The 121,896-nt window shown below is 45.2% G+C and overlaps 1 protein-coding gene and 1 long non-coding RNA gene across 4 annotated transcripts; one reads left to right on the top strand and one right to left on the bottom strand.

Annotated features, from left to right (window-relative positions):
• Positions 1 to 318: 318 nt before the first annotated feature.
• Positions 319 to 10,831, bottom strand: LOC120095666 (uncharacterized). 2 transcript variants are annotated; one of them, XR_015633501.1, is made up of 4 exons: positions 9,922 to 10,831; positions 6,620 to 6,809; positions 5,765 to 5,926; positions 319 to 404 (listed from the first exon to the last, which is right to left on the bottom strand). It is a non-coding gene; the product is annotated as an uncharacterized LOC120095666 (long non-coding RNA). The 2 variants fall into 2 exon arrangements; XR_015633502.1 differs by lacking the exons at positions 319 to 404; positions 5,765 to 5,926 and having other exon boundaries at positions 5,950 to 6,809.
• On the top strand, positions 10,383 to 67,670 carry Snx4 (sorting nexin 4). 2 transcript variants are annotated; one of them, NM_001127550.1, is given in 14 exon segments: positions 10,400 to 10,548; positions 29,517 to 29,638; positions 32,288 to 32,423; positions 34,972 to 35,121; positions 36,205 to 36,252; positions 41,738 to 41,793; positions 49,777 to 49,849; positions 53,332 to 53,393; positions 55,170 to 55,235; positions 57,424 to 57,513; positions 60,123 to 60,222; positions 61,809 to 61,954; positions 63,823 to 63,937; positions 66,586 to 67,668. In NM_001127550.1, coding segments are annotated over 14 exon segments (1,353 nt in total). In that variant the 5' UTR covers positions 10,400 to 10,407; the 3' UTR covers positions 66,634 to 67,668.
• Positions 67,671 to 121,896: the final 54,226 nt, after the last annotated feature.

The following is a 121,896-nucleotide window of genomic DNA, read 5'->3' as shown; positions in this document are numbered from 1 at the left end:
TTCTGTGTAAATATATCAATTTCTTATGAATAAATATATTGGAGTATAATTGTCAGTATATATATTTTAGCTTTTTAAGAAACTTCAGGGCTGGAGAGATGGCTCAGTGGTTAAGAGCACTATTTGCTCTTCCAGAGGACCTGAGTTCAATTCCCAGCAACCACATGGTGGCTCACAACCATCTGTAATGGGATCGGATGCCCTTTTCTGACCTGCAGGCACACATGCAGGCAGAAGAGTATGTGATGTCTACGTAATAAATAAATAAATATAAAAAAGAAAAGAAACTGCAGAGAAGTGGGTGGTGGTAGAGCTCACCTTAATCCCAGCACCCAGGAGCTGGAGGTAGCCAGGGTCTCTAGAGCAAGGTCCGGGATGGCCAGGGCTACCCAGAGTAGCCCAGTCTTCAAGGAAGAAGAAAAAAAGAAACCACAAAGAATTTTTCAGAAGTGGTCATACCATTGCACATTGCACTTCACACTCGCACAGGGCACTTTTTAAAAAGCTTTATTTTAGAGTGCGTGCGTGCGTGCGTGTCCACGGATTACTTGTAGCTGCAGTTGTGACTCTCCTTTCAGACTGAGAATCAACCCCAGGTCCCCTGCAATAGCAAAATAGACCCTTCACTCCTGAGCCATCCCTGCAACAACGTGCTGGCTTCCATTTACTCCTTAAGTTCATAAGCAGCAGATCCTTGTGCTGTTAATGTGCACGGCCTTCATTGTACTGGCCAATTTTCTATCAACTTGATACAAGCTAGGATCATGTGGAAGGAGGGAGCCTCAATTGAGAAAATGCAGCTTGGTCTGTAGGGAAGTCTGCAGGAGCATTTCCTGACTACTGGTTGGTGTGAGAGACCCCAGCGCACTGTGGGCAGGCTACACTTTGGCAGGTACTTTCAGGGTTGTATAAAAAAGCAGGCTGAATAAGCCAGGGAGAGCAAATCAGTAAGCAGCATTCCTCCACGGCTGCTTTTGAGTTCCTGCCCTTACTTACTTGAATGTAAGGTTAAACAAATGGTATTTATCAGAGCGATGGAGAGCAAATTAAACGTTAAGGGCATTGTTTTTCTCATGTTTTGAGAACTTTTGCACTAGGGTTAATAATGTGCCCTCCCCTCTCCTCCCACTTTACAGTTCTGATGACAACCAAAGTCATAAGTATAAGTATATTAGGGTTACTTTCAGGCTGTGTGTGTGTGCGTGTGTGTGTGCGTGTGTGTGTGTGTGTGTGTGTGTGTGTGTGTGTGTGTGTGTGTGAACTGAGAGCTGTACCCAGCATTGTGAAAACCCCTGGGCTGGCTTCTTAGATGAAGCCCCTCCCCTAGTTCACCCCAGTCTACACACTCCAGTTCCTCAAGGACTCCTACTGTTGGGTAAAATTATGCAACTGGTTGGGGGGTGAGGCTAGATACTCAAGAGAGGCTCTCACCACCCTCCCCGAGCCTTCCTTTTCTGAGGGAGCCGTGGAAAGTCAACAATTCAAGCTGTGATGATCTTTTGCAGGAAGGGGAAGCTGAACTCTTGAAGGTGGCCCTGTATTGGCTTGGAGAACAGTCCTACACCATATTGGCTGTGTTTGTGTGCATTTGTGTTATAGCAATGTGCTTTCTGAAAATATTCCTTCCTTTGGAGACACCGAACTTTGGGCAGACCTTGCCACCAAGTCAGTAATACATTGAGATTATTTAATGTCTTGTAGTTAAGCTGCTGTCCTGTGTACTCAGCTGTCTACGTTTGACCTGCCTTTAAGAGAACACCGTCCTGCTGGTTGGTGTTGAGTAAGCCCAAGCTTAAGTTTATAATAAAGAGACACTAATGTGACTACATCAGAGACAGCTCCTTGGTGGCCTTTTGAGGTTCATGAACGCTTCCTGACACAACTCTACCATGCTTTCTGTATGATAATAATGTACTATGAAACTCTGGGACTGTAAGCAAGCCCTGATTAAATGCTGCCATTTTAAGAGTTGACATGGCCTTGGTGTCTGTTTACAATAATAGAATACTGACCAAGACAACACAGATATGTACATACATATGTAAGTAAATCTTTTAAAAAGTTCAATTTTAATTTTTTTTATATTTTACTGATATCTTACAGCCTATTAAACACTTCATGCAGATTTTCTATAGATTCCAATTTCCTACATAGATGACAGAGTAGTTTTACCTCCTTAGTCAATTGTTTTTTGTTTTTGTTTTGTTTTTTTTTTTTTTTTTTTTTTGGTTCTTTTTTTCGGAGTTGGGGACCGAACCCAGGGCCTTCCGCTTCCTAGGTAAGCGCTCTACCACTGAGCTAAATCCCCAGCCCCTTGTTTGTTTTTCAAGACAGGGATTGTCTGTGTAACAAATCCCTGGCTGTCCTGAAACTTGCTCTGTAGACCAGACTGGGCTCACACTCAGAGATCTGTCTGCCTCTGACTCCTGAGTGTTGGGATTACAGGTGTGTGCTCCCTGGGCCGCCTGGCTGTTGAGAGATTTTTACTGTTGTTGGTGATGGTGGTGGTGGTAGTGGTGTGTGTGTGTGTGTGTGCGTGCGTGTGTGCGTGCGTGTGTGTGTGTGTGTGTGTGTGTGTGTGTGTGTGTGTACGAGAGACAGATAGACAGACACAGACACGGAGATAGGATCTCAAGTGCCCATATTGGCCCTGAACTCCCCACCTCCTTCTGTCTCCCAAGTGCTACAGTCACTGGCATCTGCCACCATGCCTAGCCTTCCAGAGCTTCCTGCTGCCCTGAAGGTGGCTACTCTCAGTTCAGTCACAGATTATTTTCTGTGAACTTAGCATGATGAAATCATACAGAATGTACAGTTCTCTGTGTTAGGTGAGGTCCTGGTTAAGTAACACTGTGAGTCTAGTGCTCATCTCGGCTGGTTTTGAGCACAGCTGTTGACCTCCTCTCATGTTAATGGTGATCGTATCTGTGACTCTCCTTACCAAAGGCCGACATGCCAGCAGAAAGTTTCAAATCTCTGCCTGGAACTCCCTTCTGGGACTGACAGCAAGTTTCTGGCTATAAAGTCCAGCCCGTAGAGATTTTCTGGCTTTCTAAAACTTTATTTAAATTCATTGGTAAAAATAGCTATAATTCTCATGAGAATTGGAAATTTAAATGTCTCTGTTTAGCTAAATGTGCCATATTTATTCTGGTTAGAGCCCCTCCCTCTGAACTTGGTCTTTAAATAGCCTCTTATGTAGCTTCTTTTGAACGGCAAAGTCCCAATAACCAGACTGAAAAGCTATTGGCTGGTTAGCGGGCTGTATTTCTAAGGCCAAATACTTTTGTTTCTTGAAAAATCATATAGTAATTGGCTCAAAGGTTAGAAGGCAAGAGGCTTCAGATTAGAAACCACAGGATAACCATGTTTGCTCCTGATTGTATCCTTACATTTGACCTCTGTCCCAAGTGCATGCATTATTTTTTCTGAAAGTTTCATTAAAATTTAAAAGAGAATGGAATTGAAGTTACACAACTGAGCCAGGCATGGGGCACACGTATGTAACGCCAGCACTTGTGAGGTGGAGGCAGGAGGATCAGAAAGGAGTTCAAAGTCTTCCTCCGCTAGATGGTTCTCTGCCTCAAGATACCAACCAACCAACCAAGCACCATGAAGACCAAGTGAGAGAGACACAGAGAGACAGACGAACTTTCCTCCCTCATAACCACCATACCCACTCCAAGGACAACCACCACTAGGTAACTTTCCTCATTTGAAAATCAAAGGATTTTTCTTTTTTCAGTACTGGGAGTGGAGCTCAAGGCAGGCTCTCTACCACAGAACTGTAAGAGCCCAGGGAACTCTTAGCCCAGGAGCTACAGCATAGTGACAGAACATGCCACACCCACTCCAGTGGAGTCTGTGTGACAGGAAGCTCTTGTGCTTCGTTTCTATGCAGAACAGAGGCCTGTGCCTAGAATGGCTTGGCCTCCTGGAGGTCCCTGGCCGTCTCCCTACAAATAGATGATGACTAGGGTCTATGCTTGCGGTGGAGGTGCCTTCTGTGTTCTAGCCTTGGTGATCTTAGCAACTTTAAGCCTGTCAATAATATCTGATTTTTAGAACATAGCAGTGTGGGAAGATGGTCATGGACCTTTAGATGACTCAGGAACTGAAAGTTCAGAGACGGAAACGTCTCACACCATCATGGTCCTGATGAACTCAACGGCTGCGATGAACTCAACTGCTGCACCCATTAGTTCCCAGCAAATAGGAGAGAAATTAAGTGCAGTTACTAAAAACATCACTGTTCCAGAAAAGCCTTTCCCCCCTTTTGGATAAGTTTTGTTTAACATGATTCGAAATCATAACGATTCTTTTAGAAAGATTATAGACAGGTTCCAACAAGTTTAACAAACTTATCAAGAGTTAACTATGGTGGGGTTGGGGATTTAGCTCAGTGGTAGAGCACTTGCCTAGCAAGCGCAAGGCCCTGGGTTCGGTCCCCAGCTCCGGAAAAAAAAAAAAAAAAAGAAAGAAAAGAAAAAAAAAAGAGTTAACTATGGTTACAAAAGTTTCCTTACTAATCTGAGGGGCCATAAATATAGAGTTTAAACTTTTTTATGACAAAGATAAAAGATGAATGCATACCTGGTGCCCACAAGTCTGGCAGTATAACTGCAGTTTTTTTAAACTATTGTTTGCGGCTGAGAATTGTTTCCTCAACTGTACGTTCAGCTTTCCTCCTTGCAAGGGACATTTGCTGGGGTAATGAATAGAGCTGGATGACTGCCAATTATGAGGTACCTGTTCTAACTGCTTAAATCTATGCCAAGAAGTAAAGCTTTTCGCAGCAGCACACACCTCGAGTTTGTGTCTGTCTGTCGCGCTGAATCCGTTCTCTACCTGAAGTCCAAGCCTTGGTCCCTCTGCTGACACACTCCCCTGGGTGGTCTGCAGCAAGAACACTTGCCACAAATGTCCAAGGACCCTGGGTTCAACCCCTAGTGCTGTACAAAGAGGGAACAAGAGTTGTCCAGCAGAACTTGAACTCGCTTTCTCCTGGAGAGCGCCAGCACAGAAGTTGCAGGAGATGAAACGGCCTTGTGCACACAGATGTTGGGAATTGGTTCTAACGCCTTGTCTTAATTTGGCTCCCAAAAGTGCTTGCAGACTCTGAGGGTCCCTGCCCTCAGCTGGCTTTGGTTGATTTGATTGCCATAGAGCCAATGGTCAGGCAGGAGTTTTAGATTTCCTGGGCAAGGGACCGAGGAAGAGAGGGGAAAGAAGAGAGAATCACCATGTCTCGGAGGCAGAGGGATGAGATTTAGAGCTGCAGCAGAGAAATCATCCAGCAGTGTAAGTGGGATGGGAAATGAAGAAGGGGAGCTTCCCAGAAGGCAGCAGGGCAGCAAAGATAAACACAGATTCAGAAGGTGGTAGGCCAGGAGTACCAGAGGGGACTGTGTGCTGGCCACAGGGAGGTATAGAAGTGCCCAACCATTAGGCTAGTTAGGCGTATCAAAATTAGCTAGCATGTAGTGTCTTTCATGCATGAATCCAGAGGTCTTGGGCGGGTGTAGCATGTGCAACTGGTTCAGAGCCAAAGCAGGTTAACTAATTCACCACTGCACACAAATAAACACTGGAGAAGTCAGAAAAGTTAAACACATGGCTTATCTCTTCAGTGGAAAGAGGTGTTTGTTTATCTGTTCCTCCTGGAATGCCAGGGGTGAGTGTAGCTTATAGCCTGGTGAGTCTTTGCTACCTGTTAATCCAGGCCCTAGCCTGTAACATCCAGAACTTAGGTTTCTTTACTTACGCCAGACTGTTGTTGTTGTTGTTGTTGTTTGAGAAAGGGCTTCTCTGTTAGCCTCAGCTTTTCTGAAACTCTCTCTGTAGACCAGGCTGGCCTTGAACTCACAGAGATCTGGTTGCCTCTGTAAGACTCAAAGTGAGTCTTCCTTAACTACCCGGAGACCCCCTAAGTGAGACACGAGAACAGAGTTCAGTGTAAACACAAGAGGTTTATTTTTCCAGTGCATAAGGGTCAACCCTCAATCAGCCCCTCATGGGGAGTGACTAGAAGGCGACCCTGAATGGCTATAACAAGCAGTTTTTATACTTTTTAGGGGTACAGGTTACATCAGCAAGGTTACAGTTTAAACTTATTGGTTAACCATACTGACCTTTGAATCTATTCAAAGCATATGATATGCATTCAAACTCTATCTGGGACCAGGGGGTCAGGTGACTATCAGTCAGTACATTCTGCAGTTTTTCAAGAATGTTCCTGCTCCTTCCGAGAGAGAACTGTGGGTGGAGAATGGAACTTGGCCTAGCCTTGACCTGAGGCAGTGGGTATAAGGCTGACAAAAGCCCCTAGGTTGCTTCACAGGAACCCCATAACCTACTTACTTTTTACCAGGCCAAACCTCTTAATAGCTCTTACACTTCAGTAAGAACTAGGGTCCTTCACCTCGACCTCCTGAATGTTGTGATTAAGGCCTGCACCACCCTACCAAGATATCCTAGACCCTTCCTTTTAAAACCTTGAGCATAACTTCTGGGCAATAAAACTCATGTTTGTGAGAGATGTTGTCTTAGGGTTTTACTGCTGTGAACCATGACCAAGCCAACTCTTATAAAGGACAACATTTAACTGAGAATGGCTTACAGTTTCAGATGTTCAGTCTGTTAGCATCAGAGCAGGAAGCATCACAGAGCCTAGACAGACATAGTGCTGGAGAAGTTGCTGAAAGTTGGACATCTTGATCCAAAGGCAGGTAGGCAGAAGGAGACTCTTCCATGGGCAGCCAGGAGGAGGGCCTTGAAGAAATAAAGTTTCATGGATGTGAAAAGCAAAGCTGTAAAAACAAGGAAGAGAAATACACCTGGGGGTCAGGATGCCTATGGCAAGCTTGTGACCTTTCTGAGAGATACATCTGACGTCAGGACGCCCAGTGATATGACAAAGTTTTGGTGATCAAGATATTGAGGCAATTCTGACTAAACTAATTAAGACAAAACAGTAACAACTGTTCCCCCTACCCCTCCCTGGGGTAGATTCCAAGAACGACCACAAGATGTCATAATGACCCTGCCTGACCACCCAGTTCCTCTCTTAAATATGGCTGAAGTAAAATGATCTGTTAGGGTCCAAAAATCCAAAACAACCCAAACAGTCACCAGAGTCCAGCAGAGCAAGATCTTTATTGGAATTAGGCTGCAAAAATTGACCAGTTGGGGGCAACAGCACAGACTCAGGAGCTGACTGCATCTTGAGATGCTCGTCTTAGTAAGCACTTAAGCAGATGGCACAGCTTTACTATACTAGGGCGTCAGGGCTGGACTCTCCTTTATTGTACTGATCCATCAAGGTCATGGAGCAGACTCTGGAGCCGAACTGCTACCTCGTGCCAGAATGTTACAGACTTTTTTTTTTTAAAGATTTATTTTATATCTGTGAGTATACTGTTGTTGTCCACAGCCACACCAGAAGAGGACATTGGATCCTCATATAAATGGTTGCAAGCCATCATGTGGTTGCTGGGAATTGAACTCAGGACCTCTGGAAGAGCAGTCAGTGCTCTTAACCACTGAGCCATCTCTCCAGCTCCAGACAAATGTGCTAAGTTAAAGTCACATTTTTTTTTGTCAGAATCATTTGTTCTTTCCTGGTTAGGAACAATTGTGTTTTGGGGGAACACAATAAGAATAAGGAGGAAGTTGGCTACCCGTGTGGAAAGAGCCCCAGAGACTGGGAACTTGAACTTAATTTCACCTTAGGATCAAAATGGAGTCTGTAAACAAAATAGCAGCACTTAGGAGCACAAAATCTCATTTGTTTGATCCCAACATATCCGGACCAGACTCTAAGATGTCTTGGCCCAGCACTAGTTACTAAAATCAGACTAATGTGAAAGCCAGTTATGTTTTAAGTTTTAATTACTGTGCCTGAAAGAGTCATGAGCAAAAGTGTCTCACCTATAAGCCCCTTGCCTGAGGACACACTTCCCTCTACCATATTGTAAGACTTGGGGCTGTGTCTCAGCTCTGCTACTAACAAGCTCTTGGTATTGACTGTAGCCAAGTTTCTTTCTCCACATCTGCAAAATGAGAGTTTATATTAGATAATACCTCAATTTTTGCAGGTGCTGGAGTCTAAGACAGTGTTCCTCTGTGTTAGTCTTGGCTGTCCTGGACCTCACTCTGTAGACCAGCTGGCCCTGAACTCAGAAATCTGTTTGCCTCTGCCTCTGGAGTGCTGAGATTAAAGGCATGCACCACTATTGTCTTGTGATAATACCTTAATTTATCCACAGAAGGAAAAAAAAAACCCACAGAAAAACACCCTCCATTCCCATTCCCTTAGGCCTGAGGTCGGTGGTTCCTACAGTCAATCAGCTGACTCAGAGCTCTGCTGTCGGACCAGGGCTCAGAGCCTCTCTCTATTAGATGATGAGAGCATGGGAGACAGCAACAGACCCTCTAGCTTCACTTGCTTGTAGTAACTTGCATCCAGTGGGCTTTCATCAATGTAGGACAGCTGAGACTGCTCAGTCAGTTACCACAGGAGGCTGCCTCTGGTTCCCTAGAGCTGGGATTATGGGCATGTGCCACCACACATGACTTTCACTCTGGTGGTTCTTCAAGAACCCTTTTGGTCACACACATCTCTGTGAGCTGGAAGCTAGCCAAACTTCACAGTGAGACTCTGTTTCAAAACAAACAAACTCTACCGAATAAAAGCCCAGCCAAACCAAAACCCTTTTGACTGATCTTTCTCTCGATCTCTCTCTTTACCACCTGTCTTCCCTTCTCTCATTCTGGTGACTGAAGCTAGAGTCTTGCGCATGTGCAGTGTCAACATGGTCTTGTGGATGCAAGGCAAGCACTCTAGTGCTCACCCTAGTCATAAAGCTTCTATAGTACAGAGCAAAAGAAAGTCCTAACTCGAGACACTAGGAAAATATTTTGGTGGGAACATCAGGGAGGCAACACAGGAAAATTTCTATTAGTTTCAAGTGCTACGTAACCAGGCCTGATTTTTTTTTCCACATACATCCCACACAAAGGGGTATGATCAAAAGGGGAACCAATGACCTGCTCCGTTTCAGTTTCTATTTATTATTATTGTTTTATTTAACTGTTTGTTTACTTAGTGGTGGGGACTCTCTATGTAGCTCAGGCTGTCCTGGAACTCACTCTGTAGACCAGGCTGGCCTCTACTCAGAGATCCTCCTGCCTCTGCTTCCCAAGGTGTTGGAATTAAAAGCTTGTGCTGCCACCACCACTACCAGGTTATTTTTCATTTTTAAACAAGACAATATAGTAGACAGTAGCATGGTCTCCCTCAGGCCTTACAAAGCCAAGAGTCACTCCTCGTTCTCATCCACTGGTCAGGTCACAAGGAATGTCCTGTTGACTTTAGAATCTAGTTTTCTGAGATCTCAGTGAGAAAAGAGCACAAGATAATGAGAACAGATCTATCCTCATGTGATCAATAAAATAGTCTTCTGATTTAAAAATGTTTTCTGGGAGTTTGCCTGGTATAACTAATCCCTGGTGAACAATAAAATACCCTCAAACATAAATAGTCTAGGCTCTGTGAGGAAGGAACTCTGAGGAGGGGAGAGGATAAGCAGAGGGTCCCTGCCTTAAAGAAGTCCAAAGTCTAGCTGGGGAAAGCTGGAATTGAAAACAAATTATTGTAAAATAATGAGAGAAAGTGTTTTGAGCTTTGCCACCAACCCCGGGGAGAAAACTCAAGGAAGAAGAAATTGTGGGACTAAGATTAATTTTGGTCCGAGACCAGATTTTGTACAAAAATACCTATCCAAAGGTCCAATGTTTAGGCTACAGTCAATGAGCATTTTTCTTCAGGTTATCACGGGGAATCTTGCCAAGGGATACTTTCAGGAAATTAAACGAGACTTTTGTAGGAAATGCTTTAGCGTCTAAAGTTTAAACACTTACAATGGGGCTTTCCAGCCTGCTTCAATCAGTGTGTTGCTCAACTCTCCAAAAGTTAATAATTGAAGGTACTCTGATCTTTGCGTGGGGAAACGGAATTATGAATACAATGAAGGGCGATGGTGAGAAGACAACCCTCTCTTTCTTTTGAATGACACAATTCCTCGAGGGGATCCCCAATCTGAGTGACTTCTGCACTTATTTCTTGAATTCACTTGACCTTCGCTTCTTTGTCTTCACCGGTTCTCCCACATTTCCAGTTTTGTAGCTGATCCTCTGCAGATCCCCCTAGGTTTCTCCTACTCCCCAAGGTCGGTCTTGGCTGGTCCAGCCTTCTGGGGTCTCTGCTGCCTAAGAGAAGATTCTGTGGGCAGGGGCGGGACTACCGAGAGCGCTGGGCGGGGCTACTGCAAGTAGAGGGCGGGGCGGCCGGGGGGAGGGGCAAGGCGCGGCGCAGGCGCACTGGACTCGCGCTGCCAAACTGCAGCTATGGAGCGGGTACCTCCGGACCCTGAGAAGCTGTTGCAGCCTGCACCCCTGGAGCCGCTGGGCGGCCCTGGCGCTGTGCTGGAAGCTGCGGTCGGTGAGGAGACCGAGGGCACCCGGGAAGACGTCTCAGGGGCCGACACGGTGAGGAGAGGGGCGGCGAAGGCTTTGGGCCTGGGGCCGGGCCTAGCGGGCCGGGTCAGGCCGGGCCCGGCCGCCCTGGCTGGGTCTGGTGGGTGCGGTCCCCAAGGCCGGAGGATGACCCGGAGCTGAGTGGAAATGGACTCACAGGTGCCGCGTACGGGAGGGCCGCATGGGCATGGTCACGCATGTCCGTGGTGGCCTGGCCCGTGGTGGCCTGGCCCGCGGTGTCAGTGGGCGCGTCCCCCGGGTTCTGGCCCTGAAGAGGCTTGCTGCTGTTTCCGGTGGGCGGAGGGGGTCGCTGGGAGACGGCTACACCCAGGGTGAGAGGCGAGTGTGCGCTGTAACGGGGGTTTGGCCTACTGCTCTTTCGGGAAATGGACTACAGCGTCACGTAAAAGAGAAGAGAAGGGACAGAAGAAACATTTGTTGAACTCTTCATTTGGCTGTAATTTCGTTATTTGGGATAAGTGCCTTGTTTTCCCCTGGAGGCGGATCTGTCTCCTGCAATCCCTGCCCCTCGGTGATAACCGGTGTTTTCCACCTTTTGAGTTAAGGTGGGGAGTGTAGCGTTGTATATCTGTGAATGCATCCGTTCTAAAGGGTCTTCACAGATTTGCAGACCCTGATAAACAAGCGTTCAGGAAGCTCATTGTAGCGCCCTGTAGTAGAACTCCCTGCTCAGAGGCTCAACTCTCTCCAGCCATTTTGCTGCTGTTGCCGTTCCCACTGCTTCCTCCTCCCACCCCCACCCCCTGGAACAGGTATTTGTGCTAAGGTAACCCTAACATCTTTATGATTTTTGCATCTCTAGAGAGGACTAAGTTTTGAGAGCGCTAACCAGGAACCAGCCTCAGCAGTTGGAGGTTTTGACTACTTAGACCACTTCTGTATACTTATAAGTTAAAAACTTTAATTTCTAGGAACACTTTTAAGTTCACCGTAAAGTTGAAAGGTAAACAGGGAGATTTTACGGAATATTCACTCTCTTCTCATATTCAGACTTGTGCCTAATCAACGTTTCTTACCAGACTGGTTTATGGTAAACTTGATGAGCCCAGATTGGCATTCAAAGTCCATAGTTTAGAGTTCACTCTTGGTGACCAACATTCTATAGGTTTGGGAATATGACAGAATCTGAAACATACATGAACGTTTAAGTGTCCTAAAGATCCTGTTCTTCCCAACCTCTCTCCTATTGGTCTTTTCATCATTTCTATCGTTTCCCTTCTCAGGAATGTCATAAGGTTGTAATCATATAGTATGTACCCATCCCCACCAACCCCAGACATGTCTGGCAGTGTAGCCATTGCTGGCCCAGAATTCAGAGATCTGCCTCCTTGATATTTAAGCCATGAGCTACCATGCCCAGCTAATACCTAGTTTTGACATTGCTTTCTTTTTTGTTTTGTGTGTGTCTGTGTGGGGGTCTGACTTTCTGGAGCTTCAGTTGTTACAGGAATTGCCTGATATGGGTAGTGAACACTGAACTTGGGTCCTCTATAAGAGCAGAGCAGTATGTACTCTTAAGATTTATTTTATTCTGTATATATGAGTATTTTGTCCAAGGTGTGTGTGTGTGTGTGTGTGTGTGTGTGTGTGTGTGTGTGTGTTTGTGAATCATTTGTGAGCCTGTGAAGATCAGAAGAGGGCATTGGATCCTCTGGAAGTGGTGGTGGACAAGATTGTGAGCCAGCAGGTGGATGCTGTGAACAGCATCTGGGTCTTCTGCAAGGCCACATAATGGTTTGGTTTTTTTTTTTGGGGGGGGGGTTCTAGTCATGTTTTTGCTGTGTATCCCTGGGCTGTCTTGGAACTCGATCTCTAGGCCCAGCCAGCCTCAAACACAGAGATCCTGCCTCTGCTTCCTGAGTGCTGAGAATAAAGGCTTGTGCCACTACCACCTGGCCACAGAGTGTTCTTCATCACTGAGCTGTCTGCCCAGCCTAAATTGAGACTGTTCTATATGTTTCTGTTTTGACAAGATTTCATGTAGCCCAGGGCACCCTGGAACTCCTGATCTTGGATTACAGTCAAGAACCACCGTTTTGTGGTATTTTTGCTCTGCCTAGATAGGTTCTCACCTTTCCCCAGGTTAGCCTGGAAGTTTCGGGAATACTTCTCTTGATTCCAAGTGATGGGATTACAGATGTGACCCTTCCACACCTTCCTCTTACTTTATGACTGTATCTCTAAATAATGCATTCTTTAGTTTTACTCAACTTTGAAGTTTCATAAATGAAATATTTTCCATATGTCTTCTTTTGGGATTTATCTCAAAAGTGTTTTAGTTCATTGATTGTTATGGCTTTGGTCTTTTCTGTATAGTCCATGGTTTATCTATCTCTTATGTTCATGGAGAGTTGCATAATGAAATTTTTGCTGTTTCAGAGAGTTATAATGCATAAACTTCCTCTTAAATATCTGTTATTTCAAAATGTCTAAGATTCTAGTTAAATTTAGCAGTGGACTTTCAGGATTATAGGGTAGGTATGCTGAGCTGCAGCACTCAGTGCTAGATTCTTTCCACAGTGGTTATTCAGTATACACTCCCATCTGTAGTGCCAGATGTGTCCATGAGTACTGAATATTGTCAGGGTTTAAAATGTTCTCCAAACTTGTGGTTATGACCCCACTCCCACCCCTATTTTAGTTCTGGGATGGAATGTAGAGTTTCCCACATGCCTGGAAAATGCTTTCCTACAGAACTGCACATAACCTTTGTGTCTGCTCTAGGCATCATAAGGACTTTGACTTTGATTATGATGATAAAATTTTATTATTTTGTGAACACACATATTTAATTAATATGAACTTTCAGTATAGAATCTAAACGTTTATGTTAATTTATGCATACATGTTGATATATATATATATATATATATATATATATATATATATATATGTGCATGTGTTTGTGTGCATGTCCTTCTTTTGTTTTTCCTTCCATGATTCTCCAGTCCTTCGCCATTGTCTAATCTCATTTCCTTGTGTACTCTTACCCCATGAATGTGTATAAAAGAGCACATTCATTTAAACAGAACAAAACTGTAGTCAGTTTTGTTTAAAGTGATCTAGAGGCTGGGAGCATGGTGACACGTCGTTAATGTCAGCACTTTGGGAAGCAGAGGCCGGTGGACCTCTGATTTTGAGGTCAGCCTGGTTCCAGGACAGCCAGGGCTACATATAGAGACCCTATCTTTAAAAAAAAAAAAACAAAATCAATATTTTAGAAAAGGGAAGAAACAAAGAAACCCAATCTCTAAGAAAAGTAATAAGTAGTCAGAAGGGAAGGAGAACTAGCAGACAGAAGGGGGGCTGGAGAGAATGGAGCGCTCCTTTTCCAGGTTGAAAGCTTTCAGGAAATTAATGCTCACTGAGTGTCATTGCCAAGGAGCTCATGACTGGTGTTCAGAGGGACAGGGCCTGAGGCTTGGGAGTGCTGACAGGACCTAGAGAATTTGCTCAGCTGGACTTAGACATCCTAATTAGTACCTTCCCTCTCTGGTGAACAGCAGATCTATGTGGATCTGTTGGTGGGGATAATGTGAAAAGGAAGAGAGATTTTATCATAGGATCAAAGCTTGGACTTCGAGTGTCTCCTGGAATGTCTTGGTGAGAAGTTTGTTCTGAGCCTGTGGCACTGTTTGGGGGTAGTAGAACCTGAGAGGTGTGTAGATGAAGGAAGTCAAGTCATTGCAGCTGCAGCTGTGCCCTGAAGGCAGTGTTGATAGCTGTCTTAGTTACTTTTCTATTGCAGTGTCAAAACAACAACTCAAAGAAGGGTTTACTGTGACTCACAGCTCTAGACAACAAGAAGTCTTATGTCAGGGTAGGCACGGCATAGGGGCAGAAGCAGGAAGCTGGCTGGTCAAACTTTCATACCCAGGAGGGATGCAAAGAGAAAACAGGAGGCAGGATGAGGCACTAAACATTTTAAAAGCCCACCCAAGTGATGGACGTCCTCCAAAGGTTCTGTCTCCTAAGTGTTCCTATCCTCCTGAGACATGCCGTTCAGCTACCACACTACCCTCCCGCCCTTCTCTCCCACTCTCCCACTCTTAGGTATGATGTAAGTGAATTCACTCCCAACCATTTATACCACGTTGCTACTGGCACAAAACAGGAGCTAGCTCAGTAGTCTGAAGTCCCCAAAACCGTGAGTCAAAATAAGCTCTTTTCTTTTAGGTTGACACCCCTGATCAGGTATTTAGTTTTAGTAACAGAATGCTGACTAACATTGATTAAGCTGCACGTTTTTTAGGAGCTAGGGATGTAGCTTGATTGGTAAAGTGCTTGCCTAGTATGCATGAAGCCCCAAGTTTATTCTCTAGCATCCTGTAAACTACTCACTCATGCTGGCACGTGCATGCAATCTCAGTGTTCAGGATGTAGAGAAAGGAAAATCAGAAGTTCAGATCATTCTTGGCTATGGTAAATTTGAAGCCATCCTAGAGTGCTTAGGACTGCCTCTAAATAAGTAGAATATAAGGAATAATTCTTTTATTGTGTGTATATACACATGTGTGATTCTGCATGTGAGTAAAAGTGCTGTATATGGTATATGGGTATATGCATGGTATGTGACATTCCTTAGGTGCTGTCCACCTTGTGTTGTTTTGAGACAGGGTTTGACTGTCCTAGAACTCAGAGAGATCCACCTGTCTCTGCCTCTTAAGTGCTGGGCCTAAAAGCTAGGCCGTGACCAGCTACCACCTTGTTTTTTGAGACAGGATTCATCACTAGACTGGAACTTAGCAAGTAGGCTAGGAGAGGGATTCTCAGTTGAAGAATTGCCTCAAGTAGATTGGCCTGTGGGCATGTCATGAAGCACTTTCTGGATTGCTGACAGAGAAGGACCTAGCCCAAGCTTGGTTGGACCACCCCTGGACAGGTGGCTGTGGGTTGAGAAAGCCGGAGGGAGGAAGCCAGTAAGCAGTGTTCTTTCATGGCCTCTTCTTCAGTTCCTGCTCTGACCCCCTCAGTAATGGACTGTGATGTGGCTCTGTAATCCTAGTCCCAGTGTTCCTATGGTGAGATGGGACATGGAGGAGAATCAGCCCGAAGCTCACGTTTGCTGCAGCACAGTGGCAGAAATAAGAGGAGAGCCCCTGCCTCAGAAATGAGGTTAAGGAGAGAACAGACTCTTGAAATGTTGTCCTCTCACTGTCACAGCACACCTGGTTCGTTCTTGTTCAAGACCACTTGTGACCTGAGTTCCAGGGGATCTGATGTCCTCTTCTGGCACATGCTCAATCATGGATGCTCTGATACAGTAAATACACTCAGATACACACATGTAGGCTTGTGAGCACACTGTCACTGTGCGTGCTCCAGAAGAGGGCATCAGATCCCATTACAAATGGTTGTGAGTGGGGCTGGAGAGATGGCTCAGTGGTTAAGAGCACTGACTGCTCTTCCAGAGGTCCTGAGTTCAATTCCCAGCAACCACATGGTGGCTCACAGCCATCTATACTGGGATCTGATGCCCTCTTCTGGTGTGTCTGAAGACAGCTACAGTGTACTCATATGAGTAAAATAAATCTCTAAAAAAAAAAAAAAAAAAAAAAAACAAATGGTTGTGAGCCACCGCATGATTGCTGGGAATAGAACTCAGGACCTCTGGAAGAATAGACAGTGCTCTTAACCATTGAGCCATCTCTCCAGTCCCCAACCCCAAAACCTACTTTAATAAAGGTTCTTAAATGCTTCAACTTCCCTTCTACCCCACATACCAGAGGTGGGGGGAAAGAAAGGTTAATAGAAATGGGTTGTGGACCTGGTTAGAAGCACTTCTTTGGGAGAGATTCCAGTCTTTGTTATCAGGATATCAGCAGTCCAGTCCAAAACACCAAACACAAATCAGTAGCAATATCTCAGTCCAGAATGTCCAGGCTCCACAGAATCAGCACTAGTCTGCAGAAGGAGGAAGAAGCAGCCTTTTGGACTATCACAAGGTTTTTGACGAGTTGCTCTCCATAATGTCATGACAAGTGCAAGGAGAACCAGTGCGAGAACCTCGTCCCTCTGTCTGTGGGTTATGTTTCTATTCTTTCTAAACATCACTTGTGCTCTCAGGTGTCTGCCTCTGCGAACATCTTCTTACCTGTGGCTGCTTCAGCAAAACATCGCATGACATAACTGAACTCCCAAAGAAAGCAGTAATTTCCACTCCACACACACATAGATAAATATTTTAAGAATCATAGTAGGAATGCTTATGTTAATGTGATGGAGTCGTAGAGATGGCCCAGTGGTTAAGAGCACTGGCTGTTCTTCCAGAGGATCCCAACTTCACTTCCCAGTACCTGCATGGTTTCTTACAAATGGTCCTAATGGTATCCAAGACCCTCTTCTCTCATGTAGATGTACATGCAAGCAGAGCATGTGTATACATAAAATACATAAATCTTAAATAAATACTAATGCAATAGAAGTATTAGAAACAGTATGCTGGGTTTCATGAGTATTTATCATAATACTTTTTTCTTTTCCTTTTTTTTTTTTTTTTCCAGATGGGCTTTTTGTGTAGCCCTGGATGTCCTAGAACTCACTCTGTAGAACAGGATGGCCCCAAACTCAGAGATCTACCTACCTCTACTCCCAATTCTGGGATTAAAGAATGCCTGGCAGTCACTGTAATACTTTTATAAAAGTTTTTTTGTTTTTTGTTTTTTGTTTTTAAGCTTTGTCTTCATTTATATGTGTGTGCACCTGTGTGGAGTATATACATATGAATGCAGGTGTCTGAGGAGTCCAGAAGGGGGTGTCAAGTCCATGGAGCTGGAGTTACAGATAGTTGTGAACTGCCTGGTACTTAACATAGGTTTGGGGAATGGAACTCAGGTCCTCTGGAAGAGCAGCTGCAAGTGTTCTTAACTGCTGAGCCATCTCTCTAGCCTGACCTTAATAATTTTTAAATAATCTTACCATAAATTCTTCCCCAAACAGCAGGCTTTGCAATAGCCTGCATATAGTAATAAACATTTGACTGGGTAGTCATTAAGTTGTGCTTAGTAATTTGTTAGTGCCACTCCCTGTAGGCCAAACATTCAAATGCATGAGTCTGGGAGGGAAGGGGTCATACCTACACCTTAGTTCACTAAATGATCTCGATCATTGTGCGGTAGGCGCAGAGTTACTCTGTGTGGGTTGCTCTAACAAGTCTAGCTTTGGGTGCTTCTAAGCAGTAGAAATGTGTTACTCGTGGTCTTAGAGTCTGGGAAGGCCAATGTCAAAACAGTGCTGTCTGAGCTCCAGGTGGAGGACTGCTGTGGGCTCATTGTAGGCTGCCTTTCCGTGGTCCTCACGTGAGTGGTCCTCGCATGATAGGAAGCAGAAAGGAGCTCTGCAGGGTCTTTATGAGAGTGTGACTCTGCTTACTACGAGCAAGGCTCTGTACTCATCTGATATTCCTCAAAAATCTCACTTCTTTTTAAATAAACGTAGGCCAGGCAGTGGTGGCGCCTGCCTTTAATCCTGCAGTCAGGAGGCAGAGGCATGTGAATCTATGAGTTCAAGGCCAACCTGGTCTACAGAGCAAGTTCCAGGACAGCCAGGGCTACACAGAGAAACCCTGTCTTGAAAACAAAACAAAAACAACAAGAAAATTTCAGGGGTTGGAGAGTTGGTTCAGTGGTTAGGAGCACTTATCGCTCTTGCAGAGGACCTGGGTTCAATTCCCACTCATCCAATGCATTGGATGCTCTCATCTGACCTCAGACACCAGTATGTATGTGCCTCACATACATATATGTGGTGGTTTGAGTAGGTTTGGCTCCCATAGACTCGTGTTTTAAATGGTTGGCCCATGAAGAGTAGCACTATGAGGAGGTGTGGCCTTGTTGGAGGAAGTTTGTCATTACATCCAGTGCGACACACAGTCTCCCTCTGCCTTCTCCAGCACTGGATGCTGCCATGCTTCCCACCATGCGAATAATGAACCTGGAAACTACCCCAATTAAATGTTGTTCTTTGTAAGAGTTGCCTTGGACATGGTGTCTCTTCACCTCCATAAAACACAAACTAAGACATCAAGGCAAAATGCTCATACACATAAAATAATCTAAAAAAATTTCTAAAGTTATAAATACATGAATTTTTAAATTTATTTCATTTTCATTTCTTTGTGAGTTGTGCCATGTGTGTCTGCCTGTGGAGGCCAGAGAGTGCCCCTTAGCTGGAGTTGCAGGTATGTGAACATACTCAATATAGGTCTCAGGACCCAACTCTGCTGAAGGAGAGTGAATGTCCCTCCTTGGTGACCGTCCGTGCAGCCTCAGGCTCTACTTTAGCTTAGCATCATCACATTGGGATTAGAGCTGTGAGCTGGGGATACAACACTGTAGGGTCTGTTTCCACTCTACAATGAGGAAACTGAGGCAGAGGAGTCAAATCTCTGTTCAGAGTCACACCAGAAATCCCTGGGACAGTTTCCTGGGAAGTTGTTTCTTACCTAAGAGAAAGTTGATCGAAAGCACTCTTCCAGACGTATCTTTTCCTGGAATCGGTTTCTGCTGGGCCTGAGGATATATGCCATTCTCTTCTAACTTCTTTTTTTTGTATTCATCCATTCTTACCATTTTATGTCTTATATAAGTAATGCATTTTAAAATTTCTGTTGTTTACCATAATGTCTTAGTTTTCAATTGCTGTGACAAAGCACCATGACTAAGGCAACTTATTTTTTTTTTTGGTTCTTTTTTTCGGAGCTGGGGACCGAACCCAGGGCCTTGCGCTTCCTAGGCAAGCGCTCTACCACTGAGCTAAATCCCCAACCCCCTAAGGCAACTTATAAAGGAAAGCATTTAATTTGGGGCTCACAGCTTTACAGGGTTCGAGTTCCTGACCATCATGGCAGGGAACATCGTAGCAGACAGGCATGGAGCTGGTGCAGTAGCTTAGACTTTACCCACATCACATGCACTAGGCAACGAGTGAGACACTGGGAATGTCATCAGCTTCTGAATCCTCAGAGCCAGCCTCCAACCCCTCCTCCAACAAAGCCACATCAACAGGGACTGCACATATGAGCCTATGGGGTCCATTCCCATCCAAACCACCATGCAGAGGGAACTGGAAGTATTGTGTTCCTTCACTGACTTGATTTTAATTTTATTCTGTCATATTTAACACTTTGTAACTTGTTTTTGTTTAGGCTTTTGTCCACAACAGACTAAAATGGGAGATATTGTTAGTATTATCCATCGCAATGATCTGGAGGCTGTGTATTTTTTTATTTTCCTGAAACATAACTGAAACAAAATTTGTTATGTATGACCGTTTAAAGTTGTTTTGTGGGCTAGGGAGATGGCTCAGTGGTTAAGAGCACTGCTGTTCTTCCGGAGGTCCTGAGTTCAATTCCCAGCAACCACATGGTGGCTCACAACCATCTGTAACAATGCCCTCTTCTGGTGTGTCTGAAGACAGCGACAGTGTACTCACATAAATTAAATAAATACTTCTTTTAAAAAATTGTTTTGAATTAGAGTACGGTAGCTTATGCCTGCAGTTTAAGGTCAACCTGGACCTCGTCATAAGTTTCAAGCCAGCTTAGGACAAATTGAGACTTTGTCTCAGAAAACTTTTGAAACCTCAAATTTATGATTTGTACTTGTGTCATTGTGTCCAAGTACGTGGCAGAAACAACTTGAGGATTGGTCATGGCTCCATTGTGTACCTGACTGCTTGGCTCCATTCTGCCTGGGGCAGAATGTCAGTCAGTGGCTAGAACATGTGGAGGAGGCTGTCCACTTCATCAGGGCAGGGAGGAGCCAGAGGAGCCACTTCAAAGACACTGCCCTAGTGACCTAATTCCTCTGCACAGGCTGCTGCTCCTAAGGTTTTAGCAGATTCCCAGAGTTGTTCCTCCAGCAGGGGACTGAGTAGTCAATATGAACAACACATTGCATATTCAAAGTATAACATAAACAGACTGTGAAGAGCTTTTTCCCAGAAACTATTTGAGATCAGTTTGCCAACATGCTGTCGCTTCATCTCTTGCCCAAGAGTATTCCAGGACAAGCAAGGTCAGTATCCTATGTAGCCACAGTACCACCAGCAAAAGTAGGGGAGTGACATTGTTGAGTGTGCAGTCATTGTCAGCCTTGTGCATTTTGCCAGGTGTGTCAGGAATGCTCTTCAGAACAGAGGTCCAGTGCAGCTCTGCTTATCTGTTAGTGTTGTCCCTGGTTTCTTCTAGTCTGACAAAAGTCACTTGCTCTTTACTTTTGCAATCTTAAACTTGGTCAACAGTAACGGATATTTGAAGAATTTCCCTCAGTTTGTGTCTGTCTTCTCCTATGATTAAATTGATGATTGGATGTGCTTCAGCAAAAGTTGTCAGGTGCTCCTCAGTGTGTTCCCTGTTCATGCTCTTCTGGACGCATTTCTCTTTAACTTTGCCTATGATCTTCTCATAGAGCAAGCGAGTGGGGTGGACGAGCACCGTGTGAGACCCACATGTGAACACTGACATAGCCAAGGTTGCCTTATACTGTTGGCTCTTCTCAGCCTCCCTAGTTGGGGTTACAGGTGTGCAGGTGTGTAATCACACACACACACACACACACACACACACACAGAGACATACAGACATGTTTTTAAAAATTAGGTGTAATTTGTGTGCTGAAAAAAATCCATCCATTGTAAATGTACAGCTTTTTAAGTTTCAAACTCAGAACAAGTGGCTGAGGTGTGTATTTGTTATCAACGCACACCTGGCCTCCAGGTTCTCCCAGGATCCCTCAGTCCCTGCCTGGTACAGGTATGGCTAGAGTACCCTGCTCCCTACCCTGAACTTTTCCAGTCCAGGGGCTGTGCTGCTCTTCCCCAGAGACTCTTTCCTATATAATTCAGATTTTGATAACCATTGCTCTTCCCTCTGCTACTTTCTTTGCATTCTCTCTCTCTGCATTCTCTCTTTCTCTGCTCTCCCCCCCTCTCCCTCTCTTCCCCTCTCCCTCTCTCCCTCTCCCCATCTCCCTCTCCATTTCCCTGTCTACATGATGACTTCTCACCTTATCTCTTGAGACTAGTGAATTCTCCCAGGAGCCATCCCCAAATAAACTTGCTTTTCATACTTTTGATCAGGCTTGAACTGGCTTATTAGGTTGACAGAGTGATTTTTTTTTTAAGTTAATTAGCAGAGTTGTACAGCCATCTTCATAACCTGGTTTTAGAACACATCTGTCATCCCCCAAGTTCCCTCCTCCCCCTTAGTGTTTGATCATCCCCTCCCTTCCTACCCTCGTCATAAGTAGTGTCATTCACTGCTGTTGTTTGAGTCTGGCTGCTTAACATGTAAAAACTAAGTCAGCAGAGAAATAGAAAGAATAAAGACTTCAATTTGCCCTCTAACAGCAGGAGCAGACTTTCATTGGTGAGCTTTGTGGTTCTGCATTCCACTTCCTCCCTCAGTGGGTCCAGGTGCCACTGCATGCCAGGCTGGAAAGGATGAAGCAGACCCCAGAGAAAGGGGCAGGATCCTGGTCCAGCAGGGAGTGCCTGGGGTAGGGATGGCAGGAGGCCTTCTCTGAGGGTTTTAGTGTTACAGCTGTCTTAGACAATCAGCTTGTGCGCTTTATTTGGGTGAACAAGGGCCCTACCTTGGAGAGTGGGAAGGGGTTTCCAGGTGAATGATCATCAGTTGAGGCTTAAGGTACCGGGAAAGTCCTCACTTGCATGAAGAGGGGTTCCAGGTGTTTGTCTGGCAGGTTCTTATGGGGAGAAAGGAAACTGAACCAGTGATTTCACCACACACGACGTTCCTCAGGTAGAGGATAAGGTCAGGTGGAGAAGAGGAAGCCTCCCTAGAAAAGGGAGTCCTTCACTTTGCAGAGCTATCAGTCATGGTAGACTACGACCTTACAAGAGGGTTTCCCAGCAGAGCTTGGCGCCTCCAAACTAAGGGTGCAGGAGAACATGCCATGCAGGGGCTGAGAATAAGTTTTTGTAGTCCAGAGTGGGATGGGAGTGCAGGTAAAGTCAGACCCTGAAATTGTTTTTGGGGGAGGGGGAATTGCTTTTCCAAACCAAACCTTGGTGATAAGTCAGACTGATTTATCCAGGTGTATGGTGGTGTTGACTTTCTGGAGATCGATGAGCCGTAGATTTTTTGATGCTTTGGGCCTGTTTAATGGCCCTTTTGGGGGGTTGGGGGAGGCAGTGTCCTTTATTGCATACTTAGAATATTTTTGAGGTTATCCTTGTTATAGCATGCATTCTTTTTTTCTCACTGAATAATACTTGAATTTTGGCAGTTTCGCATTTTGTTTCTTCATTATTTGATGGACATTGTTTTGGATTTTAGCTGTTAAGAATTTTGTCTAGGGCTGGAGAGATGGTTCAGTGGTTAAGAGCACCCGACTACTCTTCCAGAGGTCCTGAGTTCAATTCCCAGCAACCACATGGTGGCTCACAGCCATCTGTAGTGAGATCCGATGCCCTCTTCTGGTGTATCTGAAGACAGCTACAGTGTACTTATATATAATAAATGAATAAATCTTTCAAAAAAAAAAAGAATTTTGTCTAGATAAGCATTCCCTTGAGCAAGTTTATAGGAATGTAATTGTCAATCATGTGGCAAGTTTGTATTTAACTGTTTGTTTGAGACAGGTCTCAGTCTAGCCAAGCAGACCTGGATATTATGATGGTCGTAAAGAACACATCCACAGTATTTATTATTCTGGGTTTTGTAATTAAGAGATAGGAGCTATCCACCTTTAATTTTCTGAGATGCTGATACTGCTTCCTTTTAAATATTTTCACTACCTGTTGTGTGATGGTTCCTTGTTGTCTTAGTTATTTTTCTATTGCTGTGATGATGCACCATGGCCAAGGCAATTGTGCCGGCTAGTTTTGTCACCTTATACTAACTAGTCATCAGAGAGGAGGCGCCTCAACTGAGAAAATGCCTCCATAGTGTCTGGCTATAGACAGCACATAGGGCTGGCTTCTTTCTTCCTTCCTTCCTTTCTCTCTCTCTCTCTCTCTCTCTCTCTCTCTCTCTCTTTCTTTCTTTCTCTTAAGATAGGGATTCTCTTTGTAGCCCTGGCTGTCTTAGAGTTTGATCTGTACACTAGGCTGTCCTCAAACTCAAAGAGATCCACCTACCTCTGCTTCCTGGGTGCTGTCATTGTAGGGCATTTTCTTAATCAGTGATTGTTGAGGGAGGGCCCAGCCCATTGTGGTTGAGGCCATGCCTGGGCTATAAGAAAGCAGGCTGAACAAACCATGAGGTCAAGCCAGTAAGCAGCACCCTCCATGGCCTCTGCATCAGCTCCTGTCTCCAGGTTCCTGCCTTGCTTGAGTTCCTGTCCTGGCTTCTTCCAGTGATAGACTATGGATGTGGAAGTGTAAGCCAAATAAACCCTTTTCTTCTAACTTGCATTTTATATGAAGTTTAGGAACAGTTTATCAGTTTCTTCAAAATATTCTGCTTTAGAAGGAATAACTTCCATTTTCTGCTGTCATCTGGGGTTTGTTGAGGAGCTGAAGCAAATCTGCTTTTCATTCTTTTGCAGAGGCTTTCTTTCTTTTTGTTTTTAAGATTTATTTATTTATTATGTATACAGTTCTGCCTTCATATATGCCTGCACACTGGAAGAGGGCACCAAAATCACATCATAGATGGTTGTGAGCCACCATGTGTTTGCTGGGAATTGTACTCAGGACCTCGGGAAGAGCAATCAGTGCTCTTAACCTCTGAGCCATCTCTCCAGATCCCCCCCCTTAAAAAATATTTATTTATCTATTCTGTATAAGTACACTGTCAGTCTCTTCAGACACACCAGAAGAGGGCATTGGATCCCATTACAGATGGTTGTGAACCACCATGTGGTTGCTGAGAATTGAACTCAGGACCTCTGGAAGAGCAATCAGTGCTCTTAACCGCTGATCCACCTCTCCAGCGCTTTATTTCTTTATGTTGTGTTTAAAAAAAGATACAGAAGCTAGGGCTATGTTTGGTGTAGGCAAGGGAAGGTGTGGGAGAAGGGATTCCTATGTGGGCCCATGCTGAGGCATCCCTTTCCCTCTGAGGTACCAGCCACAAGAATGGTATAGTATAGAATAGTTTATTCAGGGCATGGGGAGGGGAGATGAAAGAAAGGCAGTGAGGGGGCTAGAGGGAAGGGGGAGAAGTGGAGGCCGGTCATGAGCACGTGGAATGGGGAGGGGGATGGGGAGAGAAGGGGAGCAGGAGCAAGAGGAGAGAGCAAGAGAACAAGAGAGTGAGGAGGGGGCAAGCAGTCCTTTTATAGTGAGTCAGGCACACTTGGCTGTTGCCAGGTAACTCTGGGGCGGAGGCTAGAGGAAATGCCAACACTGTATGTTACCTGAATCTTGTTAGAGTGTTTTTTTTTTTTCTTATGCTGAATTTTTAAAATTTTCTAATTTATTATGCATTGACCATAATCCTTTCAGTTTGAAGCCTTCAAGTTTTTATTCAATCCATAGGAAAAATTATGTCTTTTCCAAGCACTTATACACCTAAAGGTTGGTTCTTAATTTTCCTTTTGAAAATTTTATTTTGTTTTATGAATGTGGGTGTTTTCCCTGCATGTATATCTGTACTATGTGTGTGCCTAGGAGAGAATGCTGGGTCTCCTGGAACTGGAGCTACAGATGGTTGTGAGCTATCCTATGGGAGCTGGGAACTCAATCTAGTCTTTTGGAAGAATAACCAATATTCCTAAACACTGAACCATCTCTCCATCCACTCTTCATTTCTCTTTTGAAAATAATCTTATATCATTTTTATTCTTTACTTTCTTTGAGTCTCACTGTATTATCTCTGGATGGTTTGACACTTGGTGTGAAGATCAGGCTAACGAGACCTCCGCTTGCCTCTGCCTTCTGAGTCCTGAGATCAAGTGTGCACCGCCATCCACCCAGTGGCTTTATTGTTCTTGAACTTAGTGATTTTTAAAATTTTTGTGTTTATTTTAACTGGATAGTATGACAGACTAAAATCATGATTAATGCATTATCTTTGGGGCTGAGAAGGTAATTTGCTTTATCAGTGTGTGCTTTCAAATTTCAGAGAGTTTTCTCTGGAGCAGATGGTGGCACATCATAAAGTTCGGCTGTAGGCCAACGTGCTGTATGGGTGTCTCAGCCAGTGTGGCTTTCCTCACCCTGGTGTTTACTGGCTTGTCTTAGGTTTGTTGAGCTTACTTACATCACTGTCTGCATTTTTTCCTGGGCGTGCTTCCTAAGTATATTATCTGTTTTTCATCATTGATTCCATTTTTAGTACTGCCATGCGTAACTTTAATTTTCTCTGTGTAATGTAACTCTTGCTTTTACCGTAGCATTTTCTGTGTGTTCAAATGTATATGGACTTCTGTAGGTGCCAGATTTTGACATTGGGTATCTTCCTGAACCACTTTCTACCTTCTTTTTGGGGGGCAATGTCTCTAACTGACTTGGAGCTAGCTGATCGAATTAGGCTTGCCAGCTCGTAAACCATGTAGATCTTTCCTGCCTCCTCCTCCCAGCCCTTGGCTTGGCTTTTCTTGTGAGTACTGGGGATCCAAACCTGGGTTCTTACACATCAATAGCAAGCAGTTTACTGAGTCATCACCACAACCTGTGTAGCTTTTTCCCCTATAATATTTATTTTGGCTGTTGGAACTGCATATCATGCACACTCACTGCTGAGTCCTCCCATGTTTGCCCCCACCCTGTGAACCCCCCAACAGAAAGAAGAAGAAAAAGTCCAATTTGTGTTGCCCATGTACTCACTCACTGGAGTGTTGGTGTGGGCTTGTCTACTTTATTGTGTTCTTATCTCTACTACCCTTCCTGTCCTTACTCCACTCTATCCCCTTCTAATCCCCCAACACTAGGTGGGGAGAAAGAAAGTTAGAGGGAAAGGGGGACATAGACCTCTGTAGGCTATTTCCTGCTGATTAGGGTCATTGGGTTCCTTGGGGGCAAGTCTGGTCTTTGTTGTCAGAATATCCAGCAATCCAGCAGACCAGCAATCCAGCAATCCAGCAATCCAGCAGACCAGCAATCCAGCAATCCAGCAGACCAGCAACAGCAAATGCAACAGCAGGAAGAGCCAGCAGCAGGGAGAGGGGGCAGCAGCAAGGGGAGCAACAGTTTTGTACCCTCACAGAGTCCCCAGAATTAAACTATCTACAGCTGGCAAAAATCACAACACAATCATAGATAATGGCTGTGGACTGTCATTGGAATTTCCAACCCTGATAAGCCCGTATAAGACACACAATCCAGTTAATATAATGGTAGGCTCCAGTATAATGAGAGTTTTGGTTTCTTTAAAAACCCAAGTATCTTATATGAGTATGTTTCTGTTTTAATCCCAGGTGTAGGAAATGGGGCTGCTCAGTTTGTCCACTGTCGTGGGCTGTCCTGATACTGTTTGTGCTCTGATGTTAATTCTGCTTCCTCCAGAGGAGCTGCCCTGGTCACTACTCAGGTGCCTCGATTGGGCAGAACTAACACTGCACTAACTTGTTCCCCAACTATGAGACCCTTTACTACTTGTGGTTTCTCCTGGTCATGAGGTTCTCATCTGTCATGTCTTCCTCTCTCCTCCCTTCTCAAAGACACTCTATCCCACCTTTCCCTTCCACTGCCCAATCACAGGCTCTAGCCTTTATTAAATGGGGAGAAGGTTCACACAAGGTCACCCGAGTAGTGATCAGGGCAGCTCCTCTGGAGGAAGCAGAATTAACATCAGAGCACAAACAGTATCAGGACAGCCCACGACAGTGGACAAACTGAGCAGCCCCATTTCCTACACCTGGGATTAAAACAGAAACATACTCATATAAGATACTTGGGTTTTAAAGAAACCAAAACTCTCACTATACTGGAGCATGGTCAAATTCCCCATGGCTAGCCCCTTAAAGAAAATTTCCCACCTATCTCCCTGCCAGAAGCCATCAACCTGTGTAGCATTTTTAAAATCTTGTGAGGGCTGAAGAGCTGGTTCAGTGGTTAAGAGTACTCTTGAAGAGGACTGGGGTTGGGTTCCCAGCACCCACACTGGGTAGCTTACAACAATGTGTAGATCCAGTTAAGGGATAGCTGATGCCCTCTTCTACCCCTGCAGGCATCATGGTATACATACATGTAGGCATTCTCATATACATATAAAATAAAAACATCTTTTACTGGACCGATATTACTGCTGTTCTCTCTCCTTACAGACTGCCCTGCGTGTGCAGCACACATAAACACACAAACCTGTCAGCCACCACTTCTTTTGTTTTTGTTTTTTTTTCATATATAGACTTGCACGTCTTCTAGTAGAAATAAAGGAAACTGCTCTTTTGTTTTCAGATCTCTTTTCATGTATTAATTTTAAGGTTAACAATTGCAAAAAATAATGAATTTCATTATGGCATTTTTTTTTTTTTGGTTCTTTTTTTCGGAGCTGGGGATGGAACCCAGGGCCTTGCGCTTCCTAGGCAAGCGCTCTACCACTGAGCTAAATCCCCAACCCCCATTATGGCATTTTTTAATGTGTTTATCCTTATATATTTTTCCTAACATACCCTCCCTTGCTGTCTTTCCACAAAGGAGTCAGCTTTTTTTTTTTTTTAAAAAGAGGAGTGTGTGTGTGTCGGGGGGGGGGGTGGATGATGAACGCTAATCTGGAAGTCTAAGCAGAATACACCTTTTCCCTTTCAACATGTTTTTTGTCAAGATTTTCATTGCAGCAATAGTAACCTAACTGAGCTAGGATGGAGCCAAGGGCCTAAGGCTTCCACCCCTGAGCTAAATTCCGAGTCTCTGCAGACACTTTTGTAGATAGAATCTGTGCATGTACTGTGTTGATGAGTTAGCAGATGCTTGGTACTTGATAATCTACTAGTCTTCCCACAATCCTCTGTTTATAGAACAACCTAAAGATTTTTGTTTTTACAATGATGAGACTTGAACTCAGAGCCTCATACATGGTAAGCAGGAATCTACCTCTTCGCTGCACCCCATCTTAAGACATTTTCTTATATGTTCCTGTATAGATTTATTCTTAGTTGCTTACACATTAAATGTATGATAGCTATTAAAATACCTCTCAAGAAGCTGGTGTGCTGCAGTGTGTTGATAAAGAGATATTGTCCCTTGCTGTTGCCATTTAGTAAGCTGTAAAAACTTAAATAATGTATTTGTGTGTGTTTGTGGTGCATGCGTGTGGAGGTTAGAGGATAACCTTGGTCTCATAGTTCTCCATTGCATAGGCCAGGCTAATTGCCCATGGGCTTCTGGGAATTCTTCTGTCACTGCCTCCCATTGTGCCATGGAAGGAACATTGGAGTTACAGATATGTGCTGCCTCACCCAGCTTTTACATGGCACCTGGGATCCAAACTCAGGTCCCCATGCTACCATGGCAAGCACTTTACCCACTGAGCTATCATCCCAGTCCACAAACCATCTTGAAATATTTGATGACAAGTTCTTCTTCAGTGGTGAAATGAGTCAATTCAGGCCAAATTAAATATATAAAGGCAGGTTTACGGGAATTCGCTCTCTGAGTAGGTACACTGGTCACAGGGAACAAGGCTAGGGATGTTGCCATGGGAAGGGCGACATGAGTGTTGGGAGAAAGAGCTTGAGAGGAGAGAGGAAAGACTAAAATGTCTGGGGGAAGGGAGGAAAGTTCAGGGGAGAGGGCAGAATATGCCAGACTTGCCTCATAACAGGTAGAGCCTGAGGCATGCAGGGGTAACCTAGAGATCAGATCTGCCTTGCTCTGTAAAAATGTAAGCCTCAGCTGTTTGCTCCAAGTCTAAACACCGACATTTACCAGTACTGGGTATTATTAGTATGGCTACTGGGTTTTCCAGAACCATTTTCACTGTCATGGATTAATTGCACAAAATAATGGCATTTTGTTATATTTTCGTTTGATCACATTCACCCCCCTCTTATCCTCATCTATCAGCACCATCTTAAAGGGCTTTTATTGTTCCATTTATTTTTGTCCAGATGACAGGAAATAATTTTTGGTTGAAGAAAATAGAAATCAGTGTTTCAGAAGCCGAGAAGAGAACTGGAAGAAATGCCATGAACATGCAAGAAACGTACACTGCTTACCTCATTGAAACGCGGTAGGTTACAAGGATGGTCTTGATTTAGATGGAGGGGCAAACAGTTCAATAGAGTGAGGCTGAATAACTAATTCTTTTTAGAGGCTTGGGGTGTGCATTCTTGTGATAGGACATTGTTTCAAGAGAAAGGTATGGAAATTTGTCTTTTAGAACATGTGGCAATGCTTCAGTGTCTTGGGAAACAGTATGACATTATTAAATTCTTCTAATGTGGGAGAAAGCCCAATGATAACATTTGCTTGTAAGTTAAGATAAAGTCAAATATTTCCTTTTAAAGTTGGAAATCAAGGGGCTGGGGATTTGGCTCAGTGGTAGAGCGCTTGCCTAGGAAGCGCAAGGCCCTGGGTTCAGTCCCCAGCTCCGAAAAAAAGAAAAAAAAAAAAGTTGGAACTCAAGACTGAAGTCATTTTTAGATAAAGGTGATTAGTGGTGGATTGTGATCTAATATTCCTGTACTTTTACCATGGAGCCATTTGTGTTTTTTATATTTCATACTGTATTTTCTTTTTAGTAATAATGTAATTTACAGACAGTGATACGCTTAATATATTTGTTTTATTTATTGTTGCTTTTTGTTTATTTATTGCTTTCGAGGAAGGGTCTCTGTAGCCCTGGCTGTCTTGAAACTTGCTGTATAGACCAGCCTGGCCTGGAACTCGCAGAGCTCCATCTTCTGTATCTGCATCTGCACTTCATGCCCAGCCATATGTATATACATTTACTACTTACATGTAGGCTGTGGTGCACACTTGTCGTTCTAGCACTAAGAGCAGGAAGATCAGGGGCTTACGGCCGTCCTCGGCTGTATATATAGTAAAACCCTGTCTCAAAACAATAGTAGTGAAAACAGGCAATATTGCTTAGAGCAGTTATGTAGGGCCAGATAGATGGCTTAATGGTAAGAGCATGTACTGCTCTTGCAGAGGACCTAGACTTCAGTTATCAGCACCTGCGCTGGGCATCTCACAATTGCCTGTGACCCCAGCTCCCAGGGATCCAATACCTTGGCTTCTGAGGACACCTGCACTCACACGGCACATACACACAGGGACACAACACACATAATTAAAAATAAAACAAGCCGAGCAAGGTTGCACATGCCATTAATCCCAACACGCAAGAGGCAGAGGCAGGTGGATCTCTGTGAGTTTGAGGCCAACCTAGTCTACACAGTGAGTTCCAGGACATCCAAGTCTACACAATAGTGTAAATCTCGTTATTCAGGAGGCTAAGGCAGGAAAATTAATATCTTTTCTTCCTCTCACTCATCTAAGGCATCATTTACTGCCTGCCCATATAGAAGGATCACTTAACTTTAGGAGTTTGAGGTAGCATGGTAGAGCCCATCTAAAAACCAAAGCAAACTAACAGATGGGCAGCTATTGTGCTGAGCTGACATGATTAGAAACACTTTTCAAACGACTGTTTCAAGACTGATTTTGCTTCTCTGTCACTTTGTTCAGTGGAGCAAATAAGTTATCGTCATGGGAATAATGGGAAAGGAGATCTTGATGGTGCTTCAAATGTTTCTTCAGCTGGGCATGGTGGCTCGCGCTCTCTCTCTCTCTCTCTCTCTCTCTCTCTCTCTCTCTCTCTCTCTCTCTCTCTCTCTTTCTCATGTGAGTATACTCTTTGCTCTCTGCAGACACACCAGAAGAGGGCATCAGATCCCACTACAGATGGTTGTGAGACACCATGATGTGGTTGCTGGGAATTGAACTCAGGACCTCTGGAAGAGCAGTCAGTGCTCTTAACCACTGAGCCATCTCTCCAGTCCCCGGTGGCACACTCTTTTTATCCTTGGACTTAGGCTGAGGCAGGTGGATCTCAGCCTGGTTGACACAGTGAGTTCCAGGCCAGCCAGGACTATATAGTGAGACCCCACCTTAAACAACAACCAAAATCCTGCATTCTTGAGGGTAGCCAAAGTCGTTAGTGCCTTAACATAACCAGTACACTCTTGTACCCTATTTTTCTCCCAACAAGAGCTTAGACTTCTTTTTTTTTTTTCTTTTTTTCTTTTTTTCGAAGCTGGGGACTGAACCCAGGGCCTTGCGCTCACTAGGCAAGTGCTCTACCGCTGAGCTAAATCCCCAACCCCGAGCTTAGACTTCTATGTAGATAGAACATGAGGTGCCTGCTGGCCCTGTAAAGGAAAAAAAAAGAGATACAGGTTGTGGGTTTTTCTTCCTTGCCCTTTCAGAGCAGTTTTGCTTGTGTGGACGTCTCCTTGTACTCAGTCAGATCCACCTGATTTATTCATATCCTGGACTGAGGTTTTATGGTGTCTTGGTCTTTGTCATGAAGTTGTTCCCTCTTTGTGGTAGCAACAGTGTTACAAATGTCTTTTATGTAATGAATGTTGTGAAATCAATATTATGCTTTGACTTTTAGAACGTCTCTAATGTAGCTCTTTCTCAAGAGTTTGGGCAGAAGAAAAGTACGCAGGTGAGGGCTTTGGACTGAGATGGATCTGGCCCAGCTGCATCCTCATCTGTAAAGGGGGACAGGGAATTCCCTGGTTCCCTGAGTTAGAAGGATTAAGCAAGGAAACAGGAAAAGTTCTTCATCGTGTGGCTGGTTTTGAACGAGGTGGTGGTGTGTGTTCTATTTCCTAAGTAGTAGAAATGCTGTTTGATTCCTTTTCAGCTCAGTAGAACATGCCGACGGTCAGAGCGTCCTCACAGACTCGCTGTGGCGGCGGTACAGTGAGTTCGAGCTGTTGAGAAACTACCTTTTAGTGTACTACCCACATGTCGTCGTGCCACCCCTCCCAGAAAAGCGGGTAAGACACAGACGGCAGTAGGAGCCAAGAAGTCAGCAGTGAGCCATTCATTTATTTGTGTTTTTCTTTTTTGTTTTTGACTTTTCCATACAAGGTTTCTCTGTGTAGCCCTGGCTACCTGGAACTCTCTCTGTAGACCAAGCTGTCCTCAAACTCAGAGATCCACCTGCCTTTGCCTCCTATATATATTTCTCCTAAATATATAGATGCAGTTTGCTCAATCTGTATAATGTTTTTTTATTTTTTTTAAATTTATTTTTTTTAAAGATTTTATTTTATTGTATATGAGTACACTGTAGCTGTCTTCAGACACACCAGAAGAGGGCATCAGATCTCATTACAGATGGTTGTGAGCCACCATGTGGTTGCTGGGATTTGAACTCAGGACCTCAGGAAGAGCAGTCGGTGCTCTTAACCACTGAGCCATCTCTCCAGCCCAATCTGTATAATGTTATTTGTATATATATGATTTCAAGGCTGACCCTTGGTACTGGATAACCAAGTAGGCTTTTCCAATGGAAAGACTCCTCCCATTTTTAGCATTTGTTAGTTGCCCGCAGTTTTTGTCGAGGGTCGAAGCCCCATAAGATCTCCTCTTCCATGCTGACCTGTGTCTAAGTGTTGTCCTTATGTGGGTCTTGTTGAGGCAGTCAGGTTTATAGGTATAACTCCCCTGTCACTCCTGGGAGATGCAGCCTCTCAGCAGCCTTCCATCTCTGCCTCAGATGGTCCCTGAGCCTTAAGCACACTTGTTCTCTGTTTTGATCACGTGTGGTTTTCTTTAGTGCTCTCCTCTTGTAAAGAGAAGTTTCTTTTATAAGGGTGTGTGGACAAGTTTTATTTTTATTTTTTTATTTTTTCTTTTTTTCGGACCGAACCCAGGGTTTTGCGCTTGCTAGGCAAGCACTCTACCACTGAGCTAAATCCCCAACCCCTATTTTTATCTTTTGAAAATTTATTTAATGTACACGAATAACACTGTAGCTGTCTTCAGACACACCAGAAGAGGGCATCAGATCCCATTACAGATGGTTGTGAGCCACCATGTGGTTGCTGGGAATTGAACTCAGGACCTGTGGAAGAGCAGCCAGTGCTCTTAACCTCTGAGCCCATGTGGACAAGTTTTATATCAACTTGACACAAGCTAGTGTAATCTGAGAGAAGGGAACGTCAGTTGGGAAAATGCTTCTAGAAGATAGAGCTGTAAGCAACCCATGGGACTTTTTTTTTTTTTTTTTTGATTTTGTTGGTTTTTATTTTTAAAGAATTTTACTTTATGTATATAAACACGCTGTAGCATGTTTTCAGACAGACCAGAAGAGGGCATCAGATCCCATTACAGATGGCTGTGAGCCACCATGTGGTTGCTGGGAATTGCGCTCAGGACCTTTGAAAGAGCAGTCAGTGCTCTTAGCCACTGAGCCAACTCTCCAGCCCTGATTTTTTGTTTTTTGTTTTTTTTTTTAATATTTATTATTGTCTTTCAGATCTGGAGAGTTGGCTTAGCAGTTAAGAACAGTTGTTTTGGTCCCAGCACCCACACTGTGGTTTCTCAATCACTCATAAGGCAGGTTCCAAGGATTCTGACATACTCTTTCACACATCCATACATGCAAATAAAACACTTATATACACACTTATATACACAAATAAATCTAATTAAGTAAAATAAAAAACAAACGAACAAACCCCAAAAATCTAAAAATGTATTTTTGCTCCTTTTAACGACTGAGCTTTTCTATTTTCTCAAGTAAATGAACGTTTGCTTACAAAATATAATTGCTAGCCAGTGGTGGTACACCACGACAGCTAGGGCTACACAGAGAAACTGTACCTCAAAAAAACAATAAAGGTATGCCTATTATTTCCCTATGTTCAGAAAATCTTAGCAGCAGCAATACCCCCACACCTTCACAGCCTTCCTGCAGCCCGGCCAGGAAGAAGTCATGACAGAGACCACCTATTATTTAATAACATGTCTCATGTATCAAATACTTCAGGCCAACAAATGACCACCAGGCTCCGTGGTCACCTATGGCAGCCAAAAGCACATAAAACTCTCTGAATGCATCAACTCACCATGCTCTTGCATAAGAGACCCAGGATCTCCAGCAACAAAGAAGTGGCTTTGCCCATGGGTCTCAGAGGCTTCGTAATTTCCCTCGGGACATTTTCTTAATTAGTGACTAATGTGGGATTTAGAAGGGAGCACCCAGCCCATTGTGGGTGGTGACATCCTTGGGCTGGTGGTCCTGGGTGCTATAAGAGAGCAGGCTGAGCAAGCCATGGAGAGCAAGCCTATAGTCAGCATCCCTCCTTGATTTCTGCATCAGCTCCTGCCTCAGGTTCATGCCCTGTTTGAGTTCCTGTCCTGACTGCCTTTGATGAACAGTGATGTGGAAAGTGTGAGCCAAATAAACCCTTTCCTCCCCAGTTGCTTTGGTCATGGTGTTTCCTCACGGCAATGGTAATCCTGGCTTAGACAGAGGGTGAGATCTAAGTGTGCCTGGGGCTGAGCCTGTTCCTAATGGTTGCTTTGTTTACCTAGGCAGAGTTCGTGTGGCATAAACTCTCTGCTGACAACATGGATCCAGACTTTGTGGAGAGACGACGGATAGGCTTAGAAAACTTCCTCTTGAGGGTCGCTTCACATCCGGTCCTCTGTAGAGACAAAATCTTCTATTTGTTTCTAACACAGGTATTGTTTCTTTTAATTAGTCTTTTAAAAATATTTAAAAACCTAGAGTTAGGCTTTTAAAAAAATTATAAAATGCTAATCCTTGAGTCCTTTCGAGTCAGCTTTTGATAGGCAGTTTATTGTGTTTGGTTTAGTGTGAAATTTGAGTCATTGGATTATGTCATTGACTATGATTTTCTTTTCTTTTTCTTTTTTTCTTTTTTTTGGTTCTTTTTTTCGGAGCTGGGGACCGAACCCAGGGCCTTGCGCTTCCTAGGCAAGCGCTCTACCACTGAGCTAAATCCCCAACCCCTATGATTTTCTTTTAACTTATATATTATTGTGTGCATGTGTTCTCTTGCGTGTGATATGGGGACGAGCACACCTGTCGGGGCACACGTGGAGGTCCCAGGACAGTTTTGTAGAGTCGGCCTCCTCTTTACCTTTACACGGGTTCTTGGGTTTGAGTTCGGGTTGACAGTCTCGCATGGCAAGTACTTTACCTGCATACTGAGCCGTATCGCCAGCCCCATAGCTGAGCTTGTGAAAGATTACTTATTTAGTTGTGAGTGTGCGTGTGCGTGCGCGTGCGCATGCGTGTGCGTGTGTGTGTGTGTGTGTGTGTGTGCGCGCGCACGCGCGCATGTGTGTGCCTGAATGTATATATGTGCACAACATGTGTGCAGGTCAGAAGCAGGGCTGGGAACTGGAATTAGGTACACAGTGTGTGCACTGGGAACTAAACCTGGGTCTTCTGCTCAAAAGAGCGTGTGCTCCTAATCACTGCGCCGTCTCTCCAGCCCCACCGTAGGTCAATTTCCATACGTGAGGATCCTAAGACTTTGTTACAGTTACCTAAATGAGAACTTACAGTTAACCAGTTTTGGAGTCTGCATTGTATGTTTAGTCTTGGACGTGTGTTTTTTCACATGTTTGGAGTCTGCATTGTATGTTTAGTTTTGAAGTAGAGAATGGTTTTGACTTCTCCCATATCACTTGAGTTAAGAACAGAATGGTAGACACTCAGATTATTTAATGTGGAATGTTATATATTACTTGTTTGGTTTTGCAGTAATGATCTCTAAAACTGACTTTGGTTTTTAGGAAGGTAACTGGAAGGAGACTGTGAATGAGACTGGATTTCAGCTGAAGGTAAGGACAGTCGTATGGGCTGACTCTTCACATCCCTTTACGGTTCCCAGCACGGCAGCATGTACTCACTGGAGCTGACTGAGCAAATGATGGGAATCCGCTTTGCGTCTAATGTCCTTGGCTGGGTTTCAAAGAAGTACCCAGGTCACTTTAGATTTGTGTAGTTTTAGTGCTGTTTTGACTACCATAGGCGGTTTCTTAATTCTATCAGAAGATAGTTTAAATCAGTAATTAAATGCAGTCTGTAGATTTTTCCTATAGGATACTAGTATGTCTACATTTTCATTTCCTTAAATTTTGTCTGACCACCTCACTTGTTCTCTGACTCACACATTTTGCTTACCATGTGAGACTAGATACTTAGGAAACGCATGCTTGGCTTTTCCAACATTGGTAGGCTAAAGGGTGAGACCTTTGTCATGCTTCCGGAGCATGAGACGTGGTCCCCAGTCTGAAGTAAGTAGGAGTCATTGTGGAATGGCCTCTGTTAGTGATGCAGGCTCACAGTCCTTAGCAGTGGGGTTTGGAAATGAAGCTGTGGCCTGCAGATTGAGAAGCTCCGTAGTGTAGAAGCGGAGCTCTCCAGACCTTCCTGCGGGCCAGCTAGCACAGGTTATCTCAGATTTAAAGGGATTTCTCTGGTGTTAATCATGTGAGTAGGGTAGACAAACATAACAAAAAATTTTAAAATACAAGTTGAATGTTCCTAAAATGAAAATCTGAAATATTCTCAAGTACTAAATGTTTCAGATTTAAAACATTTTAGTGGTATCATTCAATTTTAGGGTTGGAAGTATTTTGTATTTCTCATTTTATATTAGGGATGCTCAGCTGGCAAAGTCGGAAGACAATGTGAAGTCCCAAGCGTTTTAGATAAGAAATGCTGGATCCGTATCTAATATAAGATCATAAATGATAGCCAGGTACACTGGCACGCATCTTTGATCCCAACACGGGAGACAGAGGCAGGAGGAGTTTGAGGGCAGCCTGGTCTTCATAATGAAATCCAAGGCAGCCAGAGCTACATTGTGAGAAACTATTTTGAACAAAACTTAAAAAAAAAAAAAAAAAAGATGCACCCAACAAGAAAAATAAGTTCAGTAGCTTAAACACACCTCAGGCTAGGTTGGTGGGATACCTCAAAATCCCTCGGCTGGCGGAGGATCAGAAGTTGAAGGTCATCCTGAGCTATGTAATTTGGAGATAGCCTTGCCTACTTGAAACACATCCTCAAAGCAGCAAACCAACAAACAAAAACTAAGTAATTCCTGGAGCTTCATGCGTTGGCATCTGGGAACTTGGAATTCAGCACAAAGTAAGCAGGAAGTGTAAAGCAGTGTCTGGAGCTGTCGTGAACTGACTCTCGCTAGTTGAGTGTGTTACTGGCAGACCCCAGTTCCTTGGTTGTTAATTTAGTGCTTGGTGCTGCTTAAAGGAACTTTGTGATTTTAGTTCAGGGATGGTTTGGAAATAATTTGAAACTTTTAAAAAGACTCGTATTTGGGGGTTGGGGATTTAGCTCAGTGGTAGAGTGCTTGCCTAGCAAGCACAAGGCCCTGGGTTCGGTCCCCAGCTCCGGAAAAAAAAAGAAAAAAGAAAAAAAAAAGAAAAAAAAAGAAGAAAAAAAAAAAAGACTCGTATTTGGAAGAGTTTTCTAAGGGATATTTTAAGATATATTACAAGTGAATAAGTACAACACAAGACTAAAATCAAGTAACTTACGTGCGTATTTATCATGATACTTAGTCACTGATTTACCATTAGTCACTTATCTGTTAGTCCATGAAAGCACCTGATGGTTATGACAGAACGTGCTGTTTGCACAGCCCTTTAAATTGTGTGGTCACATAGCTTTTCAAGTATTTGTGTAATGTTTTGTTTTTGCACAGCCTTGTGGTTAAAAACTTGAGGCTTCTATAAAGTATTTGAAAGGTGATACTTAATATAAAACACTGAATTAAGGGCTGGAGAGATGGCTCAGCGGTTAAGAGCACCCGATTACTCTTCCAGAGGTCCTGAGTTCAATTCCCAGCAACCACATGGTGGCTTACAACCATCTGTAAAGAGATCCGATGCCCTCTTCTGGTGTATCTGAAGGCAGCTACAGTGTACTTATATATAATAAATAAATAAATCTTTAAAAAAAAAACAAAACACTGAATTAATAATTCAAAAAGCCACATGTTGAAAGAAGTAGGAGATATTCCATAGCCTCATTTATTTTGTTTTAATTCTATTTTATTATGGATACTTCTTGTTTCAAGTCTTCCATGAAGGAAATGGGGTCTTCTTGCAAAGCCTCACAACATAAATATACACACATGCATTCATGTATAACACTGTGTACATACATAGATAGGCATATACATACAAGGTCACATTTAATTTCTGTAAAGGTCATATATCATATAAGCTATGATTAGGAAACATTGCATTCTGCAGTGTTCAATGGACATAACATGGCTTACTATTACTTTTAGAAATACAGTGTTCCTCCCAAGCCCCACTTCGTGTTTTGAGTATTCGAGTAAATACTTATGGTATGTAATTCAGTGGAAGCAGAGCAAAGGGTTTGTTCCTAGAGTAATGAGTACATAAACGTGTTCAGTGCAGAGACATGCAGTTAACTTTGTTATGAGAATACTTGCTGCTGTGTGTGCCCCAGTCTTAGATGACTAGAGGCTGATTGAGAAGCATCTGGAACCCTTCCTTTTACTTGGAGCATCAGAGACAAGGCCTTGGCTTCTGCTAGTCTCTGAGATTCCACGTTCTGGGTGCCTGCAGAATTTGAGTATTCCTCTAAGTGCTATGCCAGCCAGGGTGACTGACATGTTTTTAAGGAGTGTGTAGTAATGTGGTAAATTACTTAAATAAAAATAATTTGAAAAGTGATAAGTAGTATAAAAGAAAATGACTATGATCACTGTTAATGAGATAGTAGGTTCATTTTTCTAGAATTACTTTAAGGTGAGTGTTAGCCAGTCAATGTGGCTAGCAACACAAAACACATTTCTTTCTCAAGAAAGGAATAAGGAAGTATCCTAAGGTTAACAAGTGTGGGCTGGAAACATGAAGGTAGGTTGCCTAGATTGATGTGTAGTGCTGTGGAGGGTGCATGAATTTTATAGTCACAGAACAGACAGTCATACATTAGTGTCTTTTGTAAAATACTGGTGGGGACAGCAAGTGGACAGGTTACAGCAAAGCCAGGAAAGTGCTGCTGTAGGCTTCAGATGCTTTTGGATGACATTCTTAGCCTTTGGGTTGGTGGAAGCTAGTGGTCTGTTAGTGTGCTGGAGAGTGGTTAAGAACACTGACTACTCTTCCAGAGGTCCTGAGTTCAAATCCCAGCAACCACATGATGGCTCACAACCGTCTGTAATGAGACCTGATGCCCTCTTGGTGTGTCTGAAGACAGCTATATAAAATAAATGAATAAATAAATCTTTAAAAAAGGAAAAAAGAATATATTCTAGCTGGTCAGTGGTGGTGCACACCTTTAACCCCAGCACTTGGGAAGATGAGACAGGCAGAGGTCTGTGAGTTTGAGACCAGCCTGGACTTCAGAGTGAGTGCCAGGACAACCAGAGAAAACCTTGTCTCAGGGGGAAAAAAGTGAAAAAATTGTAGGATCAAAAGTGAGATTTGAAGCTGGACATGGTGGAGCATACCTTTAATTCCAGGAGTCAGAGGCAGGCAGGTCTCTCAGTTCAAGGACAGCCTGGGCTATATAGAGAAACCCTGCCTCAAAATAAACAAACAGATGTGAGATTTGGGGTGACTGGAGACATGTCCCCGTGGTTAATAGTGAGTACTGTCTGTTCTCCCAGAGGACCCGAGCTCAGGTGTCAGTACCCAGTGGTAGCTTACAAGCATCCTTCTGTAACCAGTCCCAGGAGACCCAGTGCCTCCGCAAGCACCAGGCATGAACACGGTACACAGACATGCCAGGCTTACATGTAGGCAAAACCCCCTACATGAATAAATAAGCTTATTTATTATTTTAAAGCAAGATTGGAAAGGTTAAAGAGGTAGCTTAGCTATGAAGATCACTTGCTATTTTTGCAGAGGACCGGGTTCTTTTCCTGGCCCCCATGTGGTTGCTCACAAACCGTCTGTACCTCCAGTTCCAGGCATCTTTTGGCCTCTGGGCACCAGGTACACTTTTGATACACATACATACTTGCAGGCAAAACACTCATACACATAAAACAAAAGGAATAAATTTTTACATATTTTCAGTATCCTAGCTGGGCAGATCCTTGGGCTCTGATGTTGCAGAGGCCAAGGCTGGGGGGAACACATTTATCACATTGCTTCTGTTTCCTAGAGGACGGGGGAGTCCTGGTGGCTTCAGTTTACTCTGGTTTATTAATTGAGAGCATTTGTAATTGTGAGTTGGAAATTAGAATAATGTAAAGTCTTCATGAGGGTAGAGATTTTAAAAAAAAATAATTGAACTACCTTTTTTCAATGAGCACTGTGCTTAGGCAAAAATAAATTATTTTGCTTCCTTCCTTCCTTCCTTCCTTCCTTCCTTCCTTCCTTCCTTCCTTCCTGTTTTTGGAGACAGGGTTTCACTGTCTCTGTTCTGGAACTCACTATCTAGACAAGGCTGGCTTCAAACAAACAGAGGTCTCCCTGCCTCTGCCTTCCAAGTGCTAGAACTAAAGGTATGCGCACCACCCCTGGCTCAGGTGTTTGTAAAAGTTTAGGATTTAAATATGATAATCATATATTTCATGAAATGAGACCCTTGTTTAGTGTTTATCTCTCTGTCTTCTGAGAGAACAGTTATCTAGAAATAAGACGCTGTCTGCTAGGCCAGGCGCACGGTCTCACACCTGCAATGCTAGTGCTAGGAAGCTAGCGCTCAGAGGTCAGGAGTGCAGGCTCTGGGCTCCATGAGTGGAACCCTGTCTCAAAAGCCACAACAGAACAGAAAGAAAGGGATGGCGTCAACGCAATGCCATCCAGCCTGCTTGTCTAGCAGAGCATTACTTATTATAGGTAGCTTCTTTTTTTCTGAGAGGTTGATTAGGATAAGAAAAAGGAAGGCCGTTGGTTTAGAGTCCACCTGAGGATTAGGTTCGGAGAGCACAGGATCTTCATGAGGCAGCATGTGCACGGCTGACCCAGGCGGATCACTGCTTCTCTTGCAAGGCTGTAGGGAGAAGTCAGACTCGTCCTGTGACTCACACCATATGCAGAGCTGACGGCATCACTGGTACATTGGTGTTCACAGGTGTCCTTCAGAATCACTGAAGGCTGGCACTCATGGAAGAATAGTCATTCTAATTCATAACCATGCTTGTGTAGTTTTCTCAAAAAGAATTACTAAGTATTCTTCAGTATGTTTAATGTGCTTACAGCATGTGATATAAAAAAGGTACTTGAACACTTTAATTTTGAAGGAAAAGTAAAAATGTTTGAACTTCATACCCTGAAATATAATTGTATTAAGTCAACAAATTATTTTTTCCAGGCAGACTCCAGGTTAAAAGCGCTTAATGCAACATTCAGAGTGAAAAACCCAGACAAGTAAGACTTTGTTTTAATAACAGTTTGCAATGTTGTTTTGAATGGTGCTTATCAATCTATTTAATTTTTCATTTCTGAATGTATGCACTTAATTTGCTAAACTTTAAATAATAATTCACTTTTAGTAAAACCTTTTTAAAGTCTAAAACTGATTTTGAAATTTTATAATTTGGGTAAGATTGTGTCTGAAGTTTTAGAAAATAAGACCATTGCTTTTTCTCCTAGAAAGATTCATTACATGCTGAAGATATCAGAAAAATGAGAGAAGTAATTTCCTGTAGTTTTTCTTATGTGACTGCTTATCAAATGTGCAGAGTTTAAGAACATTATGTATTGTCTATATACTAACAATCTAGTTTGTGTGCTAAAAACCTGAGGCAGAATCCAGGAAGGTAAGGGCCCTGTGGTGCCATTGCATGAGTCTTTGACGTCATAACCGTCCATCTGGTGCTGCCCTGGGTGCGGGCATTGGCAGATGTGATGCTCGGGGCAGGATGCACACTAGGGGTTAGAGTTTGCTCACTCTGAGTCTGGTGGGTGGGCCGCTTCTCCACTGCACGCTTCTTTGCAGGCAGCATGCTTTTGTAGAGATGCTTTAACATGTCATGTCTGATTATAATGTACAAATGACAGTATTAACCATGAAACCCAGGGCCTCTTGTGCTAGGCAGACCCTCTGTTACTAAGTTAAATCTGCAGCCCTTCTTGATGTTTAACATAAATTTTTTTCCCCCCTCCAGAGCTGAGAACCGAACCCAGGGCCTTGCGCTTGCTAGGCAAGCGCTCTACCACTGAGCTAAATCCCCAACCCAACATAAATTTTGAATATAAAATATAAGTGAATATTCTAAGTTCTTGAAAATTAGAAAGTGGTAATGATCATCATTGGCCTTTTGTTTCTGTTTCTTCTATTATTATTTTTAATTATGTGTATGCGTGTGAAGTGCATATTTATCTCCATTTTGGTGTTTTGACTGAGGGTCTCATGTGGCCCAGATTCACGGCCCTCTCATCATGCCTTCTGAGTGCTGGACTTGCTAGTATGTGTCACTACACCTCGCATATTCTGTTCTGCTGTTGCTGTTCATTGCATTCTTTTTTAGTCGAGGCTTACAGCAACACTGAGATCAGGTGTAGACACCTCCTCCATCCGTTTCCTCCCAGACTCTCCTTCTCCACCTCTCCCAGCAGTGCACTACACAGACAGAGCTGGTTGCTGGTCTGAGCTCACTGGGGCAACTCTTGCCATGTGTGGTTTGGGATGAGTGTCTACTGCTGCAGGGCCACACAGAGTAGACGTAACTGATGTCCTGAAATCCTCTCTCCCTCCACTCGAGTGACTTTTTACTTTTACTATTACCATAATTTATCCTCTTTAGTACTGACATACCAAATAAAAAGGTAGCCTTTCAAATTGGCCTCTTTCATTGAGCTCCCATTAAGGTTTTTAAAAATGTTACAATGACATGCATGTTTAATAATAGGTGTTTTATAGATCAGAACTAAAGTTACAAGTTATAACTAAAAGAAACAAAGTTTGTGACAATGGTGGATGTATATTCATTAGAGGATCTATTATTTTTATTAATCCTTTAATATTAATGTTTTGTAAACTAGCTCTTTTAAGTCAAATGTTTATCAGTGTAATGAAAAAGACTGTCAATTGAATTTCTTCATATTTTTCTTGGCTATACAAGGTTATTTGAATTACTGGGTTTTATTTATCCATATTGTTTGTAGGTTTTTAGATGGGATTTTAAATGGGATGTGGCCACTAATATTATCATCAGAGTATAAAATAAAATTAATGTGTAGTCATAGCCGTTCAGACTTTCTGTAATACACCAGCTTCCCAATAATGGTATGGAGATTTTTTATGAATTATGAAAGCTTGGCCTTAGCTTAGGCTTATTCTCAACTAGCTGTTACAATCTAATTAACCTGCTTATTCTAATCTGAGTTCTGCCATGTGGCTCTGTAGTTCCCTCTTTTTCTCGGCTTCTGGCAGGCAGATCTTGTGCTACCTCAGATTCTTTCCCAGAGCTCCTAGCTCCCCTGGAATCCTGCCCTTCCTCCTCTGCCTGGCTATAGGCCATTCATCTCTTTACTAAACCAGTCAGAGGATGGTAGGGAAGAGTTTCTATAAAACACTGAGCCAGGCGCTGCTCCCCAGTCTCCAGCCTGCACTCAGACTCTGCCAGCACAGAGATCAGCATTTGAATAATGGAGACAGTCTTTACACCGCGCACAAAAGGATCACCCTAACCTGTAGTTGCAAGGAAATTTACTTGTTTTAAATCCTATTTTAACAGAATCTTAATATGTAAAATCTCTGTACTAAGTCTGATTGGCTCAGCTGATTAATAATAAGTTAAAATAATCACTTCATTACTAAAATGGTATCTATTACAAGAAGGCTTCACTCTTATTTTCCTAAATTCCAGAAAACCAGAATAATTATTTCAGAGAGATGACCAAAATGCTGTTTCTAGTACTTGCTTCATAGAAGCTCATTTTTTCCCAGACCTAACTGTTAAAAGCAGTGAGAAGGGGGATCTGCTGGCATCTTCTGTTTTACATGACTTCAGGGCTCTATAAATGCCCTTTACCTTGCACTGAGAGTATAAATGCAGCTCAGGTTCATTTGTGGCCACTCAAGGCCTCTTTATGTTGTGCTGCAAATAAACTAAATCCATTCAGACAGAATTGAGAGGATAAGCCAGCTAGATTATGAAAATTTCGGTTTTATTTTTAAATCTACTAGTTTGTTTTTGTATAAATAAACAGTTCTGATCTTGTGTCCATCATAACCTTGCCAAGAAGTTTAATTTACTGTGACTTTAGTTGCTAATTTTTCTTGCCTGAAAAAAAAAAAACAAAAATACTGGCTTCAATTAAATCATATCTAATGTCACAGCTCTTCTTTTAAAGGGGAACTACATGGTAACATTTAAAGGACTTGCTTAGGTCCTTTGAGTCTCCACATCTTCTACTTCGCTCTCTTTCCTGTGCTAAGACTGTAGCATAAATGGTGTAGAGTCAAGTTGCCTTTAAGAGGCTCAGGTCTTGGCAGTGCAGCTCAGTGGGGAAAGCACCTGCTATGCAGCCTGACAATTACTTTGATCCCTAGAGCCCATATTAAAAAGCCAGATGTGATGGTGAACGACTGGTGAGATGGGAGGCGGAGTCAGGAGAATCTCCCAGAAGGCCACAGGCCAGCTAGCCTTGGTGGACAGAAAGACCTAACTTCTCCACATGTATGCCATAGCACACACATGCTCACACCCACTTACTCACACAGAAATAGGAAAAATAAAAATCAAAACAGAGCAGAGGCTTGGAGCACTGTATTAAGAGTCCCTAAGGCTGGAAACGCAGAACCTGGAGCGAAAGGCGGCAGCTGACTAACATTTGTGGTTTCTATACTAACACAGACTCACCATACACTGAGCTCCTTTGCGGGTGGTGGGGTCTTCTCTTAGGTGATGGCTGATTGTACAACTGTAAAGGTGTAAGTGCAGTCTGGAGAGTTGGCTCAGTGTGGAAATGTACTGACAGCTCTCGCAGAGGTCTCGAGTTCAGTATCCAGGCACCCACATGGTAGCTCACAACATCTGTAACTCCAGTTCCAGAGGATCCCATACCCTCATATGACCTCTGTGAACACCATGCACACGCATGGTACACACACATACATGGAGGCAAAACACTCACACATAAAATGAATAAAAATTTTTTTGAAGTGGGAAAGGGTCTCACTATGTATCTGGTTCCTAGAACTTACTATATAGACCAGACTGTCCTCGAATCTACCTGCTTTCTGTCTGCTGAGTGCTTGGATTAAAGGTGTGCACTACTATGCCTGACTTTAAGAAGGAAGGAAGGAGTTTTAAGAAGAAAGTATAAGAGAAATCATATGACTTAATACTTTCAGAGTAGTAAGACAGTCAAGACTAAAACCATAAGGAAACAGGAGAGCAATATAAAATAGACAACAGCTGACTTAAACTATGTTTGTGCCTTTGGGCTTCCAGATTGAAGATACATATTCAGAAAAAAGCCTTGAGGGAGGCCATTTCCAAGATGAGTTTTTTAAAATTTTTTTTTTTAAGATTTATTTATTTATTATATATATAAGTACACTGTAGCTGTCTTCAGATACACCAGAAGAGGGCATCGGATCTCTTTACAGATGGTTGTGAGCCACCATGTGGTTGCTGGGAATTGAACTCATGACCTCTGGAAGAGCAGTCGGGTGCTCTTAACCACTGAGCCATCTCTCCAGCCCCCCAAGATGAGTTTTAAATAATGATTTATTTAATGATGCGATTTGCTTGGGGCAGCCGTGTGTCCGGTTGAGACGGTGCAGTGACTGGAGGTTGGAAAATGTAGCAGTAGGGGAGAGAAGGAGCAGTGCAGTGTAATGACTGAGGCAGTGTCTAGGAAGGAATAGGAGGTAAGCAGGGTTGCATGGTGTAGACAGCCTGGCTCACAGACTCCATTGGGATCTCTGTTTACATGATAGCTCTCCGCTACCTCTGATTCAGGGATTGGTCATGGTTGGTGTTGTGAGAGTATGGCACTCAGACCCGATCATGTCTGTGTCCTTAGTCTCTAGCCATACCATGTCACAGGTTCTGAGACAGTCCTTATTTTGATGTGCAGACAGTGCTGGATTTTGACTTTGGCAAAGACTTTAGCTCTCAATTCTGGAAAATCCTTGCCTCCATTTCTCACTGCTGCTGCTGCTGTCCAAGGCTTGCTGGAGTCTTCAACCTCGCCTTGAAGCCTTCCCATGCCCAGTATCTGGTCTCTGAAGACCGTCTCTCTGGGTGTCTGAGTCTTAATGCTGGCTCTGGTGATGTGATTGATCCCACAAAGATGCTGTTTCCTCCCTAACCCTCCTGTCACTTGAAAGGAAACACTACATTCTGTTCCTCAGGTGGTAAAAGAGTGGTGTGCCTTGGACAGTCTGTCATCTGGCATGTTAGGACCTTGGTTCCCTTAACTTGGGTGGACTGCACCATCAACTGCTTACTTCCTGTGAAATTTCTCATAACCCAATGGGACAGTAAGAACTTTGTAGTTAGGCCTGATCTAAAAGGAAAGGCCCTTAGGGAATCAGGCCTAGAAGAATTAACTGTAAAGGATTTCTGACTCCTAGTCCTTAGCATAAGATTTGATCAAGGCTTGTACATAGTAGTATACACCTTTCATCCCAGCACTTGGTCTAGGCCAGCCACGGTTATATAGTATATAGACCTTGTCTGAAAAAACAAAAACAAAACACAAATATATAAGATTTGATGAAGGACTGACGGAGTTTAACAATTTCCCCCAACCTTTACTAACACTGCAATGCAGTTATTAGCCCCTGCAGGAAAATCTGCTAGCTAAGCACTGGCTCTCTATAAAGAAAGCACTTCATAATTATTTAGGAAAATATCTTCTTTATAATTTAATTTAGACATCTAAAAGTAGTTTGACTGGGTACTCTACCCTAATAACTTGTCAGGCGTATGTGCAGATTGCGGTATATGGAGAATTATAAAATGAGAAGTCTCACTCTCTCACTGTCCATTCCCACTTTCTCCCCCAGAGTTTGATTGTCTCAAAAGTGTTAAGATTTTTATCCTATAAATGTAAGCAAAATTATAGAGTCAATTTTCTGCCTCAGCTGGGGTGTAAACATGTCTTTCCAGTGTGGGTTGATCAAGGACAGCCACGCTTTTGGCCCTTTAATGCCCAGATTATTTCTCAGATGAGAAGCACGGCCGTTAGAGGAGTGCCTGGAGCAGAGGCTGTTTGGACCTCAGGCTGGCCAGCAGCTTCTGACTAGATAAGCAGGGACTCTGGGTAGTGTCCTAAGCTGCATTATTGATGTCAAACCTCAGGGCCGGAGAGATGGTTCAACAGTCTGTTATTTACTGTTCCCCAGAGGTCCTGAGTTAGGCTCCCAGCAGCTGTGTCAGGTTAGAATGTGTGAGCCGACTTGTGGTCTGGTCAGGGCAGTTAGAGAATTCCAGGAGAGAGAAGATGCTGCTGATACTGCCCTAAGGGACTGGCAGAGAGGCTGGGGGAGTGCAGGTAGATCTCAGCAGTGCTTAAGAAGCAGAGCATAGGGGCTGGTGTAAGGAGAGGGTGTGGGTGGAGGAGATGAGGACAGAATGCTCTCAGGCTCCACTCTCTAAGGCTGTGGGGAGCAGAGCGTGTATGGGGTGAGGTGGGGAAAGAGAGGTCAAGCTTTGGCTCTGTCAGTAACTGTAAGAGTGCTTGCTGTTCAGGGAGGTTAGGAGAGAGTTCCAAGGTGGAGGTAGGAATGTGGTGACATACTATCATCATAATCATAAACACAGTCATACAAATGATGGAGTGAATGTTTATTGAAAGATTAATGAGAAGATGGCTGAGGATCTAAGACTTGCACTCTTACTATGAGCCTTTCCAGAGTGTGACCTGAGGGTAACCAGCACCTGAAACCTTGGGGTAAGGTGGTTTTAATCAGACCTGAGAGTGGACCTCTGCCTATGGTGCCTCACTCTCTTCTCCCAGTGAGAGACCCCAGTAGTGGCTTTGGCTTGGGCTTTTTAGTGTTGTTGTTTTAAAGATAGTACCTTGATCTGTAATCTACATTGACCTCAAATTCACAGTGAGCCATCTGTCTTAGCTTCCCAAGAGCTAAGGAATTATAAATGTAAGCTACCATGCCAAGGTCTCAATAGTCAGCGTGCATGCGTGCATGCGTATGTGTGTACATGGTATATGTGAATAGATAGATGCAGGTTCCAGAAGAGGACATTAGTCTTTGTCTATTGCTTTTCACCTTACTTTTCTGAGATGGTGTCTCTCCCTGAACCTAAAGCTCACCGTCCAGGTAGCCTAGCTGACCAGTGAGTTCCCAGGATCCACCCATCTCTACCCTACAATTTCTAAAGTTACAGACATGAAGGCCATGCCTGACTTTTATGTGAGTGCCTAGGATTTGAACTCAGGTCTTCTGGCTTTCCTGGACATCTCTCTACCCTACTCTGTCATCTCCCCAGCCCCTCTCAGTAGGCTTTTTAAAACAGACATTTCAGAAATTCTTAGATTAGGGTAAAGAAAGGGAGTAGTACTACAGAAGAAACTTCAAGGGTGACTTGAGAGTACAGTGGGTTAACTGTGGTAAAAAGAAGTTGGGAAGTGGGGTTGGGGGTTTAGCTCAGTGGTAGAGCGCTTGCCTAGCAAACGCAAGAAGAAGAAGAAGAAGAAGTTGGGAAGTAACACGAGGCATACCGTGTAGAGAATAGGATGGAAACTGAAAGCTTTAAATTGCCTGACGGAAGTGAAAGTGAGGTTTTCCCACATGCTGGCTTTGGTTACCTGTGTGGAGAGTGACATCAGAATCTTGGTGTCAGGCTAGAAAGATGGTTCCGTGGCTTAGAAGACTTGTTGATCTTCCAGAGGAATGCAAGTTTGAGTCCCAGATCCCACCTAATGGTTTACACTTGTAGCTCCCTCCAGTTCAAGGCATGCAGTGTCCTCCTCTAACCTCATGGGCACCAGGGTGCAAGTGGTGCACACCAACATTCACAGAGTGAAACAGACACGGCTATTTTAAACAAGCTTGGGGTCTTTGTGGAGAATTGGGAACAAAGGTAACTGAGAACCGTTAAGAATATAGAATGTTAGAGACACTATTCAGGTTGCAGTATGTGTTTTTCAGCACCATAGACTTTTTCCTGTTTTGTTTTGCTTTGTTTAGTTTCAGAATACTTTTCCATACCCACAGGTTTTATCTCTACCTTGGTCTCTTTTTGCATCTTTTCTTGGCTTTCAGTTTGTGTGTGCATTTGATGCTGTTTTATTTTAGAATATTTTTCTATTTGTATTGGTTTATAATGTTCAGGGATTAGAGAGAAGTTCCATTACTCTGAGGAATTGCCATTTTGTGTGGAAACATTAACCGCTCGTTTTCCTGAGCGAGGTTTTGTCCTGTTCCAGGAGATTCACGGAGCTGAGGCAGTACAGCGATGAGCTGCAGTCCGTCATCTCACACCTCCTTCGAGTCAGAGCCGTAAGTGAGCCAGAGTTCTGTGACACCCCAAGGACGGCCTTGTCACTGAGTCAGCATGCTCTAAGTACTGGGTGCATTTATGACGGATGGCCGATTTCACATGAAAATCCAGTGTGTTCAGATCACAACCTGCCTTTTACGAGAAGTGGGGCGGGGGCTTTTCTGTTAGGAACAGTTGGAAGAGTTTGAACCCGTCACTTTCTTCCTGGCGTGTCATGGTGTAACTGACTTGACATCTTATCAAAAGGTCTGTCATTTCAGAGTAGAATGTAAATAATGAAGGAGTTTATATTAGACTCCATAGAATAATTCCTCAGCCTTTGAGGTTTTTTGGGGTTTGTTGTTATTTTTGGTTTTGTTTTTCCTGAAGCCTTGTGGGATAATTCGTGGCTATTAGGACATCTTGTATCTGTGGTCCTTTAAGACAGAGTCTTGCTGTGCAGCCCAGACTTGAATTTAACTATCCCCCTGCCTCATCTTCCTCATTGCATATTCCACAGAATAAATTCCATTGAATAAACGTACTTAAGGTACTAGTCTCCATGACAAAAGGGATAAGGAACCACCAGTGTGCTTGGACATGTTGTTGTAATGCATGTGGGGAAAAATATGTTTCAGTAAGTAGAGTACCTGGGAACTTGTCATCTAATCTTCCCAGAGGAAACCTTAGAACCAGAGACAGGATCAGCTGGTCTGGGGCCATGTCATATGTTGGCCAAGATCCTCCTGAGATGGAATATATTGAATAAAAGAGCCCACCAGCGCGACAGATCACACCATGGTGTGAACTCATGGTGTGAGCATGTGTTAGAGGTCTCAGGAAGCCAGAGCCGGGGAGGGCCCACCTTGCTCAGTCTTTTAACAGTCCATCCTCAACAAGCATTTGCTGGGGTCCCGTGATAATTGAATCTTGTCAGAGATATTGTCCCTGGTAATCTAAAGACTTCTTACTAGGCCTCACCCTTTCCTGAAAACCAAGATTCCAATACACAAAGCCGTAATAGAACTATCAAGCCATAATAGCTTCCTTAAATATACTGTAAAATGCCAAGTAAAGAAAGCCACACTGGAGTGGGTTGTTCTCCCTGTTACCTTACTACTTGGAAGCAAGGACTGAATATTAGAAAGAATTTTGAGTTGATAAGCTGAAATTTCTGGATCTTTCATTACCATAAAATTCCACACATTGAGTATGACTTATGGTGAAGTTCTAATTGTAACTGTGGAACCATGTGACATCTTCTGACTAACTTGGGTTTTAAAACCATGTTCTGAAATTAGGAGAAAGGGCATGACACATGGAGATAACAGCAGGGTGGAAGGTTAAAGGCCCACATGAACATAGGCTTGAAAACCGCTCAGAAAGCTCCCTGGGACTTTCCCTAATGCAGTGTCAACTGTAGAGAAGACAGATCAGTGGACCCCTTTGGCAAACCTCTGTCTCCAGAAATATTTGCTTTATGGTTCGTAACAGTAGCAAAATACGAAGTAGCAGCAAAAATAATTTTATGGTTGGGGAGGTCACCAAAACATGGGGATCTGTGTTAAAGGATTGCAGCATCAGGAAGGGTGTGAACCACTGGCTTAGATGTTTAAGGCGGATGGTGGTGGTGCACACGTTTAATCCCAGCGCTCTGGAAGGCAAAGGCAGGTGGATCTCTGAGTTTGAGGCTAGCCTGGTCTACAGAGTGAGTTGAAAATAGCCAAGGTACACAGAGAAACCCTGTCTTAGGGGGAAAAAAAGAAGAAAGAAAGAAACAAATGAAAGGACAAATAGAAGTATTATCTTTTCTGTTAGGAAAAAGTCTTTTAAAACTGCTGGGTATGAGTTAAATACTTAAGTCAAACAGAACTACTTGGCAAAGCAGGTGGCCTTAGCGCCAAGAAGTTTGAATCTGGTCCTTGCTGTTCACACCAGGCAAATACTGTAATCTTTCAGAATTTGTTTTCTAAAAACAGGAGACTGGTGCTTGCCGTCACAGTGTAGGTGTTCACTCTTCTCACATGGATGTGTGCTTTGTAATAATGAGAGTCCAGGCAGGTCATTTGTTGTAAACTCTAATACCTCCCAGTAGACAGGTCCAGGGTCCAGAGTGAGATTATAAACCTGCCTCAGGAGCACATGCTCTTAGCCACCTACAGACATTCTGGACAAAAGATGGGAGGAAAACTTGACACCTGGTGGGTCACCCTGGTTGGCACACCAGCTGATGGAGATGATGCCCTTATCTGCCACAGACACAACGTAAAGATGTGGAGAACTCTGATGTAGTCTCACAGCTCTACATAACAACTGCCCTCATGGGGCTGGAGAGGTGGCTCAGGCAGTTACTTGTTACCGCTCTGAAGACCCAATAGGTTACCATCACCTAGACAGTGGCTCACAACCATGTGCAACTCTAGTTCCAGGGGATCTAGTGCCCTCTTGAGATGTGCATGCAGTATATACATGCGATGCACAGACATACATGTAGGCAAAACACATATAAAGCAAGTATGAACTCATACTTGTTTAATTGCACATTTCTGTTTCCTCTTTTTTCTTTTTTCTTTTTTTTCAGAGCTGGGGACCGAACCCAGGGCCTTGTGCTTGCTAGGCAAGCGCTCTACCACTGAGCTAAATCCCCAACCCCCACATTTCTGTTTCCTATTGTACTCTTTTGCTTCTTCTCCAGACAGAATCACATTTTAATATAACCTGTCTAATATTCTAAAAATACAAGTTTACTCTGCTAGCGTTTTAAAGATGTGAATGGTAGTTACTGACATCATATGTAGTATTTTATAGTTGTTCATAAATATGGTAATGTCTGGTGTTTGCAGCTCAATCAGAGAGGGTGGCAGGAGAGAATCAGAAGTCTTTTTTTTTCTTTTTTTTTTTTTTTTTTGACACAGGGTCTCCCTATAGGGAGCCTACGGCTCACTCTGTAAACTAGGCTGTCTTTGAACTCACAGATACACTTGCCTCTGTCCCTCTAATGCTGGAATTAGAGGTGTGTGCCACCAGCCCACACCACTTTGAAGTGTGTTAGGAGACTTAGAGGAGAAGGGCTGTGTGTCCACTGTGCACTGTGCAGAGCATGTCACAGGCTCTCCTTTCCTGTCTCTTCTCCTCCTCCAGAAAGGAGCTCCTCTGTACCTTAGCTCCGAGTGTGAGAACACAGGACCCTGGTTTAGTACAGCTATTTGATGTGTTTCTGAAGCCGGTGCTGATGTGCTGGGCTGAGTCCTGCTTCTCCTACTGTCAGAACTGTAAAAGTAGTAATTAGCAACTGATAAAAGAACTGGGAACACCTAGTAAATATTCGGGTACATGCTCATTCTGTGTTAGTGTTTGATGGAGTTTTGGAGAGTATTTGCTGTATTTTCTTGGTTTATTGTACTAAGCATGATGTTTTTCATCTCTTAAAATGCATATGAATTTTTAAAAGGTAATCTATATATGATTTCAACCTAATACCAGTTTGTGTTAAATATTTCAGAGAGTAGCAGATCGACTGTATGGTGTATATAAAGTACATGGGAATTATGGGAGAGTTTTTAGGTAAGTGTCATATAAACAAAAGCATTTAGCTCCAATTAGCTTTTTGACTTAAAAACAGTATTTTAAAGCTTTTATGGGGCTGGGGATTTAGCTCAGTGGTAGAGCGCTTACCTAGGAAGCGCAAGGCCCTGGGTTCGGTCCCCAGCTCCGAAAAAAAAGAACCCAAAAAAAAAAAAAAAAAAAAAAAGCTTTTATACTGTATGAGTCAGGAGAGTGTATATCTAATTGTGTGCGTGTGGTCAGATGTGAGTAGATGCACGTGTTGGGGAGTGTGCACATGTTGAAGTATGTACACGTGTGTAGAAGCCAGAGGTTCACATTGGGTTTCTTGTGATCGCTCTCCACCTTATCACCGAAGGAAGTAAGGTTCTCTTACTTGAATCTAGAGCTCACCAGTTTGGACTAGTCTAGCTACCAGCTTGCTCTGGGAAGCTTCCGTTTCTCCCTCCCAAGCACTGGGATCACAGATGGATTGTCTGTCATATTGAATGAGTGCTAGCTGTCCACACTCTGGCCCTTGGGCTTACATTTCTCTAGACTCCGGCTGGTTTGAGAACCCTGTAGCTTCTGCTGGCCTGGAACTCCTTCTGTTGGAACCCAGGCTTATCTCAGACTTAAAACCATCCACTCATCACTGCCTCTCAAGTGTTGAGATTTACAGCCATGTTTCATTGTGCCTGGCAGAGCAGTGGTCAGTGATGTCCTGAAGCAACAGCTTTCACTTTTCAAATAAATACTTTTATTTTAAAGGCATTGTAAACAAAGTGGGGAGAAAATTCTCTATACTGGGTGAGATTCCTGACTGAGGGGCATAGGGTCTTTTACTTTCTCTGTTGATTTCCTGGGGAGAATCACTGGAAACTACTATGTAATAGAAGTGGATACTTTCTCTTTCTTTTATTTTTATTATTTTATAATATATGAAGACTTTGGCAAGACAAGTGTTTCAGTGTTTCAGTGATTAGAAAGTAAAGGCTGGGGGTTGAGGATTTAGCTCAGTGGTAGAGCGCTTGCCTAGGAAGCGCAAGGCCCTGGGTTCGGTCCCCAGCTCCGAAAAAAAGAACCAAAAAAAAAGAAAGTAAAGGCTAGAGGTATATGTAGCTCAGGGGAGAACAGTTGTCCAGTTGTATGAGGCCCTAGGCTCAGTCCCCAAACTGGGGAAGATAGTATATGTATGTATATGCGACTTTCCCAGTTTGGTTACTTAAATCATCTTTAATGCTTTTTAACTGATCTTATATTAGGGGTGTTCTGCCTGTGTGTATATATGTGTACCCTCGTGCCTCGTGCCCATGGAGACCAAAAGCCCCTCTGGAACTAGAGTTTGTGGGCTGTCCTGTGGGAACTGGGGCCAACCTTAGGTCATTGGGGACATGATCCTACTGGGTAGCCCTGGCTGGTTTGGAACTCATTATGTAGACCAGGCTGGCCTTAAAGTTTTCATGTTGTCAGAAATGACCTTGAACTTCTGAGCCTTCTGCTTCTGCCTTTCGAGTGCTGGGCTTACAGTATGTGCTGCCACACTTAGTTTGGATGGTACTGAGGATAGACTTGGGGTTTGGGACAAGATAGGTAGGCATTCTACCAACTGAGCCAGCTTTGTGTGCCTGTGTTCTCACCTTTAATTATTAAATTTTAAGGGAAAGCCAATGGACTTGAATCACAGGACAGTAAATCCAAATCTGGGTCCTAACTAGAAAAGCATCTTGTAAACTGTCCCATTGAATAATATCCCATAGAGCTAGTTGATGGTATTTTTGTTCTCTTTTCATCTAGTGAATGGAGTGCCATTGAAAAAGAAATGGGTGACGGCCTGCAGAGTGCCGGGCATCACATGGACGTGTGAGTACCTGAGGGGCTAAGCAGCTGGGCCTGCTCAGTGTAGTGACAGAAGAGAGAGAGAGTCTGAATGTGCAGTCCAGTGTCACAGAACGTTATTTGACGCACTTTAACACTGTCAGTAGTAAACATTTTCAAGATGCTTCTTCACCTTTCGGCCTCTGCTGCCTTGCCACATAGTAGGGCTGCACTGCCAGCCAGAGCTGGGAAGACAGTGGCTCTGAGTCCCCAAGCAACTGGGTTCTCTGGCTGGACAAACCTGGAAAGCTGAAAGCTGCTGACTGGAGAAGGCCACCAGGGTTTTCCAGAGACTCCAGAACTATAGCTGACACCATGGGGATGAGGCCGGAGCTGTGAGGCCCAGCTGTGAGGCCGGACCTGTGAGGCAGGTGCTGTGGAGAGGTCTGCTGATTGGTTTCCTGGAGGAGCAGAACCTCGGCCAGAGCACACTCTGGGTTGGGGAAGCTGCTTCATAAAAAGTGGGTGTTGTTGATGTTGTTGTTGTTGTTGTTGTTGTTGTTGTTGTTGTTGTTGTTGTTTAAGAGTGGCATTTCTCTAAAAGAATATCATAGTCTGAAATGCCAATCTAAGGCCAAGGACAAGCCAAGGTTGTGTGAGATCCTGTCTTAAAAACAGACAAAAACTGATCTAAAGTTTATATGATGTTGAAATAGCCAAAACCAGTTTTGACAAAGAATCTAACTTTCAAGATTAATTGTAGAGCTATATTATGGCCATAAAGAGATTTTATACTTTATATAATCTTATACTTTATATAAAAAGTAATTCAATTTAGATTACTGTATATGTTATAGTAAAACTAAAAGTGTAGCTTTTAGGAGAATATTGAAGAGAGTGTACAAAAGAAAAGGAGCTTTGGGGTTTTGGGGGGTTTTTTGTTTTTGTTTGTTTGTTTTTAGATAGAGTCTCTACATAGTCCCGGCTATCATAGAACTCACAGATCTGCCTCCTGAGTGCTAGGATTAAAGGCATGTATCACCATGCCCAGAGGGAAAAAGAACTCTTAATGTAAAATTCATAGAAATGAGTGCTGCATAAGGTACCATTTCATTGGAGAAGCTGAAAAAGGTGTGGAGATGCTGATACAACACACATGTGCCTAAGTCCACTGCAGCATTAGCACTGACACGTTGTTCCAGGTCTAAGATACAGCACAGTTGGTAGGGTCATGAGTTCAGTCCCCAGCACCATGTTAACCCACTGTGGTTGGACACACTTGTCATCCAGGCACTGGGAAGATAGAGGCAGGAGAACCAGAAGACCCCTCACTGCACAGGGAGTCTGAGGACACTTAGATGGGCCCTCAAATTTTTTTCCTTTGAATATAAATTTATGTATAATGCATATGTGAATGTTCCTATCAAAACAAAAATGAAAAAAAATTGTAAAAGAAAAGACAACATTGAGGCCAGTGAGGGGGTTCAGTGGGTCAAGGCCCTTGCTTCCAAGTCTGGTGACTTGAGTTTGATTCCAGGTCCCACATTGTAAATGGAAAGGACCAACTCCTGAAAGCTGTTTTCTTTTTCTTTTTTTTTTTTTTTTTTTTTTTTTTTTGGTTCTTTTTTTCGGAGCTGGGGACCGAACCCAGGGCCTTGCGCTTCCTAGGCAAGTGCTTTGAAAGCTGTTTTCTGTCTTCCACCATGGACCATGGTGCTTGTGTGTACGCGCGCACGCGCGCGCGCGCATGCACGCTCACACACACACACACACACACACACACACACCTTATATCAATAAAATATAATTACTGTATTTAAATAGCTCTTTTAAACCAAGGTATTAAATGCTCTCATCACGAACAAGATGAGTATGTCAAGTACTGGGTGTGTTAATGAGCTTGGGTCAACACTGCCACAGTGAACCTATACAAACCCTCACTTTTACACTGCATCTCAGTCAGTGCACCTTAGGCTCCTCAGAGGTAGGAGAATATTTTCTTTAAATATTAATTTCTCTCATGCCATATTCAAACTAACTAGTTTTTAAGAAAGAGTTTTAAGCATTATTCATCTTTGTGCGTGTGTTCCTGTGTGTGAATGACATGTGTGTTCAGATGCCCACAGGGACCAGGAGAGTGGTGGGATCCCTGGGGACGGAGTTGTAGGTGCTTGTGAGCTGCCACTTTAAAACATTAGTTCTTCGTGACACAGTTCAAGTGTTCCTTACACAGGTATGCGTCTTCTATTGACGATATCTTGGAAGACGAGGAGCACTACGCAGACCAGCTGAAGGAGTACTTGTTCTATGCGGAAGCACTTCGGTGGGTATCTAATGACAGGCCCGCAGATGTAGGTGGCAGTTGCTTTTTAAATGGTTTCTTTGTGTCAGACCCTGTCGTGAGGCCCCAGTGTAGCCATACTTTGGCTAATTTGTGCTTACTTTTTTCTTCCACACTTCTGCACAGATTTTCTTCCACTCTTCCAACCTCCTAATGCTAGATAGACGAGAAAAAAGGATAGCGGAAAGGGGGCGACATTGTCATTAGACTACTTCCTACTACTTATGGGCATTAGGGTATCTAATTTCCTGTTTCTTTCTGTCACACAACTACTTAACAAACAAACAACACCCCCTGTGCCTCTTGGGGCCCTAGCATTTATCTGCCCTCTGAAAAGTCCCCAGAAATCTAAGGGTCGTAGAAACTATCTGCCAATGGCAAACCATGCGTCTGCTGGAACGCAAGGCAAATCATGGTCAGCTGCTGTAGCCCCAAATCCCACACTGGAATTAAAACATAAACATATTCTTATAGTAATTCTGTTTATCAAAACAAAATTCTCACTGCACCACAGTGTATTCCTCTAACAAGCATAAAAATAAGACATCCCACCCATAAAGCATCTTCTTCAGGAGAGCCTGTGTTGGGTGCTTCTGGCCTGTTTCTGACTGCTTTTTCCAGTTTGAAGATTGGGCCCAAAATACAGGCAGAGTGTAGAGCCCTAGAGACAAACCGAATCTCTGCTAGACAGACTACTGCATAAGAAAGTAGTATGGTCCTCCTCCCTCCGTGTCGTAGGTTCCTTTTCTGCCGCTCTTGAGACACCGTGACTGAGGCAGCAGCTTACAAAAGAAACCATTTAGTTGGGGGCTGCATACAGTTTTGGAAAGCCAGTCCATGAACAGCAGAGTGGGAGATGGCGGCAGGCAGCAGGTCCACGGGAGTAGTGGCTGAGAACATTTGATCCACAAGCATCAGGAAGAGAGAGGCAGAGCTAACTGGAATGGCATGGGCTTTTGACACCTCAGAGCACACACCTCCTAGTTCTTCCCAAGCAATTTCAGCAACTGGGGCTCAGTCAGTCATTCACACGTGAACATACTCATTCCAACTACCATTCTCTCTTTTCCTTTCTTTTGTTTTGTTGTTGTTTTTCCAAGAAGGGGTTTTTCTGTGTAGCCCTGGCTGTCCTGGAATTCGCCTTGTAGCCCAGGCTGTCCTCGAACTCACAGAGAACCCGAGTGCTGGGAAAGGCGTTTGCCACCACTGCTCAGCTTGACTTTTTTTTCTTTAATTCAAGTTAGAAAAATTATCTTTCTGGAAGAGTTAGCTTTTGATTAGTTCTGTCACATTGAAAAGCAGTATGAACACTGTGTTGGAGGCCAGCATGCTGTGTGCCCACTAGTCACCGTGGTCAGAAGGCAGGGGCACATGGATCTCTGCGAGGTGCAGGCTAGCCCGGTCTGTGGACTTGAGTTCCAGGCCGGCCAGGAGTACTTAGTAATAAGACCATGTTCTCAAATGGGGGAGAAGACGGCAAAGGTTTCCCGAGGAGCTGGAGAGTTGGTGTAGAGTAAGCTTCTACTGCACTTCCAGGGGACGGAGTTCAGCTCTCAGTACGGCTGACTCCTGTAACTCTGTAACTCCAGTGCCAGGGAATCCAGTGCTGATGGTGTCTGCAGACACCTGTGCTCACGTGACCATCCCAGCACACAGGCTCGCACACTCAGTTTCAAATATACATCTTTGAAAAAACATTACTAGGAATTCAGAAGAGCCGTATCCTTCAGCTTGTCAGCACAAGAATGCTGGTGGGCCCTTGGCTTTCTGCCTGCCTGCCTTACATAGAAGCAAGTTTCACCACAATAGGTTCTCAGGTTACAACATCATAGAAAGTTGCTGAATACAGTGAAATTCTGTGTAAGTCTTACAAATCATGAAATGATGACCGTTGACATCCACAGCTCATGACTAAATGTGAAGGTGTCGGCACAGTGGAGGTGTGCGTGAGCGTGTCATAAATGCCTAGCTGAGTCCTGGAACGTTAGACACATATCAGTGTGTAGGTTATGTGTGTAGAGTAGGCTTGTGGGGACTCTGGTACTGTTCCTATTCTGTGCACTTCTGTATTAGAATTGTTTTTATAGTAAGAATAGTTCATTATTATGATGAACTAAGGCCAAGATATTTCTAGAATAAAAAAGAAGACAACTTTGAGATTTTGCCCTTTAAAATAATACTCACTTGCCACATGAGGCCCCAGAGTGAGCTCTTGAGCTGGGCGTAGTGGGAATTGCATATGACACGGCAGTCAGGAGGTAGAGCAAGAGGGTTTGAAATTCAAAGCTAGTTTGGCTACACATGATGAGACTCTTTCAGAAAAAAGGTTGCTGCATACTGAACAATTAGTTGTACACTTATTAAATAATTGTGTAAGCCATCTTTTGTTTGTGGATATGTAAAGTTTTTATGCTTAGGTTCTGTTAGATTTAATTTTCAGGGTTGGGCTACTACAATTTAAACTTGAAAGATGTGGTTGAAAAGCTCTGAAACTAGTTAGACATTATGACTGCCTCTCCCTGGGCCCCTAACGACATTCCTGCTACGTTAAGGAAGCCAAGTCACCTTAGTGCTGTCCTTGCTCACCCCAGGGCTGTGTGCAGGAAGCATGAGCTTATGCAGTATGACCTGGAGACAGCTGCTCAGGACCTGGCCTCCAAGAAGCAGCAGTGCGAGGAGCTGGCCACTGGGGTGAGTGCTCTTCAGGTCTCTGGAGCTGGGGTGGTGCGGTGGGAGTGGGTGCGGTCGTAATGAGAACCGTGAGGTTGGTTGCCTTTTTTTTCTGGAAAGCTTTATTACAGATTACAGAATCACTCCTAGACAGTGTCTTGGCTTCCCTCGACGTTTAAAAAGACTTAATAGAAGTGTGTGTGTTGGTGTGCACGTGTGTGTGTCTATGTCTAGTGTGTGCATGTGCCATACCCCGCCAACCTGCAGAAGCCAGGAAAGGGCATTGGATACCTTAGAACTGGAGTTACAGGCAGTTGTCAGCCAATGTTGGAACCAAACCTGAGTCTTTTGAACGAGCAACAGATGTTCTTAACCACTGAGCATCTCTCCTGCCCCTTTTGGTTACTTTCTTGATATAAAAAGATAACAGCCATCAAAACTGTGAAAGGTGTTTATAGGGATTTTAGTTCAGGGGCTGGGGTTAAGAATACTTGCTGTGCTTGCCTAGAAAGTGCAAGGCCCTGGGTTCGGTCCTCAGCTCCGAAAAAAAGAAAGGGGAAAAAAAAAAGAGTACTTGTGTACATGCTGCTCTTGTAGGAACCGAATTTGATTGCTAGCACTTAAGACAGTAAACTCACAATCACATTTACCTCCTGCTATGAGGGGTCTGATCCCAGCTTCTGGCTTCTTTGAGCACCTGATACCCATGTACTTTACACATGAATCTTAAAAATAGGGGGCTGGAGAGATGGCTCAGTGGTTAAGAGCACTGACTGCTCTTCCAGAGGTCCTGAGTTCAATTCCCAGCAACCATATGGTGGCTCACAACCATCTGTAATGAGATCTGATGCCCTCTTCTGGTGTGTCTGAAGACAGCTACAATGTACTCATATATAATAAATAAATAAATCTTAAAATGAAAACTTTTTATAAAAAAAAAACTTCGTTTACCTTGCAAAGCTTTACCCAATTAGAATCCGTACATTTCTGCTAAGTAGGGAGTATGTTGTACTCTTTAATGCTTAATGGTGTGTTTGTGTATTTGTGAAGAAAACTCTGTATCTTGTATAAATCTCTCTGTACAGTTCAGCCAGTTGGCCCGAATTCACTGGCTATATGTTGTGAGAAGGATCTAGAAACAGGGCAGCAGCCAGGGCATACAGCCTCTCCGTCACTCAGCTCACAGACAGTTGCTCCGTCTAAACGCACTTATTAGGAAGCCAGCACGGGAGGCAGACACAGGCAGTTCATTGAGTTTGAAGCTGCTAGTCTGCATAGTGAGACCCTGTCTTCAGAAAGACAGTACCATAATAACCAGTTTCAAGTAGAGTGGGGTAGTTACGTTGTTTACAGCTGATCCTTAGAACACTTGCATATTTTCAAACTAAAACTGCCTTCTTCCCGGTCCTGGAAACCACAGTCTACTTCCCGCCTCTGACTGATACCCCTCTTTAGTAGAGTCAGACAGTGCTGGTCTCTGGCTGTCCTGTCAGGATGCCCTTCGAGTCGTCCGGCTTGTGGCACATGCTGGAATTCTTCCCGTTAGTTGAGTAATGTCCACTGTATGTACCTGGTCTTGTCTGTTTATCTGTTTCTGTTCCTTTTAGACTGTGAGAACATTCTCGTTGAAGGGAATGACTACCAAACTCTTTGGTCAAGAAACTCCAGAGCAAAGAGAAGCCCGGATAAAGGTGCTAGAGGAGCAGATAAATGAAGGGGAACAGCAGCTGAAGTCTAAAAATCTGGAAGGCAGGTAAAATGCCTCAATGCTTAACAGCGCTAGACGTGACGGGCTAGGTGTCCTCTGACAGCTCCTGCTCTGTGCCATCCTGGACGCTGACTGAGCTGACTGCAAAGTTGGAGCCTAGAAACAGTTGTGATGTGCAGGGTGGGGTGGTGGTGTAGGAATCAGGGTTGTAATTTTTTGTTCTTTACTTTTCATGATTTATATTTTTGCACATTCTCTGTGCCCTTTTTACCTCATTAACAAAGTCTGATCATCCTGCAGAACACAGCACCAGGGCCACTTCACAGGGAGTGCCACCCTCCCTCCCACACTGTCAGGGCGTGGACCTTGTTCTGTAGTGTGTTCTGCCTGTTAGCTCTGGGTGGAGACTGGTCAGTGGGTTCATGGAACCTTCAGTGTAAGTAACTGAGAGCCGTGTCCCCTTCCTGCCTTGCATAAAGACTTGGAATATAGTTTTCATAAATATTTCTAGAATTTAGATCTCACATCTGCTCTCATCATTTGGCTCCTTTTCTTTCTGCTTCGTCTAAATGAGAATCAGCTGGTCGTCGTGGTGTGCACCTTTGATCCTAGCACTCAGCAGGCAGAGGCAGGAAGATCTTGAGTTTGAGGCCAGCCTGCTCTACAAAGTGTATCCCAAGACAGCCAGGGCAGAGATGCCCTGTCTTGAAAAACAAACAGACAAAAAAGATTTTTTTTTAAAGTGGCTTTTTTGAGTTTTGGAACTGTGTACTCTTAAAAAAGTCAAATCAGTTTTTATTGATACAATTAAAAGGTGCCTGTAGGGATTATTCACTCATGCGTCCATTTGGTTAGGGTTGGGGGCTCAGTCACACTGTGTTACCCAAACTTGTGTGAACTTCCAGGGTCCAATCCCCCTTCCCCTTCACACTCCCTAGTAGTTGGGCTTTGGGAATCTGCCTCCAAGCCCAGCAGTCATTGTTTAAGACCCAGATTATCATTTAATATTTCCTATTAGTTTACATGGGAGTGAATGCACAGTGTATGTGTCTAGTGCCCATGGAGGACAGAAGAGGGTGTCAGATCTACTGGAACTGGAGTTGTAGACATTGTAAGCTGTCATGTGATTGCTGGGAACTAAACCCCAGTCTTCTATATGAGCAGCCAGTGTTCTTAACCACTGAGCTCTCAGGCCCCAGGTTGTCATTTCAGTCATGCACATGCTAACCAGGATTCATAATTAGTACATACTTTCCAGTGGCCCAAGGCCGGCATTTCCTATGGCATCTACAAGGCTCTGAGTGGCTCAAGGACCCATCCATATCTGTTTGAAGGTAGACCTGTTATGGCCAAAACTATTAATGTACACAGAAATACTAGGCATACTACAGGGGAGTATCCAGATACCTTTTTCCTCTGATATACATGAAGGAAAAGCACCTCTCTTACACAAGCAATAGCTTTTTCTTCTACAGAGACAATTTTAAGAAACTATGGCACAACTTATCCTGAGGAGATATGAACAGATGTCTGTTTACTCCACTTAGGGCACAGATGACACACCAGACACAGTCACCCTAGCATGGTGAGCCAGTGAGTTCGATGGGGTTACTGACAAGCCGTGAAGGATGACTCATGAGGGCCATACCCCTGGAGCTCCTGTCCAGCCTGCAGTGGCTCCACAGAAATGACGCTTTACCCAGAGTTTGTTCACCGCTTTGTGACCTTGGGAGGGACCTTGTAGGTCTTACAGCTTTCCTAATCCACAAGTTGCATTAGCTCCTCCCCCCACCCCCATATTGGGGGAGTATTAGGATTTCAGTTGGAGAAAATGGCTATGCACACAGGTTGATTGTGCATGGAATATACAGTCTTTAGATGAGAATAAACATGACTATGTATTTGTATTTCAGAGAATTTGTGAAAAATGCATGGGCTGATATTGAACGCTTCAAAGAACAAAAGAACCGGGACCTAAAGGAAGCCCTCATCAGCTATGCTGTCATGCAGATCAGCATGTGCAAAAAGGTAGCCAGCCCTGGGATGCAGCTTCATTCAGGGATGCACGTGTGGGGAAGTAGCTTAATCAGTGGAGTGCTACACGGAGCAGGAATGGGGTCAGGAGAATTGGCCTGAAACAATTCTCGGCCTAAAACACGTGAGAACCTAGTTCTGAAAACAAAGGGTCCGTGTGATGGCATCATAGGTCCAGGTGCTGCCATCAGACCCAACCCACAGAACCCACACCAGCTCTTGCACATTGTGAAAGGGCTCATATGCTTATGCGAGTTCTCTTACTAACTTTTCCTAATTTCCCAATTTAAGTTACTGTGTCTCCAAGTTTGTGCCTGTTTATAATTTGTGTTTGAAAGTATGCACCACTACATGACTTGGTTACATACATGCTGTTCTTGAACAGGGCCTTAGAATACCGTGCCTCATACATGTCAGCTGCTGTCACAAATAATAGACATTATTGGGGGAGCGCAGTTATGACTTGGCAGTAAGGTAAATCTTACAGACTGTACAGCCACACTCTAGTGAAGGAAGAACCTTGAAGCTGGAGGAAGCCTTTCTGCGGTAGCATTTAGACCACAGTAGAAAGTGCGCCTTCTCGTCTTTATCCTTATCTTAGCTCTGCCAGTGTTCCCACACCCCGTGGCATCTGCGCACTTGCTTGTGTGTGTGCTTCGTGGTGCCATGGTTTCATGGGTGCACCTTGTGTTCCCGCGTCACAGAAACTTGTTCCACGTCTGAACATTGATGTCTAGCATGTCAAATAATTTAGCTCAGGAGAGTGTGCTAACTAAGACAGTTTGTCTGGCCTTCTTACAGGAAAACTCATAAACCACACAATGATTCTTATGCATATTCCAGACTAATTACTACAGAGCTTAGTAAGAATGTCATTCCTTTTATTTCCTAAGAACAACACCATAGAATCCCATCATTTTTTTGTGTATATGCTTAGGTATAAAGGATTTTTATATTTGAAATTTGATAGGTTTTTTTTTTATTTTTACTTAATTTAGATCCATTCACTCACATCTTTTCTCCCCGGGTCATGCCTATGCATGAGTTCCTGAGCAAGAGTTCCCACTGAGCTACAGCCCAGATAAAGTCAAGCCATGTAGCTCAAACTAACTGCTTGGAACTCACCATATAGCCCAGGCTTGAATTGAATTCGCTGTGTATCCCAGGCTAGCCTGGAACCGTGCAGCACAGGATCACCTCAGACTCTCACTCCTGCCTCCGCTCCCCGGTGTTAGCACAGCTGGTTAAGATTAGTGTTGGTTTACCGGAGTAATGTGAGCATCCACAGTTCGCATGTGTGCTTACATACAATGTCATTGCTAATACAGCATCATCATGAGCTCTAACTCAGCTCTCAATCAGATGTAGTTAGACGGCCGCGCTTCAGCAAGAATGAAACAAAGCAAGCACTGGCCACTCACAGAGCGGGTTAAGGGTGGTGGCAGTCAGTCCCCAGTACTACATACACTGTAACATGCTGACGGCCCTTACAATCCCAGCACTGATGAGCTCGGTCTGAGGCAGGAGGATCAGAAGTTCCCACACAGAGTTCAAGAGTAGCCTGAGCTGCATGAGGTCCCCCCCGCCCCCCCCCCCATCTCCAAAACAAGACAAACGTAAATGGTAAATGGTTCTTCTGAGTTTGGATTAACCTTTGTGTGGTGTGTTACACTAACACACTAATTTACCAGATCAAGTAGGCCAAGGCTTCTGGGTTTCTTTTTTCTTTCCTTAAAATAGACGTATGCTTGCTTTTAATAATGTGTTTGTGTATGTCTTGTACAGGGGTGTGCACATGGGTGCCCCCGACAGCTGGAGGTCGTGGTTGTGGCAGCCTGATTGGGCGGGCACTAGGAACCCAACTCAGGTCCTCTGCAGACTCAGCACTTACACTCTTAACCCTAAGCCATCTCTCCAGCCCTGGCCAGGCATGGTGGTTAAGGCACACTCAGTCCTAGCGCTTTGGAGGCAGAGCAGGCAGGTCTGTGAGTCCCTGTCCATCCACGGCCACATAGTAAGGCTCTGTCTCAAAACAAACAAGTTAAAAAATGATCACAAATATAATGAAAATTTCAGTGACTCAGAACATACTAAGTACAAAGGCCACCAAGATGCCTTTCAAAATATTTCTCTGTTACACTTTGGTGTGCATCCTTTGGGATATTTTGGTAGCTACAGTTACTTAGAAAATACATTTTTCCTCTCCCAGAGAAAACTGGAGTGCTCGTGTGGACCTCTTGCACGGATAGCAGTGCTGAGACCCATCATGTTTTTCTTTTGTAATATCACGTATTTGTGTACTGGGGTCGGGGGCAGCACGTGCACATGGGTCCTCCACCTCACCTGCTCTTTGTTTTCTTCCCCCAGATAGGGCCTCACGGGGTAGCCTCAGGTAAAGCCTTCCTCTCTTTCAAGCACAGGGTCATATCATCTTCAACTAGGGATAATCTGACTTGTTTGATCCCATTTGTGTCCATTTTCTTTCTCCTAAGACTCAGAACCACATTGGACAAGAGTGTGAGAGTAGACACTGCAGTCTTCGTGATGTTAGAGGGACGTGTAGAGGCCCCAGTCACCTTGATGTTGGCTGTGAGTCTGAGTGATTGTGCAGAATCGCATTATAAAGTTTCTTTTGCTCTCAGGGAATTCAGGTTTGGACCAATGCTAAGGAATGCTTCAGCAAGATGTAATCCTGTGAAGTGACTTCTCTTCAGGCAAAGCGCCCCAAACGAAGCACAAGTACAAGAAACTCAGTTGCTGCCTGATACATAAAAGCCTACAGAGCAGAGCGGCGTTGGTTAAGCATGGTATGTTCCTAGAGCACCAAAGGGTACGGCTTAATGAAGAGTAAATGCTGCCATTTGAAGTTCTGGGACTGGTGCTGATTCCAAAAAGTTAGTAAGATACACCGACAGTCTGGCTTCTGAAGCAGTGCCTGCATGTCAGGATGTGAGTGATCTCCTGTGCTCCTCTCAGTGCCGACTGCCGGATCTCCTCCTGGGAGAGTTCCCAAGACGAGGTCCCGTGTGGACTTTGTAGGACCCACTTCTGCCGCGGGCTTACTTTATCTTGCCTTAGAGTTGAGCTGTGGTTTGACAGAGCTCAGCAGAACCTTAATCGTGAAGTCTAAGGTTTTCTTCCCTGTTCCTAGATCCTGTACCAACTGTGGACACTAGAAAATGCCTTCAGTCTGTGTTCCACCAAGATTTTGATACTGGTCAGAAATTTTATACTGCCAACAAATAAGTCTCAGCTTCTCAGATTTGCAGCGGAATAAATTCATTATTATAATAGAAATTGCTATACAGAAAGATTTAATTGAGCATTATTATTCTCAAATAATTGTTAACTTCAGTAGCAGCCTCGGTTCCCTGCCTGGCCCTGTGCACATGGTATTTCAGGGTAGATGTAGCTTCCATATGTGAGACTCAGTGAACACACGTGGGCCAGAACCTTCCCCACTGATGTGCTTTCCTATTGCCTGGCTGTGGGTTTTGTAAAGATAAATTATGTTGTTGTGTTTTAATGTGTGTTTCATGTACATGTTCAGAAACCAAGCCTTGCTCTGCTAGCTTCAGAATCCTAACTCTGCACTCATTCTTTCTAATGTTTCAAACTATACTCAGTACTGTTTGACATTTGACTTTTTTACATGTTTAAAATGTTGCTGGATTTTTGTGCTGTTTGCCAAACTTATATAATAAAGGAAGTGTTGTGTTTATTTCCAGAAGATTCGTATTATTTTAAGATGATGTAAATACCTGATTTTTCGTGAGAAAACGGTTTCTGAAGATAAACATGCCTATGCTCACAGCAGCGGTACTCATGATACCTAGAACATGGAAGCTGCTGGGTGTTAGTTTTGGCTTTTGTCTTATTTTATTTTTTGAGACTGGCTTTCTGTGTACCCCTGGCCGTTGTTGAACTCAGAGCAATCCATCTGGCTCTGCATTGCTGGAGTGCTGGGTCAAAGGCGTGTGCCACCACCACCTGGCATAAATATTGATGGACAAATAGGTTGTAAAAAAAATTAGGTATAATTTTTTGATACACTGAATGGAGTGTCATTTAGCATTAAAAGGGAAGAAATCTTGACAGGTGCTGTGATGTGGACTAGCCTTTACTGTGCACAGTGTGGAATAAGCCACAGACTGACAAATACTGGGATCGCAGCTATGTAATACTGAGATCCCAACCATAGGAGCAGGAACTGGAAGAGTGGTCGCCAAGATTGGAGGTAGAATTTCAGGTTAATAAAGTGAAAAGAACTAAATGTGGCCATCATTTCATATGGCATTATGAATGTAATTAGTAGCACTAAACTATACGTGAGCTAGTTCAAGTGATTTATTTAAAAACACAACAGCGGGGCATGTGTACAGCTCCAGCCGGCCGTCCTAGATGCTAACAGGCTGGTAGGTGCATTGTTCAGGGTGTGGCAGACCATGCAGGTCAGAGTCTCAGGTGCCTGGTGCGTAGTGAGAGGCCCAGTGATGCAGAGCCCAAACCAAGTGCAACACATCCAAAGACCAAGCATGGGAAGAGTTCAGTGTATAAAACGTCCTCTGTGTTTAGAATAGCTGTAGGGTCTGCGTAGGCCATTAAGTTTCTAAACTGTGTAGTTAACGTGTTTCTTTCCTGTAATTTGTTTTGTTGTGTTTCATGTCAGTGACAGAGCGTCAAGATCTCCCACATTGGCAGATGTGGAGACTCCTGTCGTATTAGTAGCTTTGATTCAGAACCTACAGAGCCCCTGAACTAGAAGCAGTTCTTTCAGACAGGATTCCGGGCTCTTTAAAGCCTAGATACGGTTTCCTCTTGTTTAAAGACTAAGGCCAGATATGATGGTTCACACCTACAATCCCAGCACTGGGGAGGAGGAAGTGGGGGGGATCACCTAAAGTTCAAGGCCAGTCTGAGCTGCAGAGTTAGACCCTGCTTCAGTCCATAAATAGAGGAAGAAACTAGTTAGGTACAGCACCTACTTGGATCTGTAATTTAGCTCTTCAGGAGACACTGAATGGGAGGATCACTTGAGTGTGTGAATTACTGACCAACATAGAGAGCATGGTCAGGACACACACACACACACACACTCACAAATTAAAAAAGCCTTACGTAGTTACGACTAGAGGGCCAGTTGGTTTGTGTGGCCTTCCCAAGTGTGGCCGCCACTTCCACTCACTGCCTTTCCAGTACCCTGGGAGGGTGAGCACAGGTTGTCGAGGGCTGTGAGGCAGGTGTGTGGGTGAGGGAAGGCCTCAAGGAAAGCGGTGACTAAGCAGTCTGAGGGGAACGCTGCTGCTTCATTACATAGGTAAGTTATAGTCGCAGATTCCTCTCCAGTTCCTTCCCAAACAGGAGCCGGTGTACGACATCCTGGCACGTGAGCCAGAGGCCGGTGACCTCTTACCAGGTGGCTTTAGAGCACCAGGTCTACATGAGCTAGGCTCCACAGAGCAGGTCAGGCAGGCTCCCCATTCGGAAACCGGAGGCAGCTTGGGAAGCTCCCATATCTGCCTGACACGGGAGTCCTGAGCTGCTCCTTTATGCCCCCAGCTCATGTTCAGTTTGCAATGTACACCAGCCAAGGGGTAACTAAAGTCCTCTATCCTCTGGTAGAGGTAGAAACTGAAGCTCTTGGGGGAGCACCTGGATCGCCAGGGACACTGCCTGAAAGCAGGCTGGCCGAGGAAGCAAAGGGCACACCCACGAGGCAGTGTGCAGACCTCAGAGCCTGATTTATGTGACTGTTAACAGTATTCCAGATAGGATAAAGGCATAGGTGTCATCTCGAGGTGCACTCGGGAGACGGAGACAGGAGTCTACAAAGTAACAGGCTGGCTGGGGCCACTTAACAAGACATGGATCAGAGAAGCCAAACCTTTCTAGAGACTGGGAAGCCTAAGACTGCTGCGTCTACGGTCTTGATATATCAGCACACGGTAAAGACAGACTACAGAGGAAGAGGGGGTCAGAAGTGGAGGGGACCCTTTGCTATGTAGAGTATGAATTCATCTTAGGCTACATGCAGCCCTGTCTCAAAAATGGATGGATGGGTGGGTGCAGGTGAGTGGGGTGGATGGATGAGTGGGAAGGTGGGTGGGTCGACAACATAAGAGATTCAATGACTGGGGGTTGGGGATTTAGCTCAGTGGTAGAGCGCTTGCCTAGGAAGCACAAGGCCCTGGGTTCGGTCCCCAGCTCCGAAAAAAAAAAAAAGAACCAAAAAAAAAAAAAAAAAAAGAGAGAGATTCAATGACTGAAAGCCTTTTCATAATCAACATTAAGTCATGGTTCAACTGCTCGTTTTGTTTGTTTTGAAATAGGGTCTGTCAGGGTAGCCCAGGCTGGCCTCAAACTCAAAAGATCTACCTCCTGAGTGCTGAGATTAAAAGCACGAGTCACCACACCGGCCCAACCACCTTTTAACACTGCAGCATTGGGGGTTAACATCCAAGCACACAAACTTGGAGGCACCACGGCATCAGCTATGTCCCTGGACATAGGTCTCCCCACAACCCCCTCTGGGAGAGTTTCCCTGCATTTCTGCTCAAAGGCACCATCCCCTAAATCCACTGAAGTTCCCCTGGAGAGGATGTAGGATGAAGTGCTTGAAATGGCTGCTTTGCAAGTGTGGAAAGAGATCAGTGTATAAAATGTCCAGTATGTGTCTCAGGGAGCGACAGGGATCAGTGCACCCTGTGGGCCATTATGGAAGTTTCTGGAGTTCCAGTATTTTCCTTATTGTGATTTGTTCTACTTCATCTATCAAGTATAGTCTAGATGTGTCAGAATTGTCTATATCACCAGATGTACTGCACATCTGTCACACTAGTAGTTACGGGGTGGGAATAGAAGGATCAACAATTTGAGTCCAGCCTGGGCTACACTGTGGGACTCTGTCTCAACAAATAATGCTCCTCTCCTACAACAATACCCAACTGCCCAATTTCTCACTTCCTTTCTACATTTTAACCTACTTTATAGGTCCATGCCCTTTGCTTTCTGTTGCTCGGATAAAAACACTGGCCAAAAGCACCTTGGGGATAGAGCATTTATTTGGGTTACAGGTTTTGGTCTCTTGAGGGAAGTCAAGTTAGAACCTGAAGTAGAGGCCACGGAGGCACACTGGCTTTCTTACAGCTGAAGTGCTGAAGTTTCTTACACAGCCCAGGCTGCCTCCCCAGAGCAGGCGCCACTCACAATGGGCCGGGCCTTCCTGCACCAATCAGTAATCAAGAAAATGCTACCAAACACATCCATGGGCCAGTCTGCTGGAGGCAGTTCTTGACTGGCGTATCCTCCTCCCATGTGCGTCCACTTGGCGACCACAGCCATGTTCCCTCCATGAATCTGGAGCTCGCTGGCTTGGCTACACTGCTGGGGCAGTGACACTTCCTCCTCAGTGATGATGGGATTGCAAGGACACACAGGGATGCTTTTTAGATGGATGCTTCAGACCAAACTCAGGCCCCTGTGTCTGTGGCAAGCAAGTTAGGGACAACTACCTCTGAACCCCTTATTTTTTGTTTTTTCATGTATGAGTACACTGTAGCTGTCTTCAGACACACCAGAAGAGAGCATCAGATCTCATTGCAGATGGTTGTGAGCCACCATGTGGTTGCTGGGAATTGAACTCAGGACCTCTGGAAGAGCAGCCAGCCATCTCTCCAGCCCACACCCCTTAGTTTTGTCAGCATCTTGTGTAACCCAGGCTAGCCTCAAAGTCAATTCATTTATAGATTTTATACGACTTGAATTTTCAGTTGTCTTCTGTTGCGTTGTTTGTTCTCAGAATCTTCCAGTGTTTTTGACTTAGTGCTCCCCCCACCATCCAGTCAGTTCTCTCCCAGTACTTGGGCCCTTGGCTGACTTTCTATGTATTTATTAAATATCACCTGCTAGATTTGCCCCACCCCTCCTCTGGTGCCTGACTAATGTAGACCTATGCTGTCTGTAACATCCTCACTGGGGTCAGTGACAGAAATTCATTCAAAACAGCTGGAAGGGGCTGGAGAGGTGGCTCAGCGGTTAAGAGCACTGACTGCTCTTCCAGAGGTCCTAGGTTCAGTTCTCAGCAACCACATGACAGCTCATAACTGTCTTTAACTCCGGTTCCAGAGGATCTGACACCCTCATACTGACATACATGCACATAAAATAAATAATTAAACAAACAGACAATTAAAAAAAAAAAAACAAAAACAGCTGGAAACCACTCCGTGAACTCAAGTTCTCCACCAAGACATTGAATAACTACAAGACACTAGGTATTTGATGGTCATTGGTTCATTTGGTTGTTAATAGCCTCCCTCCCCCATATAGAGCACATTCTATTTTAGTATCTGGATATTGGAATTCAGAGTGGACTGAATCTGTCAGGCTGGCTACTTTACTCAGTTATAGGCACTTCCTGGACTCTAGCCCAGGCAAGGTGGCTGTCCCAGATGGCCGCTCTGCACTCTAGGAATATGCCACTAGATGGCAGTAGAGCCAACGGACCAGGGAGAAACCTCTGGCTGAAACTTTTGTTTTTGTTTTGTATTGTTTTGGGGGGAGGGGCGTGCCTTGAGCTTTATTGATGTTATTCAAGAGAGTAGGGAGGGCTCCCCAGGCCCCTCCTGTTATTATGGAGGTCTGGATGGAAATTGTGAGGGAGATGCTCAGTGCTGGGGGCCAAGTTGGGACAAGGATTCCTTGGCAACTGAGGGCCTCTCTCTTGCTCTCAGTGTCCTTGCTGGGCTGGGTGGTCCAGGGTTTCTTACTCCTTGGAGGCCATGTACGTCATGAGGTCCACCACCCTGTTGCTGTAGCCGTATTCATTGTCATACCAGGAAATGAGCTTTACAAAGTTGTTATTGAGAGCAACGCCAGCCCCAGCATCAAAGGTGGAAGAGTGGGAGTTGCTGTTGAAGTCGCAGGAGACAACCTGGTCCTCAGCGTAGCCCAGGATGCCCTTTAGTGGGCCCTCAGACGCCTGCTTCATCACCTTCTTGATGTCATCATCCTTGGCAGGTTTCTCCAGGCGGCATGTCAGATCCATAATGGATAAATGGGGGGTAGGAACACGGAAGGCCATGCCAGTGAGCTTCCCGTTCAGCTCTGGGATGACCTTGCCCACAGCCTTGGCAGCACCAGTGGATGCACGGATGATGTTCTGGGCTGCCCCACGGCCAGTCATGGATGACCTTGGCCAGAGGGGGCTAAGCAGTTGGTGGTGCAGGATGCGTTTGCTGACAATCTTGAGGGAGTTGTCATATTTCTCGTGGTTCACACTCATCACAAACATAGGGGCATCGGCTGAAGGAGTGGAGATGATGACCCTTTTGGCCTCACCCTTCAGGTGAGCCCCAGCCTTCTCCATGGTGGTGAAGACGCCAGTAGACTCCATGACATACTCAGCACCGGCGGCACCCTGTTTGATGTTAGCGGGATCTCGCTCCTGGAAGATGGTGACGGGCTTCCCATTGATAACGAGCTTCCCATTCTCAGCCTTGACTGTGCCATTGGATTCGCCATGGGTAGAGTCATACTGGAACATGCAAACCATGCAGTTGAGGCCGATGAAGGGGTCGTCGATGGCAACCATCTCCACTTTGCCAGACTTTTGTTTGTTTTATAAAAGTAGAATGAACTTTTATCGATGTGACTAAAACTAGATTATTCAACAAAGTAAACATTAACCAAGCAGGCCCTGTCCTCGGGGTAAAAGGATGATAAGTAAATAGACCTTTAAACCTGGACCTTTCTACCTACATTTAATTACTCAGAGCAGACTTCTGGGCACTCACCAGGCTTGGATGATGCCCCGATTGGGATACCTCTGTGTCCTGCGCTGACTCAGCCCTAGTGATCCTGGCTCTGAGGGGACCGTCCCCGAGGACAGTGATTCAAAATGTGGACCCAGGGTATAGGCAGTGGGACCATGGTGAGCAGGGAAGCCTTTTACGAAGGAGCTGATGTACTTGCCTGTCTTCTAAGGAGGGTTTCCAGGCCTGGGAGAGTTCAGACTCATCACGTTCCCAGCCACCTTTTTTTGTGATGAAGGATGTATTGAGAATTTCGATTTCTTTAAAAACCCAGTTTATGTTATGTGAATGTTTTTGTTTTAATCCTGGGTGTGGTTATGGGGTTGGTTCATTTTTGTCCATAGCCACTGGCTGTGATTGTCTCGTGCTCTAGGAGGGGCGTGATCTTTGCCAGCTGCAGACAGTTTATGTTTGGAATTCTGGGAACTCATGAGAGGGTATAAATGTGAGAGCCCTGAGCAGGGTTGTGGCAGCGGCTGCTGGTTTCTTTTAAAAAAAAAAATATATATATATATGTATTTCATGTATATGAGTACACTGTAGCTGTCTTCAGACACACCAGAAGAGGGCATTGGATCCCATTACAGATGGTTGGGAGCCACCATGTGGTTGCTGGGAATTGAACTCAGGACCTCTGGAAGAGCAGTCAGTCCTAACCGCTGAACATCTCTCCAGCTCCCTGCTGCTGGTCTCTCCTGTCTCTCTGCTGCATTTGCATTGCTGCATTGCTGCATTGCTGGTTAGAGATCCTGAAGATGGAGATTGGACTTGACAAGGAAGCCGATGCCCCTAATCAGAGAGAAGTAGTCTAAAGAGATCTATACCCCCTTTCCTTCCTAACCTTTTTTCTCTCTTACCTAGTGTTGGGGGTGGGAGGATGGAAGGCATTAAGGTAGAATAAGGGTTGGAAATGTGGTAGGTATAAAGAACCCAATAAAATAACAATTCCTCCCCCCCAAAAAAATCCCAACCCAAATCAAAAAAAAAAAAAAATACCAACACAAGGACATAGCATCTTTCTGATCTAAACGTATGAAAACCTCTCATTTCTTGGTTCTCCCGAGTGGGGTGTATATTTCTTCTTTTGAAATACAGTTTTGAAAAAGGGCCAGCAGTGGTGACATACACATATATTACCATGGCAAGACCCATTCGGAGAAGGATTGGGTTGGGATGTGTGGCTCAGTGGTAGAGCACCTGCCTAGCACATATAAAATATGAAATATTGGGTTTCCTACCACATAATGCAACACACGCACATGCACACGCACATACGTGTGTGTGTGTGTGTGTGTGTGTGTGTGTGTGTGCATGGACACAATACATGTATCACTTAAAGGTTACTTTTCACTTGACTCTGCTGATGAAGCAGTTGGCACAGAGCCAGACTTGTGCCTTGAGGGCAGAACTCGTCTCTTCAGGAAGTGTCTAGCTTCAGTTCGTTCTTCCGGCTTGGGACTGGCACACAGACATCTCTCTTCACACAGTCAGCCTCAGACCAGCCTGGCCACACACTAGGTGCCTTAGGGACAGAGATCTTCGAACTCACGTGGATTAGTCACTCCAGGTGCCTGTCCACTCCACAGCCAGAGGAGAGAGAAGCTTCCAGGCCCTGGGCATCACCATGAAGCCAGATGCTGCTCCCAGCAGCTTCCAGCGCAGGTAAAATGTAGCCCAGTGGTCTCCGCTCAGCTGGGATCAGCTCTCCCCTGAGCCATGGCCACCCCTGCTCTCCTGGCATCCTAGTCCAGAACCTGACGGTCTTGGCATGGTGGCCCATGCCTGTGATAAGAGCCCTTGTGACGCTGAACAAGAGAGACTATGTGACTTTAGACCGTCCTGAACTACACAGTACCAGACTAACTCAGGCAACAACATCCTAAGAGCCATGCCTTTCTGTGTTCCTAGCAGGGCCTCTCATTTCCTTGAAAAAGCAACCCGGGGTTGGGGATTTAGCTCAGTGGTAGAACACTTACCTGGGAAGCGCAAGGCCCTGGGTTCGGTCCCCAGCTCCGAAAAAAAGAACCAAAAAAAAAAAAAGAAAAAGAAAAAAGAAAAAGCAACCCGTTTCTCCCAGGAGCTGTGAGAAAGCTTGAGGCCAGAGAGGGAAGGTGACTTTGCCGTGATCTTCCTCTTATGATAACCAGCCCCAGTTAGAATGGGAGGAAGGGCTGGGGAAGGGCAGGCCTATGAGGTCTGTGCCTGGAGCTGGGCTGGGGCTGAGTCTCCTGGTGGTGAAGGCTAGAGGAGAGAAGAGCAGAGGCTCACAGGAGACTGTGTTTTCATTTTTGATGGGTGCTTCCCTCACGAGCCATGAAATTAGTGGGTCAGAAGCATTGCCTTTTTTTTTTTTTTTTTTTTTTTGAGGATTCGAAGGAAATATCCTACCTTGGCTGTTTATAAATTCAAACCGGAACCAGAAGGCTGGGGGCTGTGGAGTCCATTGATTTGCATCATGACTTGACATTAATTTGTAAATTCCCCATTTGGGGCCCTAACTGGGTATAAAATGAAATTAACTAATTAGTACAAATGTCTGCAAGTACTCAGAACAATTACTGAGGAGGGAGCGGGGAGAGGGAAGGGACTTGATGATTGAGTTCTTTTCCCAGGCAATGCTGAGCTGAGAAAGAGAGAGAGAGACAGAGACAGAGACAGAGACACAGAGACAGAGACATCCCAGGGCCATCCCGGAGCCCCTATGCATATAGATGGGGTTGCTCCTGGGTCACATCACAGCTCCTGTTCATCCTGACCTGGAAAGACTTGACACCTACCTGCTAAAAAACCCTAGGCCCTCTCCTTTGCTTTATTTCATGATCCCTGGGGCAGCTTAGAACATCTGGCTTCGAGGTGAGGGATACAGGTGAGCCCTGGGAGCTGGACCTCAGGTTGGAATGTCTCAAAATCACAAGGTGGGTGATGGGCACCATCTGAAAGCTCTTCATCATGGGCCAACTGAGAAGAAGCTAGAGAGTGGAGTTGTGTTTGAGGGGAAAAAGAAATTATTTAGCTGGGCAGGGTAGCACATGCCTTTAATTCCTGCATTTGGGGAGGCAGCGACAAGTGGATGTCTGTGAGTTCAAGGATAGCCTGGTCTACATAGACAATTTGGGGGTCAGCCAGTGCTACACAGTGAGACCATATCACACACATGATAAGTAAGTGTTGTATAAAATGGAATTTTAGAGGCTGGAGAGAAGCCTCAGAGGCTAAGAACACTGGCTGCTCTTCCAGAGGCCCTAAGTTCAATTCCCAGCAACCACATGATGGCTTACAACCATCTGTAATGAGATCTGGTGCCCTCTTCTGGCCTGCAAGCAGAACATTATATGTATAATAAATAAATCTTTGTTAAAAATGAAGTCCTAGGGCTCAGGTGGTAGTTCAGTGGTGGAATATGGTGTTTTGAAAGGCTCGTATGTCTGAATGCTTGGTCCCAGTTGATGGAGCTGTTTGGGAAGGACTGGGAGGTGTGGCCTCATTGGAGGAGGTGGGGCCTCATTGGAGGAGGTGTGGCCTCATTGGAGGAGGTGGGGCCTCATTGGAGGAGGTGTGTCCTTGTTGAATGAGGTATGTCACTGTGGGTAGGCTTTGAAGTTTCAAAAGATTTTTATCATTCCTAGTTTCTGTCTCCTACCTGAGCCCTAACTGAGGTTTGAGATGTGAGCTCTCAGCAGTTTCAGCCCCCAAACCTTCACTCCACCATCAGGAACTTTAACCCTCTGACACCGTAATTAATTAATTATAGTTAATTAATTAATATGTGTGGGTATTTTGCCTGTGTGTAAGTCTGTGCCATGTGTATACCGAGTGTGTGTGTGGAGGCCAGAGGAGGGCATCAGATCCCCTGAGACTGGAGCTGCCATGTGGGTGCTGGGAATCAAACCTGGGTCCAATGGAAGAGCAGCCAGTGCTCTTAACCACTGAGCCACCTCTCCAGCTCATCATGGTATCTTACCACAGCAACCAAAGTATAACTAAAGCACTTAGCACAAAGGCACCTCAGCACCATCCAGAAAGGAAAGAGGTTAAAAAAAAAAGAATCATCTCTTGGGTTCTAAAGAAATGGCTGGGGGGGGGGGGGTTAGGAGCACATGCTGTTCTTGCAAAGGACCAGAGCCCAGTACCCAGCACCCACATCAAGTGGCTCACGACTACCTCTAACTCCAGCGCCAAGGAATCTGATGTCCCCTTCTGGCCTCCAGATACACACAAACAGAAATAAAATGATTCTTAAAAGTCAGTTCTATGTGTCTTGAGTTCCCCAAGCAGATGAAAGAGGATGGGGTTAAGAGCTGGGCGCATTTGCAAAGACACTATCTTGGTGAGATCTGTGGCCATCCTGTGTGTGCCTGTCCACTCTGAATGTGTAAAAGAAGGGGTGCTGTCTGCCTGCCTGACCTTGTGGGGAGGCCTCCATGGGAGACCGTAGCCACTGCACCAGTTACCGGTTACAGCAGAACCACTGACGAGTTAGTACCTTAAACACCATCACCACAGACTTCTCCATGTCATACTGAAGGCTGAACTCTGCGGGGACAGCTCGCCAATCTTTGTGGGTTGTCAGTTTCAAAATGGCCCACATTTTGAGTAGAAGATTGTTGACTGAGGGCCTTGAGCCCCCTCTGTTTGGCTTCTGTGCTGTCCCCCATCATGAAAACTGGTGTCTGCCTGGAAGGAAAGGGACGGCCTAACCCTCTGAAGGACTAGAACGTGTACCCAGCCACTTCCACACGCTGATGGTTTGGCAGTCACTGCCCAGCTCGGAGTCGAGGGTGTGGTTTCATAGACTGACTGGATAGATGCACGGCGATGCCCATCAAGGGGGGAAGGGAATAATGACAGCTATCTTTGGAGAAGCCATGGCAACCACAAGACCCGTGAGGTTAGGAAGGACAGGCTGAGGTCTGAGTCCCTTCTCCAATAAATCAGGGACAGATGAGTTGACTTTGGGCTTTGGGGAGCAGTCGGACTCAGGGGGCTCTCAGAGTCTCCACATAGCCAACAAGAGATGATGTGGACATTTCTCACAGATCAAGGAGTGAACCAAGGCCAGGCATGGCGGGTCACATCTTTTTTTTTTTTTTTAAAGATTTATTTTATTTATTATATATAAGTACACTGTAGCTGTCTTCAGATACAGAGGGCATCGGATCTCTTTACAGATGGTTGTGAGCCACCATGTGGTTGCTGGGAATTGAACTCATGACCTCTGGAAGAGCAGTCGGGTGCTCTTAACCGCTGAGCCATCTCTCCAGCCCGGCGGGTCACATCTTTAATACTAACGTTTGGGGGTTGGGGATTTAGCTCAGTAGTAGAGCATTTGCCTAGGAAGCGCAAGGCCCTGGGTTCGGTCCCCAGCTCCGAAAAAAAGAAAAAAGAAAAGAAAATACTAACGTTTGGGAGCCTGAGGCAGGAGGATTGCTACAAGTCTAAGACTAGCCACATCTACATGGCAAGTTCCAGGCCAGTTAGGGTTACATAGAGAGGCCCAATCTCAAGACTTTCACCTGCTCAAAAAAGAAAAAAAAGAGGGGTTGGGGATTTAGCTCATTGGTAGAGCGCTTGCCTAGCAAGCTCAAGGCCCTGGGTTCGGTCCCCAGCTCCGGGAAAAAAAAAAAAAGAAAGAAAGAAAAAAAAAAGGCAGAGTCTCTGAGTGCTGCAAAGCATCCTGACAGAAATTACCGGTCCATCTTGTTTTAGACAGGTCTGTTTATGTAGCTCTGGCTGTCCTAGAACTCAGAGGTGTACCAGGCGGGCCTTGAGCTCAGAGATCCATCTGTCTCTGCCTCTTGAGTGCTGAAATTAAAGCTATGTAGCACTGTGCCCAGCAGAGAGTCCCCTCTAAATTCTCTCCCAACATGCAAAGCCATCTAGTTGAGCACCGGAAGACAACACCCTTCTCCTGGTGTATAACAGAAACAAGGCCAGGAAGTAGATGTGGTAAAGAAGAATGATTGGTTAATTTGAAGCCAATCCTACTTTCTCACACAAAGCAGCACCGCTAGCTGCCTAGTCCTGGTCTGCATGGTTCTAGACACTTGCCTGGGGGCAGTGCAGGCAGTAAGACATGACAGACAGGGAGAAACAAGACACGGTCAGAAAGGCTGGGGATGAGTGGATCGTGCTTGCTCTGATGCGCACAACTGGGGAACTCAGCTGGATTTCATCACACAGAGCACCTTGGTCACTCTGCTGGCGACCATTTTGTCAAGTTGGCACAGGTGAAGTCATTTGGGGAGAGGAGCCTCAATTGAGAGAGTGCTCCCACCAGATTGGCCTGTGGTGCTATCTATCTATCTATCTATCTATCTATCTATCTATCTATCTATCTATCTATCTATCTACCTACCTACCTACCTACCTACCTACCTACCTACCTACCTACCTAATTATTGATGGTCAAGGTAGGAAAGTTCAGCTCACTGTGGGTTGGCAAGCTTCAGTTCCTGTCTCTAGGCCCTGACTTCCCTTAGTGATGAACCTTACTTAACCTGGAAGTGTAAAATGAAATACATTCCTCTTCCCAAGGAAGCTTTTGTCATGGTCGTGGGGTTGTATCACGTCAATAGAAACCCTAACTGTAACAGTCACAAACTATGCTTGTCTGTCATAGAGTAGGCGCTTCTGCAATCCCCAGAGCCCAAAGACCAAATGAGAAGCGGCTTTTGTGCTAAGCCTCGGGCAGGCCATTTGCTCCTCTGACCCCGTACCTGCTTGGGGTCAGGAGGGTCACTAGGAAGTACAGTCAGACGGAAAGAATTTTTGTTTTGTTGCCTCAGAAACAGCAGATATAAACCACTTCCAGCTCTTCGAAAGCCCCTAGCCTAATTTGGAGATCCTTTCCATTTGCTATGGATCCTTTATCCTATGTATGGGAACAACCAATCACACACTCAGATACATCTTTGGGCATCTGCATGCTCAGGCTAAGATTGGCTTCTGCTGTGTTGACCGCTGGAGTGGGATAGGACAAGCAGATGTGGGGAGCTGACAGTGGGGAAATGCCAGCTATGTTAATGAATTTGAAGGGTGACATGGAGAGCTGAGGTTAGACTACCCCAGGGAGGGGTGGGGCTATAAAAAAAAAGGCTACCCCAGTGGAATCAGACATGCCGTGCATAAAACTGAGAAATGAACACAATTATGGCCTAAAGTGGTTAACTGGATCCAGGGCGGAGTTTCGGGGTGCCTCTCTCCAGATTTTCCGTTTTAGCTGTGTCCACCAAGTGAGTCCAAGGTCATGACAACGGGGCTGACAGGAGTGACATTCTCGGTGCTGCCTGCATAGGGCTTCATTCAAGAAGTCTGTTCCTTAGGAGAGGGACTTTCTCCTCCCATGGGATGAGCCCTGGTGTGACATCATCTTAGGGAAATCCCAGAAGTCGGAGCAGACCGAAAGGGAGTTGAGGAGTTTTGTTCACAGGACCAGGTAGGAAGGTGTGGTTCAGGTTAGCAAATAAATAACATCAGCATACTCAAGCCTGCAGGGGCAGGATGGAGTCACAGTCAAAACTTGCTGAGAATCCTAGGGACAGGAGAAGGCCACTAGGCAAGCCTGTGGACACGTGTGAAGGATGCGGCCACTCAGGTGTGAGCGAGATGGCCAGGTGTTCACCGACAAGCCAGAGGTTCATTCTCAGGGTAGAAGGAGAGAACCGACTCCTACAAGTCGTCCTTTGGTCACCAAGCTCGTGCTCTGATGACCATTCCCTACCACCACACAAATGTACACAACACAAATGAAAACAGAATGGAAAAACGCTTTTAAAGAAAGAAACACGCGGCAGGTCCTGCCAGCCATTAGCCATACAAAGGAGGGGGAAAGCATTTGCCCAGCTGCCTTGTCCTTGGCCTCCCAGTGGCACTCCCCACTGGACAGCCATGTCACCCTAGGTATCTGAGGGCCAAGGTTTAAGTGACTCGTTAAACATGGCACGGCAGAGTTCAGCCCAATACTTCCTGATTAGGGAAGCCGTGCGCTGTAGCTTACTCCTCTTGATGGCTTGCTAACAGAGAGTATTCCTTAAAATAGTTACACTGCTCTGGCCACTTGGAGGCTTCCCCGGGGAAGAGGTATCCGGTTCGGCGTCAGCCTTAGGTGTTTTTTAAGAGACGGTTTTCATTTTCCTTAGATGCACTCCCAGAGTCCTGTGAGACTCTTGTGAAGAAGTAGCAGAATGTACCCTCACCACGGTCTATCCAGGCACTGACACTTGCAGACAGCCCAGGTCAGCTCTGAATCCAGTCAGAGAATCTGTCTAATGTCCTTCCCTTTAGAGCTGTTTGAACCAAGTCCCTCTTTAAGTTTTAAAAATATTTATTTTAATTTTATGTGCATGCGTGCACACCTGAGTGTGTACCTATGCACCACGTACATGCAGTGTTGTCAATAGGCCAGAAGGGGGCGCTGTATCCCTGGAACTAGAATAATAGACACGGCACTTCCTTGTAGGTACAAGGAACCATGCCTGGGTCTTCTGCAAGAGCGGCCAGTTCTCTTAATAACTGAGCCATCTCTCTAATTCCACAACTCTCTCTTTTTTAAAAAGATTTATTTATTTATTTTCATTTATGTATGAGCACACTGTCACTCTTTTCAGACACACCAGAAGAGGGCATCAGATCCCATTACAGACGGTTGTGAGCCACCATGTGGTTGCTGGGAATTGAACTCAGGACCTCTGGAAGAGCAGTCAGTGCTCTTAACTGCTGAGGCATCTCTCCAACCCCACAATTCTCTTTTTTAATACCCAAAAGGGCAGAAAAAGGGCCCACAAGACAGGGGCTGAGAAGACAGGCACAAGGACGGCGCATAGGCGTTCTTAGCATGTTTTATGCAGCCCCTGTGCCAAATGGGAAGCTTCAACCCTCTCATTCAGAGCCTTGTCATTTGAGTGAGGTCAGCCCTGCCCAGTGCCACCCGGACATTCTTCTCTCCAGGGAACATCAGGTAGGTGACAGCCAGCTGCAAACACTAGGACTTAACAGCCCCTTCTTGAATAATAAATACTGTTTTTTTGGTCTATGGTACCACTTTGACGTTTGTGCTGTGTGGGCAACAGCTTGCTCTGCTGCCTGGAAAGTAAGTCTAGCTCATAAATGCTACTGGGGTGTGTGTGTGTGTGTGTGTGTGTGTGTGTGTGTGTGTGTGTGTGTGAGAGAGAGAGAGAGAGAGAGAGAGAGAGAGAGAGAGAGAAGCCAAAGCCCGTAGCCTCTCCCTCTAGACGTCCAGAGAATGTACGATGTTCTGTTCCAAGACAGTTAACAATGGAAAAGAAGCAGTTTAGTCCTCTAGAGTCCTGGCTCAACATCAGCATCAGCTTACCATGATGTGTCTGTGGAGGTGGGGGATTGGAGGGGAAGGTCCAACATTGCCTGCCAAGGGATGCTCAAATTGGATAAATACAGCCCAACCTTAGAGCGCCGATTTTGGTCTCAGTTCTAAGGAAGAAAACACACTTTTGCTATGAACACATTATGAAACCAACTGTAAAACTTACATGGATCTTTAAAATATAAATTGCAAATTTTCAAAGAAATTTTTAGCTTACAGCTGGCCTCTTTGGGCTACAAGCCTCTTCTCATCTTCTTCCAACTCGGATGCACCGGAGGCTGCTTTCATGGCAAAGCCGAGGAAGCAGTCTCTGGGGTAGCGCCTTGGAGGTGGAGGAGCTCTGAGGGTGAGTGTATGGCGTGCAGACAATGCTCGCCCACATAAACACTCACCTTGCTCAGGAGCTGATAGCTGACGTCACAGAGCGCCCCCCAGGTGGATGAGCTTAAGAGAACTTCCTCGTAATTGTCGAGATGGTCCGAGGTCCCTTCGGTGCCCTCTCAATGAAGAACCACGTTAGAAATTCCCACTCGGTGCCAGATCTCCGCCACAGCTGCCTCCACACCATGGGTTAGAATTCTTTGTCTTAATCAGACAATGAAAATTACATAACTCACTGTGTTTCTTTCTGCTTTCTTACCAGGCAGCTTTGAGTCAAACTCTCCAGTTTTGTAATACGTTTCAACCCCATGCCAGAAAATGCACACCCCTGCCACCATCAGGCAATTTGTCCCTTGTACACTAGATCGGGCTCTCGGTTGTAAATTGCTGGCAGAATGGGGGTGGGGCGTGCTTGTTAGTGTAAATATGCTCCAATGAACTTTTAAAAGGATCTAAGTGCATAATAAAAATTCAGATACAGGATCAAAAGCTGTTAACACAGACTAAGGAAGAAGCCAAGCATCAGAGAGAAACACCTGCCTGTCCCCTACCTACCCTGACCCCATACAGTCCTGTTGGCCCTTGACGTACAGCCCAGGCTGACCTTGAACTCCTGATTCCCCGCCTTTAGCTCCAAAGCGCTGAGATTACAGCTTACATGCCTGGTTTATGTGCTGCTGGAGACAGAAGCCAGGGCTTTGTGCGTGCCAGGCGAGCCATCTATCAACTGAACTACAACGCTACTCCTTGGTTTTGTTTTTTTTTTTTCCAAAAGGAAAATTTGTGCAAACTTAAATAGTTTTTTGCTTTTATAAAGAGTACTGCAGCGAAGGCCGCTGGGCGGGCTTTCCTGATTAGTTCTCAGAGGTATTACTTTTGTGGGGTGGTGAGAATGCTGGAAAGACAGCTCGTTGGCCAAGAGCAGCTCCGCTTCTCCAGCTTTCAGCACCTACATCGGCACCTACAACTCCAGCTCCCGGCACGGAGCCGTCTGGCTTCTGATGCTGTGCTCACATCTACGTGCAGGGAAACACCTAGGCACATAAAATAAAAACGACAAATATTTTTGTTTGTTTGTTTTCGACAAGGTTTCTCTATGTAGAGTCTGGCTGGTCTTTTTTTTTTTTTTTAAGATTTATTTATTTAATATATGTGAGCACACTGTTGCTGTCTTCAGACACACCAGAAGAGGGCACCAGATCCCATTTCAGATGGTTGTGAGCCACCTTATGGGTACTGGGAATTGAACTCAGGCCCTCTGGAAGAGCACAGTCAGAGCTCTTAATCGCTGAGCCACCTCTCCAGCCCACCTTTGTCTTTCTTAATCTCTTGGGAATATATGATTAAGTTAGTCAGAAATATTCTAGGAAGTGAGAACAGGGTATTCCAAGGCCTGATTGTGTCTGAGGAGCAGGGAACGCTCCAGATGAAGTCTTGTGGATGCTCCTCGGGGCTCACCCTGCTTCCCTCGGCTCAGGCTGTATGTTCTCTGGGCTCTATCCAACCTTTCTGGTTACTCCTCCTAAGTTCTTTCCTTTGACCAGCTCCTCACCTCAGCTCTCTCCTCAGGGTTCTGTGCTTGGTTCCTTCCCTCCTCTTTCCCTCCTCCTTCCACATGTTCTTTCTGGGAGATCTTTACTCATTTCCAAAGTGCTGATGGCAGCCCTGCGAGGGTTAACATTGACTGTCAAGTTGACAGGATCACTCAGGAGACACAACCCTGTGCATGCCGCTGCATTTCTAAGTTGGGCTGACCGAGATGGGGAGCTGCACCCTAAATGTGGGTGGTGCCGGTCCACTGGCCTGGGTCCTGCCCTGAACAAACAGGAGAAGTGAGCTTCTCTCTGCTTCCTCTCAGCAACGAGTAAAGTAACTAATACAGTCCCCACACTGGCAGATGCCACCCAGGCCCCCCGGCAGAGTCCCAGCTCTAGACATTGAACGTTCCCAGCTGGGGGTTTTGTAGGGTCTTGGACACCACTCAGCTAATTCATGTATCTTTGCTCATGTGTCTCCGTGGTACCACCGACTGCTCACCTAACCCCCACACAACAGGAAATGGCATCCCCTAAGCACCTCACGGCCAGCACCCTCTTCTAGTCCACTGGCAGACGAACAGCTTCCTAAATGGTCTCTTTACTAATTGCAATGGGCTCCAGTCCAACAAGCATTGAACTCTAAATTTCTTCCTTTACAACACAGGTAAAAATAGTTTACCCCCTATAACCCTTGGTGGAGAAGTCCTTTGTGAGCTTCTGTGGAACTGCTTTTATCTTGGGATGCCACAGTCAGGCCTTTGAACACGATGTTCCCTCTTCCTTGTACCTCTTCACCGACTTAGCCTGACTCTTTAGATCCTGATCTCAAAGTTAATGTCACCTTTTCAGATTAGGCTTCCTGGCCACACAGTTCCTTTTCAACATATACTCTTCTTAGCACAGAAGCTGGAAATGTCGTAGTAATCTTGAACTGTTAGCTCATAAGGTCCCTGAAGACAGAAGATGTATGGACTTTTTGGATTTTGCCATCATGAACCCCAGCGCTGTGCACTAGTCAACAGATGATAAATAGCTCCAGAGTCCGGGACCGGGTGTGTAAGGGTCTGTACACTCGTGTTGCTCATATGGCAAAGACGATAATTCTAAATAAAGCTAATTTTGTTAAGTTTGTACCTGTTCCTTGCTGGTATATGTGTATGCCTGTGGTTATTTGCGTATGTGTGTCTGTGTGTATGTAAGTGCCTGTGTGCATTTGTATGTTCGTGCCTCTGTGTGTGTATGTGTGCCTCTGTATATAAGTGTCTGTGTGTGTCCAAGTGCACTTGTGTGTGTTTGTGCCTCTGTGTGTGCCCATGGTTATATGTGTATGTGTGCTTATGTGTGCCTGTGTGCATTTGTCTGTTTGTGCCTCATGGCCTCCTGTGTGGCTGTGTGTGTGTTCTCTCTCTCTCTCTCTCTCTCTCTCTCTCTCTCTGTGTGTGTGTGTGTGTGTGTGTGTGTGTGTGTGTGTGTGTACCAGAAGTCAACAGTCAACATCCAATGTCTTACTAAACCTTGTCTTTGTGAGGCAGTCTCTCAGTCTCTCAACGAGCCTGGAGTTTGCTTATTCGATGGATGGATGGGCAGGAGCCCCAGGGATTCTCCTGTCCCTGTGTCCCCAGAGTTGGGAGTACAGTTACACACTGCCTCATCCAGCTTTTAACGTGGCTTCTGGAAAATTGAACTCAGGTTCTCTTGTTTGGGTTAAAAGCACTTTTTTGATGAAGCCATCTCCTGAGCCTCAAATAACGTTTTCTACCAAAAAAGGTTAAATTAAATGAAACTCCATATGTCTGTATGCTGACTTGCCCATGCTGTCTGGCCATAGAAACATCCCAGGAAAAAGTAGCTAAGGATATCCAGAAACACATTTTTTACGTATTCTTAGGCACCAAGAACAGCATTTTATTGGGAAGAGAGAGTCTGGTTGTATTTCCTGTTCTAGTAGCTTGTTGGGTATAGTGTGTGTGAGAGAAGCCATATATTTAGAATTAGCCAGCTGGGCTATTGAGAGAACCCCCTTTGTTGCCCACAGGCTCTGGTGTTTTCACTTTTCCTTGACATTCATGGTCCCAGCTAGAAACCTAGTCATTTTTCCCCTGCTCTCTTTTCATTGTGTTTTATGAAAGACATCTTTTTGTCCCTTTCTAGTGATGATGCCAAATGATTCCCTAACGTTTTCTTCTTTTGTCTTGCAGTAATTGGCGTGAGGGGGTTGGGAGTGGGGGGGCTCCTCCTGTCCTTTAGAGATGAGAAGACTCGACCCTTCTCTTATTTGGTAACATTTTCTCACATGCTCCACCTTTCCGGGTTCTGTGCTCATGGAACAAGTGAGAGAGTGGTTCAGCCTGGCTTGTCGGCAGCGTCTGCTGAGGCTCCCCCATCAGGGAGGCAGGGGTGACTGGTTCTCCCTTAGTTCTGATTTCTGTGGACAGCAGTTGAACTGCGTCACTAACTGATGTCTTTGGCATCTTCCACCAGATTTTTAATTCTACAATGTCATCTGCTACATAATTTTAGTTCCCCTTTTGTTGGGGAAAGGAACTGGGGCTTATAGGGAAAAGAATGGTTCCAGGTCCCCTAAGAAGTAAGTGAAATACGTCTGAACACTGTCTTTCTTTCCTTCTTCCTTCCTTCCTTTCTTTTCTTTTTGCTTGTTTGTTTTTCAAGATAGGTTTCACTGTGTAGCCCTGGCGTCCTGGAACTTGTTCTATAGACCAGGCTGGCTTCAAACTCAGAGATGCACCTGCCTCTCCCTCCCCAGGCATGTGCCACCACCGCATGGCTGTGAAGTCTTCTACCAGAGGCTGGAGAGGTGGCTCGGAGGTTAAGAGCACTGACTGCTCTTCCAGAGGTCCTGAGTTCAGTTCTCAGCACACACGTGGCAGCTCACAACTGTCTTTAACTGCAGTTTCAGGGGATCTGACACCCTCACACAGACATATTTCAGGCAAAACACCAGTGGACATAAAAACAAATACCAATTCTCAGGAAGGAAGGAAGGAAGGAAGGAAGGAAGGAAGGAAGGAAGGGAGGGAGGGAGGGAGGGAGGGAGGGAGGGAGGGAGGGAGGGAGGGAGGAAACAAGTGCTTTTAACTGCTGAGCTATTTCTTCAGCCCCCTAAATAAAAATAAATCTGAAAGACAGACAGACAGACTGGTTGCTATGCAATCCTTCTCCCCTTGTTTATTTTCTATCTTCCCTCCTCGATTGGGAACTCCATAACCAGTTGAGTTTGTTTTATTATCTTATTTTTCCATCCCTACTACCCAGAATAGTGCTTGCTTCATGGACAAGTCCAAGTCTAGTCCTTGAATGGATGAGTCATTGAGGAAGAAAAGAGCGGAAAGAGGTACAAGTGCAGTTGTATACATCTCTCACCTTTAAGATGTCTCGGAATCGCAGCATTGTGTTGTGGGTGAGGAGGGAGGGTGGGGTATTGCTGCTTATTCTCAATTTAAAGCTTCTGTGGTGTGTTTTGATCTACTGAGAGACCTACAGTGTTAGAAACCGGGATCCTCAGTTCCACAGCCCTCGAGGAACTGAGTCTACCACAACCACGAATATGAGGAAAGATATGTCTTTAGGGGAACTTTGGCATAACTGTGGTTTTTTGAGGAACCCGAAGCCAGCACATCCTGGCTGCACCTGGACTCCGGTCCCACAGAGACTCAAGATGATAATAACTGTGTCATTTTAAGACACTATATTTTGAGGTGGTTTCTTTTTCCTTTCATCCCTCCCTTCCCTCCCTTTCTCCCTCCTCCTCCCTTCCTTTCTCTCCCTCTCCCTTTTTCCCTCCCTCCCTCTCTCTCTCCCTCCTTTCTTTATCTCCTGAGACAAGACTGTCCATGTAGCCCTGACTATCCTGGAACATACATGTAGACTAGGCTGGCCTTGAACTCACAGAGATCTGCCTGCCTCTGCCTCCTGAGGGCTGGGACAAACAATGTATACCGCCACACCCGGCCAATTTGGGGCATGTGATTTCTTACACAGCAATAGTTGAGTAAGACAGAGGTTGGGCGAATGCCTGGCCTGTGTTTTCAAAGTCGATGACTGTTTACTGGGTGCCTTAAACTTCTCAATGACTCGAGAGGATTTCCCCTTTCTTTGAGTCTGTTCACGTTTAGGGGGAAGCTGGTAAAAAGCTCTGCTAGGAAGCTGCCAGCCAAATGCCTCTGCGTGAATCCCAACCCTCCACGGGGTTGAGATAACACAGGAGGCCTGAGTTTCCTAACCACGTGACCACTTCCCACAGCAGGCAGGGTGTGCACCTCAGTTAGGGATAAGCTGGGTTGGGATAACTGGGATCTGTAACAATGGGCCCTTTGATTAGAAACCTGAATGCTGCGCTTCCCAGAACACCAACCTGCAGTTAGCAATCACAGGCTATTGTTGCAAGCCAACTCCACTTAATTGTTCCTCTTCTGGTTTGCGCACCTCTGAAGATGTGGTGCACCTTGAACAGCCCTTCCTTCTGAAAATGACACAGAGCAGGAACTTCTCCAGAGCCGCTTCTGAGGTGAGCACCTGGTCACCAACATTTAGTCCCTTATTTTGAATTGCAGCCAGAGAACGTGACAAACACAGGACGTGACACGTGCCCATCCCATTAGATCACATTTGACCTGTGCCCACTTGCATGTGCACATTAACCCTTATGTCCCCACTGAGCCTCACAGTGAATACATCTTTGCTGTGCCAGCCAGGGACTCGGGCAAAGCTGCCAAGTCCTCCAGTCAGAACCAGCTAAAGCAAGAGCTAGATGCTGGACGTCACTGAACAGAACACTCCCTCTAAGACACAGGCCTCTTCCTTGTGGGTAATGTGAGAGCCACAAGAAAGGTGAGCAGGCCAGAAATACGTTCACTGAAGGCCACATCCCGGATCCCGGGGAAGAATTTCTGCTCACTGTGTGGAATGTGTTAAGTCCTGGACTGAGGGAGCACAGCTGTGTGGCGTTCCCCCACCCCCACCCCCAAATTTCCTGCTTCTCTGGTGGCAAAGTACTCACACTGTCAGACTAGACATGTCTCTCTCTCTCTCTCTCTCTCTCTCTCTTTCTCTCTCTCTCATATTAGTATAAAATAACAAAATTCTTGAGCAGCTCGCTCTCTTTGAGAACAAGAGGGACATGCTGACATCACATGCCCTGCAGACAGACAGGGCAGGGGCTTGTTGGTAAAACTGGACTTGTGCCAGGGTGGAGATCCGACTTCAGACCCAAGCAGAGTAAGCAGATCGGAGAGAGGTTTCCCACGGAAGGGAGGGAGGGAGTGGGAACGCAGAGGGTGAGGGCCTGGAGCGTGCTCAGTGGTTAGGAATGGTTATTGTTCTTCAGGGGATCCGGGCAGGTTCCAAGGTTCCACACCTTGTAAGTTTCCCCAAACTGGGGACCAAGGATTCAAATGTCAGGGCCATTGGGGGATATTCTCATTCAAACCACCTCAGTTCCCTCAAAGAGTTGATTTAGTCAGGTCTCTGGTTACAAGTAACCAATGCATTTGGAAATGCTGTTTCTGGGGAGGCATCTCTGTGCAGGGAGCTTTACAGATGCTGAGGCTGACCGGGGTCCACGGCTATGGAGTCCAGTGAGGACAGAATCCAGGCTGTGGTGGTTTAAATCTGAAATGTTCCCCATAGACTTGGGTTTTGGATTCTTGTTCTGCTGTGTTCAGAGGGCTGTGCAGCCACTGGGATGTATAAACTCTGAGCCAGGGTCTCTGTGGGGAACGAGTGTTGTCTCAATTAGATCCATGAAGGCCTCAGCAGGTCTCACAGTGTATTCTTGGCTGGCATGGGTCAGTATGTAGACCAGGCTGGCCTTTAACTCAAAGAAATCCACCTGCCTCTGCCTCCAAGTGCTGGGATGAAAGCTGTGTGCCCTTGAAGGTTTAGCTAGCCTTAGTTCTGGCCGTTTCTGCTTTCCAGCCCACCACAGTGTGGTGATTCCACCCACCTGCCATCACAGACACCGGCGTTCCGTAGAGAGAACCTCCTGTCAATAGAAATCGGATTGCCAATGAGCTGAGGCGGGAAATAGGAGGTGGGAGTCCAGTGGGGAGAGAGAACGTGGGGATAGGATCAGGTACAGAAAGATGTTCACCCCAAACTCAGGAAGACAGTCACATAAAACTGAGAAGAGGTGACTAGACTATGGCAGACTTACACTAGATTAAACAGGGTGGTTAAGTTAACATGGAGCCGGGAACAGGCCTGGGCATTTATTCATGTATAATTAAGTCTCAGAGTTGATAAGTTTCCAGAAGCGGGGCACGGGTAGAAAGCCCTCAGCTACAACCCTCAGCTGTGCCTTTTGTACCGTGATGATGTCGTATCAAGATTTTTTCTTTGAATTGAGACATTCCATCTCCTTCAGACACAGGAAGAGAAGCTCATTAAGGCTAAGAAAGTAGAGAGGCCCATCCACCACCGATGGCCTGTGTTCACACTATGAAAGTCAGGGCCAGCTGAGCACAACCCTCAGACATCAACATGGCCCCAAGAGGCAGCCCAGACCACTGATGGCCACATGGCCATTGGTGGCAACATGGACCCACCACCTCCATACTTCCTCCAACAAGGCCACACCTATTCCAATGAGGCCACACATCCTAAGAGTGCCACTCACCATTAGCCAAGCATTCAAACACATGAGTCTATGGGAGCCAAGCCTGTCACTTGAGGCCCTGAGGCCCTGGTGATATCCAGGACCCATTCTGCCACCATGCCAGAGGGCCGTGTCTGGGTTCATGGTCCTGCTATAGCAGAGGTGTATGTCAATGTCTGTGGTCCATATTACCACCAAAGGCTATATGGACATCGGTGGTCTGGGCTGCCACTTGTGGCATCTGAGGACTGGGCTGAACTGGCCCTGCCCTTCACTGGTTGCTGCACCTGGGAGAGCTGGCTCCGCCCCTTACTTGGACAGTGCAGGAGAGCTGGCCCTGGTGGCTTGAGTGCAAGAGAGCTGGCCCTGCCCTATGCTGGCCTTGCCATGGCATGGATGTGAAAGGGAAAGCCCTGCCCCTTCCGTGGGCAGCATGGGAGAGCTGGCCCTGGTGGTATAGGTGCAGAAGAGCTGGTCCTGTACTACGCTGGTTGCCATGGGCAGGAGAGCTAGCCCCACCCCTCACCTGGGCAGAGGGGGAGAGCTCGCCCTGGTGGAACAGGAGAGTTGATGGATTGGCCAACAGAGCCATCACCCAGGCCCAGATCCAGGGCTTTGAGTTGACCCACTCTAGCATCTACTCCATCTATGGACTTCCGGAGCACTTAAATAGGCTAGCCCTATAGAACCAAAGCTGCAGGATATCCACAACACAGGGTAACAACAAGGTATTTGAGAGGAGTCCAGTGAGGATCCACTATTGATGGTAGAGCAGAAGCCAGAGGCCTCAAATTAGACCAATGACTCATTGCAACGAACTTTTGCAAGGAAAACTGGGCAAAAGGGTACATTGTGGAACACACCACTGCTTCCATGGTGAGATTTAAAAAAAATTAAAATTTTATTTATTTATTTTTATTTTTTGTTTTCTTCAGGAGAGAGGTTGCAAAGGTGAAGGGTGAATATGGAGAACTGGGAGATAAGTGGGATTGAGGTACTTGATATGAAATTCACAAAGAATCAACAAAAAGTTAAAAAGATAAGACTCAGGAAGTAAGGGATGTACAAGTCTCAGGAAGTCCCTGAAACTTACCAGTTTCACAAGAACTTCTTTCCCTCGTCCCAGATTATATAAATAGTAGAGACTGTGAAGGAGGAGACTCTCTGACCTGTTTAACTGCCTGCAAGTCATGCGGAGCACTCCAGCTTTTGTGACTTAACATTCATGATGGGACAGCTTTGCGTTGTCTATGCTCCAACTCCTCACTCATAGTCCTATAACTAACTCCAATATGTTAATGGATTCATGGAGTTGGACTCTGATAGTATTAATACCTTTTCTCTGCCATTGGTTCAGGATCTGGGGTGTGAGTGCTTATGTCTCTTCAGGAGATAGTATCATACAATGTCTTAGGGTTTCTATTCCTGCACAAAACATCATGACCAAGAAGCAAGTTGGAGGGCTGGAGAGATGGCTCAGTTGTTAAGAACACTGACTGCTCTTTCAGAGATCCTGAGTTTAATTCCCAGCAAGCACATGGTAGTTCACAACCATCTGTAATGGGATCTGATGCCCTCTTCTGGTGTGTCTGAAGACAGCCTCATTGTACTCTTATACATAAAATAAATACATCTTTTTTTTTTTATTCAGCTTACTTCCACATTGCTGTTCATCACCAAAGGAAGTCAGGATGGGAACTCACACAGGGTAGAAACTTGGAGGCCTGAACTAATACAGAAGCCATGGAGGGATGTTACTTACTGGCTTGCTCAACTTGCTCTCTTATAGAACCCAAGACTACCAGCCCAGGGATGGCACCATCCATAATGGGCTGGGTCTTCCTCTTTTGATCACTAATAAAGAAAATGCCTTACAGCTGGATCTCATGAAGGCATTTCCTCAAGGGAGTCTCCTTTCTCTTTGATAACTCCAGCTTGTGTCAAGTTGACACACAAAACCAGTCAGTACACACAACACCCAGGAGTGATATCACACAACACCCAGGAGCGGTATCACACAACAGAAAGACTGAGAGCCCTGAAACCATGAGCTCAAATAAATCTTTCCTCCCTTAAGTTGTTTCTCTCAAGGATTTGCTTGCAGTGATTCAAAAATAATTATCACAGTCTGGTTATTTAGTTAGCCAATTAAAATCAGTGTATCTATCTATCTATCTATCTATCTATCTATCTATCTATCTATCTATCTTTCTTTCTCTTTGTCTGTAATGGTTTGTAAGTGCTCAGTTCTCAGGGAGTGGCACTATTAGAAGGTGTGGCCCTGTGGGAGTAGGTGTGTCACTCTGGGTATGGGTTTTAAGACCCTCATTCTAGCTACCTAGAAGCCAGTATTCTGCTAGCAGCCTTCAGATGAAGATGTAGAACTCTCAGCTCCTCCTGCACCATGTCTGCCTGGATGCTGCCATGTTCCTGCCTTGATGATAATGGACTGAACCTCTGAACCTGTAAGCCAGCCCCAATTAAATGTTGTCCTTATGAGAGTTCCCTTGGTCATGGTGTCTGTTCACAGTAGTAAAACCCTAAATAAGACACTATGTATGTATGTATGTATGCATACATGTATATATGTATGTATTGTCTGTGTATGTGTGTACTCTCACACATGTGTGTATGTCCTGGCATACATAGTTGTAGGAAAACCAGGAGGTAGAGGCAAATGTTTCGTTTTCTTTTTGATAGTATTTATAGTTTTATGTAGACCCTGATCATCGTTTGGCTTACTGACTTATCTGTTGGTTCATTTATTGAATACATTTCTTTTTTTTTTTTTTTTTTTTTTTTTGGTTCTTTTTTTCGGAGCTGGGGACCGAACCCAGGGCCTTGCGCTTCCTAGGTAAGCGCTCTACCACTGAGCTAAATCCCCAGCCCCATTGAATACATTTCTTAAGCACTCACTCTGTGTTGGCTCTTCTGTGTGCATACCGCCAATATATAAACAGAATTAAATGTGTATACCCAGTTTAAAAAGAAGAAGAAGCCTTCTTCCTGGCATCAGAGTGCACACCTTTAATCCGAGCAAGAGGCAAGCAGATCACTGTGGGTTTGAGGCCAGCCTAGTTCACATATCAAGTTCCAGGCTAGCCAAGGCTACACAGTGAGACCCTGTCTTTTTTTATTAATTTTTTTTTCTAGAGGCCTGATGAGATACACACACTTTCCCTCAAGAATTAATCAGAGAAGAAACATTGTGAGTCATCACTTCAGGACCCTGTCTTTAACAACCACCACCACAACAACAGCAACAACCACAAGGACAATCACAGCAACAGCAGCAGCAGCAGCAGCAGCAGCAGCAGCAGCAGCAGCAGCAGCAACAACCACACCACAATGACAACAACAACTGTAACAGCAGCGGCAGCAGCAGTAACAATAACAACAACAAGGATCCTCCTTAGAGGGGCGTGCTCTCTCTAAAAATATATATATTTATTTTCTTCTCTGTGTATGTGTATGTGCCTGAATGTACGTACATGCACCATGTATGTAGGAGCCTGCAGAGGTCAGAAGAGGGCACCAGATCCCTTGGACCTGGCTTTACAAGCAGTTGTGAGCCACTGTGTAGGTACTAGGGATCCCAAGTCCCCAACAAGAACAGAAAAGCACTCCTACTCACCGAGCCATCTCTCAGCCCCTCTCTCCCTTTTTAGAACAGGGAAGGCTTATGAAGAGGTGTGTGAGGCAGGCAGACAAAGCTGTCCTGTCGAGACTCATCACAGGGAAATGCAAAACCCCTGTGGGTATTTTAAAGTTGCCTGAAAGATCTTACTTCTGTCGGGAGAGATGTCGAAACAGCCCCTCGGCTCCACTCCCTTCAGCCCACTGTCAGGATTGGATGTCCTGGTCATGAGGCTCAGGCCCACTGAAGATTAAAGGAACAAATGGGGAAAGAAAACATCAGTAGCTAGGCATGGCGGCCACACCCATGGTTATAAGTGCTTGGGAGGCTGAGGCAAAAGGCTCACCACAAGTCTGAAATTAGCATGAGCTCTGCAGTGAGTTAAGGGCCAGCCCTGACATACAGAGGAAATCTCTGTCTTAAACAGAAGACAGCAACAAAATAACAATTCATCTGAGGCCGAGGGCATAATTCAATGGTAAAATGCTGCTTATTTAGGTTCAAAGTCCAAAGTTCTGTCACAGCATGGAGAAAAAGAAGGCAGTGGGGCAGAAGTCACAGTGGGAAGAAGACCCAGAACATGGTTCAGTTGGCAGAGGGCTTACCTTGCACTTACAAGGCCCTGGGTTCAGCCCTTGGCATCCCAGAAAACAGGTATGATGGTAGATCCTTATAACCCCAGCCCTTGGGGAGTAGAGGCAGGAGGATTACAAGTTCCATCCATTTTGAATTGAATGCTATTAATGTTCTAGAACCCAAGTGTGGTGGTGAGAATTAAAAAAACAACTCCCATTGGCCCATAGGGAGGGGGGCTGTTAGGAGGTGTAGCCTTGTCACGATAGGCATGGCCTTGGAGGAACTGCATCATTTGGGGCGGGCTTTGAGGTCTCAGAAGCTCAAACCAGGCCTACTGGCTGACAGTCTCTTTCTTGCTGCCTATGGGTCTAGGTGCAGAACTCTAGCTACCTCTCCAGCACTGTCTGCATGCATGACGCCATGCTTCCCACCATGATGATAATGGACTAAACCTGCGAAACTGTAAGTCGGCCCTAATTAAATGTCTGCTGCTGTAAGAGTTGCTGTGGTCCTGGTGACTCTTCACAACAATGAAAACCCAACTAATACCCCAAGTAAACTGGTTGATCTGAAGTGATGTCAGAGAGGAAATAGGTCACAGAGTGATTCTAACCTCTCAGGAAGGGACTTCTCCTTCCTTGGCTGCAAACTAGAATGACTCAGGGAATTTAAAAAACGTATCCATGCCCGAGCCTAAGCCAGATCTCATGGTACCTGTTCAGTGACCTTTTCTGAGATCTCATGGAGATGTGGGATGGGTACCTCTGGCCTCCCCTGCTCTAGAATGCCCTAAGATGCTCTAGATGGGTCAGAGACAGACCTCTTCTTCCAGAGCAAAGGCAAGTTCACAGGGATGCCTCCGCACTCTGAAAGGATGGCCAGGGTATCCAGTGAGTTGGTGGACAAGGTATAGACTTCAAAAGCAAAGAGTTCAAGTCACTTTCCCTATGGCTAGAAACCTTTAAGATGTTACAAAGCAAACCTTTATGCTCCAAAGCAGCTTTGAAGTTGAAAATGTAAAGCAAGCGGGTGTCACCCTACGGAAGGGAACATTTGAAATTCCCAGAGAGCTTGTCAGGATTTCAAAGGAGAAGGATAACAGGTGAAAACTGACTGATGTCTAGAGGCAGCCAGGGCTAACAGGACCACAGTCCCCCAATCTCCCAGGTCTCTCTGTTTTAGGCAAAGAAATGGATAGTCACAGGACTGGAAGATCGGCCTTCTGCCAGGCGAGAGAACTGTCGGGAACAACTCCTCTGCAGGGCCAGATGTAACCTACAGGAGGTCTCAGCAAAAAGACCCTTAATGTCTTCTTAATGGTCACATGGTCACTACTTCGTGTGACACTCTTCCCTGGGGAGACGTGAACAAATATGTACTTACCCCAAATAAGGAACCAAAGACAGACCAAAGTTCAGATAATACCAGAGATCATCTTGGTGAACCATTGAGTTATACTACATGGAAGAATATGGCTGAGAGGTTACTTATAGAAGCAGAAACGACTCAAAGACAGTTGCATCACCAGAGCCCACCCAGCGTGGGTGACGGCTCAGGAAAAACTATAATGCACTGCACAGCCTGCAGGCAGCCCAGCAGGTCGAAGAGTGTCCTTTCTAGTAGTTCAGTTGGTCTGAGCCTCTTCCAGGCAGCTGGTCTTCTCTGAGTGTCTCTCTGTTCTTAAGGCTTGTGTTTGCTTAGGGACAGAGGAGCCTAGTGAATCTGGTCAGTTTCAGGAAGTTCCTGAAGCTTACAAATGTTCACTTCCTTAGCTTAATGAGCTTCCCTGTAGAATGGAGCTTTTCACCTCCTTGTAAACATCTTTTCTCACAGTGAGCTTCCCTCCAAGATGAAAGGTTTTAATCTTGGGAGAAACTACTCCACAACACCACTTAAACAGAATTGGGTGACTTAACCAGGGTCTTTTAGGATGCCCTCAAAGTAGCACAATTCTGCCCTGATCCTATGTTGTAGCACCCATGCCTGCACAAGTCATAAACCCTCTCTCTTCTGGTTGAGCATTTTTTGTTTTGGTTTGGTTTTTGTTCTGTTTTCTTCCCTTTCTTGGTATAAGATGGTTTCCAGAGTCCTCGCTACCTGGTTGTCCTCTCCAGTCTGTCAGTGTGCTTCTTAAAATCTGATACCCAGAACCAAACACTGGGTATGAAATATCAGATGCATTGGATATGTGGCACGGCTTGGGGGGTGGGGGTGAAGATGTTTCTCTGTAATTAGAAAGGAAGCCAATCCCAGGCTGGGTCAGCCCTGGGACAGTGGCATGGATAGGAAAACTATGTGGTCAGAGGAAAACAGCTAAGGGCTAGCACCAATTTGTAGCACCCAAGAATAGATATGAATGCTGCTTTGTGACTTACTGCTTTAATTTTCATTAGTAAACACGAAAATGTGTGTGGTCTACTCAGATATAATCTATGGAAGATAAAAATGAGGAAGGCTAAAAAAATGAGCAGGAGGGAGGGATGGGAGGGGGAGGGAGGAGGGGGGAGGGAGAGAGAGAGAGAGAGGGAGGGAGGAAGGGGGAGGAGGGAGGGAGAAAGAGAGAGGAAACTGGCCTTGCTGTGATGTTGGCTAAAAACCCAGAGGCTTCCATGTCAAACTAGAAATGATATAGAGTCATTAGCTAGTCCCTGGCAAGAAGCTGGTAGAATATTCTAGAAGGTAGGCAGGGACTAAGAGCAATAGCGGGTATTGGCTTTGGGCTCCTGAGCCTCTGCCTGGAACATCAGGAAGCTCAGTGTTCTGGAAGAGCAGGCCACAGGCCACAGGCCAAGGCAGTGTCCCCGGAAATGGATCAGTGCTGCTCCTCTTGGAGCAGGAGGGTGGTTCACTTAGCTCCCTTGCTTCACTTGTTCTTGTCTTGTCCCTGAGAGGCAGGACTCTAAAGAATGCTCTAGAGCAGTGGTTCTCAATCTGTGGGTTGTGATCCCACGGGAGTTGCACATCAGATACTTACATTGCAACTCACAACTAGTCAAATTACAGTTACAAAGTAGCAATGGCATAATTTTATGGTTGGGGTCACCACAACATGAGGAACTGTATTAAAGGGCCGTAGCATTCGGAGGGTTGAGAATCACTGGCCTAGAGGGTCACCTGAAACCCCCAGCACTTAGAGGTGCAGCCAGAATGATCAAGGAGTTCAAAGTTAGCTACAAAGTAAGTTCTGGACTAGCCTGGACTACATGAGACTCTGCCTTGAAAAAAAAAAAACACAACAAAAGAAAACAAAGAAGAGAATGTTTGCTCTGGAAAAAAGACAAGATAGGGATTTCCGAGGGTAGCCGGCTAGCGGCAGCTCTGACCTTCAGCAGGAAGCGGCTTGGCGAGTGCCAGCCCCACAACCCTCCGCACCCTCTGGCAGGAGGCAGGCAGCGATGCAAACGAACGATGATGTCATCATTTGGCTTGCTCGTAATTTCTGCAGTTTGAAAGCTGAACCTGGCAACTCTGTCCCTCTAAGGTGAAGATGTGTGTACCTCACAGCAGCTCGGGTTCCAGAAGGAAGTTCAGGGGAAGGCCACGGTCCCTGAAGGTTTCGGGTAGGAACTGTCCCACAGGAGGGCGCCTCTGAGCCCATTAAGCCGCAACTATCAACTCTGTCTTCTTGTTTGTTTATATTTAATCTCTACCACGTCACCGTCTACAGTGACTTTCTAACACGAGTTTTCCTGGTTTTGTGAGTAGCTCATGATCGATCAGGAAGCATTTGCTCCAATTTCCCTCCAGGATCACTGTCTCCTGGAAATAGTTTCCTAAAATAAAAAAGCACAGAAGAGAGGTTTGGGAGCCGAGGGCAAACATGGTGATGGGGATGTTGTTTTGCTTTGCTTGTTTCTGAGGTACCTGAGCCTGCCAAGGTCACGAGACACTGTCTCAAAATCAGACGGAAACAGGGTCTGTGGGAGGGCTCAGCCGACAAAAACCACCCTCGGGCCTGATGACCTGAGTTCAAGCCCCCCAGAGCCCACATGCTAGGAGGAAAGAACTAATTCCTACAAGTTGTCCTCTGACCTCCACACACGACATCCACGTTGCCCACAAACACACATGCAAAATACAAAAGAATTATAACAATAAAAATGTTTAAATCAAGCCTAGTGTGCCTTTAATCCTACTCGGGAACCAGAGACAGGGGGATCTCTGCGTTTGAGGCCGGGTTGGTCTATAAAGCAAGTCCAGGACAGCCAGGGGTATTCCACAGAGAAACCCTGTCTGGAAAAAGAACAACAACAAAAATTAAAATCACACAAACATAACAAAAAGGGAAAAAAATATAGAGGACCTCCATCAGGGGCTGGCCACCTTTTTTAAAGGAAAATACTGCGGCATGCTCAACCTATTAATTAAATCTGCATGCCCTGATGTTGGAACTTGAACCTGTGCCCTTCATAAGCACTCTCCCACTGACCTATAGTCCTAGCCTATACCACGGCTTTAAACACAGGAAGCTGGCATCTGGCCCAAGTGGGTCTTCACAGTTTCTAACAACTCCAACGCAAGGCCCAAATGTTGCCTCCTAAAATCCGTACCATCTCAGCAATACCAGCTTCACCTTTGCGAGAAGGAGGCAGGCTCTGTAAACAGACTCTGTAAGATGAGCACTGGCCCAGAGGAACAGCGGTGTTTGAAGAAGAATTTAAATGTGCTGAGCGTGTGTGCGTGTGTGCGAGCCTGTCCAGAGTCACAGGGAGCGAGATGTGTTTGTTCATTCATTCATGCATGTGCTTGTTTAACAAATATTTATTGAGGGCGACTCTGTGTCCACAGTGTCTGTTTGGCTCTCAGGTTAGAAGAGGCTTAGCCGCGGGTCTCTCGTTTTGTAGAGGGAGGTATGGCATATTTATTTCTATCCCGAGAGAGGCAGGGTAGCCCTGGTTAAGATAGCACATCCCTCTGAAATTTCAGAAGCTCTCAGTGGCCTCCGTGTGTACAGATGCTGGCAGGTAGCGTCCCATGCATGGGTGTGATCAGACCACCTAAATACAGGCTTGCTCAGCGTTCCCACTCTTTATCTTCAAATGTCTCCATCTCTCTTTTTTTTTTTTTTTGGTTCTTTTTTTCGGAGCTGGGGACCGAACCCAGGGCCTTGCGCTTCCTAGGCAAGCGCTCTACCACTGAGCTAAATCCCCAACCCCATCTCTCTTTTTTTTTTAAAAAGATTTATTTTAATTTTACTTGGGGGGGGGGCTCACGTGTGAGTACAGTTGTCTTCAGAAACTAGAAGAGGGTGTCTGATCCCCAGAGCAGAAGTTGCAGGCAGAGTGAGTTCCCAATATGAGTGTTAGGATCCCCCATAGGAGACTCCTGCCTTTGCAACAGCAACAAGTACTCTTGTTCCTCCCCAGCCCTGGCCCCATCTCTTGACTCATTGGCTACTCTTTCTCTTTTATTGCAAGAAAGGAGTTTGGAATGCTGACCTCTCCCAGAACTTCCTCAGGCCCTTCCCATTCTGATGAATTTGAGCCCTTTCTGGACTGACCGTTTTCTCCCAGAAGTGGTCTCTCTTCTCTCTTCAGTGTCCCTGGCCTCTGCAAGAATACCTAGTCTCCCCCCCTCTTCTCTTACCAAAACAACCCTCCTATTCTACTACTCTTCAAACTACCAAGCTTTTCCATTTCCTGCCCATCTGGCTTTCTCAGAGGCTAGTTTGTCTCAGTTCAGTTGGTTTCTCCCTGGATACTCTCGGTGAGACCAGAACCGCAAAGATGACTTGTGGCTTTTCGAGAGAGAGCATTTCCCCCACGGCTGTCATTCATTCTCCTCGTCCTTTAGAGATAGACCCCTCAGTTCCAGTTGTGTAACAGACCGTTTCCCAGGTTCCCTTATGCTAGTTGCTGCCATCTTTGTCCTTCTGGGGTCACCTCCGTGAAAGGAAAGTGGACACTGTCCACGTTTTCTCTCTTTCATCTCCACAGAAACACGAATGGGAAAGAACACCAGAGTCGATCATTTTAGATCTGAGATGGGAGCATCAGGCTGCAGCTTGCAGGACAAGAGAGAAGGAAGGGATACCGGGGCTGGGGAAGTAGCTCAATTGATAGCGAGCTTGCCTTACATTCCTGACACCGCACTGTTAGCCCAGATATGGTAGTCTAAGCCTCTAATCCCAGCATTTGGGAGGTGGAGCCAGGATGCAAAGGTGTCCTTGGCTACACAGATTAAGGCATGGCTCAGCAGTTAAGAGCACTGACTGCTCTTCCAGAGGTCCTGAGTTCAACTCCCAGAACCACATGGTGGCTCACAACCATCTATAATGGGATCTGATGCCCTCTTCTGGTGTGTTTGAAGACAGCAACAGTGTACTCATAAAATAAACAAATCTTAAAAAAAAAAAAAAAAAGGCAGACTGAGATGCTTAATAACCAAATGGATAGTTTTTAAAAGATGGAGTATGGGAGGGGAAAATGGAGCACGGGGCAGGCATGGTGAGGACGCCTTAAATCCCAGCACCGAGGCATCTGAGGTAGGTGAAGCTCTATGAATTCAATCTGAGCCTGGTTCACGACACAGCAAGTTCTATGTCAACCAGGGATATAAAGTGAGACCCTGAGACCCTGACTTTAAAAAAATGAAACAAGTCCCCTTTTAAATGCAAAATGTCCCCTGTAGGCTCATGGGTTTGAACACTTAGTCCCCAGCTAGTGGTGATGTTTGGCAGGGGCCTGGCTTGTGAATGTAGGATGCTGAAGGTGGGCCTTTGAGGGTATATAGCTTCTCTTTGCTTCTGGGCTAGCATTCTGCCTGCTGTTCTGCATCTTAGGCAAGCCACTGCTGTAAGAACCAGCCACTCTATGCTGACACACCATAGCTGCCACACCTTTCCCACCATGATAGACTAAGGCCTTCACAGCTGAGAGCCAAAATAAGGCTCTCCCACCTGAAGTTGCTTCTATTGGGTGTTCTGTTGCAGTGACAAGAAGGGCAGTTAACAAGCCCCTTACAACACTGCCCTGATCCTGAGGTTAGCACCAGACTGGCTGTGCTATATTGTAGCGTGTGAGGAAATATATTCCCCAGTTGTTAATATTTGGCGTTTATTACAGTAAATACGCCAGTAACCTTGAACAGTAACTCCGATCTTCAGCAATTTCACACCTTGTCCCAGGCCTATCTCTCCCCCATTTCCCTGTACCCCTGTAGTCAACCTTCCCCTTCCGGATGCACACTGCTAATACACACGCCTTCCTGGTGGCTGTTCTTTGTTGATGTCAGTGGCTTTCCCTTCTTCCTCCCTTCCTTTATCTATAATCATTCTCTGTTATTCCTCCTCCACATACCTGCCCTTCTGTGGGAAACCAATTCCCACTCTTGCCCGGACTTTTCTTTAGACTTTACTAACACTGCTTGTTTCCACTCCTGGACAACCATACTTACACATCGCAGCCTGGTCTAATTGTGGTTGGTGTGATGGTTTACATAGAAATGGCCCCCAGAGACTCATGTGTTTGAATGCTTGGCACATAAGGAGAGGCACTGTTAAGAGGCGTGGCCTTGTTGGAGGAAGTGGGTCACTGTGGAGGTGGGCTTTGAGGTGTCCTATGCTCAAGCTCAGAGTTGCCATGGTCATGGTGTCTGTCCACAGCAGTAGAACCCTAACTAAGACAGTTGGAGAGACTGGCTCAGCAGTTAAGAGCACTTACTGCTTTTCAAGAGGACTGGAGTTCAGTCCCCAGTCTCCATAGTCAGAAGCTCACAGCCTTTTAGTTCTGACTCCAGGGGAAGCCAACATTCCCTGTTGGCCTCCAAGGGCATACACAAGGGGCAGACGCATAAACACAAATAAATCGTTTTCAGAAAGATTCTTTTTTTTTTTTTTGGTTCTTTTTTTTTTTTTTTTTTTTTTTTCGGAGCTGGGGACCGAACCCAGGGCCTTGCGCTTCCTAGGTAAGCGCTCTACCACTGAGCTAAATCCCCAGCCCCCTCTTTTTTTTTTTTAAATGTATGTTAGTATACTGTCACTCTTTCAGACACACCAGAAGGGGGCATCAGATCCCATTACAGATGGTTGTGAGCCACCATGTGGTTGCTGGGAATTGAACTCAGGAACTATCTCTCCAGCCCTTTAGAAAGATTCCTAACTGAATCCCATCTCTGCTGCTTATTCACTCTGGGGCCTTGGATTATTTAACCCTTCTGCCTTAAGTTCCTCATTAACAAAAAAGGAGTATAGAGTTATCTCACATGGCGTTGGGGGAAGTAGGGAGATTGGGGTAGATCTTGGGAGCATTAAGGTAAGTTGGGTGTGACCAAAATACATTGTAAATAATTCTCAAAGAATTAATAAAATACTATACTCTTTAAAAGAGTGATAATTTATTTCTCTGCGGGTGAAAATGAGCCAACCCAAGCCAGATTAAATTATATATGAAGTCAGGTTTATTGGGAAATAGCTCTCGGGTAGGGGAGTTCACTGGTCCCAAAGAATGAGGCCAGGGAAGTCCGGAGACAGAGGGGAGGGGAAAGAGAAAGAAAGCAGGCTGAGAGTGGGAAAGGGGGAGGGGAAGGGGGAGGGGAAGAGGGAGAGGAGGGGGAAGGGAGGGGGAGAGCAAGGTGTCTGGATAGTACAGGAAGAGCCTCTGGGGGAAGGGCAGCTCAGACCCTGGGTTGGAAAGTTCAAGGTATGCCAGGTAAGGACTGAGGGATGCTGGGAGAACCTGGAGGCCCATCTGCTTTGGTATGTAAAATATGCCCCTCAGCCGCTTCTCTGGGTCTGAAGCCCAACAAAGAGAATTTATCTCAAAGCATTGTAAAGAGAAATGAGTGAATGGATCTGCAGCTCTCTGAAGGAAGGTTGCCCAGGTAAAGCCTGTGTGAAGTAAAATATTTCTTTTTTCTTTTTCTTTTCTTCCCAACATAATATTTTTATTATTTGGGAATTCCACCTAACGCACGGATCACACACACTTCCCAGCCCCATCCCCGCCCGTCCCATCCCCCCACCCCCCACCCCCCACCCCCCCGCCCCTGTGCCCTCTCCAGGGGAAATATTCCTTTTGGTTGTTTTTGGTGTTTGCACCTGAGGACATGGGTCCCAGGTTCTGGCCATGGCTGGCCCAGACATTGCCTCAGTGCTGTTGGTGGCTAGAAGGATGTTTGGATTCCTCAGTTCTCCCCTCCTTCAGCTTCCAGATGTTATGGGGCGGCTGCGTGTTCCCTTGTGCCTGTTCTCTCTGGACACCCATCTCTTGGCCTACCCATAGCTCGAGGCCAGGATCTGCCTTTTGCACTACATCACCCTGGGCATCCGTGCCTCCCTTTACTGCACTCTGTGTCCGCCCCGATGGGTTCTGGGGTTTGGTGGGTTGTGCCCTTGTACTGTGGGGCGGATCCAGTTTGATGATTCCCAGATGCTGCTGAGTGTTCCTTCCCGGAAGTGTCTATTTTCTTCTGGATCGCCGTGTGGTATGAAACCTCTGTGGATTAGGAAAGTGACCTCTGACCCCGGAATCAAGACCGACCTGAATTCAAATCCAAACTGCCCAACTTGGCAAACTCTTGAACTCTTTAGAGTCTCTTAACAAACAATTTACTAGTTTGTTAGGTTTGTGTGTGTACATGTGCATTCTGGGTATTAAACCTTTGGCCAAGTGCTCTACAATTAGGTACAATATCCCAGCCCCAATTTAGGTATTTTAAATGATAGGAAGAGGGAACCAGGGCTGGCTCGGTGGTTAAGATCACTGACTGCTCTTCCAGAGGTCCTGAGTTCAAATCCCAGCAACCACATGGTGGCTCACAACCATCTGTAATGGGATCTGATGTCCCCTTCTAGTGTGTCTGAAGACAGCTACAATATACTCATATATAATAAATAAGTCTTAAAAAATAAAAATAAAAAAGGGAAGAGGGAACCAGGCTCCCAGGAAGTGTTCACTAAATAATTATTTTTAAAGTTGCCTACTCTATTTACTTGTATTCTGTTTTTCTTTCCCACGAACTGGGCTCATTGTCCCAACACCCTCACGTGGGAGGGAAGTCTACCTTAGCAGGGCTGCTAGCCTGTGCAAGGACTTAGAAGTATCAGACTTCAGCAGTGAGTTTGTGTTGAGATTCTCCCAGAAATGACTCGATGTAGTCTCATGATAAAGAGGAGCTCACTCCCTTCCCTGGCCATACCACGTGATCAGTCTTGCATCTTCCTCGCCGAATAACTTTACCCTTTTGGTTTTCTATAGTGTTTTCCTGAAAGATATACGCTATAAAGGGTCACTGCCCTTTTTACTGCGAAATCCTATGGTAGATACAGCAATAGTAGCTAGCAGCACCCTGTACCTCCGAAAGCAAGCAAGTGTAGGCCCACAGGATGTCAGGTAGACTCTCGTCTGTCCCCCAAAGGAAAGGCTGAACTTTCTGAATAAAGAGAATCTATTCCCCCTGCCCTCAAACACCCCCGTGCCTCTGTGGATGAAGTCTCCATGTATTGCTTGCACTCGGATGTTACTGAGGTTGGGAATTGAGTTCCGTTGTGACGGGTATGATTAGTATAAGCACGCACACAGTAAAGTGCAAATGTCATAGGCCCTCTGTATTATAGGGGGTAACCATATCCAGGAGGGCAGGAACAGCAGCTGCTGTGACAGATTCTATCCTAGAAGGGGGAAAGGGGACAGCATGGGCAGAGCCAGTGCCCACTTGCGAAACACCAGATTTTTGCACAGGGCCGGTTTTAGTAAGCGCAGCAGCTGGAGGCTGAGGCTGGGAGCCATCAAGGGCTGGGGACTGTCTCTCTGCTTTCCTGCTTTAGAGAATGCTCCCGACAGAGGCTCTACATCCCACTGTCCTCAGAGAATGGGACTCTGCACGCTGCCTGCATTCATTTGCCCTTTGAAGGGCCTTCTGAGAACCGGAGCGCTGAGTGAGCGCTGAGTGACGAAGGACGAAGAAGATGCAGACGTATCCGCAGCAAAGAACCTAAAGTATAACCCAATCTGGGCCAAATGTAGCCCACAGGATCCTAAAAATGAGACACGTGGGCACCTCCAGCCTCTAATTACATGGTGAGGATGACGCAGGTTGGCTGCAGCCCGGGTTGAAAACGTACAAAGTCTGCTGCCTCTTTTCTTATGGGAGGCAGGCGGCATCGTGGTCTCTCTGGAGAGCAGAGAACAGGGCAGAGGAAATGTCATTTTTGTCTGCATGAACGTATGTGCATCTATTTACTTTCTGGAATTGTTTGTTTCTTGCTAAGATTTTAAAGCACTCAGCGTGGCCTGTGTTTTATAAAGTGAAACCGAAACAAAGTAGCTTCTTCACAGGTCTAGATGTTAGGGAGAATGCAAATTGAAAGCTAAGTATGAGGCAGCCGGGTGCGCTCCTATCTTGCAGCCTCGAAATAGGAAGGCTAAGGTCCCTGGGGCCAGAAGTTCGAGGCCATTGGAGCTGACTAAATGTCTCAAAACTAAGCCAGGCTCTGTGGCACGTGCCTGTGATCCCAGCAGAAGAGTCAGGAGTCCCAGGTTGCATGAAGCAGTGTCTCAAGAGGTGGAAGGGCTGAGGTGATGGCTCAGTATGGAGCGAGTTTGTATCCTCACCACCCTTGTCAAGTGCAGACACAGCAGCCTGCAAAACCAGTCCTAGGGGGGATGGAGAGAAGATGCCTGGGGCTTTTTGGACAGCCAATCTAGCTGATCCACTGAGCTCCAGACTCAGTTGAGAGACTGTCTAGAAGGTAAGATGGAGCTGATAAGACAGGTCAGTGGGTAAAGAGGCCTGCCTGCAAGCCTGACAAATCAAGTTCGATCCCTGGAACCCACAGAGTGAAAGCCTCTGGCCTATACACACCACTCTCCCCAATACAATGCCATGGTCAGCGGTGGTGACACACGCCTTTAATCCAGGCACTCAGAAAGCAGAGGCAGGTGGATCTCTGTGAGTTCGAGGCTAGCCTGCTCTACAACTTGAGTTCCAGTTCAGCCAGAGCTACACAGAGAAACCCCATCTTGAAGGAAAAGAAAAATCATTCAATTTGCTGTCTAGAATTAAAATTGCTGTCTGATGTTAAAATATAAGGTACCCTTTATTAAGGAAACTTCCCCTTGCAACGAAGGGAGGAGAGTGCTACAGAAAGTCATAACCAATTAAAGCACAGAGTCGTGGATCTTAGTCCCAATGGACAACACCCCCAACACCTAAGGCCCAGAGTCCATTATAGAAGGCAGGGCAGAAAGGTTGTGAGAGCGGGAGAAACAGGGAGGTTGCTGTGAGGTTGTGTCTCCTAAGAATGTCAGAATTTCCACCCATAAATTTCTCACTAATATGATGGCCTAGGCATGAGCTAGACAAAGGAGACACCAATAGACTTGACAAAGTAAACGGGGGCGGGGGAGCCTACAAGTCCAGACCCTACACAAAGAAACACAGACAACCAAGGAATGCTGACATCAGGAGAGATAATGTTCCCCAGTCAAAAAGTACAGCGGTGAATTACCCAGTACCAAAAGGCCAGTCCTGCAAACATGTGTCCTGGCTGGTTTTACGTCAACTTGACACAAGCCAGAGTCATCAGAGAGGAGGGAACCTCGGCTGAGGACCATGCCTCCAAGCCTGGAGAGCAGTTTTTAAATTGGTGTTTGGTAGGGGGAGGATGGGTGGGGCCAACCCTGGGCTCATGGCCCTTAGTTCTATAAGAAAGCAGACTGAGCAAGCCATGAAGAGCAAGCCGGTAAGCAGCACCCCTCCATGGCCTCTGCATCAGCTCCCGCCTCCAGGTTCCTGGTCTGTTCCAGTTCCTGACTTCCTTCAGTGATGAACTAAACTGGGGAACTGTAAGCCATGTAAACCCTTTCCTCCCTGAAGCGTGTTTTGGTCACAGTGTTTGTCAAAGCTATAGAAAACCCTATGATGGGCTGGAGAGATGGCTCAGCGGTTAAGAGCACTGACCGCTCTTCCAGAGGTCCTGAGTTCAAATCCCAGCAACCACATGGTGGCTCACAACCACCTGTAATGAGATCTGATGCCCTCTTCTGGTGTGTCTGAAGACAGCTACAGTGTACTCGCATACATTAAATAAATAAATTTTAAAAAAAGAAAACCCTATGACAACATGCCTCCAAGAAATATATAGACTAAGCAGGTTTTATTTAAATGTATATATGTTACGCATTCAATAGCAATAAAGACTATGAATTTGAAAGAGGGCAAGGAGGGATATATGAGAGGGTTTGGGGAAAGGAAAGGGAAGAGAGAAGTGATGCAATTGTAGTAAGATCTCAAAAAAAAGAAAGGGGCTGGAGAGATGGCTCAGTGGTTAAGAGCACTGACTGATCCTCCAGAGGTCCTGAGTTCAATTCCCAGCAACCACATGGTGGCTCACAACCATCTGTAATGAGATCTGATGCCCTCTTCTGGTGTGTCTGGAGACAGCTGCAGTGTACTTATATAGCATAAATAAATATAGCCCTTTAAAAAAAAAAAGAAACAATTTTGAAAAGAAATCCAAAGACAAAATTCTGAAGAGTCCACTGCCATTATGGATGTGGCTTGACCGAGCAAAGCGTAAGCCTGGGAAGTGTAAACTGCCTTTCTACCAAAGGGTTAAATAAGACAAAACTCCGTTAGAAGTTAGAAAACGGAAAGGAGCCACTTGGCATCAATTCAAATCCGTCCAGGCTCAACACTTTTTGAAATCAAAATACATGCTCAAGTCTCCTTTCTCCCTGGAAACAGCACCAGTCAGTGTTAGCCAATCCTGTATGATGTGCTGCCTAGTTTTCCATCAGCTAGACAGGAGCTAGAGTCATCTAAGAGCAGGGAGCCTCCACGGAGTCGGGCTGTGGAGTATTTCCTAATTAGCGACTGATGAGTGAGCCCACCCCAGGCTGACTGAGCCGTGAGGAGCGTGAGGAGCGGGAGGAGCGTGAGGAGCACAGTCAAGGGCACTCCTCCATGGCGCCGGCATCGGCTCCTGCCTCCAGGTTTCTGTCCTACTTGAGTTCCTGTCCTGACTTCCCTCAGTGTTGAACAATGACATGAAAACATAAGACAAGTGAATTCTTTCCTCCCCAGGTTGTTTTTGGTCATGGTGTTTCATCATAGCGATGGCAAACCTGATCGTGTTTGCTTGCTTGATTTAGCGTAGCTCCACACCCTTCCGTAGAAGGAAAGCTTTTCGCCTTACAGGAATACTTCGAATACTTCTGGAGACCTCAGACCTGTTTCTTACAATAGTCACTTTGGAAACAATATGGCTTTTTTTTTTTTTTTTTTTTTTTTGGTTCTTTTTTTTCGGAGCAGGGGACTGAACCCAGGGCCTTGCGCTTCCTAGGCAAGCGCTCTACCACTGAGCTAAATCCCCAACCCTTTTTTTTTTTTTTTTTTTTTTTTTTTTAAATAAAGCTGACCATCCCTTAAGAAAGGACTTAGCGATCCTATTCCTACGGAGTAACTGAAGAGCTCTGAGCGTTCCAAAGCCCGAAACACTACTCAAATGCAAACAAGCAGAGCTACAAGCAGAGCCGTGGAGGAGGCTAAACATGCAAAAGAAGTCGGACCCAAAGGGCTGCCTGCTTAGCCGGAGTGGTGGCACGGCTGGCCTATAATTCCAGAACTTGGGGTCCTGGTCAAAGAAGGGTGAGTTCAAGCCCAACCTGGGCTACACAGGGGAAACTACTGCAAAAACAAGAACCAGCTAGCCGAAAGCTCGTTCTAGGATCCTGTTCATACGCTGCCTTTCAAAAACCACAAGGACAGGAAGCGATCAGTGGGCGCCTGTGACTGGGGATTTTGTTTGGTTTTGCTTTTTGTGAGACTCAAACCCGGGGCTTCATACACCCTGGGCCTCTGCACTGCTATTGAGCTACATCCCAGCTGTGATGAGGATGTTCTGCAGGCATGGAAGAATCTGGGGACGGAGGAGACTGTGGTGATTTGAGGATGGTAATCTGTTACACAACTGTGTGCATTTGTCAGAGCCCAGTGAAAGAGTTTCACTTAAAGAGATGAACAATGACTGGCATTGATGGACCATGCCTTAAAGCCAAGCAATCGGTAGGCAGAAGCGGGTGGATCTCTGAGTTTGAGGCCAGCTTGGTCTGCAGAGTGAGTTCCAGGGCAGTTAACAGCCGGGGCTATGCATAGAAACTGTCTTTTTAAAAAAAGTTGTGGGGTTGGGGATTTAGCTCAGTGGTAGAGCGCTTGCCTAGGAAGCGCAAGGCCCTGGGTTCAGTCCCCAGCTCTGAAAAAAAGAAAAGGAAAAAAAAAGTTATTCTTTATACATTAACCATCACACAACATTTTTAAAGTATAGTTTGTGTTTATTATGCCGGAGGGTAGTGTGTGTGTGTGAGTGTGTGTGTGTGTGTGTGTGTGTGTGTGTGTGTGAATTTTCCCATGTGTACATAAGTGCCTGTGCAGGCCACAAAAGTGTACAGATCTCCTGGAACTGGAGTTAGCAGGCAGTGGTGAGCTGCCAGGCATGGGTGCTGGGAATCGAACTCGGACCCTGTGGAAAAGCAGGAGCCTTCTGATCCACTGCACTATCTCTCTAGCCCTGTAAACTGGATTTTTAAAAGTATCCCGGGGCTGGGGATTTAGCTCAGTGGTAGAGCACTTACCTAGGAAGCGCAAGGCCCTGGGTTCGGTCCCCAGCTCCGAAAAAAAGAACCAAAAAAAAAAAAAAAATATCCCAAGGGAGCTGGCAAAATGGCTCAGTGGAGAAAGGTTCAGGGCCAAAGTTAGTGACCTAAGTTCAATCCCCAGGCCCTCCCCACCCCCCTGCACACACACACACACACACACACACACACACACACACACATACACACACACACACACACAGGCAAATAAAAGTGTAATTTTTAAGAGCTCTAAAGTTAGAGATTGGAGAGATGGCTCAGAAGAGGTTCTGAGTTCTGTTTCCAACACCTGTAAGGTAGCACACAAGCACCTCTAACTCAGGTTCTGGGGAGTCCGATGCCTTCTGGCCTCCTTACACACTAGGCACAAACATGACACCCAAGCACACACGCAGGCAAGACATTCATACTCACCAAATGTAAATCTCAACAGAAAGAAAATCCCTTTAAAAGTATTATTCTAGTAGAATGCTGGTGTTATCCCCTATGTTGATGTGGGCTAATGTTTGTCCTTTACCATGTGTCAACCATGGTGCACACATTTGAAAGGTATGACTTTATGCAGATAAATTAGATGTCTCCTGGGAGCAAAGGCCTATTAAAATATTGAAAATTTTGTAAAGAGGTAAAGATTCACATAGAATGGCCACGGAAACACTAAGATCAGAGCAAAAAGAAGGCCTGTTTGGGTTGCTGGGACACTGTCAATGGGGCCTCTTGGAACAGGGTGAATTCCCCCAACACATGCACACACACAAGTTGATTCATTACTCACAAGGCCCAGGATCTATGTGCACAGACAGAGATGGAACATGAAATCATAATAGCCTGCGAACAAACCATGTCAAAGTGCTTTTCCTCTCTTGGTCTTCCTGAAAGGGTCTTATTGCCTGGACAGTGCTAGGTCACCTTCAAGAACTGCCTGTTTTCCTGTTTTCCACAAGAAGCCAGTCTTTCTCTTTGAAACCATTACAAGTTACCGGAGGAAGATGAACAAGATAGGTGATCAACCTAGCTACGAAAAGAAGATGTGACCATGAGATAGATTGCTCTTTCTGTGAGGTCCATTCAATGCTTAATGCGGGCTTGGCAGTCTCTTTAACAGGTGGGTCATCGTAACACCAGCCGCCAGCCACCGAGAGCTCACTGTGTGCCTACGGTCAGCAATGTCACCTAATCAAACTGTGACAAGCACTATGAAGCCTGACTGCTACTATAAAATTTAATCCAAAGTGATCAGTACTGAACTATAAACCTCCCAGAAGAAACCAGATGTATGTCTTTGTGGCCTCAAATGAGGCAATGATGTCTTAGATATAAATTCAAAACTTCAGTAATTAAAACTTTAAATTAGATGTTATAAAAGTAAAAAAAAAAGTGCTTCTAAAGACGGTTATCAAGAAAGTAGGAAGACAGCCCACAGAATAGGAAAGGGACAATCATATCCGATAAAGGATTAATATTCAGAATATATTAAGAATTTTTGTTACTCGACAACAGGACAAGTAACCCAATTTAAAAAAAAAAAAAATCTGGGAGGTGGTGGCAAATGCCTTTTATCCCAGCACCCAGAAGGCAGAGGCAGATGGATCTCTATGAGTTTGAGGCCAGCGTGGTCTACAGAGTGAATTCCAGGACAGCCAAGGCTACACAGAGAAATCCTGTCTTGACAAACACAGAAAAGAAAAGTAAAGTATTTGAGTAAGTGTGGTGGTTTGAATAGATTTGGGCTCCATAGACTCATGTGTTTGAGTGCTTGGCCCATAGAGAGTAACACTATTAGGAGGTGTGGCCTTGTTGGAATAGGTGTGGCCTTGTTAGAGGAAGTGTGTCACCGTCTGTTGTGGATCGAATAGGTTTGGCCCTAGGTGGGCTTTGAGGTCTTATGCTCAAGTTCCACCCCGTGTACAAGAAAGCCTCTCCTGGCTGCCTTTGGATCAAGATGCAGATGTAGACCTCTCAGCTCTGTCTCCAGCACTGTGCCTGCCTGAATGCTGCCATGGTTCCCACCATGATGATAATGGACTGAACCCCTGAAACTGTAAGCCAGCTTCAATTAAATGTCCTCCTCATGAGAGTTGCCTTGGTCATGGTGTCACAGAAATAGAGCCCTAAGGTTGGGGATTTGGCTCAGTGGTAGAGCGCTTGCCTAGCAAGCACAAGGCCCTGGGTTCGGTCCCCAGCTCCGGAAAAAAAAAAAAAAAAAAAAAAAAAAGAAATAGAGCCGTAAGACAGTAAGTTTCTCTTAAGATAAGCAAGGAGGACATGGTGGCCCTTGCCTTTCATTAAACAGGGAGGCAGAGGCAGGGGGATATATGCATGAGCTTGAGGCCCGCCTGGTCTACATAGTGAGTTTCTCTCTGTCTCTAGGTCTATGTCAGTGAGACCCTGTCTCAAACCAAAACAAAACAAACCCAGAAGAAGACAATAGCAACAACACCCCACACGAAGAGAAGATATGCAAGGGACCAACAAGAACATGAAAAGAGGGGCTGGAGAGATGGCTCAGTGGTTAAGAGCACTGACTGCTCTTCCAGAGGTCCTGAGTTCAAATCCCAGCAACCACATGGTGGCTCACAACCATCTGTAATGAGATCTGACGCCCTCTTCTGGTGTGTCTGAAGACAGCTACAGTGTACTCATATAATAAATAAATCCTTAAAAAAAAAAGAACACGAAAAGATATGTAGTATTCTTTTAAAAATTACAATTATTTTATTATTACAACACGTGTGTGTGTGTGTGTGTGTGTGTGTGTGTGTGTGTGTGTGTGTGTGTCTGCGTACCATGACATAAGTGTGGCGGTCAGAGACAACTTGTGGGAAGTGGGTTCTCTCTCTACCACATGGGTCCTGAGGACTGACTGGGTTGTCAGGTTAGCCAACAGGTGCCTTTACCCTCTGTGCTCAACATCCTTAGCCATTGTGAACAAGCAAATCGAAACACGAGAAAGCCAACAAGGAAAAGGGCTTAGTACTTGCACGCAGTAGTATTTGCATAAAATCCTCTAGGGCTTTTACGCTGATAGAAAGTATGTGTCATGCAAATTACCTTGTGGTGTTTATACAGTGATGATTAGAATAGATGTCTGCACATGCTCAGTGCACACATGAGTGTTTGATTTTAAGTTAGTGTGTGAAGTACTGCCTTAATATGATGTTTATATGTGTGCACTGCTGCTATTGGACTTCTTCCCTCCCTGACCTCCCCTCTTGCCTCAGCCTGCTGGACTCATACACACACACACACACACACACACACACAAGTCCCCACCCTCATTTATGTCATGTGTATTCCATTACTGCTTTCCACCCCTAAAACCCCTTTTCCCTCTCCTGGTCCTCCTGCTAGTTTCAGGACTCCACCCCCCAAATGCATACAATTATATATAAAAATCTAGGAGCCACTTGTGAGAGAAAATACATGGCATCTCTGAATCTGTATTATTTTGTTACTTTGCTTAATATAATTTTTTTAAAGATTTATTTATTTATTTTGTATATGAGTACACTGTAGCTGTCTTTAGACACACCAGAAGAGGGCGTCGGATCCCCATACAGATGGTTGTGAGCCACCATGTGGTTGCTGGGATTTGAACTCAGGACCTCTGGAAAAGCAGTCGGTGCTCTTAACCGCTGAGCCATCTCTCCAGCCCCTGCTTAATATAATTTTTATTTCACCCACAATCCTGCAAATGAAGACATGTTTTGTTTGTTTTTGTTTGTTTGTTTTTGAGACAACGGTCTCACTAGCACATGCTGACTTTGAACTCACCGCATAGCTGAGTACGATCCCCTTGCTCCACCTCCCAAATACTGGGATCATAGACATGTACCCCACCCGGGTTTATGTAGTGCTGGGAATTGAACCCAGGTCTCACACATACTAGGCAAACTCTGCCAACTAAGCCACGTTCCCAGCCACATTTTGATGGTGAATGGTGAAAATGTTCAAGATCCAATTTTTAAAAAACGTTTTGATCTATGGGCTTCATCCTTGGACACCAAGGGTCAATAGTATACACCGGTCCAAGCACGGGGTGTGAAAAACGATGTCATTGATTTTGTTTTTACAGTGGCAACCAGCTGGACTGTGCATGGACCGTGTCTGTCTGCCTCATCTACTCATGTTATCCCCGCCCCCATCTCCTTTCTTCCTCCTCTTTCTTTCAGATTTGATACAGTGTCTCCTGCAGCTCAGGTTAGCCTCAGGCTCACTATGTAGTCAAGGATGTCCGTGAACTCCCTCACTAGAATGCTAGGTGTGTTCTACCCATGTTACAGGAAGAAGTGGCCTGGAACTGTGGACAGGGAGAAGTAGACACGGCTCCCTTGGTGAAGCGCTTATCTACCATGCACAGAACCCCAGGTTTGACCCCCCGCCCCAGTACCAAATAAACCGTGTAAGACGAGGTGGTGCAGCCATTCCAGCACCAGAGAGGGACATAGAGGCAGAAGAGTCAAGAGTTCAAACTTGCCGCCTGGCAAGTTTTAGACTGTCTCAAAAATACGTAAAAGATATATTTTAATTTATTCGTTTCTTTGACTTCCATTTTTTGGTGAAAAAAAAAAGTACCTTTTTATATATGCTTAGTGAAGTTACAGGATTTTATTTAGAGTTTTATTTTTAAATGTGTGTGTGCGTGTGGTGTGTGTGTGTGTGTGTGTGTGTGTGTGTGTGTATGCACGTGCACACGTGTGAATGTGCACATGTGTCTATGTGCATAGACTCAGGGGCTCACAGAGGCATTAGGTTCCCTAGTGTTGGAGTTACAGGTGGTTGGTAGCTGCCCAATTGCATGATGGGAAACTAAACTGTGGTTCTCTGGAAGAACAGGAGCAAGCTCTCTGAACCGCTGAGCCATCCCTCTGGCCCCATGGTACATCGCTTTTAATCTTCTAAGTTACTATTGTCAATGGAACCCAAATTATATGAAAATCTTCATTTTAATTAAATTCTGAGGGCTGGAGAGGTGGTTCAGTGGTTAAGAGCACTGGCTGCTCTTCCAGAGGACCCAGCTGCAATCCCAGCAGCCACTTGGCAGCTCATTCCTGTTTGTAACTCCAGTCCCTGGGGATCTGACACCTTCACACAGATTTACATGCAAACAAAATGCCAATGCGCATGAAATAAAAAAAAAGTTGCTCTTAAAATTAAAATACTGAATATATTTTCTAAAGTGAAAATAATAACTTTCATGGAAGAAATATATAATAATTCGTGGATTATGTGGGCCCTATAGAACATGCCAAAATTGCTGACCCACTGACAAATTCTTAACTTCTCTGATAGTTTGCCAACTTCTATTCATATTTTAAAAAATATTGCTTTATACTTAATTAAAATTTTTGTCATTATAAAAATGCATGTATTAAAAAAGAGTACATTGTGTTTGACTTAGGAATAAGTTAGAGTTTCAGGTATAGCTCAACGACAGAGACGCAAGCCCTCAGTTATATCCCTAATCCTGTAAAAGAAAAAAAAGTGTTGTATTATTTTGGTTTAAAACTAATTCGTAGGTCACTAGGTCTGTTATGGAGGTTTCTGGGTTCTTGCCTCAGGCGCCTCTGTCAAGGTCTTTCCTTCATATGTTTCCTATATCGCTTTTATAAAGTGTAATTTGTATGTGTGTGCTCATGCACTGCACAGCACATATGTGGAACTTAGAGAACAGCTTTTGGGTGTTAATTTCTCATTCCATGACCTCCCGAGATGGAACTCAGCTTGTCTCTATGGTGGAAGAGTGCTTTCTACCCACTGAGCCACCTCAACAGCCCCATTCTTCCTATATCCTGATGTGTATCACTTCTTTATGAGTAAATATGTATATTCACTTCTTTATACATATTCATACACACACACACACACACACACACACTTTTTTTTTTTTGCTTTTTTTTTTTCTTTTCTTTTTTTTGGAGCTGGGGACTGAACCCAGGGTCTTGCACTTGCTAGGCAAGCGCTCTACCACTGAGCCAAATCCCCAACCCCACACACTTCTTTAATAGCGCCATTTATTTGCCTTTAAGAACTTTAGAGTCATTATCTAAGATGGACCTTCTCATCTTCTGAGGACTTCTCCACCAGTTACAGAGCAAGGAATCGTCGTCCTAGTTACCCTGCCCAGGTGGTTCTAGCTTAGTCTGGTAGCTTTGATAAAACACTGGACAAAAGTAGCTTGGGCAGGAAAGGGTTTGTTTCAGTTCACAGGTTAAAGTCCACCACTGAGGGAAGCCAGGGCAGGAACTGGAAGCAGGAGCCTGAAGGAGACGTCAGAGACTTCTTGCTTGCTTTTTCCCTCTGGCTGGCTTAGTTGCCTTTCTTATATAGGCTCATCTGTCTAGGAATGACATCGCCCACAGTTGACTGTTTTCCTCAGTATCAATTAACAATTAAGAAGATGCTTCCCAGACGTGGTCAGAAGCCAATCTGAACGGAACAGTTTTTCAGTTGTGGTTCCCTCTTCCCATATAACTTGTTTTCTGTGTCAAGCTGACCGCTGAAGCTAACTATGACGTTCTTGTCAACTTTGACACATGTCCTACTTAAGTTTCCTGTTGCTGTGACAAACACCATCACTAAAAGCAAGTGGGAGAGGAAAGAATTTGTCGGGCCTTTACATTACTGTCCTTCTTTTGGGGACGTCAAGGCAGGAACACAATGCAGGAGCCTGGAAGTAAGAACTGAGCAGAGATCATGGAGAAATGATGATTACTGGCTTGCTGTTCATGGCTTTCTCAGATTGAGTTCTATGTAACCATGGGTGGCAGCACTCTCAGCAAACTGGGACCTCCCATACCAATTGTTAAACAAGAAAATGCCCTCCAGATATGCCTACAGGACAGTAAATGAAGATAATTTCAGAGTTCAGATTCCTTCTTTCCAGATGACCCCAGTCTGTGTCAAGTTGACCAACCAGACTAATCAGCACAACACATAACATGTCACTTTAAACCATAACCTCTCTTTTCTTGTTTGTCCCCAAGATCTCATGTTACTATCACAATATAAAAATACAATGCAGGCTGGAGAGATAGCTCAGTGGTTAAGAGCACTGACCGCTCTTCCAGAGGTCCTGAGTTCAAATCCCAGCAACCACATGGTGGCTCACAACCATCTGTAATGGGATCTGATGCCCTCTTCTGGTGTGTCTGAAGATAGCTACAGTGTACTTATATGTAATAAATAAATTAGGCTTAAAAAAAAAAACACAATGCAACTTTTAAAATCTTATAGTTCTTGGCTATGTAGAGAAACGCTGTCTCAAAACACACACACACACACACACACACACACACACACACACACACACACACAATCTTATAGTTCTGTAAAAACCCCAATGCTTACTGGGTGGTGGTCACATGCATTTAACCCTGACACTTGGTAGGCAGAGGCAGGTGGATCTCTGTAGTTGGAGGCCAGTCAGTTTTACAGATCATGTTCCAAGACAGCCAAGATTTCACAGAGAGAGACTCTGTCTGAAACCCCACCCCACTTCAATCCCCCTCCAAACAAAACAAAACCAAAATCCAATGCTTTTTTTTTTTTTCTTTTCTTTTTTTTTCAGAGCTGGGGACCGAACCCAGGGCCTTGCACTTGCTAGGCAAGCGCTCTACCACTGAGCTAAATCCCTAACCCCAAAATCCAATGCTTTAAAAGTTCAATCTCTTGGGCTGAAGAGATACCTCATTGGTTAAGAGCACTGACTGTTCTTCCAGAGGTCCTGAGTTCAAATCCCAGCAACCACATGGTGGCTCACAACCATCTGTAATGGGATCTGATGCCCTCTTCTGGTGTGTCTGAAGACAGCTACAGGGTACTTATATGAATAAAATAAATACGTCTTTTTTTAAAAAAGTTAAATCTTGCTTTAAAATATTCAGTCTCTTAACTGTGGGCTGAATTAAAAAAAAGAGATAAATACTTTTAATTTAAAAAGGAGAGAAGAATGTAGCTAGAGTCTTATCAAAGCAAACGGAGATGCAGTAGAGTAACTCACATCCTGTAGCTCAATGCAGCTCTGGCTCCTTGGACTTAGCCATGATCCTCTGGCCTTCAAAGGGCCTGGGAGCCTCACTGCTCCAGCCATCCAGAGCACACAGCAAGTTTTCAGTCCGTAAGTATTACTGTCCTTGGTTGTCATCCAACAGTCCTGGAATTCCTAATATCCTGAGGTCTCTACTGCAACTGAGGCTGAATCTTCGCCAAGGGCCTCTCCTAGCCTTTCGCAATGCCAAGACTCACTTGCACTCTGTGATCCTTTTATGCTTTCAAAACCAGGATGTGGGAGACTCACTCCTTGCCAAGTTCAGCTTCCAGCCTGAGATGCATACTTGCCATCCCCGGACCACACCTTCCGTGTGCTGACTCTGAGCAAATACTTTCCCTCAATTGGGATGGCTTCCTACCAACCAGTGGGTCTTTCAGCTCCCATTAACCAGCATCTGTGTCCCAGGAGAGCCAAGGCTTTTCCATGGGTCTGTAATGGAGATTATAACTCGAACTACCCCATAGAGTCTTTGCTTCCCGTTGAAAGTTCACAAGCCAGGCCTCCGTGGTTTGCACCTTTCCCATCATCCCTGTCTCTGAAGCTTCCCTGAGAATTCGTTAAGCTCTGAGCACACAGCAGTTCTAGCCCAAAGTTCCAAATGTTCCCATAATCCTTTACCAAACAACACGTTGAGATCTATCACAGCGATACTCCGATTTCCTGCTATCAGTGTCTTCTCTGGTTTGTTTTTTGTTGTTTCGATAAAAACACTGCCCAAAAGCAACTTGAGTGATGAAAAGCCCATTATTGAAAGAAACTAAGCTTATAGCCCATTATTGAAAGAAACTAAGACGGGAGGAGCTCAAAGCAGTTCCTGGATGCAGAACTGAACCAGAGGCCATGGAGGAGTGCTGCTTGCTGGCCAGTTTCCTCTGGCTTGCTTGGCTAGCTTCCTTATTGCACTCAGGCCAGCATTGCCCACCGTGAACTGGGTCCCTTGTCTGTCAATTAGCAATTAAAACAATGCCTCAAAGATGAGCAGTTCTCCAGCTGAGGGACCCTCTTCGCAGGTGGCTCTAGATCTGTTGCCAGGTTGACAGCTGAAGTTCACTGTGACACAGTCATTTTCCTGTAACTTTCAGAATCATTCTCTGATCTGATCTTTATCGTACCGACAGCAGCCCGGCTCTGCGAGGCAACATCACCTCAAGCTTCAGTTTCTGAAAGGCACACTGACCTGCAGATTATACCCGGACATCTGACAGAGCAAGTTCTGGACGAGTCCATGAAAGTCTCTCGTGGTCCCTTTGCGGACCTGCAACTACACTGTGAGACTCCATGACATAGAGGCGAATTTCAAATTTTACCCTTTTTAATACTGGGGGGCGGTGGCCACGCCTTTACTCCCAACACTTAGGTGGCGGGGACAGCCAGCTTGCAGAGTTGTAGGTCAGCCTGGTCTATAAAGTGAGTTCCAGCACGGCTAGGGCTGCACAGAGAAACCCTGTCTCAAAACAAACAACAACAACAAAACAAAAACTAAAAAAACTCCAAACAAACAAATAAATAAATAATCAAAGTTTACCCTTCTTCCCTGAGTGAACTTGCACGTGTTCCTTGTTCCTCTTGCCCTCTTATCCTTAACTTGGTGATAAAATACTACTTTTTATTTTAAATATTACTTTTAAATGAGAGTATACAGGTCAAACACCCAGCACTGTAAGCCTAGCCAAGTAAGGACTTAAGAGATTTTAGCCCTCATTATCTTTCTCCCAGACTCATCGCTGATCTTCCCTGCCCCTTTTAAGCCTTTATCCAAGTGATTCTCTCTGTTTCTGAACAGTGACTACATCTTGTTCCTTGTGCCTGGTCTAGTTATATGGAGGACTTGACTCTTTGACTGTCTCCTGTATCCCCACTCCCTCACTACCGGGCTTAACTTCTAAGTTCTCTCCAGAGACTGCATGAACGTTGACCCTACTGGCTGCCTCACCTTGGTTGATCGGACAGACCATCACGATTGTGGAGGACTGGAATGCTGTAGGTTAAGAGCCAAAGCTATTCTTTCTGGGCAATCTTGAACTGCTGCTAGCCATTTGCCTTGACTTTTCTATCTGCGCCTAATCTCGCTGTAGCTGGTGGATAAACTTTTGGGATGTATCATTAAGCTTGAGGGAACTCTAGCCTCCACCATTTGTAACGCTAAGAGCACTAGAAAGTTACATCTGAATGGCAGGGAAGAGGTCTTCCACTTTGCTATAGCTTATCTAGCCGATGCCCCACAATGCAGTCGACAAAGGCATTGACTTATGACTGTCTGCCATGAATTCTGTGACCATAAAAGCTCGTGGTAAAAACATATCATTCTGGGGAACTTGAATCTGTGTCCCTGGACCATGGTCACTTATATATGACTTGGAATAAGCTATTTTCTTAATTTAAAGGCACTATTGGGGGGCTGGGGATTTAG

The sequence above is a fragment of the Rattus norvegicus genome, chromosome 11, assembly GCF_021556685.1.
Source record: "Rattus norvegicus strain SHRSP/BbbUtx chromosome 11, alternate assembly SHRSP_T2T, whole genome shotgun sequence".
Lineage (NCBI taxonomy): Eukaryota > Metazoa > Chordata > Mammalia > Rodentia > Muridae > Rattus > Rattus norvegicus.
This window is presented reverse-complemented; position numbering and strand designations above follow the sequence as displayed.

What these genes read in the sequence shown, in the direction of transcription:
- Snx4 (XM_087576617.1), top strand. Translation starts at nt 10,408, where the DNA reads ATGGAGCGGGTACCTCCGGACCCTGAGAAGCTGTTGCAGCCTGCACCC. An exon ending in ACGTCTCAGGGGCCGACACG is followed by an intron (nt 10,549 to 29,516) that starts GTGAGGAGAGGG and finishes ATTTTTGTCCAG; the next exon opens with ATGACAGGAAATAATTTTTG. An exon ending in AGACTGGATTTCAGCTGAAG is followed by an intron (nt 36,253 to 53,331) that starts GTAAGGACAGTC and finishes TAAATATTTCAG; the next exon opens with AGAGTAGCAGATCGACTGTA.